This window comes from Microtus pennsylvanicus, chromosome 1 (assembly GCF_037038515.1).
Source record: "Microtus pennsylvanicus isolate mMicPen1 chromosome 1, mMicPen1.hap1, whole genome shotgun sequence".
NCBI lineage: Eukaryota > Metazoa > Chordata > Mammalia > Rodentia > Cricetidae > Microtus > Microtus pennsylvanicus.
Genome location: NC_134579.1, coordinates 112035747 through 112167715, shown reverse-complemented (window position 1 = coordinate 112167715; position 131969 = coordinate 112035747). Strand labels below are relative to the sequence as shown.

Here is a 131969-nt window from a genome sequence, read left to right as displayed (position 1 = left end):
CTGTAATTTAGTGGATCGGTTAGAGGACAGGCTGGGAAAGAAGCAGCCAGGGGTGACCCTGAGTCCTTAGTCCAGCACGGCCAGATGGTTCGGCTTGGCAGAGAGATGGGAGTTGCAAGAAGTGGGCCCGAGGCCAATCTCCAACAGTGGCAAGTTCAAGATGCCATGAGCCATCTGCCACCCCGCAGCGTTCAGTTCCCTCCTGGGACTTCTCTGCAGGAAACAGGATGCGCTGTCTGCCTGGAGAATTCAGAACCTCTGCTCATCTCGGCTCGCCGCAGGCTCCGTCTCCTCTGGGGATTAAGCAAGCCAACCGGATCTTTCTCGGAGCTCAGTGAACCTCTAACTGCCTCTGCCTCACGCTGTGGGGAGGCTGGCGTCATAAATCAGCCTCTGTGATCCCCAGCCTCGGATGCGTCTCCTGGAGCGGCTCAGACAATAGGCAGGATTGGGATGAGCTCACACTGCGGCGGGCACCTTAGACAAGCCATGAATCATGACACGGGACAGGAAGCCACCGAGATCTCACTCCCTAAGAGGGAGTAAGGAGGGCCCCCAGCCCCATCCTGCGCCAAATTACCATCCTGTGTGCAAGTAGGGTGGTGCATTGTGCACGCATGCATGCAGGCATTCGTGTGTGTGTGTGTGTGTCCCAGAATAAGAGATGTATCTAGAGGAAAAGAAAAGATTAAGGCTATTTCATTTGGAGACAGGGTCTCACTATGTAACCCTGGCTGACCTGGAAGTTGCTATACACACCAGACTAGCCTCAGACTCACAGAGATCCACCTGCTTCTGCTTCCCAAACCCTGGTTTAAAGGTGTGCCACCACACTCAGCAAGTAAAGGGTTTCTTGAGGACCTAGGGAGATGTCTTTGCTCTGTGTCCTTAAGCAAGGTAAGCAGCTTCTCTGGGCCTCCTTCATCCCACAGCAGATGAGGGTAGCAGTTTGTAGAGGTGTTGGTGCGAGCCACCCTGTTCTGAGTCTCTGGGAAGTGAATCACGGACAGAGGTGATGCCATTCTGGGAAGGTCTGCTAAGCTGGGTGGGGCAGTTCATGCCTATAGCCTAGCATTTGGGGGGCTAAGGCAGGGAAGCTGTAGGCTTGAGGCTAGCCTGAGCTACATAGCAAGGTGTGTGTGTGTGTGTGTGTGTGTGTGTGTGTGTGTGTGTGAGAGAGAGAGAGAGAGAGAGAGAGAGAGAGAGAGAGAGAGAGAGAGAGATTTACTTAGGTTTGCGTCCCTTGAGTGTGGGATTGTGCATGGGTGTTAGCACATGACAGCCAGAGGCTGACATTGGTGACTTTCTCACTACTACCCTGTGTCTTGACACAGGGTCTCTAAGTTGAACCCAGAGCTCACCGATTCCCAGCTAGTCTAACTAGTTGCTTGCTCTAGGGGCATCCCTGGGCTCTGCCTCTGTGTGCTGAGATTCCAGGTGGGCAGTCAGCACACACGGCAGGCTTTTACCTGGGTACCAGGGATCTGAACCCCCATCCTCACAATTATGTCTTGCCCATCGTGTCCTTAGCTCTCGTCACGTCACGGCTCTCTGTCCATCAAGAGCCCAGCTTTCTGCTGGGCCCACTGGCCTGCAAATGTATCCGGTAACCTGGGATTTGGGGGTCATTTGTTACTGAAGCAAAACCTACCCTTTCCTGACTGAGGTCAAGATGAGTGTGAACACGTGTGCTGCTTAGACTACAGCTGGGGGGGAGAGGGAGGGGGAAGACTTGGGGTACATGGCCTGTAGCAGAGGGCATTGCCAGGGTAAGTGGCTTTGTCTGTGGTGGTGGGAGTATATACAGCTTCTCACACCTTGATGAATCAGGACAGAGACCGTTCTGGCCAGAACCAGAAGGGAACTCAACCGAGGCCTGTCCACAGAGAGCCGCTGCCGGCTAGGCCACGGGTCCCCCAGGTGCCACAGTTTCTCACAATAGCACCCCAACTAGGGGGCAAGAGTTCAGACACATGAGCCTGTTGGGGGCAGATCCATCTCCGAGCAGCCACATTGGATGTTCTAGAGTTGGGACCATGGCACTGTCCCCCAGAGGTTCCCAGACTTGGCAGCCCTCGAACTGTTCTGGCTTAGATACCTCATGGAGAGGCTTCAGCAAAGTCTAGTAATTCCATCCCTGCCACCCTAAGAGGCCCTTGCACCCACTGAGTCTACACACACAGGGGGCTCTCACCCCACCTAGGAGAACCTCAAAGACCAAGGACCATGATCGCCCCGTTTTATAGACAGGAACTTGGCTCAGGTTAAAGTCAGAAGTCTGACTCACGAAGCCTTGTGTTGTATGGCAGCTCAGCAGGACCAATCCTCAGGGTCCTCCTCGGCACAGGCACACTGCCTCGCTGAGTGTAGACATAGCGCTGACGCAGACCAGAGACAGAAGACAGCTTACTGTTTGCCATCTGCTGCTTGCTCAGCGTTCCTGTTGAGCCTAAAAAAAAAAAATCCCTGAGCATGTCAGTCCCTCTGCAAAGGCCCCAACCAGTCCTGATCAGCCACCTTAAACCTGGCCAGATGGAGGGAGAGCAGAGAGCTGTCTGGTTTTAGCCCCTGGAAAATGACCCTAGAGTTGGGGTCAGCGCCTTCAAGCTGGGAAGGTGGCCAGATTCACCCTGACCCCGTGAAAACCAGGGCATCAGCCAGGAGAAAAGGATCCATGCTGGGTGGTGGTGGGGCACACCTTTAACCTCAGCACTTGGGAGGCAGAGGCAGAAGGATCTCTGTGGGTTCAAGGCCAGCCTGGTCTCCAGAGTGAGTTCCAGGGCAGCCAGAGCTGTACACAGAGAAACCCTGTCTCAACAAAACAAAACAAAACCCAACCCCCCCCCAAACAAAAAACAAACAAGCAAAAAAGAAAGAAAAAAAAGAAAAGGAACCAAAAATGGATTTAGGCTTCAGCCCCCCCCCAGCCCCAACCCCTCTGCCAGCCACCCTCAGTCCCCAAGCCTGACACCCTTGGCTGTCACTATTATTCTTGCCTCTGGCTCCCTTTGGGCCTTAGAAGCTCCAATAGAAGATAGGAGAGAGGCTCTGGACTCTCTTGGGCTTCTAGAATTTCTCTTGTGGCCCAGGGATGTCTGTATCTCCCTCACTGACAGCCCAGTGCCTTTAGTGTACCCTCCAGGAACTGCCCACCTGAGACTTCTAGCTTCTCTTAAGATTTTTGTTCTTATTTTGTGTGTATGAATGTTTGTCTGCACGTGTTTATGTGTACTACATGTATGTAGTACCTTAGGTGGCCAGAAGAGGGCATCAGAACTCCCAGAATTGGAGTTCACATGGTCATGACCCCAGGTCCTCTGGAAGAGCAACCAGTGCTCTTAACCACTGAGCCATCTCTCCAGTCCAGCCTCCAGGTTTTGATCCACCCTGGGCTACTACTGGCCTCTCAAGTTGCCCTTTCTTAGCCTCCTTCTGCAGGAACCCTGAGGTTACCTGTGGCTTTAGGCCATTGAACGGGAAGACGAAGGTTCTAGAAGCAGCCCGCAGGACAGCAGAGCATCACTGGGAAGGTGCTCAATGCCATGGAACTGGCTGTTTTAAAACAGCCCTCATGACCATTTCCTGTTGTCTCTACTGTGGCAAACCACAGTTTTTAAAGCAAATTTAGGAAGCCAGGGAGCCCAGACCCTGTCAGCAGCATCCTGGTCTGATTCCTACTTCCAGTTGGTGGTACCTGCACCTGGAAAGCTAGCTGGCAGCCAGTCATCCATGCCATATTGATCACATCTCCTAAGCAAGGACCCTGCAGGTCCCTCCTAGTGGGTCTGACCTTCAGCTGCCTCCAGGCCTCAGGCAGCCGGCAGAAAGACACACGTTCAATCAGCTGTGAGCAGGTAAAGAGCCGAAAGCTAGTGGCCAGGCTATAGACAACCTTCTGTGGGCTCTATGGATGACAGGCTTAGCGCATAAGGAATCCTGTGAGGACACAGGCTGTGTGGAGAAGGGCTGGCAGCTGGGTCTGCCTGTGAGCCATGGGCACAGCAGTTATCCCACAGACCTCCGTGGGCAGGGTTAAAGCACACCAGCTGCCACACTAAGAAACAGGGAAGGGCTGGACTGTGGTGACACATGCCTTTAATCCCAGCACTAGGGAGGCAGAGGCAGATGGAGCTCTGTGAGTTAGAGGCCTGCTGGTCTACAAAGCAGGTGCCAGGATAGTCAGAACTGTTACACAGAGAAACCCTGCTTTGAAAAACCACACACATACACACACACACCAGACAGGGAAAGACAGACATCAGGTGCAATGATTTTAAATTCCTCTAACCCAATTCAAACCCATAAGTTACCATCTGAGTTGGATCCATACTGTCCCCCAGGGCTGGAGAGATGGTTCAGTGGTTAAGAGCACTGACTGTTCTTCCAGAGGACTGGGGTTCAGTTCCCAGCACCCACATGGAAGCTCACAACTGCAATTCCAGTTCCAGTGGATCTGACATGCTCACACAGACATCCATGCAAGCAAAACATCAATGCACATAACATAAAAAGAAATAAATTATAAAAAATACCCTAAGGCATTCACAAGTGTTTGGAGTCTGTACATGAAAGCTGCCCATGGCCAATCCCTACCACAGAAATCCCAGGGCCCAGGGCCCAGAGCCCCTAGGAGACCAGTATCATCGGGTGTTTACAGGACTATATATACAGCCAGTGGCGGGGAGGCGGTGCACTCAGCTCCCAGCAGCTCATTGATCAGCCAGCCTAGCTGAGCAGGTGAGTCCCAGGGCCAGTGAGACCCAATCAAAACAATATGATTGATGGCTCTCTGGGTGAAGCCGCTCGTTGAAGAGTCTGACAGCTTGTGTTCCAGCTTTGGGAATCACGTGATGGGGAGAAGCATGAAACCCTAGAGCTGTCCTCTGGTCTTCCCACGAGATGAATAAATGGTGCAGAGTCATGTGGGTAAGCCCCGATTTCAGCCTCTGGCCTCCATACTCGTGTGTGTGCACACACAAAGGTGTGCACTCACACACACACACACAAAGGTGTGCACTCACACACACACACACTCACACACACACTCTCACACACACACACACACACTCTCACACACACACACACACACTCTCACACACACACACAAAGGTGTGCACTCACACACACACACACAAAGGTGTGCACTCACACACACACACACTCACACACACTCTCACACACACACAAAGGTGTGCACTCACACACACACACACACAAAGGTGTGCACTCACACACACACACACTCACACACACACTCTCACACACACACACACACACTCTCACACACACACACACACACTCTCACACACACACACAAAGGTGTGCACTCACACACACACACACAAAGGTGTGCACTCACACACACACACACTCACACACACTCTCACACACACACAAAGGTGTGCACTCACACACACACACACACAAAGGTGTGCACTCACACACACACACACTCACACACACACTCTCACACACACACACACACACTCTCACACACACACACACACACTCTCACACACACACACAAAGGTGTGCACTCACACACACACACACAAAGGTGTGCACTCACACACACACACACTCACACACACACACACTCACACACACACACTCACACACACACACACACACTCACACACACACAAAGGTGTGCACTCACACACACACACACTCACAAAGGTGTGCACTCACACACACACACACTCACACACACTCTCACACACACACACACACACTCTCACACACACACACAAAGGTGTGCACTCACACACACACACACAAAGGTGTGCACTCACACACACACACACTCACACACACTCTCACACACACACACAAAGGTGTGCACTCACACACACACACACAAAGGTGTGCACTCACACACACACACACTCACACACACACACACTCACACACACACACACTCTCACACACACACACAAAGGTGTGCACTCACACACACACACACAAAGGTGTGCACTCACACACACACACACTCACACACACACTCTCACACACACACAAAGGTGTGCACTCACACACACACACACTCACACACACACACACTCTCACACACACACAAAGGTGTGCACTCACACACACACACACACACAAAGGTGTGCACTCACACACACACACACTCACACACACACACACTCACACACACACACACTCACACACACACACACTCTCACACACACACAAAGGTGTGCACTCACACACACACACACACACAAAGGTGTGCACTCACACACACACACACTCACACACACTCTCACACACACACAAAGGTGTGCACTCACACACACACACACTCACACACACTCTCACACACACACAAAGGTGTGCACTCACACACACACACACACAAAGGTGTGCACTCACACACACACACACTCACACACACACTCTCACACACACACACACACACTCTCACACACACACACACACACTCTCACACACACACACAAAGGTGTGCACTCACACACACACACACAAAGGTGTGCACTCACACACACACACACTCACACACACACACACTCACACACACACACTCACACACACACACACACACTCACACACACACAAAGGTGTGCACTCACACACACACACACTCACAAAGGTGTGCACTCACACACACACACACTCACACACACACACACTCACACACACACACACTCTCACACACACACACAAAGGTGTGCACTCACACACACACACACAAAGGTGTGCACTCACACACACACACACTCACACACACTCTCACACACACACACAAAGGTGTGCACTCACACACACACACACAAAGGTGTGCACTCACACACACACACACTCACACACACACACACTCACACACACACACACTCTCACACACACACACAAAGGTGTGCACTCACACACACACACACAAAGGTGTGCACTCACACACACACACACTCACACACACACAAAGGTGTGCACTCACACACACACACACTCACACACACACACACTCTCACACACACACAAAGGTGTGCACTCACACACACACACACACACAAAGGTGTGCACTCACACACACACACACTCACACACACTCTCACACACACACAAAGGTGTGCACTCACACACACACACACTCACACACACACACACTCTCACACACACACAAAGGTGTGCACTCACACACACACACACACACAAAGGTGTGCACTCACACACACACACACTCACACACACTCTCACACACACACAAAGGTGTGCACTCACACACACACACACTCACACACACACACACTCTCACACACACACAAAGGTGTGCACTCACACACACACACACACACACAAAGGTGTGCACTCACACACACACACACAAAGGTGTGCACTCACACACACACACACTCACACACACACACACTCTCACACACACACAAAGGTGTGCACTCACACACACACACACACACACAAAGGTGTGCACTCACACACACACACACTCACACACACACGCAGAGGCAACTTACCATACTGTCACATCTCCCCTGGAGAAGAACACCTCCTGCAGCCCAGGTCTAAAACATCCTTTTCAGTATTCCCATCCACCTCACCGAAAGGACCTTTTGATGCAGTTTTAATGGAGGCTGGGTTTGGTAACAGCATCTTCCTCTATACCCCAGGATGGCCTGAATTCACAGTGATCCTCCTGCCTCAGGATCTCAGATTCTGGAGCACTGTGTGAGCCATTGTTGACTGCGGTTTTCTGTCCTGCCCAGTTCCCACAGTCGTTGAGTCCCAAAGAAATCACACAGAGGTCTATATTAGTTACAAACTGATTGGTCTAGTATCTCAGGCTTCTTATTAACTCTTACAACTTATATTAGTCCTTTATTCTTGCCTACGTTAGCCACATGGCTCAGTACCTTTTTTCAGTGAGGCAGTCACATCTTGCTTCTTCTGTGTCTGGGCCAAGACTGCAGAAAGAAATTGGCTTTCCTCTTTCCAGAATTCTCCTGTTTTCATTGACCTGCCTCTACTACCTTTCTGGTTGTCCCACCTATACTTCCTGCCTGGCTACTGGGCAATCAGCGTTTATTTAAAATATGATTGACAGAATACAGAATTGTCCCACACCAAGCCATCACATGTGGACTCTTTTACTTTTATTCTGCCTGAAATCCGTTAAAATGAGGTAAAACATAAAATTCTTTTTCTCTGTATTCAAGTCAAAGTTCAAGGCCTCTATCCATATGTGGCCGGCAGTTGTGACCTTTATTGATAGCGTTGTAAGTAGACGATTTGTGTGCTTATATACAACTATTCTTGTCAATGGAGCCATGCTGGTCTCTGTCTGGCCTCCTTCGTTCTTCTCTGCCCCCTACAGGCTAGGGTTTGAACTCAGGACCTCATACATACTATAACAGCTTGCCTACTTTAAGCTATTCCCCTAGTCCTGTGTGATAGCTGAGGCTCATCCAAACTGGGGTGTGTTCAGATGTACCCCATGTGCACACAGTGTGAGGGTTATGGAAAGGGTCTACTCAGGTCTCTTTGAAGATCAACACTTGGGCCAAGGCTGGGAGGCAGCAGTGTGTTCTGGGGTCGTGTCTGGATTTGGGAATGTGTGCACAGTCAAGACAAAGACCCTGAAGCAGGGACTCTGTTTTATGTTCAGGAAGCATGGCAGAAGCTAGGACAGGGAGAGCAGGAAGTGGACCTGTGAGGTCTTGGGGACAGACCAGGTGACTATGGTACACTCTAGGGTCTTCTGAGCTTCTACCCTAACCCTGTCTGTTCTCAGCTCAGCAGCTGGCTTCTGTCATTCAGCCCAACACCATGGGGAGTGGTCCACTTCTCTCATCCTGGGGGGATCAACAGGTTCACTCCTTGGGGCTGGAGAGATGGTTCCATGATTAGGAGTACTGGGTCCGGAGGACCCAGGCTTAATTCTGAGTACCTACAGGGCAGCTCACAACCATCTATAACTCCAGTTCCAAGGGAATACAGTGCCCTCTTCTGTCCTTTGAGGGTACTGCATACATGTGGTGCACAGACTAGCATGCAGGCAAAAACACTCAATAATAAACACAAAATAAAACACAAGTAAAGAAACGCTTAAGAAAAAGTGTTTCCTTGTGTCCCTTTGTGGGAATGTCATATTTTAGAATGAACTGGACAGTGAAAGTCTGCAATGGAAGGCCGATGTGCAAGCCAAGTCTGTAAGCATGGGCCGGGCCAGTGTGGGCATACTAGCGGGTCTGCGGTATGTATCCAGAGTTTGCATGGCTTGAGGGCTTGAAGTCCCAGTCAAATGAAGCAGGAGGAGGCAGACTCTGCCCAAGGACCAGTAAGTCTATTCACTGTTCTGCCCAGCAGCACCAGCTGGTGCCCTTTCAGCCATCTTGGCAGGCTGAGACAGGGTAGTCAACAAGGGACCTTAGCAACCAGAGGCATCCAGGGATACCCTGGATCTGCATGAGAGTCCGGGTTGGAGTTGGGTGAGGTTGGATGATAATTCACCTTCATCATCCCATCCCTCAGAGGTAGAGGCAGGAGCAGGGGTCCAAGGAGGAGAGGGAGTACCTAGGATCTGGGGGGCTTGGGCGGGGTGGGGGATGGAGCACAGGACAGCCCCCGCAATGGCGGACACCCTCTTTGCACTGAGGTCTAAATGCGTCCTCACCAGCTGCTGGCTGCCTCTGGGAAGATGGGAGGGTGTGCTGAGGACAAGTGGCCGAGGAGGGATTGCAACCCCCCCCATTCCCAACAGCCAGCTCTGATAGAAGCTTCCGGTGCAGGAAGGGTGCCTGGCCTTTGCCAAGCCAAGCTGCAGGGAGAAGCCAGCCTCTTTGGCCCAGCCTCAATGCTTTCCTACTGTGGGAAGCCCAACCCAGAAGGTCCCAGCCCAGAAGGTCACACCCCATCCTTTGAAGTCTGAGTCAGCAGCAAAGATTCCATTTCACACCCAGATAAAGGCAAGCCTCTGAACAAACTCTGAAGGCAGGAGCCCTGCCAGCCCAGCCAGGCTCCTAAGCTTTCGGGCAGCAGAAACAAGCCAGAACCAGTTCAAAGCCAGTACAAGTGTTCCAGGATGGTCCCAGCCCAGGAAGAGGCATGGCTGAGACTACTGATTGATTTTTACTGATGAGAAAAGGAGGACCAGAGAGGTTGTCCCATCTACCAGAGCCCACACAGCTCAGAGCCAGGAAGCTAGGGAAGGACTGGGGGGCCCCCATGGCCCTCCTTCCCTCCTGCAAGCCCACTGAAGCATCTGACTGCCCCACCTCCATTCGCCTTTGGTTGGAGCACAGTCCAGTGTCTTCTCTACCTGCAGGGACCTCCAGCCCTAGTATGTGGGTGGTCTCCATCCACTCAAAGACCTGGTCAGTCACAGCACTTATGGTCATGTGATTGTTTCAGAGCTGGGCATGTGGCCCAAGCTGGCTCCATCTAGAATCACTGGGGACAGGACATGGGCACTGAGGGAAGATTGACTTTGGCAGGCTCACTGGTGTGGAGACATGGCGAGTCTGATGTGGAGGGATCCCCACTTAAGATGTCAACAGATGTGGTTGCCAGGGTTGCAAGACATGCTGCAGCAATGGAAAACACAAACAGTGGAGTCCTGCACTGCAGGGCAAAGGAATCCTTGAAAAAAGCATGTGCGCGCATGTGCGTGTATATGTGTGTAATGACGTACGTGTGTGTATGTGTGTGTGTAATACTTACGTGTGCATGTGTATGTGTGCGTGCGTGTGTAATGACTTACATGTGTGTGCATGTGTATGTGTAATGACTTACGTGTGCGTGTGTGTGTGTGATACTTATGTGTGTGTATGTGTGTGTGTAATGACTTACATGTGCATATACTTTCGTGCAAGTGCTGGTCTGGTACTGGCAATGTGGACCAGGCTGGCCTTGAACTCACAGAGATCCACCCCCTCTGCCTCCCAAGTGCTGGGATTAAAGGCGTGCACCATCACTGCCTATGCTCAGCTTTTTAAGTAGACTCTAGGATTTCACTCTAGGCCTTATGCTGGTGCAGCAGGAGGTTTACTGAACAGGCCATCTCCCCAGCCCCTAGGAAATGTTTGGAGTGCCTGGATCAAGCCATACCTGAAAGCATAGACTTATTTTTCCAGTCACAAGCTGATCACCCAATTCCCTCTGGCCTAAACTGGCTTAAGGGTTTCACTCTGTTTAACTGCAAACAGTCCGGTGGGGCTGGATTCTTTGAGAGGGAAGACAACGCCTTTGCTTTGTGCCGCAGCGCCTAGCCTGGCACCTGCACTAGGAATGAATGAATGCGGAAGATTGTTGATTGAATAATTTACTGATTGAACAACTGAAGAAACACCACCCCATGCCCTCTCTAGCTGCTGCTATTGGAACATGGGGACAGAGGAACCTCTGGAGAGTCTCCAAAGGTCAGTACAGCCCCCCCCAGGGGTGTGACTTTTAAGATAGAGGCCCCTCAAGGCCTAGCCTAAGCCCGGAGACAGGGGAGAGATCCTGACCTTGGCGAAGTGCCCCAGGGCCACATCCTGAGCCAGCATTTCCAGATTAATTCAGAATAGCAGCTGCAGCGCCCCCCTCTCCCCCTCTTCCCCCTCCCCCCTCCCCCAGTGAATCCATCTGAGTCATCCCAGGGCAGGAAGCGGCTCGTCTGAGTTTGTAATAAGTCACCGGGGTCCTGCTCAGGAAAAGGCAGACTCGGCGTTTTCCACAGCTGCAGGCTGTGGGGAGAGCTTCACAGAGGGAGGAGACGGAGGGGAGACCCCCCCCCTCCTGACACAGCCTGCTTGTCCCCATCTCCAGTGCTGACTGTCACCTCAGACAATCAACAAGGCTTCTGTGGGGCTGGTAAACCTAGGCATCTGCCACCTGAGACAAGAAGAGACTGTCACCTGCTGTTTTCACACTTCCTTGGTCCTCTGTTCACCCCTAAGGTGTGGGCTCTCTGTAGTGGCCAGATGGCACTGCACCCTGTCCCAGCCCACGTGCCCAGGGCATCCTCTGTTCTCTCCTCCCACCAGGAGCACTGTTCTCTACGTGGAGGGAGACTGAGCAGAAATGGGAAGTCCTAGAATCAGTCTGCAAACAACCCCTGAGGGCATCATGGGTAGATACATAACTTACCTCACTGTCACCAAAGGCCTAGGTTTCATGAAGGAGAAACTGAGGCACAGGCAACAATGACAGGAAAGAGCTGTCCCAGGGGCCAGGTGCTCAGGCCACAACGTACCAGCTCCAGTGGCCCCCACACGGAGAGCCCCTGCCATCCTCCTGGGGCGGGGGGTGTATCAACACAGAAATAAATACCCGTGTAGCTGACGTTGAGCCCTCAATGCTTCTTGTGCCTCGGTTTCTCCCGAGTGAAATCGAGTAACGATGACTATCTAGACCTCTGACAGCAACTCTGATGAGGACTTCAGAAGTGAGCTGGGTTCTAACAGCCTCCTTCCGAGCCAGGTGAGGTGGTCCACCCTTGTCATTCTGGCACCCAGGAGCAAGGCAGAGAGAGGGAATCACAAGTTTGAGGCCAGTCTTGGAGACATGGCCAGCTCCTGCTTTGAAAGTCAAAACAAAACAGCAATAAAACCCAGAGGACTGGAGAAATAGGTTATGAATGGGTACTGGCCAGGTTGTGGTGGCACACGCCTTTAATCCCAGCACTTGAGAATCAGAGGCAGGAGTCTGAAGCCAGTCTTGTCTACAAAGTGAGTTCTAGGATTGCCAGGGTTACACACAGAGAAATTCTGTCTTGAAAAAACAAAACAAAACAAACAAACAAACAAAGAATGGGTACTGATCTTGCTGTGGACCTGAATTTGTTTCCCAACACCCATAGTGAGCAGCTCAAAATCGCCTGTTACCCAGCTGAAGGGAATCCAATGCCCTCTTCTGGCTCCCATGTGTCCCACATGTACACACACACACACACACACACACACACACACACACATCTTGGAGGTTGGAGGAATGGCTTAGCAGTTAAGAACACTGGCTGCTCTGGCAGAGGACCAGGTTCAGTTCCCAGCACCTACATGGTGGCTCACAACCATTCGTAACTCCAGTCCTAGGGGATCTGATGACCACTTCTGACCTCCACGGGTACTGCAAGCACATAGCATCAGATATGCAGTCAAAACACCCATAGACATAAAAAAAATTAATGAAAAAGTCTTATATATATATATATATGTATGTATGTATGTATGTATGTATGTTGGTGGGTGGTAGGTAGATGAATAGATTGTTGGTGGATGGATGGGTGAGTAGTCCGTCTGTCCCAGACAGTTCTATGCTGTATTAAGAATAGATAACTGGGTGATAACCGGGCGTAGTGACGCACACCTTTGATTCTAGCACTCAGGAGGCAGAGGTGAGCTAATCTCTGAGTTTGAGGCCAGACTGGGGTTTACAGAACAAATTCTAGGACAGTCAGGGCTACACAGAGAAACCCTGTCTTGAAAAACCAAACAAAAGAAAGAAGAAAAAAGAAACAAACAAAAACCAAACCAAACCAAAAATGAACGTGGGTGGCCTGGGATCTGGGAGGACCCTGCCTCTCACCATAGTCTACAGCTCCTAGAATTGGCTCTCAGGCAAGGAGGACAAGGGTCTGGCTTCCACAGGACAGGCTCGAGATAGCCAGGGAACAGGGGCCCCATTGGGGGAAGACCTGCTCTCAGCCACAGGGTCCCCAACAACAAGCTGATCCTGGGTGTCCGGGGCTTTATTTGCATGCCTCTGAGGACAGGGACCTCCCTTCTCCCTGGTGTGTGTTTCAAGTCACAGTCTGAGAGTGGTCCCAGCCCCACAGATTGCTCACCCAGCTGGGCACTGGCACCTCTGCCCTGTGCCAAGGTCTGCATGCACATTTGGACTCTGGCTCCAGGTGGATGATGTCAGATCCCCCAGAGTTCCCCAGACCACACCACACCATACCAACACCATATCATACCACACCAAGCCACACCACACCACACCACACCACGTCACGCCTCGCCACAACACGCCACACCATACCATACCACACCACACCACACCACACCACACCATACCATGCCTCGCCACCCCACACCACATAGACCCTCCTTCTTCCAGCAGTTGTGTTCTGTAGAAGAGACAAATACCGCATGGACAGAGTCAAAGCAGTCCCTCGTCCTCAGTAGCTGTGATGTGGGGGAAGCAGCGAAGGAAGGAGACACCTCAGATGGGGGTTTCCCCTCCCAGTACCCCAGGATACCCTGGGACAGAGGATTTCCTTCCAGAAATAGAAAGAAAACAAGAGGACCGGAGAGATGGCTCAGCAGCTCAGAGCACTGACTGCTCTTCCAGAAGACCGGGGTTTAATTCCCAGCAGCCACATGGCAGCTCACAACTGTTGAGGAATATTTGTTTAACTATGTGAAGATATGCTGCATTTGTTTAACTATGTAAAGCTGTGTTGCTGTTTTACCTTGCTTGCCTAAGGCACCTGACTGGTCTAATAAAAAACGCTGAACACTCAATAGTATGAGTGGGACTTCTGGGCAGGAAGAGGAAGTAGGAGGAAGAATCTAGGTTCAGGAAAGAAAGAAAAAGAGATGCCAGAGGCAAGACAGAGAGACACAGAGGAAGCAGGAGGACATTCAGAATGAAAGAAAGGTAAAAATCCCCGAGGCAAAACATAGATGAAGAGAAACAGGTTAAATTACATTATAAGAGTCAGTGACACAAACCTAAGCTAAGGTCAAGCATTAATAATTAATAAGTTTCCGTGTCTTTATTTGAGAGCTGATTGGTGTTCCAGAGAAAATTCCAGCTATAAACAGCTGTCTGTAACTCCAAGATCTGATACCTTCACACAGACATACATGCAGGCAAAACGCCAATGCACAGAAAATACAGGAGAGAGGAAGGGAAGGAGGGAGGGAAGGAGAGAAGAAGGGAGGGAGGGAGGGAGGAAGGAAGGAAAAAAGAACTAGGGGGGCAAACATTGAACTCCATCTTACAGCCACCATCAAATGTTGGGCATCCTAGTCAGGGCCAGATCTTCCTGGGGCCTGTGAGGAGGGAGGAGGAGGCCGCAGAAAGGAAACTAAGACTGTTTACCTTATCAAAAGATCATAAAAACAAAACAAACAGCCTGGTGAGTGCTGAGGCAGGAGGATTGATAGCTCAAGGCCAGCCCGGGCTACAATGAGAGCCTGCTCCAAAGCCCAAAATAGAAAACAACAACAACAACAAACATATATAAGACACCTTGTGACCCACAAAACCTCAAACAGCCACCTGTCTGGGCCTTTACAGGAGTACATTGTTCCCAGGTCACTTGGAGCTCACCATACTTCCTGCATGGGAGGAGGCCAAGTCAGGAACCCAGTGACTATTTCTCCTGCCCAGAGAAGAGGTCTGGGGACACAGGAAGACACATGTCCCCACATGGAAAGAAGGAAGTTCTAGATGGCCTCTCTCAGTCCAACTGCTCACCAGCAATTTAGAAAGCAAAGAACTCATCCTGTCCGCACGCAGAGAGTCTATGTGCAGGGCATCCACGTGCAGAGAGACTGCGTGCAGGGTGTCCGCGTGCAGAGCATCTGCGTGCAGGGTGTCCGCGTGCAGAGCGTCTGCGTGCAGGATGTCCGCGTGCAGAGAGTCTGCGTGTAGGGTGTCCGCGTGCAGAGAGTCTATGTGAAGAGAATCTAAGTACAGGATGTCCGTGTGCAGAGTATTCATGCACAGTGTCCATGTGCAGAGTGTCCACGTGCAGTGTCCATGGGCAGAGTGTTTACACACAGAGTGTCTACACAGAGTGTCCACACATAGACTGTCCCCATGCAGTGTCCATGGGCAGAGTGTCCTGTAGAAGGAACTTCGGGAAGGGCTGTTTTCCGTCCTGCCCGGCTCCCACATGGTTAGCTTTACACCCGAAATAGCAACACGGAAACTGTATTCTTTTAAACACTGCCTGACCCAATAGTTCCAGCCTCTTACTGGCTAACTCTCACATCTTGATTAACCCATTTCTATTAATGTGTGGAGCACCACGAGGTGATGACTTACCAGGAAGATTCTAGCCTACATCCATCTTGGTTCGGAGCTTCATCGCGTCTGACTTGGAGAGGAGAGGCATGGCATCTGCCTGACTTCCTTTCTTCCCAGCATTCTGTTCTGTCTGCTCCACCCACCTAAGGGCTGGCCTATCAAATGGGCCAAGGCAGTTTCTTTATTAACCAATGAAATCACCTACATCAGTGTCCACGCACAGAGTGTCCACGCACAGAGTGTCCACACACAGAGTGTTCACATGCAGTGTCCATGCTCAGAGTGTCCACATGCAGAGTGTCCATGTGCAGTGTGGGAACTGTCTTGTGGAATGTGGGGAGGGAGGGCCTGCTCCTCTCTCATGTCCCTGTCAGGGCCTGGAGTCCTCCAGTTTGGCACTACTCAGATCCAGGCAGTCACAGTCCAGCACAGGTGGTCCAGGCACCAGCAGGACTCACTGTCGCCATTTCTTCTGTTTTGTTTGGGTTTTTGGTTTTTCTAAGAGTCATGATGTGTAGTTCTCCTGCCTCTGCCTCCTGCGGGCAGGGACTACAGATATGTGTTGCCATGCCTAGCTCCATCTTGGGTTTATTCTCAGGAAAGTATGAGGAAGGAAGGTGGAAAGGAAGGGTATACAGATGGATGGATGGATGGATGGATGGACAGATGGACGGATAGATGGGTGGATGGATGAATGAACGGGTGGATGGACAGATGGGTGGACAGACAGATGGGTGGGTAGTAGGTAGATGGGCGAGTGGGTGGATGGGTGGATGATAGAATCTTTTCAAGACCCCAGCCTTCGGTGGAGGACTAAGGGGCTCCAGGTTTCTTGAGGGTGATCCCTTGCGAAAGGGACTCCTAGCCCACAGGGAGGGTGGAGCCACAGTAGGAGAAAGACAGGTCAGCCCTGCCAGATCCTGGTGGCTGTGCCAGGGACACCATGACCCGCAGCCCTGCCCTTGCTTGCTTGGATAGAGTCTCCATTGTACGTGGGTGACCGAGCTCCACATCCCCTTCCCAGCAGGCAAAATGCAATCTTCTGTTTTTCAGAGCCACCAAGAGATACAGAGCTGTGACATTCATTGGCCTAGGCTGGGCGTGGATGAGAGCCACCAGCTCCAGCTGGCTGATCCAAGGAACATGAAAAAAATTAGAAAGCGCCTTAAAGGGCCTCCTCTTGGTGTGGTCCAGGCCAGTCACACCCGTGGGAAGCAGAACCTGGCCCCAGTTTGAGAATTCAGTCTAGAGGAGGGGCTGGGCCTGGCTTCCTTTCTTTTAAGCTGTAGACCTTGGACCAGTTGCTGGACCTCTCTGTGCCTTCCCGTTCCCATCTGTAAGAGCCCAGGAGAAGAGCCAGGGCACAGCTCTCCATGGTTGGCACGGAGCAAGCACTAGATGCTGACCCCCTTTCCCTGCCCCTCCCCAGACAAGGTTTCTTTGTGTAACAGCCCTGGCTGTCCTGGAACTTGCTTTGTAGTCCAGGCTGGCCTTGAACTCACAGAGATCCACTTGCCTCTGCCCTCCCTGTCCCGCAAAGGGGAGTGAGGATCTTGTGTCTGGATTACAGGGTATCAGGCTCCCGGCCAGCTGCTGGAAGAGAACCAGGATGAAGGTGTGGGATACACATGAATAACTGCCAGGGGCCACCGGCCATAGTAGGGTGAGGAGACAAATGTCCCTAGGCCACGGGCAGTACCGTCACACCATGCCACTGAGCACGTCTAGACAAGGAACCTGCAGCAGCCAGAACCTCCGCAGATGTGACTACAGCCCATGAGATGGGAAGCCTTGAACTTGGCTCCTGCTGGATGACAGCCTGACACCTGAGGGCTCTGTACCAGCCTTGCAGGGAGCAGGGACAGGAGGGCCTCCACTCCCTAAGAAATGGGAGTGGTTACCTAGTATCCCTAGACTCGATTTCCCTATCTGTAGAATGGGCGTCAATAGCAGAGTCAGCAGGCAGTCTGCTTGGCTGATCTCAGACACCTCTCCCTCCCCCCACCTCAGATTCAGAGATTGTAGGGCACCAGAGAAATGGGCTGATGAGCCTTTGAGGATGGAGGGGCTCAGGGAGGGGAGCCTGGGGTCCCTACAGACTTTCCTTCTGTCCTTCATTCCCCTCCTATTTTGCATTTCTTAAAACCTATTTTTATCACGACTTTATTTGTATGGATTGAGGGATGTGTGTGGAGGTCAGAGGACAGCTTGCACCGTCTGCCTGCCCTCCGTGTCTTGGCACCCACAGCCACGCTGGCTAAGGTGTCAGCTGGTTTTATCTCCTATGTTTATTCTTGCTGTCTTCTGGGTGTGTGTGTGAGACACTCCGGAACAAGAATGGAGCTTGCTGAGTTCATACTGGCCTCTTCGGGATACCAGCCCTATCCTTGCGGGATTTTTTTGTTTTGTTTTGTTTTGTTTTTTGTTTTGTTTAGACAGGGTTTTTCTGTGTAGCCCTGGCTGTCCTGGAGCCCACTACAGAGATTCAACTCTACCTCCCAAGTGTGCCTCCCAGCATCCTCCTTGGTTACCCATCTGTCCCCTCACCACTCCCTTGTTCTCTGGAAAGGTTTCTGTCCCTGTGTGTTAGTGTGAGTTCTCAGTGTGAATGCAGGAACCCAGTCTCATGCCTAATGTATTCACAGCACCCCAGAGGGCTGTGGGAATACCAGATTCAGAGTCACCCAGGGCCCTAGAGCACTGCTAACATGTCCCCAGGGGACGCTTCTGCCGATCTGAGGACCCTGAGGCAGCGTAATAAACTGTGTGTTCTCTGCCTTCCCAGCAGGGTTCTGTGTGCCTGGTATCATCTGAAGTTCCATGTGTTTACCCTACACCGATGAGGTTCAGCCAGAGGCAATGTTGCCTCCAGGGACCACTGGAACACCAGAGCTGGGCAGGGCAGTGTGACAAAGAAGAGTGATCCAACCCCATGAGTCAGTGGTCTCAAGAGAAATACAGCCATGGGAAACACAAGAGCTCGAAGAAGGCTAGGCGATGGTGGTGCACACCTTTAATCCCAGCACTCGGGAGGCAGAGGAAGGTGGATCTTTCTGAGTTCGAGGCCAGTCTGGTCTACAGAGTGAGTTCCAGGACTGACTCCAAAGCTACAGGGAAACCCATCTCAAAAAAAAAAAAAAAAAAAAAGCCGGGCGATGGTGGAGCACACCTTTAATTCCAGCACTCGGAAGGCAGAGACAGGCAGATCTTTGTGAGTTCGAGGCCAGCCTGGTCTACAAGAGCTAGTTCCAGGACAGGCTCCAAAACTACAGAGAAACCCTGTCTCAAAAAACCAAAACAAACAAACAAAACAAAACAAAACAAAAAAACCAAACCCCAAAATCACTCCCCGCTCCCCAAGAATGCATGACACATCAGACATGCTTCTCTCTGTGTGACTGGGTACGGTTCCTACTATGCGGTTCCACTGGGATGGAGGACTAAAGGCTGCCATGCATGGGGGCAGGCCTGGAATCACTTCCTCCTTTTTAAAAAAAAAAATCCAAAGTGTCATTTTTAAAATATTTATTTATTATGTATACAATATTCTTTCTGTGTATATGCCTAAAGGCCAGAAGAGGGCACCAGACCCCATTACAGATGGTTGTGAGCCACCATGTGGTTGCTGGGAATTGAACTCAGGACCTTTGGAAGAGCAGGCAATGCTCTTACCCTCTGAGCCATCTCTCCAGCCCGTCACTTCCTCCTTTTTGACAGTGACACCAGACTGACATTTACAGGGACACACATGCAAGTCAGACTGAGTCTTGGTGATGGATCTGACAGAGGTCTCTCTCTCTCTCTCTCTCCTCTCTCTGAAAGAAGTGCCCCTATGATATTGTTATAACCACCAACCTCAAGGGGTTGCGGGGAGACACCAAGGCTGGCCTGGCCCACTTAAACTGAGCAGCTGCCCCTCCCCCTCCCCTCTCTGTGTCCCAGGCAGGCACCTGCAGGAGCTCAGCAACTGCTTCCAGTGAGCCCAGGGTGGGAGGGGTCCCATTTAGGAAGAGTGATCATTGCTTCTGAGATATTCATGGATGAAAGCCCCTAAGGGACTTTTAGAACTCTCTAGAAAGCTCTGCTGATGAGGCCTGACAGACCTCGTAAGCTATGGTATACTCACAGATATAGGTCTCCTTGGTCATCCAGAACTCTCCACCACCCAGCTGCTCCTCCTGACCTTGTGTGCACCCCCTCCAAGCATACAAAGCAAGGATATACAGGACAACGGCACTTTCCTGGGGCCAGCTGGACACAGGCCATTCCAAACCTTAGTTTTACTTAGAATGACCATACTGTGTGTCTATAGAGCAGTGACTTGAACTCTCTGAGCCCCTGGGTTCCCCCATACAATAAAGCTGGCACTCAAGGTCTTAGGTGTATACACAGGCCACAAACCTGGTTTGCGTTTCTTTGCCACTGATTAAGCGCCAACCTCAGACCCCTGTTGTCTAAGGTGGAAGGCAATTAGGGGTCAACACCAAATATCCCAGGCACCCTTCTGGTCACCGGATCCTCTGGGGTCCCTGGGATGGCTGTGATCAGAACCATAGGCCAGAAGAGCCTGTCCAGCAGCCTTGGGGACAGAGTCTAGGTCAGGGCCCTGGTTTGGCAAGTGAATCTCAGGCCTGGGGCTCACCCAGCCCCCTTTATCCCCGTTGTATGGCAATCTTTCTCACTCCCTGGATCCAAACAGAACCAGTTCCAGCTTCTCAGGAGCCCAGCTGTGTTGGCCATGGTAGGGGTAGGGAAGTGGGGAGACTGGAGGGAAGCACAGTCCTGATGGCACCCAGACACAATCAGATCTGTCTCCATCCCTTGCTGTGTGCAGCCTCCTCCACAACAAACCCTTGGCCCTTACCTCCCCTACCCCAGGCTGCGGCCATTCTATGGGAAATGACTTCACCCCAAAGATGACAGAAGAGCCACGTGGGGGGACCCAGGTCCCCAAACAATAGTGAGGCAGATCTCCCCCTGTCCCTGGCCTAGCTGCCCCGTGGGGATCCCATGTCACAGGGAAATGAACTTTCGTTTGCTCTAACCAGAGCGCAGGGTTTGCTTGTCATAGCAGCTGAACCTGCAGTTGACACACACACACACACACACACACACACACAACACACACGAGGAAGCCGTCTTTTGGGCCCTTCAAATATCGGCCCTGCAAAAACAAAACTCAGGACACGGGTTGAGTGCCACCTTTGAGTAGAGAAGAAATTATAGTGGTGGTAAAGAACCTTCCGCATGCCCCTTCCTTCCGAGTGGTTTGCAGTGGGAGGGGTCTGGTGTAGAGCCAGGGAGGCATCGGGTGGGCGAGCGCTTTAGCGGGACCCCCTGGCTCAACATCACACGGCTGGCGGTCTCCAGGGCACACAGAGCTAGGTGAGCCATTTCACAGTCGCAACACACAAGTGTCGAATACTTGCTGCATGCCAGGCAGGAGAATGCTGGGGATACCGCTGGGTGAGAAGCACCGGGTTCTAGATTCTTCATGCCTGACTTGGCTCTCTGGTGAGGAGCAAGCATGAGGTCCCCAGCAGACAGAGAGATGTGACAAAGACCAGAGGAGTGGATTAGCCCTGAGTGGGAGTAGCTCGGCAAGGCTGCATTTTCTCTTAGGAACTGTTGCTTTGCTGTTGATAACTATCTGGTAGGGCTTCCCACATCCATGTGAGCAGAAGTCAGGCATGGCCATGTGCCTGACCAGCATAGACTATAAATAGAAGTCGGGAGGGGAACCCCACAAGGATCTAAGCACCAGGCTAGGGATGTGGCTAGCTTGGTGGCAGATTGCCTGCCTGGCAAGCGTGAAACCTTGGGTTCCACCCAAGCAGTGCATGTATGCACACGCATGTGATCACACTCACAAATACACACATAAATAAAGAACAATGCCACCATTTGCCCATCAGACTTGTGTTGAGCTGCTCTTCAGAGCTCCGGGCACACAGAAATGTGCAAAGGGCTGGGGAGACCTTTCGGGCAGTAAAGACGTATAGGTATGCCACCCCGAGGCCCTAAGTTCAGGTCCCCTGCACCCATGTAAAGAGTCAGCAGGGCAGCTGTAGTCCCAGTGCGGGGCAGGGAGAGGTGGGTCCTTGGCGCCTGCTGACTGCCAGTCTAGCTGAACCAGCAAGCTCCGGGCGTGGTGAGAGGCCCTGCCTCCAAAACTAAGGCAGACAATCAGTGTTGACTCATGGTCTACACACACACACACACACACACACACACACACAGACTTATAAACATGTACATACATATACACGTGAATACACATATACACACACTCATACATATAAACACACATGCACACACACACTTACACACGTGAATACATATATACACATATATACATGTGACTACACCGATACACACACATGCACACGCATAATCTGAGAATGAGCTGCAGAAGGCACAGCCCCTGTCTAGGCTCACCCAGCAGCCCACAGAGGAATGCCCTTCAGTCTGACTTGCGGAGAGAGGGACATGGTACAAGTCAACCCCAGCTGACCACAGCACACGCGGAACTCAAGGGAACAGTGACCTTGCGGGTTTCTAGTCATGAGACTGTGGACCTCTTTGTTACCACGGTCTGCCCCCACTGATGCTGACTAATTCACATCCCTCTGGAGGAGTAGGAGCAAGGCTGGGGAATGGCCACCTAGATTGTACAAAGTCTTTGGGGACAGCTAAAGCCATGCAATGCCACAGCACACTCTCCCCAGAGGTGGGGGTCTCACCTCGACCCAGGCCCTCAAGCCTGGGTTGCAAACCCCTTCAATCAAAGTCAGTTTCAAGGTTTCCAGCTCTCTAAATGATCAGCTCAGCTGCCGCGTTCGTTAACGGCCCCGTCTGTCCAGACCGCCCGTTTTATCAGAAGCTGCCAGCAAGATAAATGGCCTCGTAACTCATTGTTCCAGCAGAGTACCTCACGGTGCCGGCGCCAGGAATAAATCACACATGATCTTCTCCAAGCTGCATAGAGCGTGGGAGGCCGGGAGCTGCGTGGCCAGGCGGACTTTGCAGAGGATTACAAAGCTTCTATGGCGTGCCTCGGGCTGAGGCCTGCTGCTCTGCCATCCCTCTCCACCGGCTTCTCATCCCTCAGAGAGGTGCTGAGGCCAGGGTGTGTGCACTGCGCACTGTGATGCCTGTGGAAACTTCCAGGCTGCTCAGACAAACACAGCATTGCTTCTGTACGCAGACTGCACCCCTACAATCTGAGTGGACAGCATTGTTTGGAAAAGTCTTTCTCTGTGCATGGGTATGGGGTGGTGCCATTCTGTGTCCAGCCATGGGATAGGCATGTGGCTTCACCTGGACCGAAGCCCTGTTAACCTGGTGGGGTTCCACCTGACATTTGGTCACTTTTCTCATGGATTTGGGCCATAGCTTTCTTCAGTGTAAAATGGGGCTATCGATAACATTTACCAATCACAGGTTGTATCAGTTAGTTACAGCCTCAAAGTGCTGCATAACAAAAGGGTCCCACACTCAGTGGTCCAAACAATCCAACCTTCATCATCATATCACCCCTGCCCAAGCTGGGCTTCAGTGATCTTTCTGTGTCACCTGCTTCTCACCCCAGGATATATGCATGGGACCAGGGTGTGTTATGTTGCCTACTGTGATGCAGGGGGAGAGACTATACAAGGTTTCTTAAGGACTAGACAGACAAATACAGCACTTATCATTTCTGTGAGCAGACTGTACCCCTAAAATGAGGGGTAGGAACCTCACCATTTTGTGAATGAAGAGTTGGGTCCACAGCAGGTCACCACTGTGACCACCCTCATGCTAACTCAGTCAATGCCTGCACTGGGCAAGAATGCAGCCCCTGCCTGGGTATGTACATGGTGCTCAGCCAGACAAGAGGCGTACTCCTTACTCAAATGTGACCTTCTGTGAGCATGGGTGCTCCATACGCGTGGCTGTCCCCTGGCACCCATGGCAAGGCCCTGGACAAGCCAGCCGATTAGCAAGTACCATATGGGAGACTCAGTGGCAGGAAGCCCTTAATGGTCACAGTTTAATGCCTGCTCTGGCCCTTTATCTCCAGGGTAGGTTGTTGTCTATCTGTCCCCTGGCGGACAGCACATCCAGGGCTCTGGTGGCAGGTGAGTGTCCTCACATTTTAGGACTTCATGACCATGGAGCACACCCTTGCCGGCAAATGCTCAGCCCCCTTAATAGGGTGCAGTTGGTCAGTCACAGACCACCCTGCAAGCCCAGCCTCCCTCACTGGCCTGCAAAGACATGAGCCAAATGTCGCTGGGATTTGGGGCGACCGTCATGCAGCACCATTTGCCAGTCCGAGACCGATACAAACCACACAATGTCATTTGTCTGCCTGTCCCTCACTCAGCTATTCCAACATACAGCCAGAAAGCAGCCACCTTGTGCTCCGGAGGTCTGCTAGCCAGGCCCCTGTGGGACCCTCAGGTAGAAAAGCCGGGTGAGGGCTGTAGCTCACTGGCAGTGTTTGCCTGACAGACTTGAGGCCCTGGGTTCCATTCCCAGTAGTGAAAAAAAACAAAAAACAATGGGGGGCGGGGGCTGTGGCGAGGGCTTAAGACAAGGGCTTGGGAGTGGGAGAGTCCAGGCTCAATTCTATTGGAGAGACTCAGCAGGGGTGCTTGGGCATGGTCACAGCAGAAATGGGAGGCCGGCCTGGAGGGGGCGTGTGGGGACTAAGCTAGCCGGTTGGCGTTCAGGGTTGGGACAGGCTGTGCCAGTGAAGGGCTGAAGCGCTGAGCAGATGTGCACTTGACCATGACGCTGGGCAGTGCAGCATCAGCCAGGTCAGTGGTCTCACCGGACACCACTTTGGAAGCCTATGGACCTTCAGCTACTCCCCAGTGTAGACACCTGAGCCCCTCCCCAGTGTAGACACCTGAGCCCCTCCAAAGTGTAGACACCTCAGCCCCTCCACAGTGTAGACACCTCAGCCTCTCCCCAGTGTAGACACCTGAGCCCCTCCACAGTGTAGACACCTCAGCCCCTCTACAGTGTAGACACCTCAGCCCCTCTACAGTGTAGACACCTCAGCCCCTCTACAGTGTAGACACCTTGGCCGCTCCCCAGTATAGACACCGCTCCACAGTGTAGACACCTTGGCTGTTTCACAGTGTAGACACCTCAGCCCCTCTACAGTGTAGACACCTCAGCCCCTCCACAGTGTAGACACCTCAGCCCCTCCACAGTGTGGACACCTCAGCCCCTCTTCAGTGTAGACACCTCAGCCCCTCCACAGTGTAGACACCTCAGCCCCTCCACAGTGTGGACACCTCAGCCCCTCTTCAGTGTAGACACCTCAGCCTCTCCCCAGTGTAGACACCTGAGCCCCTCCACAGTGTAGACACCTCAGCCCCTCTACAGTGTAGACACCTCAGCCCCTCCACAGTGTAGACACCTCAGCCCCTCTACAGTGTAGACACCTCAGCCCCTCCACAGTGTAGACACCTCAGCCCCTCTTCAGTGTAGACACCTCAGCCTCTCCCCAGTGTAGACACCTCAGCCCCTCTTCAGTGTAGACACCTCAGCCCCTCTTCAGTGTAGACACCTCAGCCCCTCCACAGTGTGGACACCTCAGCCCCTCTACAGCGTGGACACCTCAGCCCCCCTTCAGTGTAGACACCTCAGCCCCTCCCCAGTGTAGACACCGGCTGCTCCCCAGTGTAGACACCACTGTCCTTCCAAGGCCATGCGGCTTGGAGTAGCGACTAGGAAACCGAGGTTGCCCAAGGACAAGCCACCCAGCAGCAGTTCAGTTCCCTGGAGACAGCGTGGTGACAGGAAGAGGGACCCTGCCAGCTGGCAGCCTCTTGGACTGCAGAAAACACTCTGCCCAGTTGGGAGCCAGGGCACCCAGGCCACCTACATGGCCACAGCCAAGAGTGGCTTTGCTGAGAGCAGGACGCAGAAGGCAGCCGGACCGCCACTTGCCCTGTGGAGCACAGCCCCAGCTGGTCGCCACCACGGACAAGACCCCTCCTCCTTCAGACCCCGCCATCCATCGGCATCCATCACTCCCCAGACGGAAATGAAGCAGGGGCTGTATCACTGTCCCAGGATCTGTGTCCCCGCTCTGAAAACAAACGTCAGCTTTACGCTTGATATATCTGTGACTTTGCCGTGACATTTCCGAGGCGGCAGGAGGCCGTTCCTGGGTGACAACACTCTATTCCACTGACATTATCTCTTAATTATAATATGCAAGCGACGTGGAAAGATGGCCCATAAATAGCTCATTTGGGGTTCTGCTCTGCCACAGCCGCCGAGCTGCGCGTTGAGGGGCTCGCAAATGAACTGGGGCGGGAGGAGGGGGGGGGGTATGGCTGCAGAGCGGGTGGCTGCGCGTCCCGATTCAATGACAGTACGCTCAGCGGCGCGGGTGTCAGGAAGTGAAGCATCGACCGGGCTTCCACCGGTCTCCCGGGCGTCTCCATTCTCGCCCTTGTCAAAACAGCCCGCCACCGCCGATCCCGAGAAGGAGTTTAATGTCTGGCACCGAGGGACAGGCATTGATTTTTATTTTTTTTCCTCCCAGGAAATTAATTCTGTGAGGATTTGTAGCCCATGCCTGAACTCAGAGAGACCCACCTGCCTCCCTGAGCGGTAGGGGCCGCAGGAGAGGAGGGAGCTACCATTACCCAGAACCCCACACGCTTCATGCAGCTACTCTCTCTGGCCAGCTTCTGGGACAGGCATGCTTTTCCCATCTGCCTTCCGTAAATACCTGCAGTGTGGAAGCCCTTAGCCTCAGAGTCTCTACTTCAGTCCCAGGTTCAAGTCCTGCCCCTGAGCAAGACAGGTTGCCTGGACCCTGCCGTGTGACCAATAGCGGCATCTGCTGGTAAAGTGTGGTATCGCAGGGCAGTTGCCTGGGTCTGCCCCCGGTCACGGGGTTTGTTCCACATTCCTTCACACATCTGAAAACCATTTCGAACTGCCCTCAGCGTAATGTCCATACGATGTCCCTCTCGCCCACCCTCATCTGGACCCTGGAGTGGGTGGGGCAGGAAGTGGTTTTCCTGTGAGTTGGACGTGGGCATGATATGGTCACAGAGCCTTGCCCAGGGAGACACAACGCCATCCAGCCTCCAGCCACAGGGCTGGCCTCCCACCCCTGCCTATTTCTTGCCAACGCTGATGTCATAGGGAAACCATGTCCTGCCCCCAAACAGCTGCTGCCCACAGTCTGAGACCACAGGGCCAAGAGCTACACAAAGCTGAATTAGAGAGGCCTGTGTGTCATCCCTGGGTCCCCGCTCCTCAAACAGAAGACATTCCTGTGGCTCAGCAGAGGACAGATGGTAGCCACAGACACAGAGGGAGACCAGCGAGGCCACTGTGCTGTGTCCACCAGCTTACACACGAGGCCTTGCCTATTCATCTGTAAAGACATGGAGCGGGGGAGGGGTGGCTTGGGCATGGAGTCCCATACCCTAGCGGGGAGGCAGGTGACAGGTAAATGAAAGAAATGAGCACAGTGGCCAACTGCAAGCCCTTCCTGCCTCCTGCACGTCCCTCTTTACCCTCCACGCAAGCCTGTGACCCACAAAGCGAGGACCTGGAGTGGCTCAAACCTGACACCCCAGCACCCCTCTCTCCAGCTCCCCCGAAGCTGCATACATAACCCCCAAATCCTAGGGAACCCTTCCCACGCACACACTTGCTGTCTCACTGTCCTGCAAACAGGCTCTGGAAGCCAGGCGCTAATTTTAGACACATGACTCTTCCTGCCCTGCCCACCACTTGCCACCTGTCTGGGACAAGTCTGAACTGGACCGGCCTGGGATCTTATCAGAGCAGCCTGGCCTGGTAAATGGGGCTCCTTCCACACTGGCAGTTCTCAGCCCGTGGGTTGCAACCGCTTTGGCAAAGCTCAGTCTCCAAAATTATTTACATTGCAATTCATAACAGTTGGGAAAATGACGGTTATGACGTAGCAATGAAAATAATTTTATGGGGGCATCACAACATGAGGAACTGTGTTAACAGGTCTCAGCATGAGGAAGGTGGAGAAGCACCATGCTAGACCTCAGCCTGTGACCCTCCCTTCCTCCCCAGGCTTCTTGAGGTCTCCTGTCTCACACCTGCCATGCTTTCCGACTTGGGTTGAAACCCTTTCCAGGGTCCTGAGAGCTGCTCAGCAGCACAGTGGGCGGACCTGGGCACTGGACAATGAAGAACAAGTGGGGGCACTCAAGAACAGTGGGGAGCACTCAAGAACAAGTGGGGAGCACTCAAGAACTGGACCAGGCTGCTGGGGTGCAAACCTCTTTCTTTACCAGCCTGGAGACCATGAACTATGACCTCACCTCTCGGTGCCTCAGTTTTCTCCTTGAAAAAAATGAGGGGAATGATGACATTAGCTCCTCATCTGTGCGTGTGAACGTGTGCACACGTGAGTGCAATGCCTGCACAAGGCGTTAGATCCCCTGGATCTGGAATCACAGATGGTTGCGAGCCACCTGATGCGGACGGTGGACCTGAACTCCAGTCCTCTGCAAGAGCAGCCGGTGCTCTTAACTGCCGAGCTATTTCTCCAGCCCCCCTCCCCCCCAAATCTGCCATTTCATAGTTTCCACTTACCCCAAGGACGGCTGTGTGGCCTGACCCCCGTGTCTACTTTGAAGATGAGTACTCATGTCCTCTGCCAGTGCCTGGCTTCCTGGGCTAAAAGAACTGTCACTAAGTCCATAAACATTGTCCGTGAGACGTGGCAACACCAGAGTACTTCTGTGTGGGAGCCTTTTAAATGTAAACATATTTAATAGTATGTTCTATGCAGCCCCAGTTTATTACTTTTTGTTTTTTATTTTTAATATGTTCAGAGCCTTATGAAGTAGATGTTCCTCTGCCTTGAAGCTACCACAGAAACCCAGAGTGGCTAAAGATGACGAATTCTGGCTCAGGAGCTCCAGTGACTGGAGCCACAGCGACCCCTGGTGGCCATTCTCTGTAACTGCAGCTGCTCCGAGCTATTTCTTGTCCCAAATCTTTTATACTTGCATGCTGTAGCCTTTCTTGCACAACTGCTCTTGGCTACTGAGCCCAATCCTTCTCCCAAGGGATACCCCTGAGTCATAATCCTCTGTCTCACACATTCCTTCTAGGAAACTCAGCTCAACACGATCCCACTGCACAGGAGAACACGGGGCACACGGCGGCCAACCAGAAAACCCATTTCTTTCTTATTTCCTTGCTAAAAAGCCCAGGTTGGCCTCAAACTTAAAATTGTCCTGCCACAGCCTCCTGGGGTCACAGGCCTGCACCACCATGCATTTTTCTGTTCTGTCTTCACAGATGCTGCTAGGGTTTTTCATGGCAGTGGTCGTCACCCCTCTCTATGAGCTGGCACTGACAAATTCAGAGATGTAGAGAATTGCTCCAAGGCGGCCCAGTAACTAGATCAGAGATTAGCACCACACATGCCTGTTTCCATGGCCAAAGCCCCTATTGTGAGCCCTGGGTTCTAGCTTAGGGGCTCCCTCTTGCTCCTAAGCCTCTTACGGTTAAGACCCTTACAAATTCTACAGATTATTAAAACAGTATTTCTGGCATGGAAGGCTCTGGAACACACATAAAGTGTAATTGCTCGAGGTTACTAAACCCTGAGCCAGCCTGTGGATTTCCCACATCCCAGGAACTGGAGGACCCTGGCTCTTACAGGCACCACTGGGCATCCCATGTGTGCAGTCTGTCCCCTAGTGACCGATCTTGGAATTGCCCAGAAGCTGGTTCTGTAGGTGCAGGATGGCTGTAGAAGGGGTTGCCTTCGGAGGAGGGAAAAGGACAAGCTGTGGCAGATGACATCTCAGAAAGACTTCTGGGTAGTTATCTGGAGAACGGAAGGCGTAGACCACATATGGGAGCCAGGAGCAGCCAGGCAGACACTTTCATATACTCCAGAGACAGAGCCTGAACACAGGAGCCACCAAGCAGGTTCCACTACCTCCTTGGCCACCCCATCTCCTGCAGGGACTCTAGCATTTGCCCACTGATTTTTTTAAAAGACAGGGGCCTCGCTCTGCAGCCCAGGTTGGCCTCTTAATCTTCCTGCTTCAGCCTCCTGAACGCTGGGGGTGACCGGCAGGTATCAGTGAACCTGGCTTCATTTTGGTTTGTTTCTTTGACAGGAGTCTCAAGCAGCCTAGGTTGGCCTCTAACTTGCTACATAGTTAAATTATTCCTTGAGTGTCAGATTCCCTGCTCTCTGCCTCAGATGGACTGTTTCTTTTTCCAGACAGGGTTTCTCTGTAGCTTTGGAGCCTGTCCTGGAACTAGCTCTTGTAGACCAGGCTAGCCTCGAAATCACAGAGATTTGCCTGCCTCTGCCTCCTGAGTGCTGGGATTAAAGGTGTGTACTGCTACCCGGCTTCAGGTGTGTTGTTTTAAAGGGGGAGTACGTAGGGGCTGGGTGCTAAGGTGTGTTACTTATCCATGCCCTTTGTAAGCTTCTGATAGCAAAGCCGTCTGAGAAGACGGGCATCGGGTGGGCACTTCCACTGGCACCCCACCCCAGGACCCTGGCGTCAAGCACACACACAGCAGGCTCTGGGCAGATATTTCTGGAACCAGTTGGCCTCTGAGAAGGTTGACAAGCCCTGGGTGGGGGTGGGGGTGTCAGGGCTGAGGGGGAGGGGACCTCAGCAACCAGAGTTAAAATCTCAAGTGTCCCAAAACACTTAGCATCAACTGGGGTAAAAAGCATTCTAGGATGCTGAGATGGAAAGATCGAGTGTGTGGTTGTCACGCTGGGGGTGTCCTAGTTTCTAGTGCGGTGACAGCAGTAACATGGAGGAAGAAAGGCCATGTGACAGTTTCGAGTTGCCGTCCATCACTTTGGGGAACTCAAGCAGCTAGTCACATCCCACCCAGTCAAGAGAGAAACAGATACGCCCATTCTGCCTGCTTACTCTTACACAGGACAGGGAATGGCACCGCCCACATTCAAGGTGGGACGTCCCACTTTCGTTAACAGTCAAGGCAAATACCGAACTTGTTCCCCCGGGGCCAGCTGGATCTCTGCAAGCCCTTGCTTCTAGCTGATTCTACCTTGTGTCAGGTTGACAGCTGTAAAGAGCCAGTACAGGGGGCTTCCCAGAGAAGTTAGTGCGGCTGGGACAGAGTTGATCGTGAAAGTGAGGCCCGGATGAGGCAGGAGAATGGCCAGGGGCGACACACACAAACACACACACACACACACACACACACACACACACACACACACACGATTGGCAGTGTAGGATGAGTGAGACCTTCAAAGGTCCTCCAAGGAACCAGGAGCCACCCTGAAGGGCCTGCAGGTGTAAGAGCTGCGTGTCAACCCTCACGGGTGCCACAGAATATTGCCAGCCAGCCAGGTCTAAACCTCACAGACACATGGCTTCCTCTTCAAACATTTAATTCTTGAAGTCAGGTGTGGCGCACACCTTTAATCTCACCCTTTAATTCGGGGACAGAGGCAGGCGGATCTCTGGGAATTTGAGGACAGCCTGGTCTACATAGAGGGTTCCAGGAAAGCCAAAGCTACAGAGAGACCCTGCCTTGAAAACCCAAACGTTGTTTATTTATCTATTTTTATTTTTAAAGCAAAAGCTTTTAGAAATACGGAGTGGTAGCAGACACCTGACTCTAGCCCTGGAGAGGAGGTTGAGGCAGGATTGATTGACTAGGGTTTAAGGTCGGCTTGGGCTACACGGCAAGACCGTGCCTCAGACAACAACAAAGGAGGGGCTGGAGAGATGGTTCAGTCAGTGAAGTGCAAACACGAGGACCCGAGTTTGAGTCGTTTTTGTTGTTGTTGTTGTGTTTTGTTTTTCCGAGACAGGGTTTCACTATACTTTTAGAGCCTGTCCTGGAACTTGTTCTTGTAGACCAGGCTGGCCTCAAACTTACAGAGATCTGCCTGCCTCTGCCTCCCGAGTGCTGGGATTAAAGGCGTGCGCCATCACTGCCTGGCGAGTTTGAGTCTTAGTACCTTAAGAAAGCTGGGTGTGGTAGACAGACAGACAAGACAGACAAACAGACACACACACACAGCAAACCAAAAAAGGATACTTTCCCAGCAGTCAGCGGGGGGCGCTGTAAATGGCCATCTCCCAGATCTAGACCTCAACAGGGACCACCTGGCCGTGGGGCGTCTCCAGAGCTCAGGCCTCTTCCACACCCCCGTGGGGGAACCTTCCCATGCTAGTTCCCAGCATGCCGCAGATTGGGCAACCAGCTTTTGCAAGCGGGTTGTTTCCACGCCCCAGCTTTCTATAAATGTGGAGAAAGATCAGTGGGCGTGCCAGCCTACTGGGTAAAAATACCCTGCATGACTGACGGCCGACAACGGATGGCATTGATCCCTGCACACTGCTCGGCAGGGGCAGAGGCCTCCCGCTGTGTGGGTCCTTCTGAGAATGTTTTGGAACAAGCAAAGCTAGCTGGTTGCCAAATGTTACACACTGAGAAGATGGTCACAATAAATGGGGAGGTGGCACTGGGGAAGTGGGGTCTGACTTTAAGTTTTGCTTTTTTTTTTTTTTTTGAGACAGAATCCCACTATGTAGTCCTAGCTGGCCTGGAACTTTCTGTATAAACCAGGCTGGCCTCAAAATCACAAAGATCTATGTGTCTCCTCAGTGATGGGATAAAAATTGTGCACCACCCCATCAGCCCCCTCTTCTTTTAAGACAGGGTCTTTTTTTAAAAAAAAATTTATTTATTTACTTATTATGTATACAATATTCTGTCTGCGTGTATGCCTGCAGGCCAGAAGAGAGCACCAGACCTCATTACAGATGGTTGTGAGCCACCATGTGATTGCTGGGTATTGAACTCAGGACCTTTGGAAGAGCAGGCAATGCTCTTAACCACTGAGCCATCTCTCCAGCCCCTTAAGATAAGGTCTTATGTATAGCACAGGCTGGTCTTGAACTCATGATGTAGCTGCAGATGACCTTGAACGCCTGATCCTCCTGCCTCTGCGTCCCAGGCCTGAGATTAGAGGTGTTCACGCAATGTGGGGGGGCGAAGCTTCTTGCACACTGGGGGAACAGAAGCAGAAGGTGGAAGGAGGCCACACGCCAGGCCGGAATTCCCACACACCCGTAAAAGCCAGGTAAAGACAAGCATCTGCCGGGCAAGAACCTCCACAGAACCCTAACCAGCTCGTCCCAACCAACTAGAGCTTCCAGACCCCCGAGCAACGATGTCTGCCTCCAAGTGCTCCCGTTCCCTCTCTGGTGAAGTAGAAGCAGGAGCAGACCAGGAAAAGACACAGGAAGCTGGGCACAGAGGTGTATGTCTCTGGTCCCAGCCATGCCGAGGACGAGGATGGAGGATTCCCTGAGCTCCAAAGTTCACGACCGACCACCTGAAAAGCTCAGAAAGGTTGGCTATTCCCGGTCATAGAAAATCATAAATCTGGATATGGTGGGGCATGCCTGCTACCCCAGCATTTGGGAGGCAGAGGCAGGAGGATGATGAATTCTAGTCCTGGTTGGCCTTGTAAAGCCTGTCTTAGAGAAAAAAAAAAGCCAAGGAACTCAGGACCGCGAGGGGTGCACCCACACACTGAGACAATGGGGATGTTCTATTGGGAACTCACCAAGGCCAGCTGGCCTGGGTCTGAAAAAGCCTGGGATAAAACCGGACTCGCTGAACATAGCGGACAATGAGGACTACTGAGAACTCAAGAACAATGGCACTGGGTTTTGATCCTACTGCACGTACTGGCTTTGTGGGAGCCTAGGAAGTTTGGATGCTCACCTTACTAGACCTGGATGGAGGTGGGTGGTCCTTGGACTTCCCACAGGGCAGGGAACCCTGATTGCTCTTCGGGCTGATGAGAGAGGGGGAGTTGATGGGGGAACGGGAGGGAAATGGGAGGCGGTGGCGGGGAGGAGGCAGAAATCTTTAATAAATACATTAATTAATTAATTAAAAAAAGAAAAAAGCCAACAAAAATAAAAATATCCACCTTATATCGCTGTTTACGCTGCACAGTACCATGGAGGGGTTAACGTGAGGTAGAGGGGCAGGAAGAGAACGGTGCAAGTTGAAGAGGAAGTGCAAGTGCGGGGCCAGGGAGAGGGTTCAGTGGGTAAAGGAGTTTGCTGCCAAACCTGAGAAACTGAGTTCGATCCCCAGGCCCCACAGAGTGAGAAAAGAACCAACTGTTGCCGGTCCTCCGGCCTGCACACCCGCGCCATGGCAACGGCCCCCACCCAAAACTAAAATTAATTCTGGAAAGGGGAGAGGGTGCGAACCGTGGCAATCAGAGCTGCTTGATGCATTTTTCGGTGTTCTCGGTGTGTTCTCGGTGTGAATTTCTTGCTCAGTTCCTAGTGAGTCCTAGGGGAAAGCGTGGTTTTATTCTAAATCAAGGATACCAGGGGGAAACGCCCCCCTTATTATGGCTTGAACTTGGGTCAAAACTTAAGACTCTTCCTCCCAACCCTTTTCCTAGCTCCTTCCGGGCCATGTGGGTGACGAGGATGCTCCTGCCCTGGGCACTGACTGTAGAAGACCCGAGAGGCTCCATAGGGCAGAGAAAGGACACAGCCAGCCTGATGCTGGTGCATCTGAGCCACGTACCACATCAGGCTTGAAGTGAAAAAGTGGCTAGGGGTGGGTGCTGGCCTGACACCAGGGGGAACACAACCTGAATGAGTGGAGAGGTCTGGACCCTGGAGCCCCAGCCCTGCCCAGCAGACAGTCACGGAAGGCAGTGTTGAATTCGTGAAAAGGTTTATTGCTTCAGTCATGAGTTCCAAAAGATGATAAAATTTGTCTTCCAGTAGAAAAAGGGGCAGATGCGGGCAATGAGCCTCCTTGCCCCCCACCGTCCAGGGAGGTGCACCAGGCAACCAGGCCAGATACCAGGGGACAAAGTGCCAGGGTAGATGGTCCACGCCTCTCTACCTTTGACACCACACCTGAAGACTTAGGACCATGAGGGGCCTGCCACCTTGGCCACTTGCAGCGGTCAGTTCAGTGTTTAGGTGACACGGCAGAGACTGGAGGAAAAGGGCCAGACACAGCTCCAGGGTGTGTGTGTAGACCCGTCGGGACCTGGAACTGCTTGCCTGGCCTTGGCACAGGAGGCGAAAGTATGCCCAGCCCCTAGGAGTGACAGATCTGTCTTCTGTGGGGACTGAGGCTTTCAGCCTGAGGGAGGAAGACAGGGCAGCATGAAGTGGAGGGCCTGGGCAGGGCCAGCCCCCCACAGGAGGGGCCTGTGGCAGTTGTGGTCCCTACAGCCACTTAGATGATAGCGTCTGTAGCCACCAGGCGGCTTCAGCAGCGACTCTGTCCCTGGTCCCTGAGTGTTTCTGCACACGTCTGTGCACATGTGTGCTGTGTGGACAGGTGTGACATCTAGGGGCTCAGGCTGTGGCACTGGCAGGCTGTCCGCTGAGAGAGTCCTCAAGAAGCGGGGTGTAGGGACCAGGTGGCTGGTCTGACCAAGCTATCAGGTTTGGGGGGCTCGTTGTGTCTTTGGGACCCTGTGGAGAAAGAAGAGATTGAGTCACTAGCCTATCCCCTAGCCCTGCCCTGCCTGTTCCCTCCGCCCCACATCCCACCAGCAGGGAACCGACCTCCTCCCCATCACAGTGCCGACTGCCGTGAACTGAGAGTCTCCGCTCTCTTACACATGGGGACGCCTCGGTCCTGTGGGTCACTGGGCCTCATCTCTTTCCTTTAGAGTTGGGGAAACTGAGGCCCGAGAGATTGGCAGGACAGAGTGGGTGTATGGCACTGTCGCCCAGGGAAACTAGGGAAGGCCTAGATGTCTGTCCACAGGAAGACAAGTAACGGCAGGCCAGGACCAGCTCTTAAAAATGGCTCTTGTTCATGGAGGTGAGAGACTCCTTCCTACCAAATCCCTGCGATGGTGGCCTCTGGGCCTTAGGGACAGTAGAATAGGAAGGAGGAAGGGGGGGGGAAGTATGGAGGAGGGGGAGATGGCACAGATGTTGAAAGATTCAATTTGTAAAGATTAGGAAAATGATAAGAACACTGGGCATCTGTCCCTGACCGTCCTCCCCTAGGACAGAGAGGCACTGTCACCCCACATCCCAGGCCTGCTGCACCCTGCAGCATGGAAGGAAACCACAGGGCAGACAGAGAGGGCTGTGGGTGTGGGAGCATCCTTTCCCTGGACCAAAACCAGTCTCCCCTTCCCCTATAAGCCACAGCACCCCAGCATGTGAGAAAGTCTCACTCAGAAGTAAAAACGGGGTGCTAGGGGTGAAACTCAGAGATGGAACACACTCAGTAAAAGGGCTCTGGCTTCAATCTCCAGCACCCACAGACAGACAGACAGACAGACAGACAGACAGACAGACAGGCAGGCAGGCAGGCAAACAGACAGAACCAGGAATAAAAGGGGGATACAAGACATAGTAGTGGTATGTGCTTGGAATCTCAGTACTGGGGGACTGGGGCAAGAGGATTGCTTACAAGCTCAAAGCCAGTCTGAGTGACTCAGCATGCCCTTGTTGCCAGAGAGTAAAACGAGAGTTGACTGTTGCTTGGTCTTTCCCAAGAAAATACATGCAACAAATCCACAAGGCACTGGACAGCCAGGGGAGCCAGGGCAGATTTCCCCTCCCCTCCCCCATCACTGTGTTTGACAGAGGACAATGGAGAATGGGAGACAGACCAATGAGAAACAGCAGTTCAGAGCACTTCCACAAAGGCCACTCTGTACCCTTGTCTGGCACCTGACTACAAAGCCAATGCTGCCTGCCAACCCCCACCTTACAGTAAGGCCCAGAGGGAAAGCCTTTTCCTTATTCAAACCCTTTCAAAGAGTCATACCCTTTGGGCTAGCAGTGGCCCTATTTTCCTTCTTTTTCAGCAATGGCAGGCGCCCCCAGGGGCCACCCCCACACCCAGGTGCAAGGCAGAGTGTGGGGGCCTCACCAAGTCTTACTTGGCTAGGCAGTGAGGTGGGGTAACCCCCTCTGCAAGGACCCACGTGTCCACCCCACATGCTGAGGCTGGTCTTTGGAAGACACTGCCCTCTCTAGCCCATGGCCAGGGCTGGGGTGTCCCCTGGAGTGGAGACAAATAATCACTCTCCATAGCCCAAGGGAATCTTGAAGCCAAACAAAGACTGGACCAGGCTGGGAAAATAAAGAGGAAACCGCGGTTTCATTTGTTTTATTGGGGTCTGGACAGGGTGAAGGCTGTGCTCTATCTGGACTGAAGGACTATCTAATCTCTGCTTGGAGCCTGCATTTGCACCCTGGGAGTCCCCTACCTCTCACTCAAGATGCCTTCCATTCCCTCTGGCAATACCAAATATCACCTGCAGAGGGCGCCGCAGCTGGAAGGCAGCAGATACAAGACCTCACCCTCCACCCTTCCTGGAAGTCCCATTGGACGAGAACCCTTCTTCAGTTCCACGGACACATGGGGACCCAGTGGACTGCAGAGGCCCAGTCGGGCCTGCCCTCCCTCCTCTGGGGAGGTGGCATCTACCAGGACACTCACACACCCACCAGAGTTCTGCTTCATCTTCTCCGACAGCTGACTTTGCTGGCAGTAGTCAGCTGGCTCCCAGAATCCCAGGCGTCGAGCTGTGGCCTCCACCCTCCCAGTTCCCTCCAAGGATGTGTTCACACCCAAGCAGGCTTAAGGGCTCAAATAGCAGCTTCTTCTGGGACACGACTCACCTCTGCTAACCTCAAATTGCAGGGCCCATAGCTCTCCCTGCCACTTCCCAGGCAGGGACACACCCTGCAGGGCTCGGCCTCCCCTTGGCCCTGAAGGTCTTGGAGAAGCGCTGCCCCAGATCCCCACAAGGTGGGCTGCTGAGTGAGCCAGGCCGCCAGCTATACCTGCGTGGGCGGTGGGCGAGTCGCGGGGACCACCCACCCCAGTACTGCACAGGGCAGACAGCTCTGGACTGTTCTGAGCAGCCTTATACATCCTGTGTGCTCACCCTGAGATCCTATTCCAGGCCTGGGCCCGAGTATACAGCTGGCGCTCAACCACGCTTAAATTACTTAAACCCTCATTCCAGACTGGAACCAGTGTGGCTTCTACACCAAAATACCCTCTGAGGTCCAGAAAAATACAGTTTCAAACCCTCTGGGCTTCCAGGACGCCCAGGGACCTGCATTTAGCCAACAGCGTAGGATGGAGCACGAAGAAGCAACTGGTCTACTAACTTTATCTTCTCATGGGACCTCATAAATGAGAGTCACTGACTGAAGGTCCCAGAAACTGAGGCTAGACGGCCCCACTGTGATGATGTCGGGAGGGTGGCTCTCCACGTGGATGACACCCAGACAGATCTACAGGTCGATTGGCTACAGGCAAGATAGGGCGGGGGGGGGGGTTACCTGGTACGCACCTACAGCTTGGCTTCTTGCAGCACCTTGCCCTTGGCAGCTGGTGACATCAGAGACTCAGAGTAGGCCTGAACGGCCTCCTTATCCTGGGAGCCCTTTTTACTAGCACTCCAAAATAAAAAGCATTTCTCCTGGAAGACAACCAAGCTCGTTTATATTCCGCGCGCGGGTCACTGGGGAAGGAGACCCTGGGCTCCCCCAGAAGCAAAGAGGCGAGCAGAGTCCTCCACTCTGCACCGCGGAGAACTGCCCCGGAAGATGGACAGAGCAGAGCGTGGAGAGCCACCAACAGGCAGTGAGGGGCGGAGGTGGCTGCGGTAGGGCAAATGTGGAGAGAGCTTGGGTTTCTCTGGTCTGGGCTTGGCGGAGATGGGCTGGACTTGAACCCAGGGCCTAGGGCAGGTTAAGCTCACTTAACCACTTCCCCAAGTACACAGAGTTTTTAATCAGGGGTAAATGTTAACATAATTGTGTTCCCCTTAAGAATGATGTAGGGGTGAGTATGTTGTTTACCATCCAGCATGCAGTTAAAAAAAAAAACGAGACACACATACACACACACACAAACACACACGTGAGGCCTAGTCTTGTAAGCACAAAGTTGGTAGGGTGTGGACTGTTGCTTTGGCCTCTAATGAAACCTGCAGAGCAATCAGCCTGGACCTCAGACCCCGAGGTGTAGTGAGAAGCCTTCTATTTTTGGATCCCTCTCTCTTCGGCAATGGTTGACGGGAAGGGGCTGGCCCAGTTCTCACTGGGCAGCAGCCGAGCAAAAGCTGCCTAGGAGCCCAGCCCATGGTGTCAATCAGACACTCCAGGCTACAGTCAACCTGGAGAGGCTCCCAGATGTCCCTTCGAGATGACATGAGACCCGGGCGCCAGTGCTCGGAGAGGGAAGTGGGGTGCTGGCGGCCTGTTCTTCCCACAGCAAGCAAGCAAGCAAGCAAGCAAGCACACCTCAGAAAGAAAACCAGCCGACTGACTGGGTAGGAGTCTCCCCAAGCAGAAAGTCTGTGGCCCCAGGACATCTCCCTGTGGGAGGCCATTGACCCCCCCCCTTGCCGGCAGACACTGACCCTCCCCCATCACAGCTGATCGTCACCCTGTCTGTCCTCAACTGTCCTGGCTTCACAACGACAGCTATCAACATCAACGTCACGTGAAGAGACTTGGCCCTGAATTTCAAGCGGCAAGTTCTACTCATTTTTGTAACCCCAAGATCTATGGACACAGCCTCAAAAAAAAAAAAAAAAATCTCACCACGAGTGGATGTTTGGTCCTAAGATCAGAAGGGAACTAAGGTTTTAGTCACACACACACACCCCTTACTTCCTGCTTTTAGGGGCTGCATGCCCTAGGGTTACACTTTTCATTCAAATTTGCTTCCTTTCTTACATAAGTCACCCCCACCCATGTCTGCGCCACATTTTTCCTTTTATTTTTTTTGTGACAAGCTTTCATGTAGCCCAGGCTGGCCTCAGACTTTACATGTAGCCAAGGATGGCTTTGATTTTCCAATCCTCCGGCCTCAACCTCCCTCCTAAATGCTGGGATTACAGGTGTGAGCCATCACACCTGGTGTGAAATAGTCACCAGATTTCAAAGATTAAATCTGGAAGAGACCGGAGAGAGCCTTTGTAGCTTATTGATCGCACGCCCTCTCTGTTTCTAAATATCTATTTATGTGTGCAAGTATTTTGCCTGCCTGTATATGCACCGCGTGCGTGCCTGTTACATCTCCGGGAACGAGAGTTATAGATGGTCGTGAATCATCTTGCAAGTGCTGGGAATCAAACCTCAGGCCTCTGCAAGCAATAAGTGTACCCAGCCACTGAGCCATCTCTCCATCTCTCCTTCTTTCTTCCTTCCTTCCTTCCTTCCTTCCTTCCTTCCTTCCTTCCTTCCTTCCTTCCTTCCTTCCTTCCTTCCTTCCTTCCTCTCTCCCTCCCTCTTTCCTTATCTTTTCAGTACTTGTGATTGCTGTTTTTTCTGTCACTGTTGGGGACTGAATGCAAGGGCTTGCATTGGCTAACAAGAGCACTATTGCTGAGCTAACCCTTAACTCCAAATTTTGATATATTTGGGCTAAACAGAATTTCTAACTAGATACACTTGTTTCTCTTGACTTAGAAAATTCAAATTCAGGAGCCCACATGTGACTCCTCCCATTTCCGTCTCACACCCAGTTCTGGCCCCTCCCTTTTGTTATCTTTTACCTTGGATAAACTGTCTTTTTTTGTTTGGTTGGGTCTTCCACTTCTTCTCTGACCAGGCCAGACCCTGCCTCCCACCTCCACCTCCAGTGGGCAACTCCACAGAGCTTGAATCAAGAGGTACCCACTTGCTGGTCAAATGACGGGGTACTTCTCTCAGCCCAGCACCCACCGGGGAGGGTCCCGGGCCTTCCAGGACAGGCAGAGAAGAGTCACCAGCAGGACGCCAGAGGAGCTAGAATGAGAGCCCGCTGCAGGAGAGAACCCGACCGGACAGAGTCCTGCCGCCCCGCCTACTTACCTGGCTGCGCAACTGGTAGATGATGGGCACCAGCAGCAGGAGGCCGCCCAGTCCCAGCAGCACGTACTGCGCATAGTGAAGCACCTGGGGCATCAGCACGAGCTGCGTGTAGAACGTGCTCAGGGGCTTGCCGCCCATGGCCCCGCTCTGCAGAGGGATGGATGAGCAAGTGAGGAGGGCCAGGCTGCACGCGGCATCTCCCGGAACCATCCCTTGTGTCTCGCCCCTCCCAAACTCAGACCAAAGAGTCCCAGAGCACCTTTTGCTTCAAGTTCAAGGAGAACTACATTTCCCAGCTGCCTTTGCTGTTCGCAGACCGATGTGATGAGGCACTGGCCAATCAACGGAGGGTATATCAGACCCCAAAGGCCCCCCCTCCCCAAGATTCATCTCTTTCACCAGTTAGAACCTAAAATTAGGACCTAAAGGGTCACGAGAAAGATCAGCTGGCCTGGTGCCAATCTCCAGCACCGCCTCAGACAAAGAAGTGAACCTGATGAGAGGCGGGGGAAGGGGATGTTAGCAAACCCTGGAGATGGCTCAGTGGTTTAAAAGCAATGGCTGCTCTTCCAGGAAGCCCAGGCTCCTTTCCCAGCACCCACTTGCTGGCCCACAACCACCTGCAATTGCTGTTCCAAGGGGTCTGATGCTCTTTTCGGCCTCTGTGGGTACCAGGCTTTCATGTGGAATACATACATACATACATGTAGGCTAAACTTCCATATGAATAACTACATTCAGGTGCCAGAAGTTAAGCTAACATTAGCATCAACGTGAAATAAAATAAATAAGCCAGGCCCGCACTTCTCTCCACCTGCCTCACACACGACACACACAGGCCCCACCCCCAGACTCCCTGCGGCCTGCAGAGCCCTCACCTGCTCAAACCACAGCAGGGGCAGGACCACGGGCTCAATCTTCCCTGTTTGCCTAGAGAGAGGAGGACACAAGGTGAGTGACAGAAGGTGAAGGGTGTTGTGTCGCTCAGTAGAGCCTTTAGTTGTGTGCCAGGCCTTGTTCAATCAGCAACACCTCACAAGAAAATGGGAGAGAAAGATGTAGCGGCAGCTTCGAAGGCAAGTTCAAGAACAGCCTGGGCTACATGAAACCCTGGTTCTAATTAATCACTCAATTAATTAATTAATTAATTAAGGGGCGTGGCAAGAGTCAGCAGGTAACGGTGTTGCCCGCCAAGCCTGATGACCTGAGTTCCATGCCCAGGTCCCACAAGGTGGAAGGAGAGAACACGCTTCCAAAAGTTGTCCTGACCTTCACGTGTGCATCACAGCATATGCCTGTGCCCCTCCCATAATAAATACATTAAAAAAAATAACAATGAATCTCATTCCACAGGAGCCTGGGTGGCTGTGTTTAGAGCTGTCTACAGCTGAACTTGATCCCCACCACACAGGTCTAGATCCAGCAAGTACTTTCACATACCCCAGAGGCTAGAGGAGAAACCTTCTCAGGGCTGGAGAATGGTGCACTGGGTAACACTTGCTGTTCAAGTATATGAGCCTGAGGTCAGATCCCGGAACCCAGATCGAAAGCTGTGTGTGGCTCTGAGCCTCTGACCCCAGGGCTGAGAGGGGTAGAGAAAGGGCTGGCTGGGGCTTCAGTGGGAAACCCTGTCTCGAGGGAAGAAAGTGTGCGTGAAACACACACGCACACACAGGTCATAGCCACAGGAGCCGGCAGGCCTGAGCAGATTGTACCCTGAAGCTGAAGCTGAGGGGAAAGGGTTTAGCAATAACACAGCACTAGACTTCGGTTCCTTATTGTGACAGCTACGGCCAGAAGCTGACGATGCTGAGGGTGCTGGGGACAGGGGACAAAGATCTCCATTCCTGCCACCTCTCCACAAATCTATGAAGATTCTAAAGAGTATTGTAGGCAGTGGAACAGATCAGTGTTTGGAAGCTGGCCTCAGGAGCTCAAGCCAGCCCACTTTGGCCTCCAGTTTCAAGAGCCTGCGTGAGCCAGATCTAGGGCTGCAGGTCCAAGTTCAAGGCCATGACGGCTACAGAGGGAGTTCAAGAGGAGCCTGGGCCATTTAGCGAGACCCTGTGTCAAAATAAAAGCTGAAAAGAGGGCTGGCGGTGTAACTCAGTGAGAGAGTGCTTTTCCAGCAATGAAGAGGAGGTGTGTGTGTGCATGCGTGTATGTGTGTGTGTGTGCGTGCACGCGTGCTCGCGCTGGAGTCTAGCTGAGTCAGGGTTTCCTGGCCTCAGTTTCCTCAACAGAAGGTCAGAGCTGGGTTCTGAGTATGAGACCTGGAGGTCGTGCTGAGGAAGAGCCCATCTCTTCCTCAATCACAGCCTTCTAAGTGGTTCCCAGGCCTTCGGTCTGTGACCCTGGGCGTGATCAGCTCCAAGGCTGGACTCTATTACCAAGTTTCTACCTGGCAAACGTGGAACGTGGCAGGAGCCTTCACAATGTCAGTCTGTGCACAAAGTTAAAGTAAACCCAGGGAATGATGGCTTATAGGGCACTGACTGCTCTTCCAGAAGACCCAGGTCTTCTCAGTTCTTAGCACCCACATAGTGGCTCACAACTGTCTGCAACTCCAGTTCCCTTTGACCCCAAGCCCTCTTCTGGCCTCTGTGGGAACTGCACATACGCGGTGCACAGACATGCAAGCAGGCGACTATTCTATTGCAGTCTTTGTATTCTACTCCAGAAGACAGACAGTTTGGGTTGACCAATCTGGCTGATGGAGAAGAGATCTTAGGAAAGGGGGAATGAAGGAGTGTCAGGGTGCAGGCTGGGTCTCCATCCAGAGCAAAGACGTTGTCATAGGGAAGACAGAAGTGGATGGACCTTTGCCTTGTCCCATGCCTTGCATTTGCCAATGCATGGAGCCTCCTGGTCCCTGATGCCTTCAGAAGCTGCGACTCCAACCTACTCACCCAATGCCCTTGACAGACTTGATGAAGAGGCTCAGCTGCAACTTCACAGAACAGTTCATGGGGATCCCAGTGACCTGGAGCCAAAAACAGTGAGGAGAGCAGTAAGTCCACAGAGCCCAGGGGGCTGAAGAGATGGCTCAGAGGTTACAAGCACTGGCTGCTTTTCCAAAGGTCCTGAGTTCAATTCTCAGCAACCACATGGTGGCTCACAACCATCTGTAATGAGATCTGGTGCCCTCTTCTGGTGTGTGTATACACAATAAATCTTTAAGAAAAAGACCACGGAGGCCAGTTCCCAGCCTGCTCCAGTCCTGGGAGTCCTGGGGTCCTGAGGGACTTCTCCCCCACCTGAACCAGGCAACAGGTTGGGCAGCCACCCTTCTAGAAATTTCCCGCGCATGTTTGACGAAGGGATAGGACACCTGCCATCTCAAGGTCCCCTTGTCACCAAAGAGGTGATCTCCATCTGGATTTTTGTTTTTTAAGAAGTGTTTCTCTGTAGCTTTGGGTGCCCTGGAACTTGCTCTGTAGGTCAGGTTAGCTTCGAACTCACAGAGCTCTGCCAACCTCTGCCTCCTGAGTGCTGGGATTAAAGCCTTGTGCCACCCCTGCCCAGCTTGTTTTGAGACAGAATTTCACACAGCCCAGGCTAGAACCCAGCTGGCTACATAACCAAGGATGATCCTGAATTCCGCACCTCCCTGCCTCCACCTTCTGGGGGCTGGCTCATGCCTAACTTTACACAGTGCTGGGATGGAGCCCAGGGCTTTGTGGGTGCTGGGCAAGTACTCCACCTACTGAGCTTAAATTCCCGCCCTCACACAGCTTCCTCAGACAGTGACTCACGAGTGTGGGGCATGCAGTAAGGATGGCTTTTTCTTTTCTTTTGTTTTTGTTTTGTTTTTTGAGACAGAGTTTCTCTGTAGCTTTGGAGCCTGTCTTAGAACTAGCTTTTGTAGATCACGCTGGCCTCGAACTCACAGAGATCCTCCTGCCTCTGCCTCCTGAGTGGTGGGATTAAAGGTGTGCACCACCACCGCCTGGCTAGTATGGCTTTTTCAAGCTGTTGACATTTCCCACTGGCTCAGAAGCTTAGCACAGGGCCCGATCCAGGGTGAATAGGGTTAAGTGCACAGCAGCTTGCGGCCTTTTCTCTTGAGACGCAGTAATGCAGGATCTGCCACTTCCTAGCCAAGGTGGCAGCAAAGCGCTTCCTGCACAAGGCGCTATTTTAAAACGCGATGCTTAAAAATCATCATACAAATAATCACCAGGAGAACTGACACCCTCGTCACTTCACTCAGGGAGAAAGTTCTAGAACAACATGAAAGAAGCTTGGTGAAGAGGCTTCGGTATAAGGTTCCAACATTGGGATGGCGCTTTGTGCAGACAGTTTGCTGAGACTGCAGCTAACCCTGCCCAAACCATGAGACTCTTGCAAGGATGACCAAAGCCGAAGGCCACCTCTCCAGTCACAGCCACCCACAGCAGAGGGCAAGAACATCATTGCCTTTCCTTTGAGTCCAGTGCACCTAGGTTCCTCCTGTCCCCAGGGCAAAGGGGACTGGGCAAAGGCCTCCAGAAACTGGATATGGCCTTCAGACAGAGGTGCGGGGATCCTAACCCTGCATACAGCTTCACCGTGGGTGGGCTGAGCAACCCTCCCCGGGAACTCTGCCAGGTTGGGTGCCCAGTGTCAGTATTGGAACCTGAGTTCCAGGGGTCCCCACTCCCTAAGCTAGGGTGTTGGCCTCACTGTGCCACACCCATTTGCTTAGACAGTTAATACTAGACACCTGTGTCTTTGGGAGTCTGGAGCATGGATCCAGGGGCCCACAGGACAGGTCCCCAGTCAATACCCAGGCCCCTATCCCCAGGGGCTTTCTTGACATAAAATATTTCCTGTATGTCAGGTTTCTGACTGGGGAGCTAGACATCAGACAACTTCCTCCCACGTCCCCATCCTTCCTCTGCCATAGCCCTTGGCTGTGAGCCAGGTGTGAAGACACACTTAGAAGCTGAGGCAGGAGGATTGCAAGTTGAAGACCAGATGAAGGCCCAGCTAGAACCAGAGTACCTCACGTGTGAGAGGCCCAGGCTTCTATCACCATCTAGTAAAACAAAAAGGTTTTCACAAAATGCCTTCAGGGCGTCATGGGTGTCCGTGCAAGACAGGGATCCTGAGACTCCCCAAGGTAATGGTAAGGGCAGCAGCCTGACTGGACACATCCTACAGTAACCAGAGGCAGAGAGAAGGGCTGTGCATACCAGAGAGGGCCTGTGTCTGAGAGTCACCCTCCTGGCCCTGGCTAGTGGATACAAGTTAACACAGGACAAATTCCCCACATGATTTCTCTGTGAGACATTGTGGCTCACATTGATGTCTTGAAATCTTTAGTGTCTTGACACTGTCAAGGGTATCTCTGGTGCAGGAGACATTCCAGCTGATATTTCTTAATTAATTTACCACCATATATCTTTTTTATAGGCCCCAATAAAAAAGTAATGACATCACTGAACTATGGAATTGGGGACCTTTGATGGCTCGAAGTTCTAGAAGTCACCACTGTGGAAGGAACTGGGCTCCCCTACCCCAGTCTGAGCCAGCTGTATTTTGGAGGGTGGTGAGAGAGAAGAGGAGCATACAGCAACCCACAAGAACCAGCCCCAGACTCTAGCAGGGCACAGGACTTACCGGATGAATGTCCAGGAACAAGGAATGCTCTTTTGGGTCAGGGTTCAAACCAAGCACGGCTTCGGAGAGCACAGGGTCCGCATTGTAGAAGTGAGGGTGTGACAGGAACAGGGGTGCGCCTGGAGGGGGAGAGAGACAGGGTCGGAAGACTGGATGGGCACCAGACTTGCAGGACAAGGAAGGAAAGAGACCCGCAGTCAGTAGGGGCATTCACAAGATGTGACATTGGTGACCAGGCAGGGAGAACCCCTTCCTTCACTGCATAAAGAAGTTGGGCACAGGTCACGAGGAGGGTGGATGGAGCCAGGGTGGCTGATTCAGTGGCAGGGGTGGGTGGAGGAGGGGAGAGGGCAGCTGCCACCAAGCGAGGGAAAGGTATGCCAGGTAGGAGTGTGGCAGAGGTGAGAGCAAGGAGGCCCTGGGGCCAGAGGTACAAGAGGGAATCATGGAAGATGAAAATGGAAAGGAAAATCAAGGTCACATGAATTTGAGAGGGGAAGCTGCGTCTGAATGCTAAGTCAGACACACGAGCTGCTTTTGCAGGCATCATAGTTCGGGGGTGTACATGGGCGGGTCTCTGATATCACAGGAGGTAAGGGGACAGCACTGGCAAGAGATTCCCATCCGGGACCCTGAGACAGGACCTCCCCACCAATACAGCCATCCCAGGACAAGGGCCTGATGTGTGAGTTACTAGTTACATAGGGTGTCTGAATTCTTTATGGTGCTCTGTTGACTTTGAGTTTTTTGAATGCTGATCAGTGAATGGCAGCTGCCGAGAGACACTAGATTATGGAAGGAACTGCTGAATGAAATCAGCCTATATGCCTCAAAGACGTGTTGACCTCAGAATGGAAACCGGGATATGTGTTACATTGGGGAAGAGGTTTTTCTTTTGTTCCCACAGGATACCATCAAAATTGATAAAGATTAGATTGGAACAGCAGAGACCTCTTGATTAGGAGAGGCAATAGCTCATCAAACAGCAAGGCCATTCAACCTGCCAAACAGGGAGACTCCCCAAAGCTGAGTTGAGGCAGGGTTTTGTTTTTGTCTTTCTAGGAGAATAAAAACATCCAACTAAGGACTCTGAAGCCCACAAAACAAATGAGACTTCTGAAGCAGGAGGAATCACACAGAGAAAATGCCCCAGGAAAGAGCAAACTGTCCTAAAGGTATAGCACACTTCCAACAGGGCAAAGACCTCATAAATCTTCCCAAATGTTTGTCTTTACTCTTCTCTACAGACATATAAGGCAAATGGCCTTTTTGTAGTTATAATTCAATTAAAAATTAAAGACGACCTTAGAATTGGAATGTGGCTCTCTCCTTTTCTAAACCCAAGTATGCTTTTAAAAGAAAAATCCAAAATCTCTGTCTCATGTCAAAAGAACCACCTGATATGAATAATAGAAAAACAAACATTAGGGACTATCCTGTTGCCACTAATTCATACTCCTTAGGTTTTATTTTGGCTCTCTAAAACTTTTCTTAAGGTATAAATATCTCAAAATTTATAAGATTAATATATATATCTATATATATCTGTCATAATATGGTCATGGAGGAAACTAAGCAAAAGGGATCTCATTCTGAAAAAAAATGATATAGGATTGATAGGTTAAAATGGTAGATAAATGTATCTGCTTTTAAAGTAAAAAAGTAAATACTAGTCTCAAACAGTTTACATGGGTATGGATTTTGTATTTTTACACAAATTTAAGGTTATTTTTGTTACACTGTTATTATGTTTCTATGTCTTGTTTAAGATATTGTACCTATGCAGCTCATTTAAAAATGTAATGTGGAGTTCTAGTCCTTGAAAGCTATTTAGGACAGTAAAGAAATACAGAGGTAGTCATCTATAACAATCAGACTTATAGTCATGTTAGGTATATTTTCAAGGTCAATCAGAGACATATTTCAAATAGACAGATGGTTTTCAAACACTTCAGAGACCAACAGAATATGACACTTTAATGTTTTAATAACATAAGGTTTTCCATGACAGTGAGACATGTCTGCTTCTGGCAGAACTAATTTATTTTTTTTTAAAAAAAAAGGATAATGGGCATTGAAGAAACTCCATATGGAATTTGCTTTCACTGTAGGAAAGTTTGCCATTTGGGCAAGAAACTGCTCTTGCCTTGGACTGCTGACAGTATGCTGTCCAAATTAGACAAGCAAAACACAAAAGATGGCAACTGTCGAACTTTGCCAAGATGAGATAGGACAGTCCTTTAAAATTCCTGCTTCCCAGAAGAGTCTGTCAGCTATTCTAGGCCTGTAGGTCGAAGATGGATGCCCCAGCATTGCAGAGGAACCTTGGGTGACTGTCTCAGCAGCCAGCGGTTTCTGTCCATTTCTATAGTTTTAGAAGTTGTTGGTTCTACACTTCTTGTTTGCTCAGATAGTATTATATCCTTCTCAGGTCTCTGACAGAGTTGAAGACAAAACAGTTATAGCTACAGTTTTCCTTGTTACCAAATTAAGAAAAGAAACTCACAAAAGGAAGTATAAAATGTATTAGCTTGAGCTTAAAAGTTTAAATTGTTTATCTAAGAAAATGTTTTGAGGAGAAAAAAGATAGTTTTGGGTTGGTAATACAAGTTATGATATAAGTGGTTTAGGTATAAAACTTTGAACTCATTAAGATAAGATAGATAATAATTTCTCTAAATTTGCCAAATACAAATGGACTGGATATTGTAAATGAAATTCTTACCTGATAATTGTTCTTTTTTTATATAGTTTTACTATGTTAGAGTTAAAACCTTTTCTTTTTTATTTATACAAAAGTGGGAAATGTTGCAAGATATTTGAGTGCATTGTACAAAGGTATGTCACTGTGACTGGTTTAATTAAAAACTAAATGGCCAAAAGCTAGGCTGGGGGTATAGGCAGGATTTCTGGGCAGAGAGAGCTCTGGGGAAAAGGAAGAAGGAGCTGCCAGCCGGACACAGAGAAAGCAGGACATGCAGGAGGAGAGGTAAAAACCACAACCATGTGACATCATGTAGACTAGAAACGAGTTATTTGAAGTTGTAAGAGTTAGTTAGGGTGCTAGAGAGATGGCTCAGTGGTTAAGAGCACTGGCTGCTCTTCCAGAGGTCCTGAGTTCAATTCCCAGCAACCACATGATGGCTTAGAACCATCTGTAATGAGGTCTGGTGCCCGCTTCTGGCATGCAGTCGTATATGTGCAGAAAGAACATTGTATATGGAATAAATAAATGAATCTTTAAAAAAAAAAGTTAGAAACAAGCCTAAGCGAAGACCAAGCTTTTATAATTAATAAGAAGCCTCTGTGTCATTATTTGAGAGCTGGTTGATGATAGAGGACTCATTACGGTGGAGAACAGGAGTCCCTGAGAATCCAGGTGAGCCCACAGACTCTGGAAGGCCACCCAGTCTTGCCTTCAGCTTGGAAAACCCAGTCTCCACCCCTCCAATCCACTCTGAAAGGAGATACCAGCAAACACCAGAACCCCATTTCTACAGGAAGGACACCGTGGATGCTGGAGAAATGAAGCTGCCACCTAGCCACACCTGGAAGGCACAGATTCCAGCAGGGTGTCATGGCTGCCGACACCGCCTGCTGCAGATAGCACACCCATGTGGCTTTCTAACAACAGGTGTGCTCCATCTTCCTTTTTTATTTTCAAACACCCTCAGAGAGACGCACCCAGGCAATAAGTATAATTAATTTATAGCTTTATGATCCATGTATCCAGACTTAATTGCTTAGGATTACCCCAGTTGTGATTAAGGGACACTCCAGGAAAGTTCCCAAGACAGGGAGATGACACACGGGGAGTCCTGAGTCCAAGGAATTCTCGTGACCCAGAAGGGGAAACCTATGCGCATTCTTTATCGTCAGATAAAATGCCACAGAAAGGTGGACTCAGTCGGGTGCACCCTCATAGCATGTGCACGAATGTTCTAGAAGCACCCTTGTAATAGCAGAATGCCACGAGATAGCTCCGTGAGCCAGGAAGGGGTAGGGCAAGCGGAGCATAGTCCCACAACAAGCCAGAGGCCAAATTCAACCACCCCCCCGTCTTGCAGATGGACCATATGGATGCGGTAGGGGTGGCATTTGGGAGTGAGAGGGAAAGAACACACACAGCATGACTTCCATCTACATGAAGAGGCAGAGAGCCTGGAGACCAAAAGTCAGGCTGTGGGCAGGAGGAGTGGGAAACACTGCGCCCTACAAGGTCTGCCTCTTCGTGGGGTTGCTGTTGGCCACATGGCTGTGTCCCTTTGCAGATTTCAAACTGCTCAGACCACTTAAGTCATCCCCTCCCCGTCCTTGTTTTTCTCCCATTTAAAAACGTAAGTGTTGGGGGTCGGAAAAATGGCTCAGTCAGTGAAGTGTCTCCTGCGCAAGCACTCGCACTGAAAGCCAGACGTGGCAGCACAGATCTGTAACCTCAGCACTGGGAGGCAGAGGCAGGTGAATCCCTAGAGCCCGCCAGGTCACAGATTAGTGAAAGCATCCGTCTCAAAAAATAAATAAATAGAGAGTAATTGAGGAAGACACCCAGCTCTGGCCTCCTTGCATGCTCCTGCAAACACATGCTTGTATCCACACTGCCCCCGGGAAAAAACCAAAGAACAAGCTACAGACACGGTACACTTAGACCTTCTGGCACATCTGAAATTCTGTCCCTTTCAACAGAGCTCTACGGGGATGTCGGGATGTCGCTGCTCCTGTGGTGTGGTCTCGGTGACTAATTGGAGCAAGCTCTGGGACCGAGCACCAAGAGGAAGGCAGAGCTGGGGTTGTGGATACAGCTTCCTGCCCACAGGAAAGTCCTGTAGGGCTCTGCCCCAGAAACTTGAATCCCATGAACCGACACGTGCCGTGGTCAGGCCAGGCAGCTGCCGCAGCCGGCCCCAGACATCTGTGCAGCAGGTGGCCTGGTGGGTTCTGTCTTACAAGGGGAACTTGTGGACTAGGATCCGCCGTTCCCTCACTTCTCTTCTTCCGCCCCACGGCGGTATCCCCAGAGCCTGCTTCTCTAGCTACAAGATAGCATTCCACCCAAACAGGCTCTGAAAGTCAGACCCAGTCAGAGAGAGGTTGTGTCCCACCAACCAGGTCCCCACCCTGCCTCAGGCCTTCCTGTTTCTGTCTGTGCATAGCTCAACACTTTGTGAACAATGACTATAAGGCTGGGCATCCTGGATGGGGGAGGAGGCAAGGCACAAGGTTTGCAGTCCAGGGAGGGGGCAGGCAGGGAAGGGTTAAATAACTCGATAGCTAAGAGAATGCACAGAGAATGGCTGGTGGACCAAAGAGGATGGAAGATCAGGGAGGGCCTCTGAAAGGATATGAACAGAGGAAGCTTTTCATTTTAATTTGATTCACATCTGGTGCAACGTGAGCTGGCGAGGGACGGAGTGGACCACAGTAGCAGACTGGGGAAGAAGCTGGGGAGGAAGGAGAAAGAATGTACGGGAGGAACTTGGAGCTGCCTAGGCCTGACCAGCAGGTGAGGGGTGAGGGGGTGTGGCCTGGAGCTGACACCCAGGTATCCAAACAGAGCAACAGAGGTGGGCATAGCAGGGTCTGGCACACGATTAGGACTCAGAGCGGACGCCAGGGGACACAGCCAGCACCAAGATTCACACACCCGGCTCGGCTGAAGAGGAGAGTTTTACACAACACCAGAACCGCCAGTTGGACTCTGCCAAGCTGTTGCTTCTCTGCAGGTGAACGGCCCCAGGGGTGCTCCCACCCACCTCCCAGTGGGCAAAGGAATCACAGCCGCAGCCACCAGGCTAAAGACTCTAGTCTCACAGTGGCCCCCAGCCAGCCAGTGTCTGGGGTCCTGAAAACATGAGCTGGGCAGAGGAGGAGGGCACAGAATGAAGTGTTTTGGTGGAGCTGGTGTCAGGGTATGTGCCTACCATCCCAGTGCTCAGATGGCAGGGGCAGGAAGGATGCCAAGTTAGAAGCGAACTCGGGCCACACGGTACTACCCGGTCTCAAACTGGATACTAGGTGGAAAGGAGCGGGCCACAAGCCAAGGAATGTGGTGCCTCCAGAAACAGCAAGGGGATGAGGGCAGACTCCTCTCCATGGCCAAGAAACAATGCCCACTGTCGGAATCTTAACCTCAGGGCTGGCCCCTTCGGACTTGGAAGTGATAAAGCCCGGGGCTAATGAGAGCTGGTGGGACATTTATCAGGGTGGCATTATCTCTAGTTTCCTATCTGTAGCACTGAGCTCATTAGCAGTGCAGAGACCAGAGATTAATGGGACTGCAAGCTGGCAGCAGATAAAATCCTGGTGCCACCCTCTCGCCCCAGTCTGGAGGCAGGGAAGCAGTGCGGAGGAGACACTTACCAAACCTGCAGGTGCTGACGTTCTGAATGCCAGACTCGAGGCACGGACAGAAGCCTTCATTGGGTGGGTAGACGGACCCATTGGCAAACAAAGTCTTGGGGGCCGTGAAGCGATAGATGGGGATACCTTCAAACACCCCTGAATTGTGGTAGGTGAGCTTCATGGACCTGCAGGGAGGAGGCAGGGTGAGAACTATTCCCTTAGTGCTCAACTTAGCAGGAGAACCAGGGGCTCAAAGTCACTCTGGGCTACACAGCAAGTTCAAGGCCAGCCTAGATGATATGACACTTTTGTCTCAAAAATATCAAAATAAAATAATAATAATAATAAAACGTTGTGAGCCAAGTTGCACCTGCACTGCCCACCTGGTAAATTTTTTCCTTGTTCCCCAGACAATAAAGAAAGCCAGCACTGCACTGTCCTGGTGCACGAGGTGTGGTCCCCTGAGGTAATCTCAAGTTTACAGAGCCCCTGTCCATTTACAGTGAAATGCCATTCTCTCCCCTCTCTCTTCAAGACAGGGTTTCTCTATGGCTGTCCTGGAACGTGCTCATAGACCAGGCTGGCCTCGAACTCACGGAGATCCACCTGCCTCTGCCTCCTGAGTGCTGGGATTAAAGGTGCGCACTACCACCGCCCGGCACCACGCTCTCTGGATAGGGACTGAAGCACAGAGTACTGTGGGGACTAGGGCTTTGGGCAATGGTCTCCTGTGGATGCTGAGGAACAAGCAATCACCAGGGCCCCTACTGTCAACCTGTGGTAGGATACCACTGCCAGCTTCCCTCACCCCTCCTGCCTCACTCCACCCACCAAGGGCCTCCGAGGTGCTGTTCAAACATACCCCTTCCTACCCCAGGAACTTTGAATCCCACCTCTCCCTCAGCCTGGAATAAACACACACACATCAGACTTCAGCTCTCCGGGTCCCCCTTGCCCACCCTCACTCCTCTCCGTCCATTCACCCCGTGGTCTAACCTCAATCACACTCCTGATTGGAAACAAGGATGGGGTGACCCACTCTGTCCATAGTCAGCACCACACACACACACACACACACACACACACACACACCTGCCCGATCCTCAAAACTTGGAGAGTCCAGGCACTGGTGTGGTGGCTTACAGCTTTAATCCTAGGATTGGAGAGATGGAGGCAGGAGGATCTTTGTCAGTTCCAGCAGCCAGGGCTACACAGCGAAACCCATCTCAAGACAAACAAGAGTCCAAATGGGATGAACTGCAAGAGGATAAGACACTGGATCTCTCTCTCTCTCTCTCTTTATGTAGCCCTGTAGTCTCTCTATGTAACCCTGGAACTCATTACATAGACCAGGCTGGCCTCCAACTCAAAGGGATCCACTTGCCTCTGCCTTGAGTGGTGAGATTAAAGGCATGCGCCGCCACCGCCTGGCAGGCACCCAGATTTCTAAGACCTGATACTAAACAAAAGCTCTTCTCCGTAATGTTTAGAATAATATTTTAGATAAATAAAATACATCTAATGAATAATAAATATTTTAGTCAAATAAAATATTATTTTCACACAGTGTGATGGTAAGTTTGGTCAATCTGACATATCTAGAATTTCCTGCAAAGAGACTCTCAATAGGAGAGTGTCTAGATCAGGCTAGCCTGTGAAACTGTCGTAATTCCCTTAATCGTTGTGGGAAGACCAAGTCCACACTGGGTGGCACCATTCTCTAGATCTGGATCATGGACTATATGAGAGTGGAGCCAGCTATCTGAGCCCCAGGCATGAGCGCCCTCAGTTTAACTCTCTGCTCTTGTAAGTGAACTGATTAGCTGCCTGCAGTTTGGGCTTCAGTCCCCACGCCCACCCACAAGGATAGACAGTAACCTGAAATTACAAGCATGGTTTGTTTTTTAATTTCTGTGGCAGCACCAACTCAGAAGATCTTATCAGGTCGATGTTAAATTCCCTGATTTTGAGCCTTGGGATTGTGTAAGAAAACACCTTTGTTTTTGGAGAATACCCCCTGAAGGGTTGATGGAAAGGGACCTGGCCTGCATCCCACTCTCAAGAGATTCCAGGAGAGAGCACACAGAGGAGGATGTGGAGCAATGGTTCCAGAGATGAGGAAAGGAGAAAACACAGGGAGCAACTGGCTGCCATGTGGGTGAATGCACAAGAGTTCTGTGGTCAAGGGCTCCTCTCAGGGAGTGCTACTGGACTGGGGAAATCTTTAAGAAGTAGGATCTATGCCTGGTTGTGGTGGCGCACGCCTTTAATCCCAGCACTTGTGGGAGGCAGAGGCAGGTGGATCTCTGTGAGTTCGAGGCCAGTCTCTCCTACAGGCTAGTTCCAGGACAGCCAAGGCCACACAGAGAGACCCTGTCTCGAAAACAAGCAAACCATGTGGGATCTAATGGTAGGGCTTCAGGTCATTCAGGGTGGCCTTGACAGGGGCTGTGTGGTCCCAGGCTCTTCCTCAGTTTCACGCTAAGCGTCTTGCTTAGTCACAGGTTCATTAGAAACACTAACCTGGTGGAACCCAGGGCCTCACGTGAACCAAGCAAGTGCTGCAGCACCAAGCCACACCCCCAGGGCTCTCACCACACAGTACTGCCTGCAAGATCTTCAAAAGCATCTTGTGCCTGCACTGAAAGCTCAGAACCTGGGAGGGAAATGCATCTTTCCTTTCCCTTTGTGTCACAGGTATAGGTATCTATGTCATGGGTGTGTTTATATGTGTACATGTGTGCACGTGTGTGTGTTGTAGGCCAGACACCAACACTGGATTTCTTTTTCAGTCATTCTCCACCTCTTTTTTGAGATGGTCTTGCCGTGAACCCAGAGCTCATCCAATTCTGCCAGGTTGGACAGCTTTCCAGCTCTCTCCCACCTTCACCCCCCAGGGCTGAGTTCCTAGGCAAATGCAGCTGCTAGGTTCTGAGGACTGAACTCAGGTTCTCTTGCTGGTAGTGAATACTTTACAGACCGAGCCTTCCCCAGCCCTGAGCCACCTCAATCACCTCTGTCACTAAGTCTGGAATCCTATTTGGGGACTGGGGCATGACTCGGGGGAAAGCACTTACTTAGTGTATGTGAGGTTCCAGGTTCCATTATCAGCGCACGTGCACACACACACAAATGGGCTGGAGAGATGGCTCAATGGTTACTGCTCTTCTAGGAAGACTTAAGTTCGGTTCCCAGCACCCACGCTGGGCAGCCCACAACCTATAACACAAACTCTAGGTGATCTGACACCTTCTTCTGGCCTCCACAAGCACCCACGTGCATGTACACAGACCCACACAGATACACATAATTAAAAAATAGCAATACATTTTAAAAAATAACAAAGCTCTGCTTTGGAAAGTACCCAATGGGACACGAGCACCGAGGCACAGACTTTGCTCGCCCATCATGGTTGTGCTCACACCTGGCACGGAGCACAGTTGCCTGTGTTAGCTGGAGAGGCAGAGGGCTCAAAGGTCAGCCCGATGAATTCCCAGGCCAAGGTCACCTCCAGCGTGGCCAGAATGGAACACCAGCTAGGGCACCACTCGGGAATGAGCCCAGAGACCCACCACGTCTCCCCCAGGCCACAGTCGGGACCCTAGGATGGTGGAGCACAAGCTACAAGGCCCCAGCACATCTCTGAGGCAGGGGAATTGGAAATTGGTAGACTAAGCAGGAACTGCACCCAGCAGTCAGAGATCTGGGCTCCTGGACACCCCAGGCCTCCAGCTCCACTTCACGGTTAGCCTCAGACCTTGACCTTTTCCTGCCATCGCCTCGCATTGCCACCCTCAAGACCGAGCCCTCAGCAGCCACCGGTTCACAGCCTCTCTGGGAAAAAGGCTACACGCTGCTTCCACTCTCGGACGCCAGCGGGGGCGCTGTTTGGGGGAGGTTGATGACCCCTTAAGGTGCAAATCCTCAAGCAACCAAAATCCAAAATAAATTCCCTGCCCAGTCACCTCTGCCAGGTGTTTTGTCCCAGTGACAAGAAAAACTGAGCCATAGCACGCAGAGGGCCAGGCCCGCACTCCCTAGGAGCAGAAGCAGAGGCAGGGAGTCCCCATGCATTACCTGCAGGCCTCCGGGCTGAAGAATTCCAGTGACGACTGGGGTGTCATGAATGGTGCCCACATCTGCCCGGAAGTCCCGTTGATCATGTTGCACTGTTCCGAGTGCCAATAGTTGATCTGTGGGCGGACAGGACAAGATGCAGCCTGAGAGACAGCCGAGGCCTGCGCCTAATACATGCCTCCGTGCAGATGTCACCATACTCAACCCGGGCACAGAGCAGGCTGTGTAGACAGACCATCAAGCCCAGCTTCCTGCCCCCCTCCCCCAGGGCCTGAACACACAGCATTGTTGGGGACTCTGTTAAGTCATCTGTACAATGGGTCTATCGCCCACATCTTCCTGCTCCCTCCCCAAAAAGTCAACATACACACCCTGCAAACAAGGGGAGCTGGGACATGCCAGCCAGGGGAGGTATTAAGGTGACAACAGGAACAGCTGAAGACCTAGAAATGGAATCCATCGGAATGCCTACCTCTAATCAGGGAGGCTAGCGCTCAGAACCAATACTCAAGACAGCCAGGGTGGTGCATGCCCTAGAGCCCAGTGCTTGGGAGGCAGAGGTGGGAGGATCTCTTGTGAGTTTGAGACCAGCCTGGTCTATATAGTGAGTTCCAGGCTAGTCAGGACTATGCAGTGAGATCCTGTCTGTGAAACAAAAAAGCAAACCACGCAGGCACTTTCCACTCTCCTCCGATCAGGCTTCTTACTGTAGAAGAAGCTGGCTGATGTGGACAGCACCCACTAAGAATGGTGGCTGCCTGGGTGTGGCAGCAAACACATCTATGATTTAAGCACTGGGGAGGCAATTGAGATGGGAGGATTGAAAGTTTGAAGCCAGCCTAGGATACAAAATGAGACCTTATTTCAAAATAAAAATTTAGCGGAGTGGTGGTGGCAGACGCTTTTAATCCCAGCACTTGGGAGGCAGAGGCAGGAGGATCTCTGTGAGTTTGAGGCCAGCCTGGGCTACAGCATGAATTCTATGATAGCTAGGGCTATTACATAGTGAAACCCTGTCTCAAAAAACAATAAAAAGGAGGAGGAGGAGGAGGGTAGGAACAGTACGATGGCTCAGCAGGGAAAGCTTGCCTAGAATCCCCCAGTGAAGGGCTGAGGGTATGGCTTAATGGTGGAGTCTCTACCTAGACTCCCCAAGTGAGGGCCTGGGAACAGAGTTCAGTGTTGGCACGCCTACAACAATCCCTCACTGAAGGACTGGGGGTGTGGCTCAGTGGCAGAGTCCCTGTGGAGGATGCACAAGGCCCGGGCTCCATCTTCAGTGACTGACAAACATAACAATACAAAAACACAATATACACAAAGATGTCCTAAGGAGAAGAGCCAACTGCAAAGTAGCACACAACCGGATTTCTGTGTGTTCAAAGAAGGAAGGAAAACACATTTCTCTAGATACACAGAGGTGCGGCGGTGGGTAAAGGGCCAGGAAGCTGGTCCCACAAACAGCGCTGGGGGTTTCCGGGTGGGTCCAGGCAAGGTGCTGGGCCTCCATTGTCTTATCTTTATGGGAATGTCTTCCTGTCTGCCTTGTAAACGAGAACGCAGGGCAGAAGAGTGAAGAGTTCCCAGCAGAAGTTCTCAAGGGGCAGTTCCTGGACCTGCGACGTCCCCGGGTGACCCTGACGCCCTCTCAAGAGCGCTTGCCATTCCCCATTGTCCCCAATCTAGTCCCTGCTTCAAAGGATAGGGACTGTCTCCCCCTCCTGCTCACCTTGCTGAGTCCATTCCATTTGTCCACCAGGTGAATCCTGCTGAAGTTCTGGACACCCGTAAACACAGTGAAGACACCGGAGTCCGAGTTATTCATCTGTGGACAGGCGGAGAACAGCGCCCTTAGCCTGGGATTGGGGGCCCCGCCTGTTCTTCAGCTATGGACAGGTCCCCTCGTTACCCATTGACTCAGTGATGGGGACAGGACCCAGGGCCTTGTACATGCTGGGCCCCCAGCCTTTTTTTTTTTAACTTCACATTTTGAGACAGGGTCTCACTAAGTTGTCCAGGCTGGTTTTAAACTTGCCATGCTCCTGCCTCATACTCCCATGTACAGAAATGACAAGCCTACTCCATCTGACCCAGGGCCTAATTAAGAATAAAAAGGGATTTAAGTGGGGAGTGGTGGCACACATTTTAATCCCAGCACTCAGGGGGCAGAGGCAGGTGGATCTCTGAGTTCAAGGCCAGCCTGGTCTACATAGTGAATTCCAGGGCAGCCATAGCTATATAGAAAGACCCTGTCTCAAAACAAAGAAAGAAAAAAAAAGGGGGAAAAAAGAAATAAAGCACTTAATACAAATTCCCCAGGGGAAAGAATGCCACGGAAGGATCTAGACGCTCAATGGAAGGGGCCAGCATGGTAGAATGGATCAGACGCCAATAGCTCTGTTAATCCCAGATCGGCTAAGCGGAATGGCTGGGGAGCAGAACTTGGTGGAATGTGCTCTGTCTCCTCGCCTGTCCCCACAGGAGCCCCTATTCAAGAGTCCCAACTCAGCTGTGATGAAGTGGGAAGGACAGGCGCAGAAACAGGGCTTCACCCGGGGCTTCTGACACCGGGCATTCAACCTGCTGCCCTTAGTCCACCTTGCTACATGTCCACCACACGGGGTCCTCACCTGGTCACTGGAGATGCGGTGCCTTACCCATAGCCTGCTCTCCACAAGACTGTATATGTATTTCTATTTTACGTGTATGAATGAGTCTTTTGCCTGCATGTTATGTCTACGCATGCAGTGTCTGAGAAAGCCAGAAGAGGACGTCAGATCCAACTGGAGCTACAGATGGCTGTGAGCCACTATGTGGGCGCTGGGAATAGAATCTGGGTCCTCTTGAAGAGCAGCCAGCGCTTTTAACCGCTAAGCAGTAAATTTCATCTAAGCTCCGTACAACAGGTCCTGGAGGTGTGGGTGACTGGGTCACGCCACTGACCCTTACTTCAAGCCCATGTCATCAGCAGACCCCCTCAGAAGAAAACTGAGCTGGAACAGGGAGTCAGGGTCAGGGGTCAGGGACCTCAGGCTGAGAATAAGGGGGCACCTCTAAGTAGCACTTAATGGGATATTCAAGGTATGTGTCTCGAGAATCCAGGCTTCCTCCAGCAAAGCCTCAAATTTCTAAGCTAAACCAGTCACACACCCCTTGAACCGGGTCAAGCCACACCTGAATGCAATAGCAGCATTTTCTGTTATATGAGCTGCCAATTTCCACAATTTTACTTAAGCTGGTTTGGGTTAGGGTCTTCACCCGACAGCTGTCTTTCACAGCAGTCTGTGTGACCGGAAGACACTTACCCCAACAAACAGGCCAAACTTGCCCTTGATGGGGAACATATCTGGGAAGTATTTGTTGATAAAATTCACGAAGGGATCCTCGTAGCCCCACAGGATCTCACCAACCGTGCGGTTCATGAAGGCACGCTGGCCCAAGGTGGCCAGCCCCAGGGTCATCATCAGCTTCAGGCCTGCAGACTTGTCTTCCATCATTACCGAACCCCCCTGCAAAGTCAAGGACATGGGGCTAGGGAGGTGGATGTGTTTCCCTCCTCCACCCTCATCAGGTGTCAGGCAAAGAGCCCTCAATGTGGACCCTTCTCTGGTCCTTGTTGCCAGGGGTTTTTCCCAGGCAGGCACGAAGCTCAGGCCAGGCATTCAGAAGCCCTCCTCAGCCGCTGTACCTGCAGAGCCACACCTGAGGCCTGGCAGGAGCCAATGAGGCACCAGGAGATGCTCTGCAGAGCTGGGACACAGAGAAGGAGGTCCCCAGGCTGTCCTTCAACCTGAGGGCAGCTGAGGCTGTTGCCAAGGTTAGGAGCAGGCCTGCCAGAGAAGAGGGCCCGCAAAGCTCTGTTTACAACTAGGATGCCAACCCCACGCTACCAGCAACATGAGCCCAGAAAGGGAGCAGACTGAGACAGTCTCCCCAAACCCCGCAGTCCCCTCTTCTAGGTTTTTACCGAGATGTAGTCCAGGTGGACTTGGATCTCAGCATCCTCCTTCCTCAGCCTCTTTGTGGGGATTCTAACCCACTTTTCATGTCTCCTTCCCACCTCAACCGGGAGTCCAGGACTTCCGCTCCCCCCAGGGTCAAAGCACCCTGAGTGCAGCTGCAGATATAGTATTTGTGGTTGCTTTCCTCTGCAGCATGCATTGGGGCCTTGGTTTTTCCAAAGGCTGCTCAACCAAAAGCCACTTTCCGCCTCCAGGGCAACACATAGCTGGACTTTCCGGGTATTTTCATTGAGCATGCTATGTTGCCCCCTCCCCGCCCCCCACAGGTCCCCTTCATTATCTGTAATCGACACAGGGTTTCTATTGTTTACTGGGGGGTGCCATAGCTCATATATGGAGGTCAAAGGATAACTTTTGGGAGTCCTGTGGGTCCTGGAGGTGATTAAACTCAACCCACGAGGGTTAGTGGCAGGCACCTTCTACCCACTGGGTCAGCCTGCTGGCCTAGCACGAACTGCTACTGTTTTTTAATACCACGTTCCAGATGTGGTGACCTTAGCACACCTTAGTCCCAGCACTTGAGGTGATGGCAGACAGATCTCCACGAGTTCAAAGTCAGCCTGGTCTACATAATGAGTTGCAGGACAGCCAGGGCTGCATAGTGAGGCTCTGTCTCAAGATAATGATAATAAACAAACAAATAAATAAATAAAAATAAAAAACAAAAATTCTCCCTCCAGCCCCGTCGGTCTTGGGGACATCTCTGACAACAGACCTGGGGTTAGCAGGCAGGGAGGCTGAGGGACAAAGCCAGCCAGCAGCTAACATGAAAGCTGGCATTTCTGACAGTTTCCTACGCCTGGGGCTGGGGCTGGGGAATCAAAAGAATCTTCCAAAAGGTATGAAAGTCAGACTGTGGGGTCTGACTGATGGAGGAGGGTCATCTTTCTATCTGTTGTTTCATTGGTTAAGTAATAAAGAAACTGCTTGGCCTCTGATAGGACAGAAAATTAGGTAGGTGGAGTAGACAAAACAGAATGCTGGGAGAAAGAAGCTGAGTCAGAGAGTCACCATGATTCTCCCACCCGACACAGACGCAGGTTAAGATCTTCCCTGGTAAACCATCTCGTGGGCTACACAGACTATTAGAAATGGGTTAGATCAATATGTAAGAGCTAGCCAATAAGAGGTTATAACAAATGGGCCAAGCAGTGTTCAAAAGAATACAGTTTCCGTGTAATTATTTCGGGGCATAAGCTAGCCATGTGGGCGGCCGGGTGCCAGGAACGCTCTAGCTGGGTGGCAGGACACAGCCCGCAGCTCCTATCACAACATCTGACCCTGGCCTGGTGGGGCTGGCACAGTGTCTGGGACTTTGTCCTTGGGGAAGGTCCTCCTGGCCCCTCTCTCTCTTGCTTCCTCCCCTGGACCGCTGGGACTGCTCTGAGGTGAGTGGCTCCAGCATGCACTGAGGTACTGATCCAGCAGCTCCCAACACAGTGTCCTCAATATGCTCTTCCCGACTCCTGCCTACCCCACGCGATCCTACCAAACTGGTCGCCAGTGGCGCTGACTTTCAGGCTTCATCAGGGACCACGATGGGGGCTCTAGAGTTTCAGAAGGGAAGTAAGGCAATGAGAAGAATGGGGTGGTCTGGAGAGTGGGGGAGAAAGCGGGAGAGGCGTGGGGTAGACACAAGGCCACAGCCTTACCAGGACCAGGATGTTAGGCAGTACGATGTAGTCACTCTCGGAGCCCTGGGACCTGTCGGGCTGGAAATGAAGGCTTCGGTGCTCCACGAAGGACACAGTGTCATTGTCGTTGAAGGTAATGTTGGCCTTATGTCTGTATTCCCTGTGGAGAGATATTGGATCAGCTGGGTGTGTGAAGCCATATGGAAGCTCCCATCAGCTCCCAGCACACCCTGGCAGCCAGGGACCCCAGAGCATCGGTGCGCTGGTGCCCAACAGCACCAAGGCCAGGTCCTTGAACCCACCCACAGTGGGCACCATCATCTCCATCTCACAGACGGGGAAACAGGCGTACAGAAGTAAAACACCTTGACCAGAGGTGGAAGACCAAGCAGCCACTCTTGAGTCCATAGTTTCAACCATGAGAGCCCAGGATTGGGATATGTGCCACTGAATGCAAACACCTCTTGGGCCTCAGCTTTTGCATTGGTAGGGTACACCTCAGCAGGAGCACACCCATTGGGAACCAAGGAGAGAGCTGCAGGCAGGCAAGCCCTAGGCCCTATGGTACCGTAAGCTGGCTTCCTCGCTGTCCCCAGTGCCACCATTCTCCCACCTCAGGGCTTTTGCACTGTTCATCCTACCGGTCCAGGGCCACTGTCCCCTTCCATCCTTGAAGTCACAAGTCCCCCAGGGCCCCTAAAACACAAGCCCCCCCGTGCTCTCTGTCCCCTTTCTTATGTGCCATGTTAACTGGCTTCCTGCACCACTGCCTAACTTTCCTGACTCCATAGCAGTCATTTTGCCCCTTTTGTACCCTCTGTGCCCACCCGCCCCCATGAACACACACACACACACGTTGGCACTCAGCCCAGGCCCACAGCAGCATCACTCCACAAAGAAACCATCAGCCATTATGGCCTCCCGCTTCTGTGCCAGGCTCACATCTGTAGCAATCTCCAAGGCTCAGCACAGCAGAACCTCCCCGCCGGGCCTCACCTGTAGACGTAGGGTCCACGCTCCCGCACTACCGGCTTCTCGCCCTTTAGGATCTGGTCGGGGTTGACCACCTCGAAGAAGTAGATGGACAAATAGAAGGGGACGGGAATCTCCTTCCACATCGCAAAGGACAGGCTGCTGGGGTCTATGCGGACATTCTGTAGAGAGACACAGAGAGGCGCATGAGGAGGGGTTTCCCTATCTATGGTTCACAGCAGCTGCCTGAGACTGACCTGTGCCAAGGCCCCAAAGGCACACCAGGAAAGAAAGGCTGCTGTGGTGGTCTGAATGAGAATGGCCCCTGTGGGCTTATGTATTTGCATGCTTAGTTCCCAGCCGGTGAACTGTTTAAAAGATTAGGAGGTGTGGCTTTTTGGAGAAGGTAGGTTGCTAGGGGTGGGCTTTGAGACTTCAAAAGCCCACTCCAAAGCCCAAAGCAGGGTGGCGGTGCTGGTGGTGCTTGTCTTTAATCCCGGGATGCTTGGGAGGCAGAAGCCGGAGGATCTCTTTGAATTCAAGGCCAGACTGGGCTACAGAGTGAGTTCCAGGATAGCCAGGGTTCGCAGAGAAAACCTGTCTAGAAAAACAAAACCAAACAAAAGCCTCCTTTAGGTCCAGGGTAGTCCTCCCTCTCAGCCCATGGATGTAAGGTCTCAGCTATTCCTTGAACACCATGCCCACATTACCTGCTGGCATGCTCCCCACCATGAGGAAGTGGATTAAGCCTCTGAAGTTGTAAACAAGCCTCCAGTTAAATACTTTCTTTTCTAACAGTTGCTTTGGTCATGGTATCTCTTCCCAGCAAAACAAATACTGGCTAAGACAGTGCTCTTCAGGGGAGGTGCTCTTAGGACTGGAGCCCTGCACAGGTAGCCGTGACTCGGTGGCATTTCCACTTCCATTCAGTCAGCCATTCATCCATTAAGCCATTCATTCATTACATTCATTTCACTTTTCATTGTTTATTCCCTCATTCCTTTACTAATCCATTTGTTCCTTTATCCACTCATTCCTTCCTTCCTTCATTTCCTCATCAAGCATGCTATGAGCAACAACCCTTGACAGATTAGGTTCCAGGAATGGCAGACAGCAGTGGGAACGAGACAGACTTGTCTGTCTCCAGCCTTGTAGGGCTCTTACTGAATTAGGGAAACACAGGCTCTGTGCATTGGGGGGGGGGGGGGGGGGGGAGTCAGTGTCACGTGACAAGTTGAGAGAGCAAGGAAAGGGAAGAGGACTCTGGGAAGAGGATTACTGGCAGTCACCAGCTTCGTGGGATAGACAAAGCACCAAGCAGGGCCGGGGTGTGGCTCAGAGCTTGTCTAGTACACAGGCAGCCATGGCTTCAGTCACCAGCTGTGTAAAGCAAACATAGTGGTTCAGGGTTGTCCTCCCAGTACTTTGGGGCGCTGAAGCAGGAAGATGGTAACTTTGAGGTCAGCCTGGGATCCATGATGAATGAGATTCTTGTCTCAAAACAAAACCACCTATTTTCCCAAAGGCTCTGACCCTCTGCTTTCTTTAGAGCTAAGAGTCCCCGCCCCCAGCTCATCAGAGACAGCAATGTCCAAAAGCCAGTCTCGGGCAGTTTCCATCAACTTCGACTGTCTCCTAGGCCTTCCAGGACAAGGACAACTATCCCACTGTCCCCAAACAGCCAGAAACAACAAGTGGCAGGCCAAAGCTGGCAGGTCAGGGCAGACTCCAAGGCAGGCTGACACTGGACCACACTCTCCTAGGCCTAGTTTACCTCTCAGGGCCAGAGTTTGTTCTTGAATACTACAAGGCCTCGTCACAGAAGCCATGGTTGGGTCTAGCCTGTCCTCTGTGGGACTCAAAAAAAGTCAACTGTCTGCTGAGGATGAATGCCCACCTAGGAGAGGCCATGTCACATCTTCCTACAGCTGTAGCCTCCTGTGGCTGCATTCAACCACAGCCTGAACATCTGGCACAAACAGAGAGGCATTTCAGGACCCGGGCGGCGGCAGCCAGAGTGTCCCTGGGTGCCCCATGCCAGGCCTTGCCCTCTGTACTGTACTTCACACTCTTGGCCAGCACCATAGTCCTTTGAGGCAGCGACAGTTATAGTTGCTTTACTCTGGTGACATAGAAGGTCTTGCCATGGACCAAGCGCAGTGTCCACCTCATGGGCCACTGGAGGGTTTAAATGAGAATTGACAAGAACAATGGCTGGATCAGATGGGCCCCTGGCATCACAGTGTCACCTAGTGAAAAGTGACCCTCCCCACTCTGCCCCACACTCGAGAAGGTGGATTCTGGCCCACTGTGACTACAGAATCACCTTTTTTTTTTTCTCAAAGAGACCAGAGACACCAGGATATGAGATTAGACGACAGTCCTGAAACTCAAGGTCAAACACAACTGATTCTGTCAGTCATTCCATCCATCCCCCTTCCCAAGGTCAAAGGTAACAACCCTGGAACACAGAGTGCGAGAAAGCCAAGGTGAGTCCCTTGAGGACAGTGCTGCCCGCAAGGATCCCTTAGGCCAGTCCAGCAGGCAGAACAGCACCTGGGAGAGCACAGTTGGGCTGGGTATTAAACACTTCTTTGAGGGATGGCGAGACAGGTCAGTGGGGAGGTGAGGGGGTCAATGCTTTTTGGGTGAGCATGACCAGAGTTCAATCCCTAGAACACACATAAAAAAGCTAGGCACAGTGGCACAGGCTTCTGATCTTGTCACTGGGGAGGCAGAGACAAGGAAATCCCTGGGTCTCACTGGCTTGCCAGTCTAATCGCCAAGTACCAGGCAAATGAGAGACTCTGTTTCCAAACATAAAACACAGACAGACACACACACACACACGCAGAGAGAGAGAGAGAGAGAGAGAGAGAGAGAGAGAGAGAGAGAGAGAGAGAGAGAGAGAGACTACTTCTCCTAGTGGTAAATAAGAAGCCTGAGGTCAGGCATGGTGATGCACATCTTTAATCCCAGCACTCTGGAAGGAGAAGTAGGTAGATTTCTCTTTGTGAGTTCCAGGCCAGCCAGGGCTACATAATGAGACCCTATCTCAAAAAGAAACTACACAGGGGGCTGGAGGGGTGGCTCAATGGTTAAAAACACTGATTGGTCTTCCAGAGGACCTGGGTTCAATCCCAGCACCCACATGGCACCTCACAACACACGGCAAAACACTAATACATTTAAAATAAAAATAAATATATTTTTAAAAAGCTCCTTTAAAAAAAAAGAAGAAGAAGCAAAACAATGACCATAAACCCAGGATCAGGTGTGGGATTTCTCCCCTTAAGTTCTTTCTGTTTGTTTGTTTTTGTTTTTCAAGACAGGGTTTCCCTGTGTAGCTCTGTTGACCAGGCTGGCCTCAAACTCATAGAGATCCACCTGCCTCTACCTCCTCCCAGATACTGGAATTAAAGGTGTGTGCCACCACCACCCAGCATCCCCTCAAGTTTTTGGTCACGGAGATCAAAAACAATACAGGAACCTTATGGTAAGACTCTACTGCTGATGATCACACGCATCGGTCACAGAATTTAGAGAAATCACATTGGTGCTCACCTGGAAGCTTCCTTCCTGTTTCACTTTCACAATGCAGGAAGGCGCTATGCAGGCAGCTGGGGCTGAAAAATCCAGCAGTCGCACCCCTGCAAGATTCCATAATAACCAGCCTGGTAAGTTATGCATGCCTTTACTCCCAGCACTCAGGAGGCTGAGGCAGGAGGAATTTGAGGCCAACCAGAGCTACGCAGTGAGACCCCGTCTCAAAGGACAAAAGAAAAGCATATAAAATCTAAGTTAGAGGGGCTGTAGAAGAACCTGGGAGGAGTAGCAAGTCTATACCATTGAAATACATTGTGTGAATGCTGTAATCTCAAAGAATAAACAAACGATACTGTATTTAAAATGTAGGCAAGGGCTTGCCCAGCACGTGCAAGGCCCTAGGTTCAAGCCCTGTCACCATAACAAAGAGACAAAATGGGAAAAGCTAAAAGAAAAAAGGTCTAGCTGTGTGTTGGGGTGCACGATCGTCACCTCAGCGTTCAGGCAGCTGAGGCAGAAGGTTGGCAGCCTTGCCAAGGCCAGCGTGACCGTACAGCAATCGTTCATCTCACAATAGCAAGAGAACAAAACAAAGACCAAACAGGTTGTGCCAGAAAAAGGTCCCAGGGGGGAGTTCCAGCAAAGGCTGGCCAGCTAGGAGAGCGTGCCCGGCTCCGTGTCCACCCATGACAGGGGTGTTTGTAAAGCGAGGCTCTAGGAAACATCTGGAGATCCGCTGGGAGATTAACAGCCTGCCTCTGGCAACACGGACAAGCCCCACGGGTGCTCACGACTGCGTGTGTGACCTGGTGGATTAAGTCAGTTCCATTCCCGGCACAATGGATGCAATGTAGTACTACAGGGGAAGAAGAGAAGGCAGAAGCAAGGCTCACAGGCTGTGTAAGCCCTACTGTGTGAAAGCTCCAGGACAGACAAGGCTGGCACGTCTCCATAAAGGTTTATTCATTTATGTTTTGAATCACGGCAGTTACTTATTTGAGCATATGGGTATGTATGTGGGTTTGCACATGCCTGGGCACACATGCGGAAGTCAGAGGACAACCTGTAGAAACTGGTTTTCTACACCCACCATGTGGGTCCCAGAGGTTGAACTCAGGCTTGGCAGCAAGCCCACTGGCCCATCTCGCTGGTCCCTAAATTGTATATCCAAACTGAAATTCACCCATAATATGAAAAAGATAAGATGTAAAGTCAATTAGGATGTAATTTCCCAGCAACTGTGCAAAAATAGGAAGCCCAAGCAAAATAAGTGAGGGCATAGATGAGGTACACAGCCCAGGGAGCCGGCAGGTAGCCGTGTGCACGTCTGAAATAGGCCATATCTGTGCGATGCCCAGAGGCTTGTGGAGCCCCAGCTCAGCGCGGAACCCAGAACACCAGCTTCCAAACGCTGCTCGTTCCCTGGGGACAACCTCCCCAGCCAGAATGACCTCCATTCCGGCTGCAGTTTTTCTGACTCTATACTCTGCCCCCTGCTCCTCTAGGGTAGATTCCTGGATTCTTTGCATGTGATGAGATCTCTTGTAGCCCAGACTGGCCCTGAACCCTCTACGTAGTCGAGGGTGACCTCGAACTCCTGATCTTCTGTTTCCACCTCTGCGGTGCCGGAATTAACCATGTCATTACATCAAGCTTCTAGTGGTTTAGATTTTTATTTATTTGTTTGTTTTTAACTTGTGGGGGTCAGCTGTGGAGAGACGGCTCAGTGGTTAAGGGCACCTGCTGCTCTTCCAGGAGACCGAATCTGGTTTCTAGAACTCACAGAACTGTAACTCCAGCTTCCATGAGATCCAACACCCTCTTCTGGCACCGGCATGCATGAACACCCCGCCCCCCACTCCTCTTCTGAACCATTTCTCTGGCACCCTCCCCGACACACACACCATGTTTTAAATGCCAGTCGCCCACATCCCAGGGATGTCACAACCCGTATCAGTAAGATCACAACCCAGAGTTTAAAAACTCTGCCCTGGAGGAATCTCAAGGTGCAAGAGCCCAGCAGAGCTGGAGAGTGCCCGCAGGCCCTCATCTGGAACAGACTAGCTCCATTCCCCTCCCAGAGGGCTGTCAGGAAAGCTGGCAGGGCAGGCTCCCCAAAGATCCGCTTGGCTCTTTTGGTCACAGGGGACTAGCCAGAGTCTCCGATGCCTGGGGTGAGAGCAGCTGGTTGGGGTTGCGGGAGACTAAAGTATGAAATGCCTTGAGCCCAGTGATTTATACAGGAAGCATAATGACAGTGGCGGTGTGGCCTTTCCCTTATCTGAAGCTTGAGGTCTAATGTCTTTCAAAAAAAAATGTTTTTTAACTTTGGAATTCTTTGGATGACAAGATGACTCAGCGGGTACAGGCACTCACCCCCAAGTGTGAGGGCCAGAGTTGGGTCCCCGGGACCCACATGACGGAAGGACAGCACCTACTACTCCAGCAAACTGCCCTCTGGTTTTTACACACGCTCTGGCATTTGCATGCCCACCTCCCCACCAAAATGATCTTTAAAAATTTCATGAATTGACCATGTTAACATTGACTGTGAGCCCCTTCCTCCATCTTGCCCCGGTGGCATCTCTAGCAACATGTCCTGCCATCGACCCCTTCACTCCAGCAGCCTGGCATCTTTGTTCTGCCTTGGAAGCTTGCACATTCTCACCCAGACTCCTGCACGGCTGTTCCTTCTGTCTTCCATGGGCTTGCCAACAAAGCCTCATGGGCGAGGCCCCCTGGGATGCTGGGTCTGTTCTCAGGAAGACCCACACAGCTCACCCTGAGCCCCGAGCGCCCGCACCCACTCTTGTTTTTTCCGCGGCACTCCTTGTTTTCCCAGTCACGTTAATGAACTCATCCTGTGTATTGTCCTTATGTCTCCCTGCCAGGCCATAAATCCCACCAACGATGCTCACGCTGCATCGGTGAACTCTAGGCAGCGCCAAGCATCTGGCAAGACCTCAGAAGACTTGGAGGAAGGAGCTGAAGCCAATCCTGGAACACCATAATCCACCAGTGTGGGAAACGAACCCCCAGAGGACCCTGCATCCTGTGGGCACTTTTGACACAGAATGGGCTTGAGAACAGAGTTCTGATGGCTCAGCCGTAAGTATAAGGGCCTGAAGTTGCCCCCGACCACAGCACCAATATACAAAGTCAGGTGTGGTGGTGGTACACGTTTGTAGTCCCAGCACTGGAAAAGTGGAGACAGCAGGATGCCTGGGGTGAAACCCTGATCCTAGTGAGAGACCTTGCCTCAGAGAGGTTTGGTTTCTAACAAGAAGCCACGTGAGATGGGATGGGACTCTTGGGACGCGTGGCCTCACTGGGAAACTGCTGTGGGGTGCAGATTCTCTTTGGCTTCTGGTTTCCCTGCTGCAATCTCTCTGCTCACAGATGTTTCCAGTAGTACACGGCAAGACGAAGTGGCCTCTATAGAGGTAGGTGATGCCAACATCAAGACTGGGTCCTTTATTACAGCAACACCAGCAGAATAATACGCAGGGACTTCCTCCTCTGTCAGTAGCCATAAACTGCCTCAACCCCACTCTGAAAGTCTTGGGGACCCCCAAAATGCACTCCAAGTACCTGAGAGATAGGAACATTGGAGAAATCTCCTTGCCCTGGACAATGAGGGACTGCGTGTTCCAATCATTTGCTTGTACCCCCAAATACATACTAGGCAAGTGCTCGGTGTCCCAGTAGTGACCTGGGTGCTGGGGTACAGCAGAGAGTAAGCCAGCTTGCCTTCCAGAGTAGAACTGGATGGGGTGACTAGGCACCAGATAAACAAATGCTTTGGGGTCACGCCTTTAATCCCAGCTCTTGGGAGGCAGAGGCAGGCAGATCTGTGTGAGATCGAGGCCAGCCTGGACTACAGAGCAAGTTCCAGGACAGCCAGAGTCATTGCACAGAGAAACCCTGCCTCAATAAACAAATGAGCAAACAAATAAACAAACAAAAACAAATGCTTTGAGTCGGAGGTGAGCTCTGGGCCACGCAAACCAAAGAGAACACAAGGGCCATGAGGGGAGAGGGAGCTCTGACTGTAGCCAGGGTAATCCTCAACTAAAGGTCACCCTGCCGGATGTTAGAGCCAAACATACCTGGATGTCAGAGACTCCATGCAAAAGAAAACGAAACAGATGGAGATGATCAGAGTCCCCACCTGAGGTGCTGGGGACCTGAGGGACCCTCTGTGTGGGTAACAAGACATTTTGGCACATTTCATCTCATTGACTCTCGGACCATATATCACAGGCACAAGGCACCAGGTCCAGGAGCCTCTGTCCCATGAAGATCACAGAGATGGAACCTCACCCAGGCTCTGTCTCCACGTAGAACCACGCAGGGTCTACAGGCCACTGTTCTTAGCCTCTCTAGGGCCTTCCCAGCTCATGAAGTGCTGTGGTTTCATGAAGCAATCATTAATCTGACCCAGGAAATTGCAAAACTCGACCCCTCCCCTAGGAAACACATTTCAGGCTCAAAAACACAGCTCTGGCTGAGTGGTGACGGTGGTGGCGGTGGTGGGCACACCTTTCATCCCAGCACTTGGGAGGCAGAGCCAGGCAGATCTCTGAGTCTGAGGCCAGCCTGGACTACAGAGTGAGTTCCAGAACAGCCAGGGCTACACAGAGAAACCCTGTCTCCAAAGCAAACAAAAACAAAAACAAAAACAAAACAAAACATAGTTTTGGTCATTGCTGATGGGCTCACCAGGCCTGGTTCACAATTGAGGCAGATCCTGCCCACTCTGAGCCAGCCAGTCACAGTGCACGAGCCCTGTGCACACAGGGAGGATGGGCCCCAGGGACAATCCAGCCTGCAGTTTGGAGACACCATATGTCAGGGAAGAGGCTGGAGAGACGGCTCAATGGTTAGGTTCACTGGCCGCTCCTGCAGAGGTCCTGCAAGTCCTGCAGAGGTCCTGCGTCCAGTTCCCAGTACCTATGGCAATACATGATCATCCTTAACTCCATCTTTAATGGACCCGACACTCTCCTCTGGCTTCCACGCACACTCAGGCACACAAACATACACCCAGGCACACATGTAGTGCCCAGACGTGTATGCAGGCAAGACACTCATACACTTTTGAAAAACTCTTTAGAAGAAGTTTTACAAGGAACCTACACACCAGTCCCCAAAACAACTGGAGGGACGGGGGTTGTGGGACGGACAGAAACTGAGAGGCTGAGTCAGGCCTGACTCTTGATCCTTCCCATCTCAGCCGCTGTTCCTCCCAAGCAAGCCTCAAATCCACCCACCTGTCCAGCCCCATCCCAACCTGCCCCCAGTGCTGCCTGCTTTCCCCCTGAACCAGAGAAACCATTTCATATAGAAGTCAGAGCAGCAAACTCCCCTTCCCACCCTTCTGGGGGCTCCCTGTGGCTCAAGTCGAGCACTAAATCCCTGGCAGTGACCAGCGAGGTCTTGTCTCCCTACCCTGCATCAGTCCAACCTCGCTTCTCTGTACCACCTACCTCACTCCACATACCCCTAGGGTGTTCCCGAGCCTGTGGGCCTGTTGCACTAACCCTCCCATGCCTGCCACCCACGCCATCGTCTCTCATATTCCCCATCTCCTTCCACAGCCTCTGCTGAGCCCCTGGTACACAAGAGGCTGTGTACTAGGCCTGAACCATAGTGGTGAAGAAAACGCACAGGACCAATCTTTGTAAAACAGCCCCTCTCCATCACACCCCTCCCACGCCAAAAATTCCTGAGGCTTCAGAGACAAGCTCCCTCCCCCCAACATGCATCCAGAAATTCAGTTGTGATGGAGAGAGCTACAGCAGTCACTCTGGATCTGTCTTGAAGACAGAAAGCCACACACAAAGGATGGCAGAGCATAAAGATGGGTGAGCTATGACTTCGTAAAGCTATCCCACCAACTCTGGAAATGTCCCCTAAATTCACAGTGAGCTCTGCGCCATATACCAGCATGGCTAAAAGGAGAAAGACTGATAGTCACAAATGTTGGCAAGGATATGGGGCAACCAGAACGTGCACACGTTGCTGGTGGGAGTGTGTGCTGGTGCCATGGCTTTGCCTAACTGAAGCTGAATACCTGTCACCGTGACGTGATAGTCCACTCCTATCCTGGGGAAACGTCAGCACCCACCCACGGGCTACCCATAAATGGTTTCAAGAGTTTCGCCACAGTAGCTCAATACACAAGTGTGATATCCATATCCACACAGTCACACACTAGAACATTCCCTAGACATCAAAGGGTGTGGCTGCTGAGTCCCTCGGGTTATGGGAAAACTGGTTTCTGCTCTGGTGACACACAAGGACAGGCAGACACATCTTTAAGGAAGGTAGCCTCAAGATGCATGTCTCCTGACCTCTCTCTGACTCCAGCTTGACAGGGCAGGGGACCTGTCCAGGTATAAAGATCAGGGCCCCAGGGAGGAAAGATCAGCTGGCTCCATCAGAAGGTCCCTAGTGGGTACCTCACTGCCCCTCCACGGCAGCTTCAGGACTTAGGGGTCATACCAAAAGCATCCTCACTGCCAGTGGGTTTCTCTGGGGCCAGGAGCAATGAGAAACCTCAGGAAGCTCCCAGGTTGGGCAGGAATGGACACAGACATATTGGTACCTGTGTGTGTATCCATCACCGAGCACATTCCCTGTGCTCCCAAAGGTAGCCTGCAACAGAGGCCACCCAGATAAAGTCCCGCAGGGGTGAACCCCCACAGTACTGAACACAAAATAGATTCGTATACCAAATGTGTCTGGATTGTGGGCGGCCGTCAGTGGGTGAGACCTCGCGGGAAGCCTCTGAGGCTGGCTTTTGCTCTGGGGCCTATTACTGTTGAACAAGCTTCTGTTAAGCAGTGATTTTCCTAGACTCGATAGCAACTCCAATTCTCAAGTTGCAAGGGCCAGGCATTGAGATCAGAGCATTTGTGTGGTATGTGCACAGGGTCCTGGCTTCACACACATGTATATAAACATACATACATATAAATGCACACACACACATATCGCATCCCAACAGGGGCACAGCCCGAAGACACCCTAACCCACAGCTCACATGGTGACTGCACCCATTGCCGCTACCACTTAGCCCCAACAAAGAACAGCACAGGCTGAGAAGAGTCATTCATTCATTCCATTACTCATTCAGCTGTTCATTCATTTGTTCATCCACCCCTCCAATCGTTTTCATTCACTCCAACAGGCCCAAGCCCCTTTTCAAGGCCCCAAACTGGTATTGAGTACTATGAGGCAAAGTTAACCAAACTGGATTCTGCCCTCGGGGAAGTGGTTGTGAGTGGACAAGAGGATTCTGCTAGTCTGCATGACTCAGGGACAGGAGAGGAAGCACTCGAAGCGTCAGGTGCATCTGTGGGCATGCGGTGGCGGCGGCACCAGCACCCTTTGAGGGAGCATCACACAGTGCCGCATCATCAGGAAACAGCGATTAAAGCAGACTATCACCCAGTCCTGGAGCCGGTCACTCACTCCCACCTCTCTGCGATCTGTCGCTCAATCCTAGGTGTCACTCCGAAAGATGAAAACAACTTAGTGATGCTTCCAGAGGCTTCTACCGCAGCCCTAAGCTGGAGCCTGCTGAACAGGGGCCAGTTTGCTCAGGACTCGGCCTAGCAACAAGCAGCAACCAGCCATGACTCTCACCAGCCTCAGGCTGAGCTTCCCTAAGTCATGGCAGAGCAGGGCCAGGGTCCCACCTTGAAAGCACAGAGACAAGTCAATGCAGAACCCAGCTCGGTTTAGATCAAGGTGATCCACGTGGCAGGAAACTAGCAGAGGGCTGGATGTGGCAACTCACATCTGTAATCCCTGAACTCAGGAGGCTAAAGCAAAAGGATTGCCGTGACTTCCATGACAGCATTGACAGCCAGAGCCATAGCCTATCAAGAAGAAGAGGAGGAAGAGGAGAAGGAGGAGGAGGAGGAGGAAGAGGAGGAGGAGGAGGAGGAGGAGGAGGAGGAGGAAGAGGAGGAATGGTAAAAAGGAAGGAAGAAAGAAAAAGAAAGGAAGGAAGGAAGGAAGGAAGGAAGGAAGGAAGGAAGGAAGGAAGAAAGGAAAATTGAGAAGCCTGGTTGCCTTCCAAGTGCCCCAAGGGATTCTAGGAGCTTCTGTTTCTTATTCTTGGGCCAAAGTGTCAGGCTAATGACAATGGCTATCATTTAACAAGGACCAAGTCAGGTGGTGAACAGGTATCTTTTCTTGTAGTTTTTCTGACAGGTTATGCAACCCAGGATAGCCTGGACCTCAGTGTGCAACTAGGCTGGCCTCATGCCCATGATCCTCCTGTCTCTGTTTCCTGATAGCCATGTGCCGGATACACACTTGACACACACAACAGACTGTGCTGTTTCCCCACCCAAGGTTCTCTGCCCCCTACCCCCACTAGAAATACATATGGCTCACCTGTGGGGTGGAGAGCCCTACATCTCAGGGAAGGTGGCCCTTACTCTAGACTGTGTGAGGCGTCTCTGGGAGACTTCTAGAGAATTCTTTCGGTAGCAGTTACGGACTTTAATACTTAGAAGTGTGAGAGGTCTCCATTGAGCCAGTGCCATACGAGGCCATGGGGCTGGGTTGGGCCAGGGCTTCCATCCTCAGTTCCCGACCACAGCCTGGTCCCCAGACTGGTGCATGGTACCCTCATGGCCCCTTCCAGTGGCAGTGCATGCAGTGGTTTGGAGCACAAGGCTATCCCAAGGAAGGCACCCACTCACAAACATCCCTATGAGGACAATACCACAAGGGCCTCCAGTTCTGCACTGGCTGAGGTTCAAGAATGCAGTCAGAGTCAGCCAAACCTCAGAGGAAGGGGCAGTGGTTGCAGCACCAGCTATGGCTCAGGGCCACACTTCTAGGGAATTGAGATTTTCTAAGACATTCATCAGGCTGGAGCACAGCCACCATGGACACTGGGTCCTCCACCCACAAGCCAGAGTAAGGAGGCTTGCGACCCATGTCCCTTCAGGGGGAACCGGCCACAACTGACTTATTCACTTGCATTGCGGTGAAGCCTCCAGAGTTGAGCACTTTTAAGCATCCACTCCCATGGCATTGGGCAACTGTCTCCATCAAGGGCCACAAACTACCTCCCGTCTGCCCTTCTGAGACCGTCCCCATTCAACACTCTACCCAACCCCTTTCCCCTCCCCCCAGGACCCCACCTCGCCACCTGGATACTCTAAGGGCTCCTGTGAACAAAATCACACTGCATCTTGTTGTAGGATATTAGTTGAAGATGTGTTACATTTGTTTATGCTGGGGAACATTTGCTTAATGATGCAAAGATGTGCTGCATTCTTTTCTGTTTCATTTGTTTAACTCTGTGAAGCTGTGCTACTTTGCCTGTCTAAAACACCTGATTGGTCTAATAAAGAGCTGCATGGCCAATAGCAAGGCAGGAGAAAGGATAGATGAACCTGGCAGGCAGAATAAACAGAAGGAGCAAGAAAATGAGGAGAGGAGGATGCTAAGTACCAGCCACCAAGCCGCCCAGCCAGTCACCGAGAAAGAAGTAAAGAAAGATATACAGAAACAGAGAAAGATAAAAGCCCAGAGGCAAAAGATAGGATAACTTAAGAAAAACTGGTTAGAAACAAGCCAAGCTAAGGCTTTTAAAAGTAACCATAAGCCTCCATGTGTGATTTATTTGGGAGTTGGGCGGTGGGCCCCTCAAAAGAGCAAAGAGTACAAAGCAACCAACTACAGGAGGATGGCTGCACTGGACAGTGATTCTCCGTTTAGCTTTCCGAGACAACGGCTTCACGTGGAAGCTGCAGCTGCTTCTCCAAACACCTGTGACCTACTGGGTTTACAGAGGCTGTCCTTGTGGGTGTGCGTGACCTTTGACCCTCAGCAACCTGCAGCCCGACAGGTGTCCTGAACAACTGTCCTGAACATCACAGGTGCTACCACCACCCACGAGCGACTTTGGACAAACACTCATTTTGGTCCCCGGTCAGGTGGAAAGGCTACTGGTCTGACCCTCAGAGAGGCCTGGCTACTCCTCCTCAGCACCAGAGGCCCCTCCCCCTCTAGTGTCCTGGTTATCTACGCTCACCATGGCCCTTTGTACAACCATATCCCCTCTTGTGCAGGTGTTGTGTGCTGCAGATAGTCCCTTAAGACCTTGTCTGTCTGTCCTGCAGCTCCAGGAACTGGGAAGGGCCCAGCATGCAATAGAGCAGTCAGCTCAATGAGAAGAGGGAATACCTGTTTCCCCAGAAGGGCCTCAGTGTGACATGAAGACACCTAAAGACGATTTAAGGCACTAAGTGTCCCTCCTGGCCTGGAGCAGGAGACCTCGTGCTGGACTTTTTGAGTATCCCATCTGCCAGGGAACAGACACCTTCAATTCCCACAGTGGGCCTGGGAAGCGGGCAATGGTACTGCGAGGCCAGGCTGTGGGGTTCTCCACAGTGGCTCTCCGCTAGCCTCTAACTTGAAACAGATACCATCCTGTCTCTTCCCTCCCCGGTGAGGACCTGGTGGCCCTGACAGCTGACAGTCTGGCCTACTTATCTGCTCCTGGACCACAAAGCACACAAGCCCAGACTGGGAAGGTCAGCTGTGGAGAGACCTCAAAGGCCAGGCTGCTCAACCCAAAGGCAGCCTCTTGCCCACAGCCACGGCCATTTCCCTGGCTGGCCTCCTCATCCCACCATTCTTTGCCTGGCCTGACTTGTCCTCTGCGGTTGGAGGTTCCCAGGGACACCTTTGTCACACTGCTCCCCCCACAGACAACAACCCTAGGTGCGCTACGACTCCTGGGTCCCGATGGCTGGATGCAGGATTTAACAGCAACCACTTGCAGATGGGGAAACTGAGTCCCTGGAAGATGAGGCCCTGCCTGAGTCGGTAGCTAGACCTGGACTAGTCAGTCGTCTTCATTCCCACTCTGCATACACAGAGAGGAGAGTTACAGGGACAAACGAGATTTTCTAGGCCCTTCCACTTTTAAAAGATTACATGAATTTACTTATTATTTATTTATTTAGCAGGTCCAGGGCACAGATGTACCACAGTGCATGGGTGGAGGTCAGAGGACAGCCTGTAGAAATCTACTCTGTCCTTCCACCGTGTAAGTTCCAGGGATGAGATTCAGGTTATCAGACTTGGCAGCAGGTGTTCTTCCCTGCTAAGCCATCCCACTGGCCTTCTCATCCCTCATTACCACCTCACCTGACCAGGTAGGAGGTTCAGGGCAGATGAAGACACTGAGGTAGGAGGTTACCAGGAAGTTCCAGCAGCCTCAGATCTCAGCACCCACAAAGGCCCTTTTTTTTTTCAAATCCATGAGGACCCCAGGCACACTTGGATTAACAAGAAGGTCAAATGTTAATGCCATCACTGCCAACTTGACCACCTCGCTCGCTGCCCATGTTAGCCAGAAACTGGATACAATTCTGGCAACACCAACAGGCTTCCCCAGTTATCACCCACTTATCCCGCACAGCCACGGTCCCATCGGCCAGCAGGAAAACGGAGGCACAAGGAAGCCCAGCCTCGCACCTTCAGCCACACGCTAGAGATCACCATCCGGGGGAAGGAGGACCCCACTGAGCAGCAATCATCCTTGGGGGTGCAGCTCTGCCAGCAGCTGCCCCCTTGATACACGCACGTGCCTGAACATGTGAACTCCAGATCCACTCCTCTGCGAGCGTCAACAAAAGTCAAAACATGAAATGTACGCGCACGTCTTGAAGAGGGTCAGGGTGCAACCTCCAGGCAAGGGTGATGTGTCCAGATGCCAGATAAAACCTAACCTTCCCCACAGCTGTGTGGCCTCAGGCAGGTCTGTCACGTTACAGAACCTGTGTACCGCCACTTGCAGAAAATGCCTTGAGTGGACCTTCGATGAGTGTGGTTCTGGCGAACATGCCTGGACCACACACAGCATGGTGCCTGGAGGAGTAAGGGCTCAATGAAAGCTGGTGTGTGTGTGTGTGTGTGTGTGTGCACGCATGCTAAAGATGGAACGCAGAACCTTGTACACACTGGGCAAGTCCTCCCCACTGAACTACATCCCTGGACCATGGTGTTTTGCTTGTTTGTTTGTTTGTTTGTTTGAGAAAGGCTCTAACTGTGAAGCTCTAATGGTAACTAAGCCTAGTAAGTGCCTTCAGGGACCAAATTCTGTGTTGATCAATTTTTAATCTCTTATGTATGTAACCCACAACTTTGAGCTAAGCACACCCAAAGATGGATCTTATCTTTTAAAATTATGACCTTGTGATGGCTGGCTTTACGTACTCTGAAGATACACCTAGAAGCACCTGGGGAGAGGGTCTCGGTGAAGGACTGTCTAAATAATTGGTATGCGTGTCTGTAGGGATTGCCTTGATTGGGTTAACAGCTGTGGGAAGACCCAGCCCACTGTGGGTGGCCCCATTCCCTAGGCAGGGGTCCCGAACTGTGTAGGAGTGGAGCAAGTGCACACGCATTTGTTTCTTTCTGCTCTGGACTGCGGCTGATGTGACAGGGAATTTCATTCCAAACACCTTGTGTTCAGTTTACAGCCCAGATCGGCCTTCAATTCGTGATCCCCCTTCCTCAACCTTTCCTGTGCTCTCAGTTTTGGTCAAGGCTGACTGTTGCCATTAGCACCATCCCTCCTGTGTGGTGAACCCCACCCTCCCACCAAATATGTTCATCAGAGTACTTAGACATGGCCTTGTCGAGACGAAGAGTCTGCGGATGTTATGACTGAGGGTTATGAGAACAGTATGAACGGGGGTGAGCCTTGAATCCAACAACAAATGTTCTTATCAGAAGGTGGAGGGGGGAGAGAGTGACCCATGGGGCTACAAGCCGAGGGACACAGGAGCCACCAGGAGCTGAATTGGGGAGGTATGTCAGGACTCTTGGGGCCTCAGAGGAAACTCAGCCCTAGTGGCACCTTAACTCACACGTGGCTTCCAGGCACCCAGCCAGTGGGAATCAGTGGCGTCTCTAGAAACTAATACGTCCCCTGAGAAAGCTCCGGAAGACATGGGAAGATGGTTCTGGAACAGGCCCAATGTCCCGGAGACATGCTGTTGAATGCGTACCGACTCTCTACTGACTTGGCTGATGGGAAACACGGCTGAGGAGAGAAGGGGAAGACCCAGGACCCATTTGGGTGCCCAATCCAAGGGTTACAAAATGCAGGAAGTGCGCACAGGTACCGGGGGCCAGGACAGGGAAGACGGGGAGGGCAGGGAGGGACTATCCTGGACATAAACATGTTTTTTTTTGCAGGAAAGAACAAAAAGCCATGAACCAAAGTTACCTCTGTGCTTGGGACCCTGGGGGAGGGCAGAGTCATGCCACCTTTGTCTTCCCGGAGGGTCATTCCCCTCTGGGTTGGCTTCAAACCAACTATTAGCAGAGATGACCTTGAATTTCTAATCCTCCTGCCTCCACCCCTTAGGTGCTGAGGCCTGATCATCATAGCAAATTAATGTTTTTTCTCCTGCAGTTTATTTCCATAGTGGGGCTGTCTGGGCCAAAGGTACCCTGACATCCACAGGCATAGATGATACCTGGCCAGGCCAGTGGCCCTGTGTAACCTCTGGATGGTGGTGAGGGAGTGATGGTGGCATAGGCCTGGGAAGCTGAGGCAGGAGCATTGTGAGTTTAAAGCCTGCCTAGGCTTCGGAGTGAGTTTGAGGCCAGTTTGAGTTGCATGGCGAGACTCTGTCTCAAAATAGGAACAAATCTCAAAATGGCTGGATTTAGGTTGGGTCCCAAATGCAATGACAGGTGAACTTTATAAGGAAGAGGAAGGGGCCAGGCAGCACTGGGAGGCAGAGGCAGGCGGATCTCTGTGAGTTCAAGGCCAGCCTGCCCTACAGATCAGTCAGGGATACACACAGATACCCTGTCTTGAAAAATTAGAGAGAGAGAGAGAGAGAGAGAGAGAGAGAGAGAGAGAGAGAGAGAGAGAGAAGAGGAGGGGACTGGAGAGATGGTTCACAGGATCACATGATAAGAACATCACCCACACAGCACCCATATGGCGACTCGCAACCATCTGCAACTCCAGGTCCAGGGGATCCAATGCCCTCTGGCCTCCATGGGCACCAAGCACATCACCATGCACATAAATTCATACAATCACACACACACACAACACTAGTAACTAAATCTTGAAGAGGAGGAGGGGATGCAGGGGAGCTCATGCGGAGATGGAAGCAGAGACAGGAACGTTGACTCCACCAGCTGAAGAGCTGTGAAAACCTCCAGGCGTGGAGAGGGCCACGGACTCCCAACACACAAGGGTCTCAGTTTAAGCACAATTTTAGACCTAGGTAACCAGCACAGGCCTCTCTAGGGGGCCAAGGCACCACCACTGAAGGGAATACCCCTGATCCCAGCCCTGGTGAGAAGACAGACACACTAGTCCCTTGGCCTCCAGCCCTTGGCAGGTCTTTCCCGCTGGCCTCTACCTGCCAATCAGGCTCCCATCCCAGACAAGAGCTAGACGCCCTAGAGCTCCACAACCTTCACCACAGATCCTTGTTTGGACCAGCGTCTCTAGCCCAGGCTGCCTCCCCCTCCCTAGGGTAGTGAAGTGCTGGGATGGCAGGTGTGGAGCACCATGCAAACTTCACGGGACACTGAGGATCGAACCCAGGGCCTCGGGTATGCAAGACAAGCACTCTACAAAGTGAGTCACAAGATCAGTCCAACATAAATTCTGAGTAAGTGGAGCCCAAGCCTCAGATTAGCCTGTTAAAGTCCTTCAAACTCTCAGCACCCTACTTACAAGTCAAAGAGGCTCAAGAGGCTGGGGAGTTTGCTCAGGAGATACAAGTACTTGCTGTTCAAGCAAGAGAACCTGAAAATGACCCCAGAACCATGAAAAAGACAAGCAAGCCTAGCCATATATAGGTCTATAACCCCAGCATTTAATGCACTGGGGTGGGTGGAAAAAGGAGGGTCCCTGAAGCTTGACAGACAGATAGTCTAACCAATCAGTAAGCCAGATTCAGTGAGAGACCCTGAGTCAAAAAATAAACTGGGCATGGGAGGTAGGATAGTGGCAGAATGCTCACCTAGGAAGCTCTGGGTTCAAACACCAACACCATCAAAACACACACACATATATATAGTTTTGGGCCAGGTATGGTCATACATGGTATTAATCTCGGCACTTAGTAGGCTCTGTAAGTTTGAGGCCAGTCTGGTCTACATAGTGAGTTCCAGTCCAGCCTGGTCTACATAATAAGAGTTTGTCTCAGAGTAACAAAACAAGCAAAGTGGAGAGTCATTGAGAAACCCAACATGGACCTCTGGAATCCACATACACACCAACGCAGAAAATGCGCCCTCATGCACATGTGCACACATTCACAGATGAACACACATACACAATGCCCACAGGCCCTCTTCAAAGCCACAGAGCTTCCAGAAGGCTGGTCGGTCACAGAGCACTTGGAGAGGGTAAATGGCTGTTTGTGAAGCCAGCCTGCTAGCAGTGGGCAGCCAGTCACTTACCCAAACATCCCAAAGGCAGATCTGAAGCCACCCACTGTGGCAGAGTCCAGGGAGTATGCTATGTGTAGCGAGGAATTGGGAAAACCAGGGCGTCTGTCACCATGGGAACAGACGAAATCTGACAGACATTGAACAGGGAGTCCAGGCAACAGCCAGAAGCCAGGAATCAGATATGCACATGGCAACCCAGATAAGATAGTAATACCTAGCTGGGTGACTGGCCAGTACCTGGAGATGCCACCACCTCCCTGGACATCGCAGCTGGAGTTCACCCCGATGCTCAAATCCATGTGGTGGAGAGTGATAAAGACACATGATGCCAGCCCCCCCCCCACATACATAGATAAATACATAAGCAAAATAAATATAAAAACCCCTGTTCTTATGTGGTTTTTCTTGGGGACTCTTTCTATTCACTGCAGACAGGTGACCTCTGACCAAAGAGGTGTGATTCTTACCCATGCAGATGAGGGCACTAACATGTTTACTGGGGTCACTTTTTACAGGAGCATGGGGTGACTCAAAGCTTCTGTGTCACTAGTCCCTCCACCCCCAGCAAATGCGTACTACTCAGGTATTCTGGGCACCCTCCTCACTCCCACAGGAGCCAATCTTTTAAGGGTCTCAGCCACTAACCACAGAGACTCTGATCTCAAGACAGCCATACAGTGTCCTAGCCGAAGTGTTCTACATGGTGCGGAACCACGACCTCCTATCCACCCCAGCCGCAGGCCTCAAACGGGGACTGTACTGGAGTTAGAACCCACAATGAGGTGGTAGGTTAAAGTGAAGCAATCGATTACTCAGGGTGGCCCTGATGCAATGTGACTGGAGTCTACAACAAGAAGAGTTAGGACAGAGACACCAAGGATGACCAGACCACAGGGAGACAGGGACGAGGCAGGCTGCAAACTAAAGGGGGAGGGGGGGGCTTAGGATACACAGTGGCAGCCATGGGCATCCAGCCTCCAGAACAGCCAAAAGGAAATGAGTGTTGCTCAAGTCACCCTTTCACTGTGGTGGCCTGGTAAAGTAAGTCACCTAACCGTGGTTAGAGCAGTGAGCCAACTGCTGGAGGTCACACAGCTGGCAGGAGGCTGAACCAAGCTTGGCCGCCAGCCAAAGGACTCTAAACCCAAGCTCACCCACTGTAGTGTGGATGGACTCCCACTGTTAAAGCAGGTTGAAGGTCACATTCAAGATCAAAGCTAGGAAGAAGATGAGCCACAGAGGAAGAGGCTGAGATCTGGGAGGACAGACAGGGCGGGAGAGAGAGGGGGACAAAAGAAGTGAGCATGTGTCCACACACCTCACAGCCTCAAGTGCCACCTGCCACCAGCAAAGATGGGTACTGTGGAAGCAGACCCTCCATCCTAAAGAGCTAGGATGCACAGCCATGCGCTATTACACAGACGAACTTGAAAACAAGTCTAGTGAAAGAAGCCGTATCCAGGATATGAAGGAGGCCAGCCTTGGTGGTGCACATCTGCGGGCCGGCATCCCAGAGACACAAGGACTAACACCAGTTCAAGTCGAGCCTGAGCTACGGAGCAAGGCTTGGTCTCAAAGCAGCAAACAACATCAGAAGCAGAACATCACAGTAAAATGTGAAAACAAAATAAGAACATCACAGTAAAATCAGAGCTTGTATACACTGGAGGAAAGATCAAAACCAGACCCAGTAGGATCTGCAGGGATTCTACGAAAGGCAAGGGACACCTGAGGGCAGGGGCTCCCTCCGGCAGGGCCACAGGACCACAGGCTCTGTCTTTTCACCTGGGGCTCATTTAACTTGATGAATGTGTATTATGACCTTTGCTAGAACTACGTCCTATTTCACAATAGTAAGAAACAAAGAGCGGGAGACACGATGAGGGCTGGGAACAGAGAGGAGGAGGAAATCTCAACGCCAGCGCCTGTCAGGACCCCAGCTACAATGGAGCAGCAGCTGAGATGGGCTCTCAGCCCAGGGAAGCCAGCGGAGCCTCCTGTGCCAGGAGGCCAGATGGGACCGGGGCCAGGGCTAAGGATTTCTGCAGGGCTCAGAGGCCAGGATGGGGAAAGTAGAACAAGAGGAGCCTTCCTGGGACTCCAACTCCAATAGGCCAGCTCCGACACCCCAGGACTCCTATAGCCACAAGGATGGACATGACCCCTGGGCTGGCCCCAGTCTGGCCAGTGGAAGAATTAGCATTTCTTGAAGCATGGAGATGGGGCTAGGAAAGCCAGGAGGCTAAAAGCAGGAGCTGGTGCAGGAAACTCTAACCCACCCAGGTTCTATCGCCACCACCCCTCTGTTACCACCACGGAGCCCAGCTGCTTGCTCAGCCAGGATAGTCCAACACCCAACACAGTGGACCCTCCTGTGCAGGGTCTGTGGGAAGCGCATCACAACCAGGGCACCCTGCCTAGACCCTGGCCAGCTCCTCAGCTCCTACAGAACAGAGCTGGGAGGGGGTGACGAGGGAGGCTAGTGGCACAACTGACACACAGGACAAGCCTCTAAACTTAACTACAACCAAGTGGGGCACGGTGGGCAAGCCTGCCACCCCAGCTACCAGGAAGGCTGAAGCAGGAGGACTGAAAGTTCAGGGTCGGCCTAGACTCCAAGAGTAAGTTCAAGGCTAGCCTGGGGAACTTAATGAAACTTTGTCTCAAAATAACAGGCAAATAAAGACACTTTGCTACAGAGCCTGAGTTCAGTCCTTGAGCTAACAGGATGGAAGAAGAGACGTGGCTCCCCAGGGATGTCCTCTGATCTCTGTATGGCCCCTCTATAAGCAAGCAGACCGCTGAGAGACAGCTCAGCAGTAAGAGTGTGTACTGTTCTCGCAAAGAACCCAAGTTCAGTTTCCAGCATCCTAGCCAGGCTCACTGTAACTCCTGCCCCAGGGGATCTGGCGCCCTCATGTGGCTTCCACAGGCACCTGGGTCCATGCACACATACCCATGCAGAGAGGCATAATTAAAAGGTTTTTTTTTTTAAAAAAATAAGTAAATATAAAAGTCTAAAAAGGGGTAAAAAAAATAAAAAAAGGACTGGGCATTGTGGCACATCAGGCAGGAGATCCTGGATGAGTCTCCAGCCTGGCAGAAAATAAATAAGATAGGGGTTTCACAGGCAGGAGCCAGCCTGTCGTTGCAGGCTTCGGGCAAAAAGGCAACTGTCCTTGACCCTAACAGAGATCTACAGGCCAAGGTGTTTGGGGGAATGCCAGTGGGGCTGACTGTCCTGTATCAGCAATTTTTCTAAAACAATAATTTTTAAAAGAAGATGGGAGACTGGGCGAGAGCTGAGCATACCCTGGAGAGGCAGCTGGCCAGGGGGGCAAGGCTATTCTGCAAGGCAAAATCGAGCTACTGCAGAATCAGCCTGAGACATCACTAGCCTGGGCACGCTATGACCAAGTCTCAGAGCGGCAAGCAGAGCAGGGTTCTGTCGCAAGCACAGACGACAGAACCGCCTGGGGTGTGTGTCAACATAGCGAGTGACACCAGCTTGTTAGTCTAGGTGTTTAACAAGTACGAGCTCCTCGCCCTCATAAAGTCAGGACAGGGTGAGAAGGCACAGAGATTGTAAGATGTTTGCCTGAAACTACCCAGCAGGATATTGGCAAAGCCAGAACTCAAATCTGAAATGCCAGCCTCCAAGGCCAACCCCAGACACTGTCTCTTACACAATCTTGACAGTGATTCTTCAGGAAGGCCCGCCTCATACCTCTCCTCCAGGCAAAGGGTGAGCATGTGGGTACCCACAGGGCACAGCTCAGCTTAGAAAGGGACGCTAACAGAGGCCTCATCTCTGAGGCCCAGCTGCATCTCCTATACTATCCCAGAAGGGTGGGGACATGCACCAGAGTCTAGGGCAAGAGCCAACAGCTGCTTTGTCGGTGGCCGGAGCTGACTCCTGAACCACATTGCAGAACATGCCCAGAGTGGATCAACGCCTCTGCACTGGAGGCCGGTGCCCAGTGTAGTGAAGGTCACGGAGGCTCAGCTTCCTCCTCCCCACTCTCATCCTGGGACCCACCCTGAACCTCAAGGGAGGCATAGAAAGCTTGAACTTTGGCATACCCGGCCCTGACATCTCTTCCACTTTATCAAAACACCTCGTCCCACTCCTGCAACCGGATGGCAGCAAGGAGAAGGTAGGTGGGAGCGTAGGGACCCTGTCTGGAAGTCACCATAGAATAACTCACTGGCGCTCACCTACCAAGCTCCCTTCCCTCTCCCTAGGTCAGCATCTACTTCCCCAGCTAGCCTGGAACTGGCAGTATAGCCCACAACAGGCCAGCACTGGATACCAACCATCCCCAAGGCCTCGAACAGGTCATGGCTTCCTCTGCCCTTTGTTGTCCTTAAAGAGGGACTGGTGAGATGGCTCAGACAGTAAAGCCCTTGTGGCCAGGCCTAATGACCTGAGTTCAACCCCTGGGCTCCACATGGTGGAAGAAGGAAACTGACCCTTGCGACTTGTTCTCTGACCTCTGCTCACGTGTGTGACGCACACGTACCCCTCCACACACACACAAACAAATACATGTGACTTTAACAAAAGAAAAGATAGGCCAGACATGTTGGCACATGCCTATAATCCCAGGACTGGAAGCAGAGGCAGAAAGATTGCCAAAAGTTGAGGCCAGCCTGGGCTACAGTGTGAGACCCTGTCTCAAATAATAACAACAATAATGATGATGATGATAAACTGGGCATGGTGCCACCCGCCTTTCATCTCAGCGATCCAGAGAAAGAGACAGGCAGATCTCTGTGAGTTCAAACCAGGACTCTAGAGAGAGACCGTGTCTCAAACACCAAAATGATGATGATGATAAAATAACATAAAAGGAAAAGAGAGTAACCCACATAGCTGCAGATTCCACAATCTAAGAGCTGTGAAATTGACCCTAATAAGCTGCCTCCCCCTCAAGAAAGGCTGTCCCAGGGCCAAAGAAAGCATCTCAGGTGCATATCCATGAGAGGCACCTGGGCACGATCAGGTGCTAACTAGGGGGCCACGGGTTTCTCCCCCACCCGGGCTACCTGTCACCCTTGCCTCCTACTAACCCACGGGACATAGCTCCATCCCAAGCTGAGTTCTCCAAAGGCAGCTTCTCTTTCAGAGGACATCTTGAAGGACTTGATTCTCTTCTTCCACTACGTAGGTCCAGGATGGAACACCTGTCAGCATGTTTGGTGGCAAGAACCTTTAGTCAGTGAGCGCCCCCCCTCTTTTTTATACAGGATCTCATGTAGCCCAGACTGGCCTCAAATTCCCGATGTAGTCAGGATGCTCTAACTCCGATTCTCTTGTTCTAGCCTCTAAAGTGCTAGGTGTACAATAGCAGCCCATTTATTTTTGTTCTTCACGCCCGTGGGCCACACCTCCCCATATGTAGAGATAGAGATCACTAGCAGATCGATATAAATCACTAGCAGGAGAAGCAGTTGTTCCCAGCAGGAGAACCGTAGCCCAACACGATGCTGTTGTGAGAAAACCACAGGAGGAAGTGACCCTGCTTTGGCAATAAACCTGGACACACAGACTGCAGAGGAGTGCACGCAGCCCACCGCAAGCCAGAGCTACTGAAGAGCGTTCACTCCCAAAGGCTGTGCACCCTAAGTCGGCTCCCCACCTCCTGATCACTCCTGCCCTTGGTTAAGACGGGCGTGATTTATTTACCCACCGCCCACAGCAGTCCTGATAACGTCTCTGAAGACTGGGTCTATTCCTCCTGGCCCACTGCCTTTGTGCTGCGACCAGAAAGCGGTCACTAGGGAAACCCAGCTGCATAGACATGGGGTCCACCCTGGCACAGACACCAGAGAGAAGTTGCTAGAGTCAAGAGAAAGCACATTGAGACTCAGACCCTGAGTGGTCCTTGCCAGGGACTCAGGCCAGTGGGTGTGGTTTGGGATATATGAACTCCAGCTCACAAAGTGGCCTCGGGAGGTGGTCCCGGGAGACAGAGGCACACCAAAGCCCCATGACTTACCCACAGCCCCCCAGAATGGAGCAGAGTCAGGCTGCAAGGCTTGAGATTTCGATAATGGCCCTGGGGTCCTCCCCCTGCCTCAGCACAGTCCCAGCCCAGTCAGGTCACCACTGTGGAGTGAAGCCATATACAAAACACGTAAGATCTTCATCCTGGTAAGACATCAACCAAATGAATGAGATCACTGGGGGGTGAGCTCAGGGAAAGTCCCGCAAGGAACCTCAGGGGAGGTGGGGGAAACTGGTGGCCAGGAAATGTCTTCAAAAAAATCCCGCTTGCCGGGTGGTGGTGGCGCACGCCTTTAATCCCAGCACTCGGGAGGCAGAGGCAGGCGGATCTCTGTGAGTTCGAGGCCAGCCTGGTCTACAAGAGCTAGTTCCAGGACAGGAACCAAAAGCTACAGAGAAACCCTGTCTCGAAAAATCAAAAAAAAGAAAAAAAAAAGAAAAAAAAATCCCGCTTACAGGTGTGGGGTGTAGATTGGTGACAGAAGACTTGCTGAGCAGGAGTGTGTCTCTGGGTCACTCCCAGGCCCCACAGAACACAAACACACGACACTATGAAGCACAGGAGAGGAACTGAGTAAAAGAGCCAAGGGGAAAGCATTCGGACAGAAGGAACAGCACCTGAGGTTGGAAGAGAAGATGGGCGCACGCGTGTGTGCGTGTGTGTGTGTGTGTGTGTGTGTGTGTGTGTGTGTGTGTGTGTCTGTAGAGGTCAGGATGCTGATTGGCCAGACAGGCAGAAGCTTGTGAAGAAGACTGATAGACCAGGGTGTGTGTGTGTGTACATCTCTCTGTGTGCATATGTATATAAGTTTCTATGTGTAAGTCTGTATATCTGTGTATGTGTCTCTGTCTGTGTCTGTGTGACTCTGTGTTTGTGTGTGTGTATATATATATATATATATGTCTCTGTGTATATCGGGGTGTGTGTGTGTGTATCTATGTCTGTGTGTATGTGTCTGTGTGTATATCAGTATGTGTGTCTGTATGTGTCTGTTTGTATATTGGGGTATGAGTGTGTGTGTGCATGTGTCTGTGTGTATATCAGGGTATGTATGTATGTGCCTGTGTGTGTCTGTGTATCTCTGTGTTTGTGTGTATGTGTCTGTGTGTATATCAGGGTGTGTGTGTATGTATGTATGTGTCTGTATGTATATTAGGGTATGTGTGTGTATGTGTGTATATGTGTCTGTGTGTATATTGGAGTATGTGTGTGTGTATGTGTCTGTGTGTATTGGCCAGAGAACCTCAGGTTTGATTCCTTAGACGCTACCCATATGTTTTTGTTTTTTGTTTTTTTTTTTTGGTTTTACGAGACAGGGTTTCTCTGTGGTTTTGGAGCCTGTCCTGGAACTAGCTCTTGTAGAGAGAGATCCGCCTGCCTCTGCCTCCCAAGTGCTGGGATTAAAGGTGTGTACCACCACCGCCCGGCCCCACATGGATTTTTGAGATAGGGTTTCTCCTTGGCCTAGAGCGCCCCAGTTCAGCAGAGCTGTCCTGAGTCACTGAGCCCCAATGATTCTCCTGTCTCTGCCTCCCCAGTGCTGAATTACCAGCTTTTTTGACCTGGGTTCTGGGGATCAGATTCACATCATCTCTGAAGCAGCTCTGCACACCACAGCACCTGTTTATTCTGAAGAGCAGTCTGTGACACAAAGGACTGCTAGGCCTGCCATGGCAGGGCAGTGGCACCACGGCACCCATAGCTTGGCACGGGACCTCACAGTGCCAAGAGTCCCAGGACACCTTGTGATTCGGCTTGTCCACTTTGGCTAAATATTTGGGAACCCCAGGCCCAGTGCCAGGCATTAGTTCCAACACTGGGGACAGAGAACAAACACCACAGAGGTCCTTGCCCTCCTGAGCTTAGGATTCCCATGGGGACAATGTGGCAGAAGGAAAAAGCCCAATACACAGGTACATGTCACAGCTAAACAGTATAGTGTCCTGAGCTAAAGAAAAAAGAGTGGGATGGGGTGGAGACCGGGGCCAGAGGGGCCTCAGTGTCAACATCGGGGGCCAGTGTGGCCTTCCCAAGCAGGTGCAAGTTAAATGAATTTAAGTGGGCTCTCGTTGAGACATGTCACAGGCCTAAGACCACAGACCTGGCCCATGCAGAGGCTAGGCGGGGAGGGTATCCAAGGGCAGGTTACTAGCAGGTTACTGGGGAAGGCTAGGCTGTCTCTGGCCATAGTACTGGAAGCTGGAGAGAGACCAGAGATGTTGGAAAGAAGTTCAAGAATCCTGATGAAAGGTGACGGTGACAGCAGCCAGCCTTGGGAAAGCGACCCCAGGGCTCAAGTGTGGGGAGCAGAGAGAGCAAACGGTCCTGCCCCCAAGGTCATAGCTGACAGCCACAGGATGGAAGACCACAGGCCAAGCTAACCAGGAAGGTGAGGGGACAGGCCTGGAGATGAGGAGGAGGGGTCAGGATAAGGTAAGACACCTGGCAAGCCAGAGTCCTCCTTTGAGGACAAGAGAAAGGTGAAGACCCAAAGGGGGTGGGGTGTAAGTCTGGGGTTGAGCACGGCTAGGCACAGAGCAGTGAGTTGGGCCTAGACATATTCCAACAGAGTGTGGCTGAGACGAGGTGAAGACTCACCAACCGTGAGCATTCAGGAGTTAAAAAGGCCCCATCCCAGCAAGAACCAAAAAGTCATCAAGAAGCCCTACAGCTAAAGTGGCCCAAGAGCCCTTCTAGAAGCTTCCAGGGAGGGTGGAAGGAACTTCATTAAAATGCCAGGAAGCAAGCAAGGATCAGGCCACTCCTGTTCCTTCCCCTCCCCAGGCAGCTAAAGATCACAAAGCAGTAGAGGTGAGGGGGAGAGAGAAGAAAGTCCCAGGTCTGAGGAGGCCATGATTCCAAGAAGGCATAGAGCACCCCTGCCATCCAAGGCTTGGAGTGGAAATCACCCCTGAGTAGCAATGGAGCCTCCTCAGCCCCTGAGACTCAGAGACAGGCTGAGCCAGGCTGAGCCAGGCTGAGCCGGGCCTGTTTTTTATTTCTGTTTACAGCTCAGCTGGGCCTGACCCTGCCCTAGGCCAGTGATGGCCAAGGCCACCTGTGAGGGAGGAAGAATGAGAGGAAAGAGGTAAAAGGGCCACCTGTTCTGTTCTTGTTTTCTGTTTTCCATTTTTATTGACTTTTCTTTCTCTCTTTTCTTTTCTTCTTTTTTTCTTTTTTTTTAAGGCCTGTTACACTGTAGCCCAGGCTGGCCTGGAATTACCAATCCTCCTGCTTCAGCCTCCTCTCCTGCTTCTATTTTTGACAAAGTCCCTGGCTGAATCCTTCTCAAACTACATCTGATAACACTGAATCTAGAGCAAAAGGTCAGGGGCTTTTCAGCTGAACTCCGAGGTCCTAAAGTAAGCAGTGTCAAACATCCAGAAGCAACCTGGGGAGGGGCTCATGGTGGCCTGGAGCCTCTCTTTTTTCTGGCCAGGGATGTGTGAACAATCCTCTGTACTCTAGAAGCCACAGAGAGCCAGAGCTGGCAGCCTGGGCCAAACCTCTTAGGAACCAATAAGCACCCAGGATAGGCTCTACAGAGAACCAAGTGGCCTCCCCAGAACCAGCTCCAGAGTCAGCTGCCGGGATCAAAGGCCAGTGCACAGGATTCCAGGTAGCTGAACTCCTGGAGTTGGCTTGAATCAGGGTGAGTCACTGTGAGAGGACAGTAAGGAGTCCATCCTTCCAGGAAGGGTCCCTGAGTCCTTCCAGGAATGAAAAAGGAGAGCCTGGTTTCAATGCCAGGTAGCAGCACTTAACTACCGCACACGGTGACCACATAGTGACAATGACCCTTTTCTTTCTTCGGCAGTGATGAGGTTGGGGCCCAGTGGCTTGCACCTGCTTGGCCACCATTCTGCCATGCATGGATGGATGTCCCCCGCCCCTCAGCACATGGGATCACACATCGGCACATGTGTGTGTGTGTGTGTTTACGTGTGCCAGACAATGACCTGCATCCACATGTGGATGGGTTGTAGCTCATGGGGTACAGAGAAACACGCATATCCACATATGCCAACACCGGACCATATACCCAGCTGTATGGGTTAGCACACCTGGGAATGCCAGTGTGTGGACATTCGCCAGCAGGTGCTTATAGCAACAGACACACGCACTAGAGACATGAGTACTAGTGGACCTACAAGGAGCCAGGAAGGAACAGAAATAAATGCCTGAAACTAAAAATAAGCTGCCTATAGCCAAAGCCACACCCCTGCAGGGAACTAAAATAGCTAGCTACTCACATGCCAGGGGGACCGGAAGCCAGGCAGCCGAAAAGAGGAAGAAAACAGAAGAAATCCCAGTATACCTAAGCGTCCCTACCCAGGGCCTGAAGAGCAGGGAATCTGCAGGGATACCCATCCTGACACTAAGGGCCCCAGACCCCACTGTGGGAGTGGCCCACAGTGGCCCAGGCAGACCTTAGCCCCAAGGTCATAGAGTGTCACAAGCTGGGGAAAGGCAGACCTTCCCACTTGAGTCCTCCTGAAGGATTATGAACCTGCAGCCTTCTCAGGTAGCCATGGGACAAAGGCCTGGAATACACCCACTGGCCACGCAGATAAATGGGAGACTAATCCAGGAAGGCGGCTTTGGGCCTCTCCAGTCTAGGCTGGCTGTTCAAAACTCATCTATCAGCAAAGGCTACGCCACCCAGAAGTTACAATCTATCAGCAGAGGCTACACCATCACAGGCTTTGAGCTCACTAAAAATCTTGGTTCTGTTATCTAAATCGTTGTGACCTAGAACAAGTTACTTTGTACCTATGTGCCCCTGTGTCTGTCTCATCGGATGAAGCAGAAGGCCACTTAGACACTAATAAACAACTTTGAGAAACAACAGACACTCCAGGTAACAAAGTGTCCACAATTATCTGCCATCAGCACCACCTTCCAAGTGCCAGGCCAAGGAGCTCTGCCAAAGGTCACAAAACAACTCAGGGACGGTGTAGATATCCCAGGCTAGCCCAACTCCTGAGAGTTCCCTGGGGCTCCGTAGGGATTAGTGAGAGAAGGGGACAAAATCGAGGTGAGGAGGAGTAGACAGCTATCTGCCTGCATCCCAGTGCTTCCAGCCCCTCCTCTGGCCAACTTCATGTTCAGGAAAAAGAAAGAACTGCACGGAAGGCTGGAGGGATGGCTCAGATGTTTTGTTTTGTTTTTTTGTTTGTTTGGTTGGTTTTCGGTTTTTTGAGACAGGGTTTCTCTGTAGATTTGGAGCCTGTCCTGGAACTAGCTCTTGTAGATCAGGATGGCCTCAAACTCACAGAGGTCCACCTGCCTCTGCCTCCCAAGTGCTGGGATTAAAGGCGTGCACCACCATCACTGCCCGGCTCGGGATGGCTCAGATGTTAAGGGCACCACCTGCTCTTGTAGAAGACCTGGGTTCGATTTTCAGAACCCACATGTCAGGTCACAACTGTACATTACTCCAATTCAGGCTGCAGGACATGCCAGGGCCTTTGAAATGGGACTAAGTATAGTGGACTCAAACCAGGAGGATGGCCATGGGCTGGGAGTGGCTGAGTTGAGGGAGGTAAAGGGAGACATACTGAGTGGTGATCTTCAAGCTGCTGAGAGGAATTGGGGTTCACTTGGAGAAAGATGGGGAACGTCAAAGGGTCTGAGCTTAGTTCTGTATAGTAGTCTCACCTAGCTTTTCACAGGCAGCCAGAGGGACATCGTCCATCCTGCTCAGACCCTTTAGACCCCTGTACCTCTATGGCCCCCAGGCATGTACCGTTAAGATGTTGGTGAGAGCCAGCGGTGGTGGTACACACGTTTAATCCCAGCACTTGGGAGGCAGAGGCAGGCGGACTTCTGTGAGTTGGAAGCCAGCCTGGTCTACAAGAGCTAGTTCCAGGACAGGCTCCAAAGCTACAGAGAAACTCTGTCTCGAAAAACAAAACAAAAAACAAACAAACAAAAAAAGATATCGGTGAACCAGCTATGAGGCAGCAGGAAGCAGCAGACAGAAGCAAGCAGGGATGGACAGCCTGGGGCTTCTGTCTGCACCTAAGGGACAAATGAGATGAAGGAGGCACCAGCAGATGAATAGACCAAGCACTCAGGAGTGAGCTTGGAGTGAGCTCAACAGGAAAACCCCCTGAAGGACAGGACGGCGGAGGTGTTGCAATCATGGACATGGAAAAGATTACGTGACCCTGGGATGAAGGTGGTGGCCCCGAGGATGGGCAGCTGCATGCCAGCCTGGGTTCAAGGTGAAACGCCCTGGGTCTGGACACTATCACACACACTCCAGGAAAGTCAAAGGGCAATTGCCACCTTCAACTGGTTCCTTAATGGCAAGGACGTGCATTACCATGCCACCTGTGCGGCCCAGTTCTGTGTCAACTTGACACAGGCTATTGTCATCTGAGAGGAGGAAACCTCAATTCAGAAGAATGCCTCTGTAAGACTGGGCTGGACACAAGCCTATAGAGCATTCTCTTAATTAGTGATTGATGTGGGAAAGCCCAGCCCATTGTGGGTGGGGCCACCCCAGGGCAGGTGGTCCTGGGTTCTCTAAGAAAGCAGGCTGAGCAAGCCATGGAAAGAAAACTAAAAAGCAACACTCCTCCATGGCCTCTGCATCAGCTCCTGCCTCCAGGTTCCTATCCTGTTTGAGTTCCTGCCCTGTCTTCCTTTAATAATCAACAATAATGTGGAAGTGTAAGCCAAAGACACTCTTTTCTCTCCAAGTTGCTTTGGTCATGGTGTCTCATCACAGCTACCCTAACCCTAACTAAGACACTGCCTTGCTTGTTATTTTTAGTTAAATCCATAACTCTTGGATACATTCTATTTTTGTGTTTACAGAGGCCAGGTGGGTTGGTGCAGGCCTGTTACCTCAGCACTCAGGAAACTGAGGCAGGAGAATTTCAAATAAACCTTGGATAACACAGCAAGACCTTGCCTCAAAGCACTACAAACAAAATAATACCATTGGGGCTGGTGAGATGACTCCACAGGTAAAGGTGCTTGCTGCTAAACCTGAGGACTCGAGTTCAATCCCCGGGACCCACAGAGTAGGAGGAGAGAACTGACTCCTGAAGGTTGTCCTCTGGCATGAACAGGCACACTGTGGCACAGCCCCTCCACTCACACACAAATAAATGCATGTATACATTTTACGAAAAGAGTCATGGTGGGTTGGAGAGATGGCTCAATGGTTAAGGGCACTGGCTGCTCTTCCAGAGGACCTGGGTTCAATTCCTATCATCCACATGATGGCTCACAACCATCTATAAATCCAGTTCCAGAGGATCTGATTCCCTGTTCTGGTCTCCGAGGGCATTGCACACACGCAGTACACAGATGAACACACAGGCAAACACCTATACACATAAAATAAAACAAAAATGCACAAAGAATCATGGGTTCAGCATTTTCTACTTCGTGTGTCTGATGTGAACCCTTCCATACCTTTTTCTAAATTGTTACTGCATTGACATGAATCTGTTGAAAATATAGAAAACTGTTAGCTATTTACTATGATGATGATGATGATGATGTTTTTGCAGCACTGGGAATTGAACCCAGAGTTCTGCACATATGAGGCAAATGGTGTATTACTGAGCTATATACTCAACTTGCTTTTTATCTGTCTGTCTATCTATCTATCTATCTATCTATCTATCTATCTATCTATCTATCTATCTATCTATCTATCTACAGGCAGGATCTATGAATCCCTGGCTGTCCAGGAACTCAGGAATCTGCCTGCCTCTGCCTTCTGAACTGGATTGAAAGTGTATACCAATGTGCCTAGCTTATGCTTTATTTAAAGACAGGGTCTCACTGTTTGAATTTCTTGTACAGCCTAGGCTGGCTCTGAACTCCCTGTGCAGCCCAGGGCCAGCTTTAAATTTATATTCCTCCTGCTTCAGCCTCCAAGTAGCTGGGATGACAGGCAAGAGGCTGGGGCAGAGGACTTTAACAGGAACAGAGATTTTCCTACATCATTCATGTGTTTTCTTTCTTTTTCTTTTGGTTTTTGTTTAAGACAGGGTCTCTCTGTGTAATCCCGGCAGTCCTGGAACTCACTCTGTAGACCAGGCTGACCTCGAACTCACAGAGATCTGCCCAGCTCTGCCTCCCGAGTGATGAGATTAAAGGCATACATCACCACCACCCGGCCCATGTGTTTTTGTAACCTGGCCCTTCTTACTTCTTTTTTGCCTCTGCCCAGCAGTGCACTGTACAGAGTGGGCTCTTGCCTATGTCCTGCTCCCAGTGGAGGGTAAAACAAGCATGGACACTTGAGGTCCCTCCCAGCCCACCACAGGGCATGCTTGATAACTAGCTCCCTGACCTTTGCTATGGCCCAATCCCTTATCTGTAGAAAGGAAGAATTCCGCAGCCTGGGCCTGTTTCACAACACTGTGGCTGGGTTCAAACCAGAAAGAAAGAATCAAGCAGGCTCACAGGACATTTCCAAATGCGCTTGTAATTTGTTAATCCCTCGGAGGAGCAAACCAGATTGGCCCCAGTCTCGTTGAGAAAGCCCAGCTCCCAAGTGATGGATGGGCCCCAGCTAGCACATGGCACAGTGGGCCTGCACCCCTAAGCTCTGGAAACCAGTCACCTACGTGGACATCACATTCCTGCCCAACCTCGTGGAGCTGAAGATATGAATCAAAGCCACCGAAGAGCCAAAGAGGGTGAAGAAAGAGGAAATAAGGGGAAGTGAGTGGTCCCCCAGTTTGTCAGGGTGAGGAAGGATGAAATGACATTGAAATGGATCCACAGGCTAAGAATCACACTGAGGAAGGGTCTGTGGGCTCACACAGGAGGGTATGTGTTCTCTATAGCCTGGGACAAAGTAAGTAGCCAGTCAACAGAGGAACAGGTAAACAAAGGACTACCACACAGTGTGTGTGTGGGGGGGGGACAGACTGGCATGTTCTGCCTGTCATGCAGAAACCTTTGAACAGGACTGGAAAGATAGCTCAGTGGGTCAAGAGCTTCCTAGAGGATCTCAGTTCTGATTCCCAGAATCCAAACAAAAGCTGAACACCTAGCCAGGTGTGGCCAAGTGTGGCGCACGACTTCAGTCCCAGCACTCGGGAGGCAGAGGTAGGTGGATCCCTGAATTTGAAGCCAGCCTGGTCTGCAGAGCAAATTCCAGGACAGCCAGGACTACACAGAGAAACTCTGTCTCAAACAAACAAAAGTAACAAAGCTGAGCACAGCAGTATGTTGGGAAGCCCAGCACTGGGGCAGGTGGAGCACGCAGATCCCAGGGACTCACAGCCAGTGTCTAGCAGAGAAGGTAACCCCACATCCAATGAGAGAGCCTGTCTCAAAAAACAAGGGGGAGACCAATTGAAGAAGACACCCAGCATCGACCTCTAGCCTCTACTTGTGTGGCAAGCCCAGCCCCCCACCACACACACACACACACACACACTTCTAGCACTAACACGGAACAGAAAAACCATACTGCTTAAGCCAGGCACGAGTGGTGCACATTTTTAACCCCAGCATTCAAATGTAGTCATATGTGGATCTCAGTGAGTTTGAGGCCAACCTGAGCTACATAACTGAGACCGTGACTCAAAAATAAATAAATAAATAAAATAAAAATTAAAAAAAAAAGGAAGAAAGGCATATGCTATCCAGTTCAGTTTTTGTAAAGATGGCCATCAGAATTGGCCAGGTCGGTCCATGGGCAAAGTGCTTGCTGGGCAAACAGCACATGAGTTTAAAGCCGCAGCACCACATTAAATGTTGGGGATACTTGAGAGTACCTGGAACCCCTGGGCTATGGGAAGGCAGAGACAGGAGGACGGCTGGGGTTCGCTGGCCGTCTACTGGTTCACACACACACACACACACACGGGCACACACACAAACGATTGTATATACATATATTGAAAAGTCTAAAAAGATACTATGCCTATGATAATAACATCAGAAGAAATTTCTCTGTGTGTATGTGTGTATTGTAAGCCAGGGCCTGTTACCTGATGGGTAACGGCTCTGCCACTGAGCTATACCCCATCCTGATTTTTTTCTTTATAATTTATTTTTAATTTTATGACATTGGTGTTGCCTACATGTATGTCTATGTGAGGGTGTCGGATCCCCTGGAACTGGAGTTACAAATAGTTGTGAGTTCCCATGTGTGTGAGTGGGTGCTCGGAACTGAACCCAGGTCCTCTGGAAGAGCACCACAAGCGATGGGTGGGTGCTGGCAGGTGATTCTATCTACTATGGTTGGAACGTTAGGAGTTTCTTTTGGGTGGTCTGTTTTTGGGTGGTGCCTGAGTGGTCTCAGTTTGTGGTCTTTCTTGGAATCAGATATTGCCTTAAGGTAAACTACTGAGACTCAGGCCTCTTTTGAGCTTGTCATGCTGGGTCCTACGTGAGCCATCTCTCCAGCCCTGTTCTGCTTTTTTTTTCTTAAACAACCAAGTATTCTTGCCTTTTATACATCAACTTCTTTTTTAAAAAAAAAAAGGCATAAAACATGAAAATTCAAAAAACAAGGCTTCCATTCAAGTCGCAAAGAACGAAAGTGGCCAAAGTCAACTCCGGGGTCCCTCCCTGCTCCCCTCCGCCCCCACCCTCCTGCCAGCCACTGAAGTGAGCTTTCTTCTCCCACAGGAGGTCGGCTACACTCCAGCCAGGGCGTCTAAGAAGCCGCTGTCCGGGGCTAGGCGTGTCTTCCTGTCTTCCTTCCTTCACGCCACTCAGCCCCCAACCAATCGCCTTTGGGATTTTCACACGTCGGGTGCTGGAAGCCGCTCACTCAAACTTAAAGCCCCAAGCTTCTAGCTGTAGGACAACTCCGCCAAACACGGTTTTCCATCTCAAAGCCCTGGGCAGATGCCTCCCCCCACCCACTGACCTGACAGGCATGTGCAGTCCCAGTGCTAACACGTTAACACCCCCCCACCCCCACCCCACAGACTCTGTGCCAACTCAGTAAAGAAAACACTCCTGAAGGGAGCCTGGGAACCCAATAAAGAAAACACTCCTGAAGGGAGATTTTCCCCCTCACCCCCAAATAGGAGGAGCAGGAGCAAGCTGGGTGAGGAGCAGGAAGCAGCCCACGTGCTAGGTACACACAGGGTCCGGTCTTGGCGTTGCCGAAACCACAGGCTGTTACTGAGGCAAGGCTGTCACCGCTACTTTGCTAGTTCTGATGCTCCAACGAAAAAGGAATTCCCTCTACCCCAGTATACGGCAACCACTGGGACCCTGGGACTTCTTTGCCACCAGCTCGGAGAATCTTCAGGTACAAGGGTTGAAAATCCAAAGAACGAGAAATGACAGTGTGGGCAAGAGGACTCAGAACTGCCCACCAGAACTCCAGGAAAGCCACCTGTGGCTCTATCTGGAAGGCCAGCCAAGTCCTGGGAGGTGGCAGCCAGGCCTACGAAGGAGCAGCCTTCATTCATTCCCTCCTTCATTCACCTACGACTGGGCACAGTCCACGAAGCCATTCTTAAATTCCCAGTAAACAAACCCGCTAAGAAGATGTCAATCAACTCACGGAACAAGAGCCCCATCTATATCCCAGGTCCAGTTCTAACTGGATGTTCCCTAAAGGCCAGCCTCGGTTTCCCCTTCCGGGGCAGCTCAGCGTCTCAAAAACACCCTTAGCTGGAGTGTAATAAGACGATAATCTCAAAAAAAAAAAAAAAAAAGACGATAATCTCCAGGACTTAATGAGCTCCGGACTCATTCGGAGGACACAGGCTCCCAGGGCAGAGTCTGTGACTTGCCGGCACCGCCCGCCTAATATATAGGTCCCCGGTTGAAAGGGCAACGAAACCTAAGGCTCATTGAGATCAAGAGGGAGGCCGGGCTGCCTGCCCTCATAGACCTGGGTACTGTCTGTCTCTGCCAGAGCGTGGGGGAAGAAAGCTGCTTAACTCTTCAGGCTGGCAGGCAGCGTGGGGGCGAGCCAGGGCATCGCTGGGGCATCTAGGCGGGAGGAGGCAGGCAGAGCGCCCACTGAGACCTGGGCGTCCGAGGGAGCCTTCCTTACAGAGATAATACAAGGGACATCAGCTGCCCACTGCCCTGACGGAGGTCACTAGGTACAGTCACCAGCCTAGATGTATAGAAGGTCTGGTGGTCAGGGCAGCAGCAATCGAAACTCAGGAACAACCAGGCCACACTTCTGCTCCAGTAAGAAGGGTCAGGCCCCTGGGACGCTGGTGACTCAGACCGCCAAGCCTCGGGGTGAATCTGGGCCTCCCTGGTGGTGGGAAGGTGGGACGCGCCACTGTCCCACCCTGCGTCCAGCTTCCCCGAAAGACGCATCACTCACCTTCAACACCTGCTGCTTCATGAGCGAGGGCACCACGAGGATCATGACAACGCCAAGCGCAGCGCACAGCACCCCCAAGACGCCCAGCCCCACCGCCACCCAGCGCGCCCTGGCGCTGCCGCCCATGTCCGCGTGCGCAGCCCGGGCTCGCGGGGCTCAGGGCCTGAAGGAGACAGCGACAGAGATGACTGAAGCCGAGGCTCACGCTTCAGCAAGGTGAGTCCGAGTCCGTGGCCAGAGCAGCAGTAGCCCTGCAGGTGGCCAGAGGCTTTATGCGCCATGGCCCGGGCAGTCCGCCCCCTCGCGCCGCGCGGGATTCCGGAGGGGGTTGGGGGTAGGCGGGGAGTGGGCGGTACTCTGGTGGCGAGTTATGGGCGTGGCCTCCATCTGAAGCGGCCCCTCCGAGTGGCGCAGCTCTCTGAACCGGCGCACCGTGTGCCAGGATCCCTGCTCTCTTGTGCTTCCTAGTCTTTCGCTTGTCAAAGTGGGAACCGACGCGCTCCCCACAGAGCACAGAAGCCCTTGACGCTGTCTGCACTGGCTACCCCCACTCCGGCGCTGCTATCTCTTCTTTCCCCCGACTCGTGCGAATGCCTCCGGCTCCAGCATCCGCTGCCTTGCCTCAGTTGCAGTCATCTGGGCCCTGCCTTCGGGCCACTTACGCCATCCACTCCGAATACCGGGTCCCTCCCGACCTTTATACACCCTCCCTTCCGTGTCTGTCCCTGCATTTGCACGCTAGCCACTCGGAATTCCTCGTCTCTCGGGACATTTGCACATCCTCCACTCGGAATTCCGTGTCCTTCAGTCTTTGCACACCCTCCACTCAGAATTCCACTCAGAATTTCCAGGTCCTAGACTACCACTGGCCCTGACTCCGTCCAGGAAGATATTCTGGGGTCTTATCAGGCAGAGATGCCTTGCCTGACCACTATACTCCCTGGTGACTCTTCCTTATCACCCAGTGCCACCCGCTCAGTTGGGCGGGTTTTTTTGTTTGTTTGTTTTGTTTTTTTGGTCATAAACCCCACTCAGGATACCAGCAATGCACAGTTAGCCCATGTGTAGCACTCAGCCAGAGCCTCTAACCCGAAGTTTTTCAACATGTGAGTCACGACCCCTTAGGGAGCTCTAAGGACCCTCTCACAGGGGGGTTGCCTATGACCATCGAAAATATCAGATATTTACATTATGATTCATAACGGTAGTAAAATGACAGTTATGAAGTCGCAAAGAATAGTTTCACGGTTGGGAGGCACCACGACATGAGACTTTATGAAAGGGTGGAAGCTCAGAACAACTGCCCCAATCCTAACATCTCCCTGTTACTGCCAAGAAAACTGAGGCACAGGGCAACTTACTCAGTGAGGTCAAGATTGCGTCCCACTCAGGACACGAAGGGTGGATAATCACAGCTGAGAAAACTCAGTCCTACACATGTAGAGTGTCACCACCTCCCTCTGGCAACCTCTTACAGACTAGATCCCTGGCTCCCTCAAGTGTGCTGCTGCCCGGTAAAACTCCTAATAATATGGGCCACTATCCAGAAGGGCTCCTCTTGGGAACCACCTTCAGCAAAATGTCCCCAAGTCAGGATTTACTGAGTATCTGGTAAATTCTGAAGAGACGGCCAAGCATATTTCCAGCCCAGATCTCCTTCAGGGGCATGGATTGGGAACAGGCGCAGAGGAATGTGGACTGTAGCAACACCTCCCCTCCCCCCAGAGCCCCAAGGCCCCTCTGCACCTAAGGAAGTGAACAGAACTGCTCTCCTCAGACTGCGCTCAGTTGGGAGTTTTTTAAGTCACTGGTAACTGGCCAGCCTCTGCATAGATTGTGCAGGTATGACCACAGTTGCCGGTCCCAGGCCCCGCCTACTTCTGCCCCTGTGTCCACTGGACTCCCAGCTTCCTGTCTGCTTTCTGTGTCTATGTGTGTGCATGTTTGTGGATGCACCTGAATGTGCCATTTGGGACAGAATATCCTACTGGGAACTGGCTGGCCATCCAGCCCCAAGGATCTTCCCTCCTGACTCTGCCTCCCCCCCCAGCACTGAAACTACCAGCATTGTTTGTTTGTCTTAGATTTATTTATTTTATGTGTGCAAGTGTCTTTCCTGCATGTACATCTGTGTACCATATGCGTGCCTGGTGCCCTCAAAGGTCAAAAGAGGGCACTGGCTCTCCTGGAACTGTAATTAGAGGTGCTTGTGGGATGCCATGTGGGTGCTGGGAACTGAACCCAGACTCTCTCTGAAAGTGCTCTTAACCACTGAGCCATCTCTTCAGTCCTGTGTGTTTTATTTAAATAGGGCTGCTGGGGATCAATCTCAGATCATCAGGTTCATTGTGGCAAACGCTCTATCAACATCGCCAGTTCCCCAGCTCTCTCCAGCTTACTCTAGTCTTTATGCTTGCCGTTCTTGATTCTACACAACTGTTTCTCTAGATTCTTCTTTTTTTTTAATTTATTATGTATACAATAGTCTGTCTGTGTGTATGCCTACAGGCCAGAAGAGGGCACCAGACCTCATTACAGATGGTTGTGAGCCACCATGTGGTTGCTGGGACTTGAACTCAGGACCTTTGGAAGGCAGGCAATGCTCTTAACCTCTGAGCCATCTCTCCAGCCCCTCTAGATTCTTCTGTAGCTGACTCCTCTCCTCAAGCCAAAGCCTGCTCATCCAAGAAGGCTTTATGTCTAATCTTTTGAAAATGGGAGTTCTTACAGGCATGGTAGTGCATTCCTGTAATCCCAGCACTTGGGGAGTAAAAGTGGGAGAGGCAGGAGTTCGAGACCTGCCTTGGCTACACAGGAAGTTTAAGGACAGCCTGGGCTACATAAAAACCTGTCCCCAAAAAAAGCCAAAGAAAGGATCTGGTGAGGGGGCTCACAACCATCCTTAACTCCAACTCCAAGGGTTCTGACCTCTCTGGCCTTCTTAGGCACCTGAACCCGTGTACCCAAATGCACACAGAGACATAATTAAAAATAAACCTTAAAAATAAGATGTCCTTGAGTCCCTTGAGGTCTTCAGCACCCTTCAGCTTGGGGTTGTTGTTTCATTTCTGATGACGCTAGTGTTTCCTGGGAGTCTGCCAGTCAACGGGAAGCTCAGGTCTGCCAGGTCCCAACATCCCCCCTCCCTGATACCCACTTGCCTTGACCAGCTCATGCAGTTCAAATTGTCTCCAAGTCTTCAAGGTCCAAATCTACGTGATGCTTACTTCAGAGAGCCCAAGGCCAGGGCCAGGGACATGCTATGCTATCGTTGGATGACACACAGAGAGAACAGACATTAAAGGATGGGCAGGGCATGTGACCAGATCCTGGCCTTGCTGAGGGAAGTCAGGGAGACAACACAGGATGGCCTAGGATGGGAGAGGATGGTCCAGGAGGTCTGCAGTGGAGGCCCTGAGGCCGCCCAAGAAAAGACCTGTTCGGGAGCTGGAGAGATGGCTCAGCGGTTAAGAGCATTGCCTGCTCTTCCAAAGGTCCTGAGTTCAATTCCCAGCAACCACATGGTGGCTCACAACCATCTGTAATAGGGTCTGGTGCTCTCTTCTGGCCTTCAGACATACACACAGAAAGAATATTGTATACATAATAAATAAATATTTAAAAAAAAAAAAAAAAAAAAAAAAAAAGAAAAGACCTGTTCTAGTTTGCTTTTTTCTTTTTCTTTTTGTTTGTTTTTTTTATTTGGTTTTGTTTTTCAAGACAGGGTTTTTCTGTAGCTTTGGAACCTCTCCTGGAACTCTCTCTGTAGAACAGGCTGGCCTCGAACTCACAGAGATCCGCCTGCCTCTGCCTCCCGAGAGCTGGGATTAAAGGTATATACCACCTCCACTCAGCCCTAGTTTACTTTCTATTGCTGTGATAAAACACAGACCAAGGACTTGGGGAAAGAAACAATTTTGTCTTGGCTTACAGCTCACAGTTCATCCTTAGGGGAAGCCAAGGCAGGAACTCAGGACAGGGACCTGGAGCAGGAACTGATGCAGAGACAATGGAGGGGTGCTGCTTCCTGGTTTGCTCCTCATGGCTTGCTCAGTTTACTTTCTTGTCCATCCCAGGACCACCCGCCTAGGAGAGTAGCACCACCCACAGTGGGCTGGACCATCCCACATCAATCATAAATCAAGAAAATGTCCACTCTTGCCCTCAGGCCAATCTAATGGAGGTGATTCCTCCATCAGTAGTGTCCCCTTTTCCCAGGTGACTCGAGTTTGTGTCAAGTTGACAAAATCAACCAGTATGAGGTAGACGAAGAGTGTGGTTAGTCATGTGCTAAAGACTTCGTTTGAGGGGCCCCTTCAGTACAGAGCCTTCTGCTATCAATCAAAACACAGCTAGAAGCCAGGCCTGTCAACCCAGCTATTTGGGAAGCTGAGGCAGAAGGATCATAAGCTCAAGGCCAGCCTGGGCTACAGAATGAGGTGAAGGCTAGCAACTCAGTGAGAGCTCATTTCTAAGCATCCAAAGAGAGGAGGGTAGCCCAGCAGAAGAGCACTCACCTCGCAGCACATAAATGGCCCTGGGTCTATCCCGGGCGCAGAGGGAGAAAGGAAGGCACTAAAGAGCTCTGCTGGGGATGTCAAAAACTAGGCTACCCACATTGGTGGGCACCTGAGATAGAGTGCAGCTCTGATGCTGGACCTGGAGGCCCCATGAGCCCCCAGCTTGCCTCCCAGGTCTGTACCCCAGAATACAGCAGCTCCTGGGTACAAAGCTCTGTTCTTGTGTCCACAGCAGCCCAGCCACCTAGCAGCTCAATGGATACGTCAAACATGGTCTGGTGGTCTGTGCACAGGAGGGGACCCCGAGTCTCTTACACATCTGACATGGGGATGGATCCAGAAGACACCAGAAAGGGAGAGAAACCGGACACAAGAGCACGGTTCCAAGTGTGCATGAAGTGGTCATGTAAGTGAATCCAAACAGAAAGAGGCTGAGTTGATGTGGGAAGTCCTTTTGTATATGTGTTGCTCTTATTGGTTAATGAGTAAATCTACTTTGGCCTATGACAGAGCAGAATATAGCCAGGCTGCAAGAGATATAGAGAGAGTAGGCAGAGTCAAGAAGATGCCATGTAGCTGCCAAAGGAGAAAGACTTTACTGGTCACAGCCTCATGGCAATACACAGATTAATAGAAATGGGTTAATTTAAGGTGTAAGAGTTAGTTAATAAGAAGCCTGAGCTAGCCGGGCGGTGGTGGCGCACGCCTTTAATCCCAGCACTTGGGAGGCAGAGGCAGGCGGATCTCTGTGAGTTTGAGACCAGCCTGGTCTACAAGAGCTAGTTCCAGGACAGGCTCCAAAACCACATAGAAACCCTGCCTCAAAAAACCAAAAAAAAAAAGAAGAAGAAGAAGAAGCCTGAGCTAATAAGCCAAACAGTGTTGCGATTAATATAGCTTCTGTGTGTTTATTCGGGCTGAGTGGCTGGGGAAACAAAGGAGCAATCTCCTCCTACATTGAGTGGCTTCCTGGAAGGAGGGGAAGTAATTGCCCCAGGGCTAAGCTCTCCCCCTCCCCTTCCTACTCTGTCACCAGGCCACTGAATCTTACAGTTTATTTACCTTTAAGACAAAGTCATAATGTGTAGCCCTGGCTGATCTCAAACTCAGAGATCTGCCTGCTTCTGCCTCCTGCATGCTGGGATTAAAGGCATGTGCCACCATGCTTCCAATCTTACACTTTAAATGAGAGAGTTTACCATATGCAAATTATATAGTATATATTGTTTATAATAAAATTACACACGGAACAAATCTTTTCTTTGGATCCGTCCTATGTCAAAGTAAAGGCCCAAGTCCTCGCTGTCACTGGTAAGGTTGCCATCCTTTGTCCCACAGACCTGCCTCTCGAGCTGCCAGTTTCTACCTCAGGGCGTTTGCACAGCGGCACCCTCTGTGCGCTGGATCATTCTTCCTCACCAGCATCCAGAGTCCCCATGCTTGCTCAAACATCATATCAAGGACCACCTGTTTCCTGTCCACCCTTTCAATGTGCCAAAGACTCCACATCCTGGCCATCTCCTTCCCTCTGTCCATTCCCCTTGGCCTTATCTCCATTCACCAGCAGCCAATGGGCTTTTTGGCTTCTCTGGTTTTCTTCTTCCTCTGCCTCAAAAAGCCATTAAACCCTCTGCACCCTCATTACAGTCTGGGGAAAGGAGGAGCCTATGGAGGATTCCTGAGAACACAATGGGTGGATCCTCATCACACACCTGGCAATGGCTCTGTTTGGTGCCTGTACCCACCCACTCCCACCCCCAACTCACCATCATGATCTCCCAAGGAAAGAGGAGGGTCTATGCTGAAGAGTTAAGGAACAGAACAAGAAGGAGAATGAGCCAGGCTTGGTAGCTCATGCCTGTAATCTCAGTGCAAGGGAGAAGGATTGTTAGAAGTTTGATGCCAGCCTGAGCTACATCTCAAGAAGAGGTAGGGAGAGACCCAACAGTGGCCCTGAAGCAGACAGATTCAAGGGTGGTGTGTGTGGTGTATGTATGTATCTTCTACAGCAATCTTCATACATACCTGGTAAAAGAAGGACATGAACTATTGAAATGATAATACTCGGGAGAACAGGGTTGAACATACTATGAAGATGGATATGGTAGCACACACCTATAATCCCAGCATTTGGGAGGCAGAGGAAGATGGATTTCTGTGAGTTCAAGGCCAGCCTGGTCTCTCTGGTGAATTCCAGCTAGGGTTGCATCATGAGACCCTTTCTCAAAAACAACCCAAACCAAAACCAAACAAACAGCCTCTGGCACTCTGTTACAGTCCAAACATAGATGCCTGCTCAGTGTGTGCCTGCCGTCCTGCCTCAGGAACCTTCCTCTTCCAGGGACTGCCAGCTCCACCTCACCTTTGCCCTGCCTCAGGACCTGCGCTATCTCCACCTAGGTGAGGCTGGCACACAGATGTACTCTCCAGGACGAAGGTGCCTATGTGGGGAGGCTCCCATGGACTGCTTAGTTACACTCCCAGCATGGGATTGGTTCCCCATGAAGACAAGAGGATGCTACCTGGCCTCCCTACCTGGGGAGAGCTAGACAAGCTTTATTTGTTATAGCAAAAATTGGAATCAACCTCTTTGTCCATCAACAGATAAATGGATAAAAAAATTGAGTATTTTTTTATAAAATGGAATACTACCAAGCTATAGAGAAAAAAATATAAAATTTTTTTCAGGGAAATGGATGAACTTAGTGTGGTGGTTCTCAACCTTCCTGATGCTGCCACCCTTTAATACAGTTTCTCATGGTGTGGTGATCCCAATCATAACATTGTTTTCGTTGCTACTTTATGACTGTAACTTTGCTACTGTTATGAATCATGATATAATATGTGTCCTCCATGAAAGGGTCACTTGACAACCGCCAGGGAGTTACAACCCACAGGTTGAAAACCACTGACTTAGAATGTATTTATTATATTATAAGGTCACACAATCTCTCTCTCTCATATTCAGAATTTAGCCAAAAATATACAAATGTACATGTGGATATGTTATAACATGAAGAACAAGAGAGGCTAAATATAAGAGAACAGGGAAGGGTCACATGCAGATCATGTACTAGAGTTCATACAAAGCTAAATGTCTTTCTAGTTCTCATCCTGTCATGGATGGGGAGCAGGGGTCAATGAGTGCATAGAATATATCCTATATTGAAAGTGTAAAAAAAATTTTTTTTGGTTTTTTGAGACAGGGTTTCTCTGTAGCTTTGGAGCCTGTCCTGGAACTAGCTCTTGTAGACCAGGATGGCCTCGAACTCACAGAGATCCACCTGCCTCTGCCTCCCGAGTGCTGGGATGAAAGGTGTGTGCCACCACTGCCTGGCGTTTTTTTCTTTTTTTATAAAAACATGTTTTTACAAAAGGCCAGGCAGTGCTGGTGTATTACTTTAATTCCAGAACTTGGGAGGCAGAGGCAGGCGGATCTCTGTGAGTTCAAGGCCTGCATGGTCTACAGAGTGAGTTCCAGGACAACCAGGGAGGACTACATAAAGAAACCCTGTTGGGGGAGGGGTGGAATGGAGCTGGAGAGACAGCTGGGCTGTAAAGAGCTCTTTGTTCAGATCCATACACTTACCTCAGGCAGCAACTCCAGTTCCAGGGGATCTGATGCCCCCTTCTGGCCTCTGCGGTACTGCACTTGGGTGGTGCACATACAAACAGGTACACACATGTACACAAACAAAGAAAAAGTTCATACACTTCCATGAAAACTGTCATTCAAGGCAGTCTGAAACCCTTTTCCCGGCCGTGGTTTGGACAGGGGCCCTGCAGATTCTGTAAGAGTGATGTGTTTGCTCATCAAAATCGCAGCAAAATTTTTGAAAGAACTTAAAAGAATGGTACTCAACTTCATTTGGAAAAGTAAAAAACCCAGGATAGCCAAAACAATCCTGGGCAATAAAAGAACTTCTGGAGGCATCACAATCCCTGATTTCAAACTCTACTACAGAGCTACAGTACTGAAAACAGCCTGGTATTGGCATAAGAACAGACAGGAGGACCAATGGAATCAAATAGAAAACCCGGATATCAATCCACACATCTTCAAACACCTGATATTTGATAAAGAAGTAAAAAATATCAAATGGAAAAAAGAAAGTGTATTTAACAAGTGGTGCTGGCATAACTGGATATCAACATGTAAAAAAATGAAAATAGACACATATCTATCACCGTGCACAAAATTCAAGTCCAAATAGATCAAAGACCTCAACATAAAGCCAGCCATAATGAACCTTATAGAAGAGAAAGTGGGAAGTACACTTGAATGCACTGGTACAGGGAACCACTTCCTAAATAGAACCCCAGCAGCACAGACACTGAGAGAAACAATTTATAAATTGAAACTGAAACTGAAAAGCTTCTGTAAAGCAAAGGACATGATCAATAAGACAAAACAATCTACAAGAGCTAGTTCCAGGACAGGCTCCAAAGCCACAGAGAAACCCTGTCTCGAAAAACCAAAAAAAAAAAAAAAAAAGACAAAACAACAGCCTACAGAATGGGTAAAGATCTTCACTAACCCCACATCAAACAGAGGTCTGATCTCTAAAATATACAAAGAACTCAAAAAATTGAACACCAAAAGATCACATAATCCAATAAAAAAAATGGAGTACAGACCTAAACAGAGAACTCTCAACAGAGGAATCTAAAATGGCTGAAAGACACTTAAGGAAATGCTCAACATCCTTAGTCACCAGAGAAATGCAAATCAAAACAACTCTAAGATTCCATCTTATACCTGTAAGAATGGCCAAGATCAAAAACACTGATGACAACTTATGCTGGAGAGGTTGTGGGAGAAAGGGAACACTTCTGCATTGCTGGTGGGAATGCAAGCTGGTACAACCCCTTTGGATGTCAGTGTGGCAATTTCTTAGAAAATTAGGAAACAACCTTCTTCAAGACCCAGTAATACCACTTTTGGGTATATATCCAAAGGATGCTCAATCGTACCACAAGGACATGTGCTCAGCTATGTTCATAGCAGCTTTGTTTGTCATAGCCAGAACCTGGAAACAACCTAAATGTCCCTCGATCGAAGAATGGATAAGAAAAATGTGGTACATTTACACAATGAAATACTAACACAGCAGAAAAAAATAACGACAGCTTGAATTTTGCAGGAAAATGGATGGAACTAGAAAACATTATTTTGAGTGAGGTAACCCAGACACAGAAAGACAATTATCACATGTACTCACTCATAGGTATTTTTTAAACATAAAGCAAAGAAAACCAGCCTACAAACCACAATCCAGAGAACTTAGACAACAATATGGACACTAAGAGAGACTTACATAGATATAATCTACATGGGAAGTATAAAAAGTCAAGATCTCCTGAGTAAATTGGGAGCATGGGGACCTTGGGGGAGGATTGAAGGGGGAGGGGAGAGGCAGGGAGGGGAGCAGAGAAAAATGTAGAGCTCAATAAATATCAGTAAAAAAAGAGTGATCTGTTTTTCTTTCTGGAGGATTTGAGTGTGAGCACTACAGATTGCTGTCCTGAGTTAACCCTTCCTCTGCTATAGACAGAGACAATTGAGACAGAATGCAACATTTAATGGCCCTAGGTCATTAGGCCTCTACAAACCATCCCTTGTTACCTGGAAAGACACTAACAGACAGGGAATCTCAGCTACAAGAACTACCCAGCCAGAAGGCTAATACTGGACTCTGAATTAGTTCTTTGTTCTGGCTCTCTCAAAAAATGTTATAATTTTTGCCAGGCAGTGGTGGCACACATCTTTAATCCCAGCACTCGGGAAGCAGAGGCAGATGGATCTGAGTTTGAGGCCAGTCTGGTCTACACGGTGAGTTCCACGACAGCTAAGGTTGCACAGAAAAACCCTGTCTCAAAAAAAGTTTAAATTTTTTTTATTTGTTTTTACTTAAAAATTTCCACCTCCTCCTATTCCCTTCCCCCTCCCCCATCCCCTCCCCCCCCTCCAGTCCAAAGAGCAGTCAGGGTTCCTTGCCCTGTGGGAAGTCCAAGGTCCTCCCCAAAGTTTAAAATTTTTATCCATGTTTAAGAGTGTTTGCATGCTTGTCTGTGTACCACACATTTGCAGTGCCCACAGAGGCCAGAAGAGGACGTGGGATCCCCTGGAACTGGAGTTACAGATGGTTGTGAGCCACCATGTGGCAGCTGGGAATTGGACCTGGGTCTCCTGCAAGAGCAAGTGCTCTCAACTGCCAAGCCATCTCTCTAGCCCCAGTCTGGTTCTCTTGAAGGAAGGCCTACCTACATGATCACAGAGGCCTCTAAGGATGAGTGTGTGAGGACCTGACTTTGCAAACTCCATTTTAAAGAAGGGGCTTCATCTTAAGCCATATCATATGCAGGGGCTGATCTGAGCTCCAGAAGTGTGCTGCGATAGCAGAATATGAATGGATACCCTGAAAAGAGACAGTTAAGGAGCTAGGGAGCAGAGTCATAAAATGTAACGAGGTCCAGATATCCCTGGGAGGTATCCCGTCTTTGAAGATACCTTGTCACTTATTAAGACGTCTTTGTTAGGATTTTCATGCCCCCAAACTGACCAATGGTTTCAGAAACTACCTTACCCTATGCATTCCTTATCCAGTCCCAACACGACAGGAAACGAACTCCCCTTTAAAAGTTCTCCCCGTCCCTGGCTCAGAGCATTGGGTGCTTCCCTCACCCACTACTGCATTGGGTGCTGGAGGTGTGGTCCAAATCAAGTTTGAATATTAAAAAACCCTCTCGTGTTTTCCATCGGAATCCAGTTCCATGGAGTAAAGGCTTCTAGAAGGGTTTCGAGTAGGTGGTACTGCTGAACGGCCAACCCCTTTCCCCTTTTCCCCACACACTCTGCAGCCTCCTGGCCCTCCAACTTCAGGCCAGACATGGCCTGGGAGAGCTGAAGCAGACACAGAGCGACAGTGGGCTGGGCTTCCAGAGTTCTATGGCATTTTCTCAGTCACCAAATGAGCCACAGCGAGTGTTGTCTCCTCCCCTCTCAAACAGACGCTGAGACTGACCTTGGTTTCAAGGCATAAGATGTGGAAGAATTGACATCACATTGCCCCCCAAGAGATGTATTCACATTGGGAGCACTCCTGGGAACCCTCGAGTCCCCAAGCCGTGGAGAAGCCACTGGGAGGAGACCCATCCCTACTGTCCAGCTCCTCCACCAGAAATCCCTCTACAACCCCTGAGGCCACGAGCTAACTGATAGATTCAGTTTGGGCCAGGTGTTTTTGTTTTGAGAGGGAAAGGCTCTCATTCTGTAGCCCAGGCTAGCCTCCCCTGGAGATGCTCCCCATCTCTACTGATGATACTCGCCAGCTGGGGGCAGGCTGTCTAACTCCCCCCTCAGAAGCAGGTCAATACGAACAGCATCTGGGACGAAGGGGTCAGTGGGAAGAGAGGCAGCCAGGCTGCTGAGGGTTCTCTCTGCTCCTAGCCCTAAGTGTTCTGGGCAGAGGGGCTCGCTGCAATGCAGGGGTGGAGGCAGGTTCCTTCATGTGAGGCTCCGAGGCCCCCAGGAAGCCCTTAGGAGCTATTTTATAACCCACACTGAAAGCTGCAGGGGTGGGGGTGCAGCACTTGGAAATAAGAAAGGACTCCAACCCCTTTGCCCCAGTACAGAACACACCTGGTCATCTGGGGAGCCTCTCTGGGGCCCAGCTGCCTGCACTGGGATGTTGAACTATAGCCTCCAGGTATTCCTGGGAAGGGTTATCGAGAGCAGGTTAGCCTCTGGCCAGGTATGTAAGAGATTATCTTGATTAGGTTAACCCAGGTGGAAAATCCGGCCCTAACTCTAGGCACGTCACAGGCTTGGGTGAAGGAGTGCAGAGAAAGGGAGCCAGCCGCCAGCAATCACTGCTCTCTGCTTCTTGGTCTAACATGGCGACCTGCTTCATAATCCTGTTGTCAGGGCTTTCTCCACAGGATGAACAGCACCCTCAGACAGAGTGGAAACAAATTCTTTTTCCCTTAAGGTGCACTGACAGGGTGTTGTATCACAGCAACAAGACACTAAGACGGTCACTTTTTTTTTGGTGGTGGGGCGAGAGTTGAGACAGGGTCTTTGTATAGATAGCCCTGGCTGTCCTGAAACTCACTCTGTAGACCAGGCTGGCCTCGAACTCACAGAGATGTGTTCCTCTGCCTCTCCAGTTCTGGGATTAAAGGCATGCACCATTACGGCAGGCCAACTTCAGTCACTTACACTTAACAAGCCAGACACAGTCCCAAGTGATCCAGACAGGTTGACTCACTGAACCCTCAGGTCCCTGTGTGATGAGGCTCCCAACCTGTGCAGTTCTCTGTACAGACAGGAGGTACCGGGGGTGGGGAGTGTCCAGGACTCCTCAGATCATGTCACAGGCTCCAGCCACAGGAGGGACAGCAGAGCCGTGATAAAATGGCATGGCTCACCATTGGGACCGCCGCTGCTGACACACAATGGGGGGCCCAGTACTATAGACGACACTGCGGGGAGGGGTGATATGCCCCAGGATTTTTTGGGAGTATGGCAACAAGCATGCATCTCAAACACAATTTTGGACTGTAGCTTGGATTTTGTATTTTGAGATAGGGTCTTGCTGGGTAGACCAGGCTGGCTTTGGAATTCGTGGTAATCCTTCTGCCTCAGCTTCCAGAATGCTGGGATTACAGACATGCTCTGCAGCTCCCATTCCCTCTCCTTTCTTGCAGGCTGAGGTTTTACTTCCCCCTGCAGTCATGCATGTTCAAAAAAGGGGAACCTAAAGCCCCAAGAGGTAAAAAAAAAAAAAAAAATCCTCATTGTCTAAACCAACTTGGCTCATACCTCTCACTATGATTGGCTGTGGAGAGGACATGTGAGCAAGTTCTGGCCAATAAAATGCTGAGGGAATTCTGAGACCCATTTCCTCAGTAATAATAAAAGAGCCTGCAAGTCTAGCATGGTGGTCCATGCCTGTACTCCAATAGTTGTGGAGGAAATATATAGTAAATTCAAAGCCAACCTAGACTATGCAAAACTTTATCTTTAAAAGGTGTCTTTAGTTACCCCATTGGTTATTCCTGTTCCTGGAGGTAGCTCAGTGAAACTGAAAAGCTTCTGTAAAGCAAAGGACATAGTAAATCAACAAGACAAAAACAACAGCCTACAGAATGGGTAAAGATCTTCACTAACCCCACATCAAACAGAGGTCTGATCTCTAAAATATACAATTCAAAAAATTGAACACCAAAAGATCACATAATCCAATAAAAAAAAATGGAGTACAGACCTAAACAGAGAACTCTCAACAGAGAAATCTAAAATGGCTGAAAGACACTTAAGGAAATGTTCAACATCCTCAGTCACCAGAGAAATGCAAATCAAAACAACTCTGAGATTCCATTTTACACCTGTAAAAATGGCCAAGATCAAAAACACTGATGACAACTTATGCTGGAGAGGTTGTGGGGAAAAGGGAACACTTCTGCACTGCTGGTGGGAATGCAAGCTGGTACAACCCCTTTGGATGTCAGTGTGGCAATTTCTCAGAAAATTAGGAAACAACCTTCCTCAAGACCCAGTAATACCACTTTTGGGTATATATCCAAAGGATGCTCAATCGTACCACAAGGACATGTGCTCAGCCATGTTCATAGCAGTTTTGTTTGTCATAGCCAGAACCTGGAAACAACCTAAATGCCCTTCGATCGAAGAATGGATAAGAAAAATGTGGTACATTTACACAATGAAATACTAACACAGCAGAAAAAAATAACAACAGCTTGAATTTTGCCGGAAAATGGATGGAACTAGAAAACAAAATTATTATTTTGAATGAGGTAACCCATACACAGAAAGACAATTATCACATGTACTCACTCATAGGTGGTTTTTAAACATAAAGCACAGAAAGCCAGCCTACAAACCACAACCCCAGAGAACTTAGACAACAATGCGGACACTAAGAGAGACTTACATAGATCTAATCTACATGAGAAATAGAAAGTATAAAAAGTCAAGATCTCCTGAGTAAATTGGGAGCATGGGGACCTTGGGGGAGGGTTGAAGCGGGGAGGGGAGAGGCAGGGAGGGGAGCAGAGAAAAATGTAGAGCTCAATAAATATCAATAAATAAAAAATAAAAGGTGTCTTTGCAGAAGCAATTCTGCTCCTCTGCTGGATGTTGGCAGCCTTCTTGTGATTAAGAATATTTGGCTCCTACAGTCTCGAAAAACTAAAAAAAAAAAAAAAAAAAAAAAGAATATTTGGCTCCAGGATCTTCATCAAAAGCCTTGATTTGGGCCGGATGGTGGTGGTGCATGCCTTTAATCCCAGGACTCGGGAGGCAGAAGCAGTCAGATCTTTGCAAGTTCGAGGCCAGGAACGAGTTCCAGGACAGGTTCCAAAGCTACAGAGAAACCCTGTCTGGAAAAACAAAACAAAACAAAACAAAAAAAGAAAAGTCTTGATTCTGAAACTGGCATGGCTGGAACCACCTCCCCTCGGAATTCTGTCTTCCTCCTCCTCCTCATCATCCGGTTCTTTCCAGGTCTCCTCTCCAGGGCATCTCAATGGATGTAGGTGGAGATGGTTGAGTTTAGCCATTCAGGGAGCAACTTGCCTCGGCGCAACAGATCCACAGAGAGGTCTTGCTTTTCCAAGATGTTCAAGCCGGAGAATGGAAACAAAGACAACCACAGATAGTCACATCACCTCAATGCCAGAGAGTAAGCCTCAAGCTTTGAACACACTAACCACTAACCACAGGTCCACCACAGTTACACTCCAGGTTCTACAAATTTCTAAGGGTTGGAAAGGTGGCACAGTGGTTAAAGGGCACTGACTGGCTGTTCTTGCAGAGGACCTGAGTTCAATTCCGAGCACATTAGGGCTCACAACTCCTTGTGTAACTCCAGCTCCAGGGAATGTGACGCCCCCTTCTGGCCTCTGTGGGCACTGCACTCATGGGCACGTGCTGACACCCAGGTATGTGCACACATGAAAAAATCATTTCAGATGTGGTGCTTCTAATACTCACAGGAAGTGTTTCCCAGGCCCACACGGGTATTAGTATACAAAGATCTCACCTAACACGTTAAGTGATCGGCCCAGAACAAGATATGTCCTCCTGAACACTTCAAATCAGAAATGAAATCTGCCATCTCGGCTAGGGTTTCTATGACTGTGATGAAATGCCATGACCAAAGCCACTTAGGGAGAAAAGGAGAAAATTATTTGGCTTTCACTTCCACATCACTGTTGATTATTAAAGGAAGACGGGACAGGAACTCAAACAGGACAGGAACCTGGAGGCAGGAGCTGATGCAGAGGCCAACGAAGAGTACTGCTTTCTGACCTTCCCTTCATGGTTTGCTCAACCTACTTTCTTACAGAACCCAGGACCACCAGCCCTGGGGTGGCCCCACCCACAATGGGCTGGGCCTTCCCACATCAATCATTAATTAAGAAAAAGCCTTACTTACAGACTTGTCTACAGTCAAATCTTATGGAGGCATTTTCTCAACTGAGGTTCCCTCTTTGTGGATGACTTTAACTTGTGTGGCGATGACAGAAAACTATGCATGCGGCACACCTGAAGACCCAGCGCTCTAAGAAAGAGATGACTGAGAGTTTCGCCAGGAGCCAAGAGTTGGAGGTTGGTCCAGACTATAGGTGTGGTAGCATACGCTTATACTTCCAGCACTCAGCAAGCAGAGGAAGGAGTGCTCAGAATGGGAGGCCAGTCTGGGTCACATCGTGACTTAGCTAGGGTTTCTATTGCTGTGAACAGACACCATGACCATGGCAACTCTTACAAGGAAAACATAATTGGGGCTGGCCTACAGTTTCAGAGGTTTACTCCATTATTGCCATGGGAGAAGCATGGCGGCATGCAGGTAGGTACGGTGCTAGAGAAGGAGCTGGGAGTTCATCTTGATCCACAAGCAGTAGAAAGAGATTGCTACACTAGGCTTAGCTTGAGCATGTGTGAGACCTCAGAGCCCACCCCCACAGTGACACACGTACTCCAACAAGCCCCTACCTACTCCAACAAGACACAACTCCCAATAGTGCCATTCCCTTTGGGCCAAGCATTCAAACACAGGAGTCTGTGGGGACCATTCTCATACAAATCACCACATATAGTGAGACCCTATTTATGTAAATCAACAAACTGAAGAGGGAGCTCTTCAGTGGATCCCTGCATGCAAGCTCAGACATAAGACTCTGGCCTGGCCTGGCCTGACAATTCTGTTGCAAGCCCCTCAGAACACCCAGCTATTCTGTTTTCAATTTGTTTAGTGTGTGTGTGTGTGTGTGTGTGTGTGTGTGTGCACGCCTTTGGGTTTTCATGTGTTTGCACTGGTACACATATGTAATGGCATACGTGTGAAGGTCAGGGGCAACTTTGAGTGCCAGTCCTCACCTCCAATCTTGTTGTAACAGGGCCTTTTGTTCGCTGCTTGGCACACCAGACAAGTTGTCTTCCCATCTCCATTGTGGCATGCTAGGATTACAGACGTGGCATGCTAGGATTACAGACGTGGCATGCTAGGATTACAGACGTGGCATGCTAGGATTACAGACGTGCAGGTGTCTGGGTTTTTGTGTGTGTCCTGGAGATTGGAAACCTCTGGTTTGCAGGGCAGAGACTTTACCCACTGAGCCACCTCCCCATTCCCTAGCTATCTTTTTAAAGATTTATTCATGTATGTGTATGAGTGCTCTGTCTTCTTGTATGTCTGCATGGCAGAAAAGGGCATCAGATCCCATTATAGTTGGTTCTGAGAATTGAACTCCAATCTGCTGGAAGAACGAGTATTCTTAACCTTAACTCTCCAGCTCCTATTCTTCCTTCCTTTCTTCCTTTATAATTTATTTAACTTTATCTTATGTGCATTGGTGTGAACATGTCAGATCCCCTGGAACTGGAGTTACAGAGACAGCTGTGAGTTGCCATGTGAATGCTGGGAATTGAACCCAGGTCCTCTGGAAGAGCAGTCGGTGTTCTTAACCACTGAGCCATCTCTGTTCTCCCGCCACCTTTAAGACAGGGTTTCTCTGTAGCTTTGAAGCCTGTCCTGGAACTAGATCTTAGATCTTGTAGATAGGCTGGACTCAAACTCACAGAGATCTGCCTGCCTCTGCCTACCAAGTGCTGGGATTAAAGGCGTGTGCTACCAGCGCCCGGCTGAGACAGGATTTTTATGTGCAGCTCTCGATGTCCTGGAACTCACTCTGTAGACCAGGCTGGCTTCAAACTCCCAGAGATTCACCTGCCTCTGCCTCCCGAGTGCTGGGATTAAAGACAATGTTCTCTTCCCACCCCCAGAAAACCACCGCTCTTGTTCTGGCTGTCTCTTCCCCAACACCCTTGAGCCTGTGAAGGCCAGAGCTGCCTGCCTCACACCGGAATGGGCACTACCCATGGAACAGTTAGGCCAGAGGAGCATGCTGTGGCCACAGGGCACAGAGAGGGTACCCTGGGATCAGGACTCACCCTTGACCTGTGAAGCAAGAGTGATCAGTTTCCCTCCTGAGGCAAGAGCTGTCCCCAGGCACCTGGCTGAGACACAGGGCTGGCACTTGGTAGAAGCGGGTTCAAAACCTGTCTCTGCAAGCCAGACACACTTTCCCCAGCTTGGATGCCATGGTGTCTCTTTGGGCAGGATGAGGTAGTGCCGAGTGGATCCCAGCATGCTCACACACGAGGTCCACAGCTGGGTTGAGTTGTTTCCCGCAGGCTAGCAGACTCGGACTGCATCAACTGTGTGTCTCCCTGATCCCAGCCTGTGCAGGCAAACACGTGACTGGCACACACCAAGACCTGATAATGATATCAGAGCAAATGCTCCCAGGGGAAGCAATTCTGCTCCCTTTGTGGCCTTTTGCAAAGAGAAGACCCAGTTACATTCTGTCCCGACACGCCAACTCCACACTCCTCTCCCAGCCCCACAAGCAGCTACCCTGGCATCCTCAACCCACTCTGCCCTTGCTTCAAATGCCCCTCCTGTGAAAGACCTCAGGGTTTCCATGGCAACGTCTCCAAGCTTCAGTTCCAGCCAGTCTGAAACCACAGCTATGGCCACTGTGCCTCCTGTTTCATTTCAACACAACCTGAGTTGCTTGTTTTTCCACGGGTCTCAATAGGAGGGAGGGAGGAGAGAAAAAAGAGCCGAGGAAGGGAGGACCTGCTGGCACCTGGAACCGGAGAGGCTTTGTGAAGCCATGCTATCTGAACTGCCATCTGAAAGACAAGAAGGAGTGGGGCTGATACCATCCCTGGGGGCCCTCTGTGTTTTGCCAGCCCTCTGAAAACCTCTAGGTCTGGGGTCTGACACAAAGGTCAAGTGTCATTCTAAAAGCCCCTTAAGCGGCTTTGGTTCCCTCCTGAGCTGGGCCATGGTGCCACTCAGCCAGTTCCTACACCTGAGAGTCAGTAGCCCGCCGGAGTTGAAGGTGAAGCTTGGTACTAGAGGGCGGTCCTCCCACGCAGGCCACACACACACACACTACACACACACACAATGTTCAGGCTGTCTGGTTCCTCTCTGGCTCCCATACATCTTTCCCTTAAGGTTAATGGCGACTTGGAACCACTGCAGATGCTCCTGGGCCCCAGGACCTTGAATTAAAACTTGGGTCTCACGAGCCCTGAGCTGGTTAGTGCAATTAGAGGCATGACTCCGAGCAAGTGGGAACAAGTCCTGCTATCCCTGCCCCCTCCCCAACTGCCCTTCATGAAGCCAGGAAAGTGCCCAGGTGGGAGGGAGTGACCTCAGCAAGCTATTTACCAGGGCATAAGATGTTTACAGCCATCTCCAGAGCTGGCACCGGCTCCTCCCTAGCCCCGAGACGTAGGAGTGCCAATGGCAGCCAGATCAGAGTTCTACAACAGTGCTTCTCAGCCCACACTCCTTCTCTGAACCATACAGATTTTTCTAGCTTTGCTGTTTCTTGAATTCTTCTGCACAACTCTGACCCCCAGACCTCGACGGATATGTTCACGTCCTGCCCGGCCCTGACAATATTCCCTCATTTGGAACAGGGCTCTGTAGATATGAATGAGTTGAGAAATCACATCGGGCTACATGGCCCTGATCCAAACCCTCAATGTGCCCCTAAGGAGAGAGTCTTTATGGAAGCAGAGAGGCGGCCATTGAGAGACTGGAGAAGAGCATCTGCAAGCCAGATGTCCCTGCGCTCCCACTGGTCCTGATCCCCCACCGGCCCTGTGCCGCCGGCCTTGAGCCCCCACCAGGCCTGAGCCCCACCGGCCCTGAGCCCCCGCCAGTTCTGAGCCCCCACGGGCCCTGAGCCCAGCCGGCCCTGAGCCCCCACGGGCCCTGAAACCCTTGGAGCAGTGATTCTCAACCTTCCTAATGTCATGGCCCTTTAATACAGTTCCTCACGTTGTGCTGAGCTCCCAACTATAAACTTATTTTGGTTGCCACTTCATAACTGTAATTTGGCTGCTGTTATTAATCATAATGTAAAGAGCTGACATTTCTGATGATCTTAAGTCACACTATGAAAGGGCTGTTTTATCTCCCAGTGGGGTTGAGAACCGCTGCCTTAGATGCTTCTGGAGGCTTCCGGAAAGGGGGTGTGACGGTTCAGACCCTGGGACTTCACAGGGAGCAAACTAGTCCACACCTAGACTAGGAGAGAACAGTTCCTGGGTTTGTATTGTCTTTTGATACAAGGTCTCCTGTAGTCCAGGCTAGCCTCAGACTCACTTTATAGCCCAGGCTGGCCTTGAACTTTTCATCCCTTCTGCCTCTACCTCCCTTGCAAGCACGTGCCACCACCCTTTTCGTCAGTGGTTCTCAATGTATGGGTCGCAGCCCCTTGAGGGTAGAACTACCCTTTCATGGGGTTCACCTACGATCAGTGGAAAACACAGATATTTACATTATCATTCCCAACAGTAGCAAAATTACAGTTATGAAGTAGCAATGAAAATAATTGTATGGTTGGGGTCATTACGACATGAGGAGCTGTATTAAAGGGCTGCAGCATTGGAAAGATTGAGTACCACTGGTATATACGGTGCTGGGATCAAAGCCAGCACTCTGCGTGTTAAGAATTCTGCCAGCTGAGCCCTCTGCCCCCTGCCCACTTTCTGACGTTTTAAATTCAGCTGTGACTTTTTGTTACTGCAGACAAATTCTTTCTTTTTTTAAAAAAATATTTATTTATTTATTTATTATGTATACAATATTCTGTCTGTGTGTATGCCTGATGGCCAGAAGAGGGCACCAGATCTCATTACAGATGGTTGTGAGCCACCATGTGGTTGCTGGGAATTGAACTCAGGACCTTTGGAAGAGCAGGCAATGCTCTTAACCTCTGAGCCATCTCTCCAGCCCAGACAAATTCTTTCTAGACAATTTTTTTTGTTGTTATCCCCAGCCCAGAACCTCCCCACCATGCCTTGGCTTACATTATACAGGCTTCTTTTGAGGGCCTGGGACCCCAGTGCCTGGTTCTGGAGGTCTGAAAGGACTATATTTGGGCTTTGTAGCTGGGAGAGATGGCCCATGCATATAACCCCAACCCTCCGTCTGAAGCAGATATGTCGAGAGTTTGAGGCTAGCCTGGGGCTACTAGCCCCCCCCCCCCCACTTTTCTCATGTTGCTGTTTTGTGAGTCACTAGGGACTGTATCCTGAGGTGACATCTCACCGCTCAGGGCTTACAGCCTGGACCTGTTTCCCCTCAACAGACATCCCAGAGGTAGGTCGTCAATCCCTCCCTGCTATACACAGGTCAGTAGGCATTTCCAGATACCTTAGATTAGATATATATATCCCCCAAATAAGTAGGCGAAATCTAGCCCAGAGGCTCCTGAATTCCAGTAACTTCACACTGGACAGTACCCTATGTGTGAGGGAACCCAGCAAGCTAAGTACACCTCATTTGCATAGCCAATGTAGTGATTTGAATAAGTCTGGACCCTAGGACTGGAGAGATGGCTTAAAGGTTAAGAACACTAGCTGCTCTTCTAGAGATCCTGAGTTCAATTTCCAGCAACCACATGGTGACTCACAACTCTCTGTAATGAGATCTAGTGCCCTCTTCTGGCCTGCAGGCATACATGCAGGCAGAACCCTGTATATATAATTAATAATTAAAAAAAAAAGAATGGCCCCCCCATAGGCTCATATTTGAATGCTTAACCACCAGAGAGTGGCACTATTTAAAAGGATTAGAAGGTGTGGCCTTGCTGTAGAAAGTGTATCACTGGGGATGAACTTTGAGGTTTCAAAAGCTCATGCCAAGCCCAGCCACCCCCTTCTCTCTCTGCCTATGGATAAGGATGTAGAACTCTCAGCTACTTCTCTGGCACCATGTCTGCCTGTATGCCACCATGCTTCCCACCACGGTGATAATGAACTTACCTCTGAAAATGTCAGCAAGCCCCCAATTAAATGTTTTCCTTATTCTAACAGTTGCCTTAGTCATGGTGTCTCTGCATAGCAATAGAACAGTGACTAAGACAGTGAACATGGCCCACTGTAGTCTCAAGGTGTCCAGGTGACCCCAGACTGCAGTTGGCTACCCAGGCCAGCATCTAAAGACATCTACCTCACACTGCCAACCTGGAGAAGAGCAAACTGCCGAATTTCAGGAGAACATAAGACCCGAAGTTCCAGCAGCTCCAACACATCGGAAATGAAGTTTGTTCTCATTTCCCAACTCAGAGGCGACAGGCAGGGCGAGAAGGTGGCCCCTCTGCATTAACACTGCTCAAAGCAGGTTGGAGGCATCATGTCTGCTGGGTTCAGAGCTGTGCCCATGATTTGTCTGTGTCTTGTTGGTTAAAACACAGCCTTTGGGTCACAAAGTTCTTCTATAAAAGCTGGAAGAGATCTTCCAGCTTTTGTGAGATGACTGCGCGTGCGTGCGTGCGTGCATGTGTGCGCGTGCATGCGTGTGTGTGTGTGTGTGTGTGTGTGTGTGTGTGTGTGTCCCAGAGGACAACTCCAGGTATTGTTCCTTAGGAGTCATTCACCTTGTTTTCTGAAACAGACTCTCTCACTGTCCTGTGGGGCTCCAGGTTCAGCCCAGGTGTCTGGCCAGGGAACCCCCAGGGATCCTCCTGTCTCCACTTCCCCAGCAGTGGGATTACAAATGTGGACCACCACGCCTGGCTTTTGACATGAGTGCTAGGGAGGCCATGCAGGTCCTCATTTTGCACAGCATACACTTTAAAAGTGGTTCCCCAGAACTTCAGTCTCTCTGAAAGCGAAAGGGTATAGGAGTGTGATGGTTGGGGAGCGGTCCATAGTCCCCACAGTACCCAGCTCCGGGCAGTCCCGCAGACCTGCGTCTCAGATCAGAACATCTCCCACGGGGCAGCGCTTCCGACTTCCCCTCACGTCTCATCTATGGACTCTGAGAAAGGAAGAAGTGAAATTGGAGCTCTGCCCACACAAAGCGCCAGGAGGAATCGAGTTCTCCTTCTCAGAAGCAGTCGGGAACCCTCCAGTCGCACTGTGACCAGCCAAGGCTCAGACCAGGGGCTTCTCCAGAGCAGATCCATTGCCCAGCGTGACTCAGCGGCAGCGCTGGTGCTAAGCTTGTCGGCTCCCCCGCCCCCCACAGTCATACCCAGCACCATAAGGGGCTTCAAAGATAGCTCAGTGGATAACAGCACACACTGCTCTTCCAGTGCTCGGTTCTTAGAGCTTGTGCCCACAGTCTCACAATTAATTAAGCCTGCATGTTAAAGTATATTTATTATTTTATTTAATTTTTTAAAAATTTTATGTGCATTGGTGTTGGGCCTGCATGTGTCTGTCAGATCCCCTGGAACTACAATTACAGGTAGTTGTGAGCTGCCATGTGGGTGCTGGGAATTCCCAGCTGAATGCTTGGAGAGCTCTCCTCTGGGAGAGCAGCCAGTGCTTTTCACATTTAAGCACTTTCTCCAACCCTGATTTATTTTATGTGTATATATAAATGTTTGCATGTGCCAGGCAGTAGTGGCGTATGCCTTTAATCCCAGCAGTCAGGAGGCAGAGGCAGACGGATCTTCATGAGTCTGAGGCCAGCCTGGTCTACAGAGCTAGTTCCAGGACAGTTAGAACTGTTACACAGAGAAACCCTATCGAAAAACACCAAAAAAAAAAAAAGTTTGCATGTATATGTGTACCTTGTGTGTGTTTAGTGCCCAAAAGGGCCAGAAGAGGGCATCAGATCCCCTGGAACTGGAGTTCCAGGCAGTTGTGAGCCTGCATGTGGGGTGGGGTGGGGCAGGGGTGGTACCGGGAAACCAAACTAGTCTTCTGCAAAAGCAACTCTTTTTTTAAAAAAAAATATTTATTTATTTATTATGTATACAATATTCTGTCTGTATGCCTGAAGGCCAGAAGAGGGCGCCAGACCTCTTTGCAGATGGTTGTGAGCCACCATGTGGTTGCTGGGAATTGAACTCAGGACCTTTGGAAAAGCAGGTGATGCTCTTAACCACTGAGTCATCTCTCCAGCCCCTGCAAAAGCTACTCTTAACCACTGAGCCATATCTCTAGCCCAAATCTTTAAAACTTAAAATGAGGGTTGATGAGATGGCCAGGCAGGAAGGCTCCTGCCACACAAATTTGACAGCCTGAGTTTGATCCACGAGACTGTTAGGGACTGTTGTGTTTCCCCAACCATCTGAATGCTCACCATGCAGGCAGCACATCCGGGTAGGGCCATCTTGCTGCTGGGACTCCTTGCTGAGTCTCTAGGTATGAGACAGGATAGAGCGAGGCAGAAGAAATCCACTTCCACCAGAGATTGCTGCCTCTGGGGTCAGAGAGATGGCTCAGTAATAAATGAGCACTTGATATTCTTGCGGGGGACTCAAGAGTTCGGGTTCCCAGAACCCCGCTCTGTCTTCTGGTCTCAGCCAGCTCTCCACCTCACATGACACATAAAATTAAACAGAAAGAAAGAAAGGAAGAAAGGAAGGAAGGAAGGAAGAAAGAAAGAAAGAAGTTAAGTGCTCCTCGGACATCTGTTCTTCTCTTCCTTGCCATGGAACACAGCAAAACCATAAATCCATTCAGGTAGAGCTCTCCCTTCAGGACCCAATCACCTTCTGAAGAGCCAAGTTTGAAATTTGTGAGATGCTCTTAGGCCAAGGTATGAGGTCTCGAAAGATTTGTGTTGACTGTCTGTTCCTGATGAGAAAGGACTGACTTCTGACTGAGTAGTCCCTTCTGACAGTGCGATGGTCCTCAGACCTGCTGAGCGCTAGTCGCTGAAAGGGCCCCCAGGGAACCATGCCAGATACCAGGATCCAAGGAAGCTCAGTTCTCTTTTATAAAAGGATGTAGAGCCAGACATAGTAGCTCATGTCTTTAATCCCAGTACTCTGGAGGCAGAGGCAGGAGGATTCCTGGGAGTCCTATGCCAGCCTGGTCTACAGAGTGAGTCCCAGGACAGTCAGGGATGTTGCAGAGAAATCCTGACTTAACAAAACAAAACAGAATGTAGGGAGCTGGCGGCATGGTTCAGAAGGTAAAGGTGCTTGCCACCAAGGCTAGTGACCCAAGTTCCATCCCTGGGACCCACATGGTAGAAGGAGAGAACCGATTCCTGTAAGTTGTCTCTGATCACATGCACACAATACGTTTTTTTTTTTAAGACTATAGTTCTGCTAGGCATGGTGGTGAGCGTCCTAGTAGTCCTGGCACTAAGGAGACCTAAGCAGGCAGATCTGAGTCCGAGGCCAGTCTTGTTCACATAATGAAACCCTATCTCAAATTTTACACATGTGTGTGTGTATGGGTACACACGCCAGAGCACACATATAGAAGATCAAAGAACAACTTGCAGGTCAGGTGGTGGTGGTGTACACTCGGGAGGCAGAGATAGGTGAATCTCTGCACATTCAAGGCCAGCCTGGTCTACAGAGAAAATTCTTGGACAGCCAGGGCTACACAGAGAAACTCTATCTCAAAAAAAACAAAAGAGAGAGAACTTTCAGGAATTGGTTCTCTCCTTCCACCATGCTGGTCCCAGGGATGGAGTTTAGGCCATCAGGTTTGGTGGCAAGCATCTGTAGATGTGCCCAGTGAGCCCAGTGAGCCCAGCAAGCCCTCTTGCTAGTCCTACACGTCCCTTCTTTCGACGCTTCTGTTCACATCACGTCTGCTTATTCTTCCTGACACCATGGAGCTGCTACACAAACAGTTGGTACTTTGGGCTAAGGACTGATGCCAAGAAAACATCCTGCACATGCTCAGTACACCCATTCCCATCCCCTCATCTCATGGGTTCAGCTCAAACATCATGTTTTGCAAGGATTTTTTTTCCCTTCTGGCTGCACAACTCTATGCATTAGAGACCAGGTGCCACAACTGATCCTGACTGGTCACTTGCACTGATTGGATTAAGGAATGCCTAAGAGATTAGTGAAGCCACCTCTGGGTGTGTCCCTGAGGGCGTTTTCAGGGCTGGTTAGGTCTGACATTTAACCCGTAGATGGACTCAAAAGTTTGAAGGGACTTCTGGAAGGCAGGGCCCGATTGGTGGAACCAAATGTCTGGGGCACACGTGTCCTTGGGGGAGCATATCTACCTAGGGCCCTTCCTGTCACTGCTTCCTGTCTGCCTTGAAACTGCTGCCTAAGGTGGATCTCTGTGAGTTCGAGACCAGCCTGGTCTACAAGACCTAGTTCCAGGACAGACTCCAAAACCACAGAGAAACCCTGTCTCGAAAAACCAAAAAAAAAAAAAAAAAAAGAAAGAAACTGCTGCCTACACACTTCTTTTTTGTTTTTGTTTTTGTGTTTGGAGACAGGGTTTCTCTGTAGCTTTGGAGCCTGTCCTGGCACTCACTCTGTAGACCAGACTGGCCTCGAATTCATAGAGACCGGCCTGCCCCTGCCTCCCGAGTGCTGGGATTAAAAGCGTGCACTGCACCACTGCCCGGCCTCACACTTCTTTCATGATGAACAGAAACCTTTGAAACACGAGCAAAATAAATCTTTGTCTTTTTTTCCCCCAGGGACAGAGTCTAGCATGTTAAGGTCTCAAAGACATATCTGTTCATCATGTCCATGGCCATATTATTTATGGACCAGAAAGTAAGAACAACCCAAGAGACTCCCACTTGGTGGCTGAGTATATGGCTCATCAACACTGTAGAATATTCCTCAGCCTTGAAAGGAAGGAAACACTCTCACTAGCTACAGTGCTGGATGAACCCTAAGGGAAAGCCAAACGAACCAGTCATAAAAAGACAAGGATGGCAAGATTTGTCCGGAGTATCTGAAGTCTTCAAACACAGAGGGAGAGTAAGCAGAAGAGTCTCATTGCACAAATAAAGGTGCATGGTCCAGGTGAAAGCCCATCTGTGAGGCGTCTGGTTCATTGTTTGGTTTTTTTGAGACAGGGTCTCGCTACGTAGCCCTGGCTGGCCTGGAACTCACTCTGTAGACCAGGCTGAGCCCCACCTAATTAAATGCATGTGCTGCCACACCCAGTTAAGAGGGAGTGAAACCAGAAAGAAAATTAAGTGGTTGAGAATTCACCAAGGAAAGCAGAGCATCCTGGGTAGTAGAACAGTAGGCATGAAGGGCCTGAGGCAGGATCTAGTCTATTCCTGTTGGAGAGGAGAAGAGGCCAAAGGCGGTGCACAGGCGGGGCTGGGTGGGCAGATACTGGATACTGAGTTTCACACTTTAATCCTCTCAGAGGACACTAAGGGAGTGAAGAGATAAAGCCAGGGCTACAGGGAAGAGGGCAAAAAACGGATAGGACAGCCGCTGATTCTCTTCAGAAATGGTGCTGTTGGGAGGCCTGGGGCAGGGCTTGTTGAGATGCCTAACCTCATGGAATCATCTGTAGGCACTGGCGAGAAGGATGGCCAAGAACAAGGAGGCCATTTTATGGGTTTTTTATTTGTTTGGTTGGTGGTTTTTTTGGTTTTTTGGTTTTTCGGTTTTTCGAGACAGGGTTTCTCTGTAGCTTTAGAGCCTGTCCTGGAACTAGCTCTTATAGACCAGACTGGCCTCGAACTCACAGAGATCTCTCTGCCTCTGCCTCCTGAGTGCGTGCGCCACCGCCACCCTGCTCAGGAGGCCATTTTGAAGGAGAACCTGGTAGCCAATAGAAACTGGAGAGTCCAGAGAGACGTAGGAAACATTGAAGCAGAGGTGACTCGCCCGTCATAGTCAAAAAAGTTGAAGAGGCTGATAGGGAATTTCCTTCAGCCAATGGCCCTTGAGAGCCCTGGCTGCTCTTGCAGAGGACCTAGGGCTTTCTCCTCCTGGCCGTGAGCATGCAGAGACTCCAACAGAGGCTGGAGTGGTAGATCTACACAGCATTCAGCAGGCAGTCTTCCGTTAATTAAAACGGAGGTTCTCGACCTTCCTAATGCTGCGACCCTTTAATACGTGCAGTTGCTCATGCTGTGGCGACCTCCAAAACTGTAAAACTATTTTCATTGCTACTTAATAACTGTAATTTTGCTCTTGTTATGAATTGTAATGTAAGTATCCAATATGCAGGATGTCTGATATGTGACCCCTGTGAAAGGGTCATTCATTACCTCCCTCCCCGCACCCCAAAAAGAGGTCATGACCCACAGATTGAGAATCACTGAACTGAGCTATCTAACCTACTTTTCAGTGGGTAATTTCAGGAGATAGTCACATCCATGGTCCTCCCCACCATTCATTCCCCAGAACTTTTCCAAGCCCTGTATCCTGAAACAGCCTCCCGCTCCACAACTACAGCCCCCCCCACTCTGTTTCAGTAAGCTGAGCGCTCCAGATGCCAGGTATGTATTCATGCTGCGTCCCTCCAAAAGGAGCTTACTTCATTAGCACAGTGTCCGGAGGTCTGTCCACTCCAACTTGGGTCAAATATCCTTCCCTTCAAGAGCGAGTGGTGGAACACTGGTCTGGCGTGAATGAGGCCCTGGGTTCCCTCAGCACTACAAGAAGCAGGCAGGGACTATGGGATGAGAGTTAGGGATGGGGCAGGTCCTGGCTTTAATTCTGTTGTTGTCTAAACAGTGACCGAAAGCAATTTAGGACAGAGAAGGGTTTAGCTCACTCTGCTCATAGGTTCTAGTCACAGGCCATGGTTGCGGGAAGTTGGCAGGAACCATGAGGAGGATGCGTGCAGGCTCCCTATAGGCTCACGTTCAGCTGGCTTTCTTGTACAGTTCAGTAACGTCCTCTTTTTTCAATCGTTGCTGCCTTTTAGTCCGTGGCTGTCCAACTCCGCCACTCAGCAGCGGTTAGGCCTGTAGCCTGAAGGAATTCTGTTCCCCCAGGCACCAACTCTTTCAAAGCTACCAAGGCATTTAATTAAACCTCTGTCCCTCTAAAGAACTTGAGAGTCAAGGTTTTAGGTGGAATTCTGCTTCTCAGAGAGGCTGAATAGCTAGTAGCTCACCTCCTCTCCTTGTGTCTCTCCAAAAGTGCTCTTGCTTCTCCTGGTCCCTCCTTAAAATACCTTCTCCCTACCAATGTAAGCTAGCTGCTGACACAGCCTCCTGACTACAGGTGAATTTTATTTAATCCAATACATCTTTGCATCATTAAACCAATGTCCCAGAGTATAAACAAAGGTAACCTTAAAATAATATTCTACAACAGTCCAGGACCACCTGTGTAGGGAATGGCGCCACTCACAGTGGGTTGGATTCTCATACATCAATTAACAACCAAGACCACGCCCCACAAGCAGGTCGGCAGGCCAATCTGATCCAGGCAATTGCTCCTTTGAGACAGTCCTCTCAGATGGCCTTAGGCTGTGTCGTAATGACAATTAAGGCTGCACAGGACAGGTAGCCAAGCTCCATATTCTGATCCGTTCATCCCACGATGGGCAGATGTTTCTCCACTCTGGGCGTTATGAGTACAGTGGTGCTGAAGACACAGACGCCATCGTGACTTTTGTTGTTAAGATAAGACTTCTCTGTGCAGCCTTGGCTGTCCTGGAACTCTCTTTGTAGACCAGGCTGGTCTCAAACTCACAGAGGTCCCCATGCCTCTACCTCCTGAGTACTGGGACTAAAGGAGTGCACCATAGTGATTTTTCTATGTCATACAGTCTGGCTAAGTAGACAGAGCGGGGCTGTCAGCCACTCCATACAAGGGCGGGTATGAGAAGGCAGCACCTCATTAGTCCCTTCAAGCCAGTAAGACGCTCAGGTTTTATCACAAGGTCCCCAACTAAAATCCTAAACTCTCTCTCTCTCTCTCTCTCTCTCTCTCTCTCTCACACACACACACACACACACACACACACACACACACCGTTTTAGAGATAGTCTGAGCCTTAGACAGTCCCCTGCAGTCTTGTTACCTCTGTTCCGTCCTACCTGCTGTCACAGGAGATAATGTGTCAACATGAGCCACCCTCCCTGAGCCAAAGTCCTCCTGTAGAGACCTGCTTCCAGACACGGTTTCCATACTGGAAGCGACTGTGCCAAGAATGATAATCAGCAAGGTCCTTGTTTTAGCCGAGGACACACGAGTTGACATTGAAGGTAAAGCTATCATGAACATCATTACTTTCCAAGCAGATAAGCAAGGATCAAAGTCTTGAGGCTCCTGTGTAGCCAGCCCGGGCGCAGGGACCAGTGACTACTGTGGAGGTGGCAAAAGTCAAGGAGGTATGACTAGGCATGGGATTCATTTTGTTTTGCTTCCTCCCCGCTTTTTTTGAGGCAGGGGTTCGCTTAGTAGTAACTTAGTAACCCTGGCTGGAATGGAACTATGTAGATCAGGATGGCTTTGAACTCAGAAAGCCATCTGCTTCCGCATCCTACGGCTGGGATTAAAGGTACATGCCACCACACTAACCTTTAATTTTTGAATATGTGTAATAGTGTGTCTGTGTGTGAGCCTGTACCTGTGAGTGTAGGTGTCCATGGAGGCCAAAAGAAAGCATTGGAGCCCCTAGAGCTGGAGTTGCAGGGGGTTTATTATTTGTGGGGTTGGAGTATGGATGAGTGGTCACAAAGCCTGGAAGGCCCTGGGTTTGATCCCTAGAACAACACAAAACAAAAATAAAAGCTTTTTCTGCTTCCTGGATTGTAGTTGCAAATTATTATTAAAGCCACACAAATTCTGACAGGAAGGGGTGTGTGTCTAGATTTTAGTCCATTGAAACAAACGCTGGTAGGACTGGAGGGATAGCCCAGTGGTCAGCCTTGATTATCCAGGCCCCATAGGGTGGCTCCCAAATATCAGTAACTCCAGTTCCAGGGGAATCTGATGCCCGTTCTGACCTCTTTGGCCATCAGGCATGCTGTGGTGCACAGACATACATGCAGGCAAAACATCCATAGAATTACATAAATATATAAGAAAACACAAAATTAAATAAGTGCATAAAAATAAACAAGACACAAGCACTTACTAAGGAGCTGAGTGTGTGGAGATGCTGTGCATCTTCGTGGCCATGGCAACCCTAGTCACGGCTTCCAGCCTGCATCAAGATGGAAAATGTAATCCAGGAACAAGTTTGATCTTAAAATTTTCATTGAAGATAAGTAGCAGTGGTGGCGCACGCCTTTCATCTCAGCACTCAGGAAGCAGAGGCAGGCGGATCTCTGTGTTCATGGCCAGCATGGTCTACAGAGCAAATCCTAG

The 131969-nt window shown here is 50.8% G+C and overlaps 1 protein-coding gene across 3 annotated transcripts; it reads right to left on the bottom strand.

Annotated features, from left to right (window-relative positions):
- Window positions 1–34735: 34735 nt before the first annotated feature.
- Scarb1 (scavenger receptor class B member 1) lies at window positions 34736–101152 on the bottom strand. 3 transcript variants are annotated; one of them, XM_075978209.1, is made up of 13 exons: window positions 100861–101152; window positions 63556–63713; window positions 62578–62719; window positions 60209–60412; window positions 58633–58728; window positions 56904–57019; window positions 52845–53011; window positions 46488–46606; window positions 43793–43866; window positions 41762–41813; window positions 40884–41030; window positions 38372–38500; window positions 34736–35510 (listed from the first exon to the last, which is right to left on the bottom strand). In XM_075978209.1, the coding sequence occupies exons 1-12, from the start codon at window positions 100984–100986 to the stop codon at window positions 38372–38374; spliced, it is 1530 nt and encodes a 509-aa protein (XP_075834324.1). In that variant the 5' UTR covers window positions 100987–101152; the 3' UTR covers window positions 34736–35510. The 3 variants fall into 3 exon arrangements, with proteins under 3 accessions (XP_075834324.1, XP_075834343.1, XP_075834334.1); XM_075978219.1 differs by having other exon boundaries at window positions 35371–35510; window positions 38361–38500; window positions 100861–101135; XM_075978228.1 differs by lacking the exon at window positions 38372–38500.
- Between the last annotated feature and the right edge of the window lie 30817 nt (window positions 101153–131969).

What these genes read in the sequence shown, in the direction of transcription:
- Scarb1 (XM_075978209.1), bottom strand. Translation starts at nt 100,986, where the DNA reads ATGGGCGGCAGCGCCAGGGCGCGCTGGGTGGCGGTGGGGCTGGGCGTC. An exon ending in AATGGAATGGACTCAGCAAG is followed by an intron (nt 57,020 to 58,632) that starts GTGAGCAGGAGG and finishes GTCCGCCCACAG; the next exon opens with ATCAACTATTGGCACTCGGA. An exon ending in CCCTGCTGTGGTTTGAGCAG is followed by an intron (nt 41,031 to 41,761) that starts GTGAGGGCTCTG and finishes ATCCCTCTGCAG; the next exon opens with AGCGGGGCCATGGGCGGCAA.